Here is a 144,179-nt window from a genome sequence, read left to right on the forward strand (position 1 = left end):
ATCAAACGCCTTCTCAGCATCTGTGCTGAGAAGGATAAGAGGGCGTTTTTTATCTTTAGCTAATTTGATCGCATGAAGGATCCTGCATGAATGGTGGTTGCCCTCCCTACCTCCCACAAAACCAGCCTGATCGGAGTGGATTATTTTTGGGACTATTTTATTCAGTCTATTTGCTAAGATCTTCGCCCAAATCTTTACATCTAGGTTGAGGAGTGAGATTGGCCTGTAGCTACTGCATTCCGTTTTATTCTTGCCCTCTTTTGCTATCACAGTTATAGTAGCCTCTAAAGTTTGCTTCGGGGGGTGAGCACCTGTCAGCATTGATTGGCACCATGCTGTAATATGAGGGAGTAGTGTTGGGAGAAATTTTTTGTAGTAGCCCGCAGGTAGCCCATCAGGTCCTGGTGCTTTTCCATTAGGGAGGGATTTAATTATACCTAAAATTTCTTCGTCTCCTATTGGTGCTGTAAGGGTTGCACAGTCCTCTTTGGTTATAGTGGGAAGGTTAAGTTTATTTAGAAACTTGTCAATTGATTGTTTGCTCTCTTCTATAGAGGTGTCTAGGGTAATATTATATAATTGGCTATAGAAGATGCTGAATTCAGTTGCAATTTCATTAGTTTCATTAGTTATAGTGCCTTTGTGAGTTTTGATGGATTTGATAAATTGTGCGTCCTTCCTTTTTTTAATTAGGTGGGTAGTTAATTTACTACCTCTGTCTCCGTGTGCGTAGTGCTTAAATTGCGTGTATTGGTAGGCTTTGGCGCATCTAATATTGAGGTGTTCCTTCAGTTTGCGACGAAGATCAGCAAGGTCATCTTGCATAACTCTCGCTTTGGCTTGTTTCTGAATTACTTCCAGTGCAGAAATTTGAGCGAGTATCGAGTTCAAGGTTTTCTGCCTTTCTTTTTTGACCCTGGTGCCCAACGCCACAAACTCTCCCCTGATGAAGGCTTTGTGTGCTTCCCATACTATGGTCTGGGAGGTATCCGCTGAAGTATTTTCTTGGAAGTACAATATCAGTTTTTGTGTAAGATCTGTTATGGATTGATCAGAGTCAAGTAATGTCTCATTAAGCCTCCAGGACCATTCTCTCACAGGGAGAGAGGAATGGGTCACAGACGCTGACACGGGGGCATGATCTGAGATTGTTATTGATCCGATGCTTGTTTTTTTAAGAGTTTCTAAGTGATTTTTGGAAATAAATATATAGTCTATTCTCTGGAAAGAATGGTGAACTTGTGAGTAATACGAAAAGTCCTTGGTTGTAGGATTTAGAGTTCTCCAAGTATCTACTAGCTGATATCTGGATAGTAATTGATGGGTTTTAGCTAAGGTCTTCTGTGAAAGAGCAGAGAAACCTTTGGAGGTGTCCAGAAAGGGATTAAGAGATATATTTAGGTCTCCTCCTATTAATCTTAGACCCTCTGCAAAATCTTGGTATTTATCTAGTGTGAGTTTAAGCCATCGGGATTGGTCAATGTTTGGAGCGTAGATACTAGCTAGTGACACAAGGGTATTACCAATCTTACCCTTCACAAAGATATATCTTCCTTCCGCGTCATTTAGTGTTAGGATATGTTCGAATGGTATGTGTTTGGCTATTGCTATACTAACTCCTCTCGCCGCTTTCTTGTATGTGGAATGGAACCATTTGTTGTAATGAAAGTGTGGTATGTTCGGAATTTTGTCATTTTTTAGGTGAGTCTCTTGAAGAAAGCAAATATCGGATTTGTCCTTCCTCAAAAGAGAGATTACCTGCGACCTCTTTTGAGGTGAATTAAAACCTCGGGATACAATGTTTTTAAAGTATGGTGGTGCCAAATAAAGGACCCGCTCCGTGTGCCAAACACCCTAGGCACGCCACTGGCCTACTATTTAAAGGGACCTGAAGACTGTAGTTAAAAATTTTGTACTGCCACTGAGTTATTCAATAAAATGTTTCTGTATAGCGCCAGCTGCTGTTTGTTTTCTTATTTCTCTGTCCACTTCAGTAACACCCTTAGGTGGAAGCACATGCTCAGTTCCATCCTTTGACTGCCATGTGTTAGAAGCTGTGAGAGTTACAGGGAGAGAGTTGCAGCAGAAAGGACACACAGCCTGAGAAAGTACACGCCCCGTCAATTGTGATAAGGAGAGAGCTGCAGCAGTAAGGATACTCCCCTGAGCTGCCAACTTGAAATAAATCTAGAAGAACAATTGGAGCAATTAATGGGAAGATCTGTGGATCCATGTGAGGTACAGGGCTGGTTCTAGCTTTCTTAGAAAGAGTTAGTTATGTACTATATAATGTCTGATTTTCATTTTTTGCATTAATCATGTGAGTTCATCTGTAAGGGAAATGCCTGCTTAAGTGAAGGAAATCTTATTAATGCATATGGACATTATAGAAAGGTATCTCCTACTATGTGCTAGACCAAAGATCTACTCCTGTGATGGCTTACCTCCAACACTCCAGCTGTGGTAAAACTACAACTCCCATGATGCACACTTGCTTGGCTGTTCTCAGAACTCCATAGAAATGAATGGAGCATGCTGGGAGTCGTAGTTTCACCACAACTGGAGTGCTGGATGTTAGCCATCACTGATCTACTCAATGAGAGTAGCTGATTAACCACTATAGAATACTGCATGCCTGACCAGAGTAAAGACACATTGCAGGGGGATATATCAAGACTGGCGGATCCATATGTCAGTCTTGATCTCCTGCACCGACATAAGGGGCATCTAATTTTTTTAAAAGGCAGATGCCTCTTAACAAATCAGGCTTCTCTCTGCCCTGCTGTGCGCTAGAAACTGAAGTCTACACCAGCAATAGGCTGGCAAAGACTTCAGCTATAACTTCTGCCAGTTTCTGGTGCCCATAAGTCCCGCCCCTGTTTCTAAAACATCGCAAATTATGGTGTATATATGGCATGCGACTTCTTTTATGCCCTCAATGTGCAGTTGCATCTGGAGTCAAAGAGGAGCCATGGCTGCAGAGAAGGAACAGGGATCCAAGAGAGGTGATCTTCTGTGCCCATCCCTGTTAGCAGGGGTGCACCTAGCCTTTCTGCTGTCTGAGGTGGAAATGGAAATGGTTTCCCCTGTGCCAAATTCTCAATCCAACCCCTACCCCACAGCCCTACTGTTCGAGACATGCTTAGAAAACATTACATACAGCGCTACAAAACATCCAGGTTCATACAGCACCACATACCTCTTACATCCAGTGATGTCTCCACTGATGTGGACGTTCTTTTTCCTCATCTTCTCCATTTGGCCAAGACCGCCATGACAATTTCTTTCAGCTGCGTCTCAAATCCGCCCCTCTCTGCTCCAATCTACTGAACCAATAGACGGGCAGTTTAACCAAAAGATTCCACGCCTGTAATATATCGGGCACATTTAGGACTGTCCTGTCCGAAAAGGAATGTTTACCTTCTATCTGATGATTAGTGATGAGCGGGAGGTGCCATATTCGGTTTCGCGATATTTCGCGAATATTCGCATGAATATTCGTGTTATATTCGTCGAAATCGAATATTCGCAATTATTCCAATTATCGCGAAATTATTTTTCGCATATTGCGAAAATTTATCTTGATAGTATAAGGCAACGTTCCTATGCTAATGACTATGGCTAGGCTAATATGTGTATATTACGAAATTTCGTAATATTGCTCTAACTTCGTCTCTTAGAATATTACGAATATTCTAAAAGACGAAGTTAGAGCAATATTAAGAACATTTGCAAAAGTCGAAATTGCGATGCGAGTAATATAACACGAAATAGTCGCATGAAGATTTAAACTTAGCACTGCTATATTCCATATTCTAGCCTAATATGGAATATAGCTGTGTTAAGTTAGCACTGCTATATTCCATATTAGGCTAGAATATGGAATATAGCTGTGCTAAGTTGAAATCTTCATGCGACTATTTCGTGTTATATTACTCGCATCGCAATTTCGACTTTTGCAAATGTTCTTAATATTGCTCTAACTTCGTCTTTTAGAATATTCGTAATATTCTAAAAGATGAAGTTAGAGCAATATTACGAAATTTCGTAAAATACACATAGATTGTATTTAAGCTAATATACTGCTATAGTAATAATTTTTAATAGTGTACATATTTTACAAAACTTAAGTTCAGAAGAGGCAAAAAAAATTACAGGAAAAAAAAGGGATTATAGCACTATATTAGCTAAATTACAATCTATATGTGTATTTTACGAGATTTCGTAATATTGCTCTAACTTCGTCTTTTAGAATATTCGTAATATTCTAAGAGACGAAGTTAGAGCAATATTACGAAATTTCTAAAAGACGAAGTTAGAGCAATATTAAGAACATTTGAAAAAGTCGAAATTGCGATGCGACTAATATAACACGAAATATTCGCATGAAGATTTCAACTTAGCACAGCTATACTCCATATTCTAGCCTAATATGGAATATAGCAGTGCTAACTTAGCACAGCTATATTCCATATTAGGCTAGAATATGGAGTATAGCAGTGCTAAGTTGAAATCTTCATGCGAATATTTCGTGTTATATTACTCGCATCGCAATTGCGACTATTGCGAAATTTCGTAAAATACACATATAGATTAGATTGTAATTTAGCTAATATGGAATATAGCAGTAAGTTGAAAACGCCACTGACTGGAGCAGCCAGGAAGCCAGGAATCCAAAGGACAGGTAAGAACAACTTTAGGGAAGTGGGAAAGAAAAAAATATAATAAAAAAAAAAAAAAAACGAATATTCTATTTCGCGAATATATAGAACAATATTCTAAATATTCGCGAAATCTCGAAATTGCGATATTCGAGAAAAAAATTCGCAATTCGAATATTCGCGCTCAACACTACTGATGATAAGCTTGACATAAAAAGTGACTCATATTGTTTGCGCAAATTGCAACTATTACTATTTTTATGATAAAATTATGACTTTTTAACACCACAAAATCTTTTACCTTCTCTCTCATGGTGCCAGCTGCTGCATAGTGTGGTGGAAACGAAGGAAAAGGAGCTCATGATACCAAAAAAGTATAATTTATTGAAACATGATTAAAAAATATAACATGGGTAGAAGCAATAAATAAATGGTGCCATAGACATGATGAAAAATGGGAGAGGAGGACAGAAAAAGAAACGCCACCCTGGGAGAAAAAGCACACGGATCAAAAGAGCATGGTACAGTGTATATAAATGAAACATGGGAGTCAATGCAGAGTCAATGATCTAACCCATGTACTAAGTACTACAGCAATAAAGTACCAGGTGAGACACCTGTCAAAAGCATAGCACCTCTGTAAGTAATAATTGGTGTGCAGACAGAGAGTAGAAGCTGGAATTATGCTGCAGACCAATGGGATGTAAAAAATAGGCAGAGGAGGGCAGCAGGAGACAGGGACTCGCCAAGCCAGGAACCGTGTGCAGGAAAAACCAGGGTGGCGCTACCCCGCATAGTGTGGTGACTGGTCAGCAGCCAATCAGAGTAATGCTTATTCATTCTAGTTGACTGTAGGTGTAGCTTCTTGCCATTGGCCTCTCACCTCAACTCCACTGCCTGCAGCCACCATCTTAGGAGCACAATATGGGATAATCCCTCCCTATATTGTAGGGTTATTTTTTGGACAGGAAATAACATTGTATTAATGTTTGTCAGAAATGAATTACACGTTTGTTTTAAAGGATACATAATGTGCGATACCAGTCAGCAATGTACGCAACAAAGGTACTATTAAAGGAAAGGAATTGCACCGTTTTAGGTGATAAAAGTCAATGTTGAAGATCTGATAGAATACCGTACAATAGCTGACTTCCAGTACCTGTGGAAAAAGCTTCTCAATTCTCACATCTAGCTGACATAAAACATTTGGAGCTTGCCCTACAGGGAATACTATAAGTGGAAATCTACCCCACAGAGAAAACTCCTTACCCAAGCATGTCTTTGCAGACTTGCAAAGTCACTAAAACCCATTTGCTTTTCCTGACATCTTTGTCTCATTGAATGAAAATTAGGAGGAAATTGCTATTATCCACAGAGGCTAATGACTTTGTTTCATAGCCACCTTTTTCCTATGCAAGTATTTAAAGAGCAGTTACCCAGATGCTTCCTGACTCTCCAATGCAAATGGTAAGGAGATAAATATGAATAATGATAAACACTTCAGCTGTATTTCTGAACACTCAACCTAGGGCAAGAGCTGAATTTTTAAGTGTATCCCATAGTCAATCTTCTTAAATTTCCCTATTAAATATTAATCAACCCCTGAGACTCCTAATATTTGCTTAGTGCAGATATGTTAGACTTGAATATAAACTGTTTTGCCTTACAGCTAATGCACATATTCAATCAGAATTGATGACAGATGAGCTGTGTTTAGTTAAAATCAAGTCTGCCGCAGCAGCATTAATGTCACATAAAGGTATTTAAGAGGTTTTATCTGAGCAAAATGTAAAATATGTTGTTATTCACATGTTCCTGCAAGCCGTTGATTCCATCTCACCTCTGTAGCCATGTATGAAAAGTAGCACAGATAAAAAACAGAGGTTGGCCATTGGCAACCTCTTCCTATCATCTCCAGTACATGAAATACCATATTTCTTTTAATACAGTGCACATACATCTTAAAATAGGTGTAAATTGAACGCTTGTTTGGCCAAGTCCTCCGTACACATGCATGCTTTCAATGGCAACAGAGGAGAAAGCTGCTGCCAATCAGAAGAGGATCATACACTGAAATTCAAGTTACCACATCCTTCTACCACCTCAACATCATCTGTTAGAGGAGATATCGGAGGCCCCATACACATTTGATCGCTTTCTGGCTGACGGTAATCTAATGTGTACTGAGGCCTTTAAAAAGGGCTCCATGCTTTTGTAAGTGCAGTTTTTTTTTATTTTTATGTAGCGTGCCTATGCTATTGGCATAAAGCACCATTCAGACACTTTATATTAAATCAGATGAGCTATGTAAATAGTACAGAGCACAGTGTTGTGCGCTGGCTGTTCTTCAGATTAGGGATTTTTTTTTTTTTTTAAAGGACAATAATGTTGAGAATAGTGGTGAAATTTGTGGAAATTCAAGGTATTCAGTCACACTGCCTTCTCTAATGATGTCATATAGACCTCAATAACAGTCCTGCTACCTGGGGACTGTATCGGTCGTGTGCATGTAGCCTAAAACACACACGCTTGATAATATTAGATTATCCAGCTCACCTTTGCGCGCATGTGAAAAAGCATTATCCCATGGGGGTCAGTGCACGGACTGGTGAGATGAGATCCCAGGCATATCCAAGACAATAAACACGACCAGCAGTTTTCAGTTAGAAGATTTTTCTTTAGTTTCTTTATTGAATACGGTACAAAAAATTTGTTTGTGCAGCAAGAGAATCCCAACCTCCTGACATGGGTCTGCAGAGGACATGCGCTTGATAGCCTGAAGCAATCAAAGCTAACTAAGTCCTGACCCCTGGTTATATAGCCATTAACCAACTATATCGTTCCTGATGAAACCTGGGACTCTACTAGTGTTGATCGAGCATGCTCGGCCAAACACCATTTTGACTCGAGCATCGCGATGCTCGGCCGAACTACACTATAGAGCTGCAAGTTAACCTGCAGTTAAATATAAAATTATACTTCTGCTGTATAGGAATACTTACTACATGAGAAACTACTATGAGGTTTTTCTGACACAGTTTATCATTCAGCTTTATAACTGAGTGGTTAAGTTTCTTGCCTCTAATGTAGAAGGTTGTGAGTTCCAATCCCGGCAGAAACTTTTCAGAAATAGAGGCTAAATTAGATTTAAAGGGTTTCTGTCATGGGAAAAATCATTATGTAGCCGACTGACATTAGCGATGTGTTAATGTCAGCAGTACATAACAGTATGCTTGTTAACTCCCTGCCTGCCTCCGTTCTCTTAAAAAACAGACTTTTATAATATGCTAATGAGCCTCTAGGTGCTATGAGGGCATTGCTGCAGCACCTAGAGGCTCGGTCTACCAGCCTTTTGGCACGTCCAGGTCCACTTGATTGACGTCCTCATTCTCCGCATCTTCCTCATAATTCCGCACCTGGGCCATCCCGTTTAGTATTCGGCGCAGGCACAGTGAGTGAAGGACGCTCAGGATTATGAGGAAGATGCGGAGAAGGAGGACGTCAATCAAGTGGACCCCGGCGTGCCAAAAGGTAAGTATACCGAGCCTCTAGGTGCTGCTGAAATGCCCTCATAGCACCTAGAGGCTTCATTAGCATATTATAAAAGTCTGTTTTTTAAGAGAACGGCGGCAGGCAGGGAGTTAACAAACATACTGTTATGTACTGCTGACATTAGCACATCGCTAATGTCAGTCAGCTACATAACAATTTTTCCCATGACAGAAACCCTTTAAATACACTGGGTGTCTTCAAGCACTGACTCCATATATAGACATAGCTATATATGGAGTCAGAGCAGGGACTCCTAAGCGCGGACTCACACTGGGGGATTCCCCCACTGTACAGCGATCTTCTGCATAGACCTCAGTAGGACCCGGCACCCTCTCCTGTTCAGAGCAGGGGGTGCCTGGTTTAATGCTTGGGTTCTCCCATTGACTTCCATTGTGCTCCGGTGCTCTGTAGAGCACCCGAGCATCCCAAAGTGTTCTACACTTTGGTGCTCGATCAACACTAGACTATACCCACGTGAAAACGCGTTGAGTAGCATTGAATTGAACTGCTGGCGAGCCCTTTATAGGTGTACACAGGTTGTGCTCATGTTTTGAGTGGATGCACCAGTTTTTGTAAGGTATATTTATTTCTACCCCTCTACACACTTGGTGCACCTATCCTGCCTATCCAGTGTTATCAGGGCAGAATTGCCCCTCTTTTTTTCTTGGTTTACTGTATCTAATAAATCTTTTGTTGTTTTTGTTTAAACGTTCTATCAGGCAGAGAGTTCAGTATTATATTTAGAACTTATTACTGTTTCAATTTTTCTTTTGTGTTTGAAATTCAATTTCATCCAAATAGGACATGTGATTGAGTTGGACCTGAATTGATTCTACCACAATGGACAGTGCCACAGTCTCCCTGAAAAGCAAAATCTTTTGTTCTCTCTTTCTCTTTTTTCTTTCTTTCTTTCTTTCTTTCTTTCTTTCTCTGTTGAAATTCACCCTAAACAAATCACATAAAATTCTGATTCTATAGAATCCAAATACTTAAAAAAATTCAGGTCGATTTTGATTCTATAGAATCGATTCATTAATCTCTAGTTAAAAATAATAAAGAAGCATTACTCACCTCACCAATAGTGTTGAGCGCGAATATTCGAATATCGGATTTTTTTTGCGAATATTGGCACTTCAATAATTTGCGAATATTTCGAATATAGTGCTATAAATTCGATATTTCTTTTTTTTTTTTTATTGTTATATTTTTTTCTTTCCCACTTCCCAAAAGTAGTTCTTACCTGTCCTTAGGATTCCTGGCTTCCTGGCTGCTCCAGTCAGTGCCCGTTGCTGCTTCTGATGACTTCCGTGCTCATGGAGCGTCCCCATCACCATGGGAACGTCTCCACACTAGAATGTACTGTCGGATTTGAGAATTACATTGAAATCGCAATTCGATTAATTCAAGTTATAATAATCAAATTTCGATTTCAACTTAGCACTGCTATATTCCATATTCGTTAATTCTAGCCTAATATGGAATATAGCAGTGCTAAGTTGAAATCGAAATTCTATTATTATAACTTGAATTAATCGCATTGCTATTTCAACTTGGACCTGGTTTACTATCGTTGGCTTGGTAGAATTAGCGAATATAACGAATGTATTCGTCATATTCCTAAAAATGAAGATAACGAAGTATTCTACATCTTCGTTTTAGCTACCTATTCGTCAACTTCGCTAATTCTAGCAATCAAATAGGAAGGTTGATTATAGAGACAGCTGTGTTTAATTCGCTATGCGATTATATTACTTTGCTTTTTTGTAGATGTAGAATACTTCGTTATCTTAATTTTGAGGAATATGACGAATACATTCGTCATATTCGCTAATTTTACCAAGCCAACCATAGTAAACCAGGTCCAAGTTGAAATAGCAATTCGATTAATTCAAGTTATAATAATCGAATTGCGATTTCAACTTAGCACTGCTATATTCCATATTAGTTAATTCTAGCCTAATATGGAATATAGCAGTGCTAAGTTGAAATCGAAATTCGATTATTATAACTTGAATTAATCGAATTGCTATTTCAACTTGGACCTGGTTTACTATGGTTGGCTTGGTAGAATTGGCTTGTATTCGTCATATTCCTAAAAATGAAGATAACGAAGTATTCTACATCTTCGTTTTAGCTACCTATTCGTCAACTTCGCTAATTCTAGCAATCAAATAGGAAGGTTGACTATAGAGACAGCTGTGTTTAATTCGCTATGCGATTATATTACTTTGCTTTTTTTTATTTTTATAAATAGAATCATTATAATAATCAAGTATTTAACTATTCAATTTAAAAAAAAAGCAAAGTAATATAATCGCATAGCGAATTAAACTTAGCTGTCTCTATAGTCAACTTTCCTATTTGATTGCTAGAATTAGCGAAGTTGACGAATAGGTAGCTAAAACGAAGATGTAGAATACTTCGTTATCTTCGTTTTGAGGAATATGACGAATACATTCGTCATATTCGCTAATTCTAGATATCAAACCAATAGGAAAGTAGCCTTAAGTTAAAATCGCAATACGCGATTATTTAAATCGCATAATAATCGCGATAACTAGAATAATGCCGAATATTCGATTTAGACGAATATGAAACGAATATTCTATCGAATATTCGCGAATTTCGTCGAAATCGAATATGGCACCTGCCACTCATCACTACTCACCAATGCCCTACCATTGCTGTTCCAGGAAATTGCTGAAGATGCCCACTCAGTCAATCACTTGCCGCAGCAGTGACCCTCTTCAGCTAGTAATTTTTTTAAAATGTATTTTATTAATACGATACCTTGTTACTACTACTACTAATAATAATAATAATAATATTAATAATCTTTATTCATATAGAGCCAAAAAATTCTGCAGCGCTTTGCAGTTCAGGGATTCATGTACAAACAGTCATAAATAACATAGCAATAGACAAGTCAATAATTACAACAAGAGGAATGAGGACCCTGCTCGCAAGCTTGACACAAAAGGTAAAAGTGCTTGTTTTGTACAATGGTTCAGTCATCTTGGGAAAATAGGGGTGTAGCTATAAATCTACATGAGACAGTCACCAGCCGATATCTGTAGTGCTTCTGGGTGCATAGGTGCGGTGGAGAGTTTGATGGAGGATCAGGTTCATAAAATGATGATAAATGGGCTTTATATGGAGAGGAGTTAGATCAGGTGATGTGATAGGCCACCCTAAAAAGCCTAAAACTGTGTATATTGTGATTTAAGCTAATTTCTTGGGGTAGAGCATTACAGAGAATTGGTGCAGCAGGGAGTGAGAGATTCAGATTATGGTGGATGTCATTCATAAATCATTTGCAGAGCATAGAGCATGGGTATAGATGAGGGAAGAGATTTAAGGGGGTGTATCACTGTGGAGAGCTTTGCGTGTGAGAACGAGTAGTTTAAATTGGATTCTATACTGTTTGGGCAACCAGTGCAATGACTGGCAGAAGGCAGAGACATCGGATTAGCGGTTAGACAGATAGGTGACCCTGGCTGCTGCATTAAGGATAGACTGGAGAGGGGAAAGTCTGGCAAGGGGGAGACCAATTAACAGTGAGTTACAGTAATCGAGGCGGGAATGGATCAGGGCAACAATGAGAATTTTTGTTGTTTTCAAAGTGAGAAAAGGGGCAGATTCTAGAGATATGTTGAGGTGCTGGCAAGAGATTAAATAGAAGGGGTGAAGGAAAGATCAATGTCAAACATAACACTGAGACAGCGCGTATGCTGCCTAGGCTTGATGACAGTTCCACACACTGAGAAGGAGATATCAGGTTTAGGTAAGTTAGTAGATGGAGAGCACACAAGAAGTTCAGTTTTTGTAAGTTTTAGTTTCAGATAGAGAGCGGACATGATGTTAGAGACAGTGGACAGACAGTCATTGGTGTTCTGTAATACAACAGGGGTGATGTCATGGGATGAAGTGTATAGTTGTGTGTCATCCGCATAGAGATGGTAAATGAAGCCAAATCTGCTTATGGTCTGTCCAGTTGGGGCTGTGTAGAGAGAGAAGAGGAGAGGGCCGAGGACTGAACCAGAAGAATCCCAAAAGCAAGAGGGAGAGGAGAAGTGGAACCAGCAAATAATACACTGAAATAGTGGTCAGAGAGATATGAAGAAAACCAGGAGGGGGCAGTGTCCTTTAGGCAGATAGATTTGAGCATGGGGAGTAGGAGATGGTGGTTTACAGTGTCAAAAGCTACAGAGAGGTCAAGGAGAATGACCAGAGAGTAGTTATTGTTGCATTTTACTGTGAGTAGGTAATTTGTCACTTTGGTGAGGGCAGCTTTTGTAGAATTTAGGGTGCGGAAACCAGATTTTAATGGATCAAGGAGATAGTGAGCAGAGACATAGCGGATGATGCGAGACTAGACCAGACACTCCAGGAATTTAGAGATGAAGGAAAGATTGGAGACTGTTCTGTAGTTAGTTGTGCAGGATGGATCAAGAGAAGGTATTTTTTTTTTATAATAGAGTATTGATAGAGTGTTTGAAAGAGGAGGGGAAACTACCAGAAGAGAGAGAGGTTGCAAATTTTTGTTAGATGAGTGGTGACAGCTGGAGAGAGAGACTGGAGTAGCTGTGAGGGAATTAGGTCAGAAGTGCATGATGTAGGACAAAAAGAAGAGAGGAGCCTGTAGACTTCTTCTTCTGTGACTGGGTCAAACGTGGACAGTGAGCCAGAGGAGATGAAGGGGAGGGGATTTATGACACTTAGTGGCTGGGAGACAATTTCATGCTTTGTTTGATGTTGATGTGATTGATATTTTCTATTTTCTCTGTAAAGTAGGCGGCCAGAACTTCAGCACAGAGGTCTGTGATAGGCATCTGCACTTTAAAGGGAACCTGTCATCAACTTTATGCTGCCTACACTAACGGCAGCATAAAGTAGAGACAGTTGATTTCAGCAGTCTATCATTTAAAAGTTAAAAGTAAGTGGTTGCCAAGAACCAACATCACAATCATTGCAGACTGGGCCTGGAAAAGAGTCACGGCCACCTGAGAACAGTCATGGTTATTCATGAATTCCTGCTCTCCCTGACCACCTGCTGATGATTGACAGGCTTGTACCTAGTTTTCTCCCTTTCTCTCTAGGAGAGAACTGCCAATCATCAGCATACGGGTGAGAGTGCAGGAGATTATGAATAACAATGACTCTTCTCAGGTAGATTTGACTCTTTTCAAGGCATGTGCTGCAATTATTATGTTGCTGGTTCTCAGCAATCACTTACTTTTAGCTCATGAGTGACACACAGCTGAAATTAGCACGTCTGTCACTACTTTATGCTGCACTGAGTGAGGTTGATTGAATAAATATGTACTCCACACACCTTAGATCCAGTGTGGGTGCCTGTGAGAGTGGTTGAACAGTATAAAGTTAATCCACGGCACTCCAAAAAAAAATTGGGCAAAGAATTTTTACATTTTATTCTTTTTGCAGATTATCATTTGTATACATCCAGAGTAAATAATTTGTGCATCATTAGTATATAGCCACATGAGACATAATTCCCACACGTTTCGCTCTAATACGACCTTCCTCAGCAGGGTCTGATGGCAGGGTAGTGAGGCAGACGCTGGATGTGTCCAGCGTCTGCCTTACTACCCTACCATCAGACCCCGCTGAGGAAGGTCGTATTAGACCGAAACGTCCGGGAATTATGTCTCATTTGGCTATATACTAATGATGCAAAAATGATTTACTCTGGATGTATACAAATGATAATCTGCAAAATGTTTTGGGGAGTGCCGTGGATTAACTTTATACTGCTCTGAGTGAGGTCAGCATGAAGTTGATGACAGGTTCCCATTAAGACTGGTGAGGGAGTTAAAAGTGTCAGAGGTTTTTTGGGTTGTTGGAAATGGAAGAGATTAGGGAAATTAAGTACGGTAGGTCTGTTTGGAGAGGTGAAGGGCAGAGTTATAGGTTCTTAGCATGAATTTGTAATGGAGGAAATTTTCTAGTGTGTGAGTTTTTCTCCATAGGTGTTCGGTACTCCTGGACCAACGCTGGAGAAAGCAAGTTTGCGCTGTAAGCCAGGGCTGCTTTGGTGTATGTTTGGAAGTTCTGAGGGTAGAGGGCACTACTTTATCCAGGATGCTTCTGAGGGTGTCATTATAGTGATTTACAGACAAATCAGGACTGGAGAGGGAAGAGATTGGGGACAATAATGAGTGTTGAGTGTCTGTAAGTGTATGAAGGTCAATGGCCTGTATATTTCTGAATGTGTAATAAGTAGGAGTGTGCTGGGATGAGTGAGGGTTTGTGAGAGTGAAGGAGAGGATGTTGTGATTAGAGAGCATGAGAGGTGTGTTATTAAAGTTGGAGATTGAACAAAGCCGGAAGAAGACCAGTCAAGTGTGTCAAGAGAGTTGTGAAAGGCCAAAAGAGAATGTTAGGGATAGAAGCTAGGAGGCAGATGGGGAGATGGGGCTGTTTATGGGAATACTGAAGAAGTAAACATTTACAAAGAAAAAGTGGTGCACTACAATGGAAAATGCAATTGACAATATATGGCTAAACCCTCACACTGATATTAAAATGAGACTTTCGCCAATATATTCTTATATCAAGAACATACCGGAGCCCGTGCACCCTGTCAAGGTCTCTCAAAGTGGCACGTGACCTAACGCTAACCTATCTATGCCATATGAGCAATTACAGATAGGGGCATAAAGTCCGACACACAGCTAACAACTCCCAGTTGCCTTCAGCGTGAAATCACACATACAATGGGGGGAGGGAGGAGGCTGTGAGTCCCACCTATCACTGACTCATGTGACGCAGGCCACACAGGTGCACCTGAATGTTACCATTAAATCAAAATCAAGGCACATTCAAACCTGGAGTTGCCACACCTCCAGGCATGCATGTACAGACAAAATAACAAAATACAGTGGTCATAAAAGGCAGAAAGATGCTCAAAACCCCATATGCTGTTGCGCATATATATGCGCAACAGCATTCGGGGTTTTGAGCATCTTTCTGCCTTTTATGACCATGTTATTTTATAATTACTCAAGACTAGGGTTGAGCGAACCCGAACTGTAAAGTTCGGGTTCGTACCGAACTTTAGGATTATTGGACCCCGGACCCGAACATTTCCGTAAAAGTTCGGGTTCGGTGTTCGGCGCTTTCTTGGTGCTTTTTGAAAGGCTGCACAGCAGCCAATCAACAAGCGTCATACTACTTGCCCCAAGAGGCCATCACAGCCATGCCTACTAATGGCATGGCTGTGATTGGCCAGAGCAGCATGTGACCCAGGCTCTATATAAGCTTGAGTCACGCTACGTCACTCTGCTGTTACAAGTGTAGGGAGAGGATGCTGCTGGACTTGTGATTTCAGGGAGATAATAGGAGAGAATCTAACTCAGTGATCTACCTAGAAATAGTTGTGTGGGTGCAGGAAACAATCGTTTTACCCTGCCCTGAGGCCTTTGACCAAAAAAAAAAATAACTTTTATAATTCTGTTAGTTAGGTGGGTGGTGGCGGCAGCCATTTTATGGAAGCTCAGTGCAACAGCACTGCATCTGAGCTTTTGGGACATTGCAAATCACCATTTTTTTGGGCAAACTACAACATCTGGATTAGTCAGTGTGCAAATTAAGCTAGAAATACACCCATCATTTTCTGTGGTTTGAAAAACACACTTTTTTTTTCAAAAAACTGTATTTTCCATATCTGCAAGTGTTAAATTCAAGTTTAAAGGGCTTCTACCACCAGATTTGGTCCTATTTAGCTGACTGACACTAGCGATGTGCTAGTGTCAGCAGTCCATAATAGTGTTCTTACTTATCATCTGTCTGCTGCCGTTCACCTTAAAAACGTACTTTTATAGATATGCTAATGAGCCTCTAGGTGCTATGTTGGCATCATTAGCACCTAGAGGGCTCCGTCCACTAACCATTTCAGCCGCCCATCGCGTCCCTCCAGCCCGCCCCGCTCCTGTTGATTGACGTGAAACTTCTCAGTATTTCGTACCAATTCCCGCGCCTGCGCCGTGCGCTTCTGTATTCTCCCAGCGCCGGCTTCCTCACTGCGCCTGCGCCAACTACGTTACAGTGAGGAAGCTGGCACCAGGAGCGCGGCATTCACTCACTGCGACTGCGCCGAATACAGAAGCGCACAGCGCAGGTGCGGGAATTGGTACGAGATACTGAGAAGTTTCACGTCAATCAACAGGAGCGGGGCGGGCTGGAGGGACGCGATGGGCGGCTGAAATGGTTAGTGGACTGAGCCCTCTAGGTGCTAATGATGCCCACATAGCACCTAGAGGCTCATTAGCATATCTATAAAAGTACATTTTTAAGGTGAACGTCAGCAGACCGATGATAAGTAAGAACACTGTTATGGACTGCTGACACTAGCACATCGCTAGTGTCAGTCAGCTAAATAGGACCAAATCTGGTGGTAGAAGCCCTTTAATATATACAGATTTCATATTCTGTTACCAAAAAAATACTTTTTTGGCAATCTACAACATCTGTATTAGTCAGTGTGCAATTTAAGGTAGAAATACACCCATCATTTTCTGTGGTTTGAAAAACACACTTTTTTTTTCAAAAAACAGTATTTTCCAGATCTGCAAGTGTTAAATTCAAGTTTAATATATACAGTTTTCATATTCTGTTACCAAAAAAGACGTTTTTGCCAATCTACAACATCTGTATTAGTCAGTGTGCAATTTAAGGTAGAAATACACCCATCATTTTCTGTGGTTTGAAAAACACACTTTTTCTTTCCAAAAACAGTATTTTCCAGATCTGCAAGTGTTAAATTCAAGTTTAATATATACAGCTTTCATATTCTGTTACCAAAAAAAGACTTTTTTGGCAATCTACAACATCTGGATTAGTCAGTGTGCAATTTAACCACCTCAGCCCCCCTAGCTTAAACCCCCTTAATGACCAGACCACTTTTTACAATTCTGCACTACACTACTTTCACGGTTTATTGCTCGGTCATACAACTTACCACCCAAATGAATTTTACCTCCTTTTCTTCTCACTATTAGAGCTTTCATTTAGTGGTATTTCATTGTTGCTGACATTTTTACTTTTTTTGATATTAATAAAAAATGACCGAAAATTTTGCAAAAAAATGACATTTTTCACTTTCTGTTGTAAAATTTTTCAAATAAAACTACATTTCTATATAAATATTTCTCTAAATTTATTGTTCTACATGTTTTTGATTAAAAAAAAATGCAATAAGTGTATATTTATTGGTTTGGGTAAAAGTTATAGCGTTTACAAACTATGGTGCAAAAAAATTAATTTACGCACTTTGACTTTCTGAGCACCTGTCATGTTTCCTGAGGTTCTACAATGCCCAGACAGTAGAAACACCCCACAAATGACCCCATTTTGGAAATTAGACAACCTAAGGTATTCGCTGATGGGCATAGTGAGTTGAGGTAAGTTTTTATTTTTTGTCACAGGTTAGCGGAAATGGAATTTTTATATATTTTTTTTCTTAAAAAGTCTCATATTCCACTAACTTGTGACAAAAAATAAAATTTTACATGAACTCACCATACCCCTCACGGAATACCTTGGGGTGTCTTATTTCTAAAATTGGGTCACTTGTGGGGTATTTATACTGCCCTTGCATTTTAGGGGCCCTAAAGCGTGAGAAGTAGTTTGGAATCCAAATGCGTAAAAATGCCCTGTGAAATCCTAAAAGTACTCATTGGAATTTGGGCCCCTTTGCGCACCTAGGCTGCAAAAAAGTGTCACACATGTGGTATTGCCGTACTCAGAAGAAGTAAGGCAATGTGTTTTGGGGTGTATTTTTACATATATCCATACTGTATGTGAAAAATATCTCTGTAAATGACAATATATCTCTGTAAATTTTTACATTTTTTTATACAAAGTTGTCAATTTACAGAGATATTTCTCTCACCCAGCATGGGTATATGTAAAAATACACCCCAAAACACATTGCCCTACTTCTCCTGAGTATGGCGATACCACATGAGTGACACTTTTTTGCAGCCAAGATGCGCAAAGGGGCCCAAATTCCAATGAGTACCTTTAGGATTTCACAGGGCATTTTTACGCATTTGGATTCCAAACTACTTCTCACGCTTTAGGGCCCCTAAAATGCCAGGGCAGTATAAATACCCCACAAGTGACCCCATTTTAGAAAGAAGACACCCCAAGGTATTCCGTGAGGGGTATGGTGAGTTCATGTAAAATTTTATTTTTTGTCACAAGTTAGTGGAATATGAGACTTTGTAAAAAAAACAAAATAAAAATCAATTTCCGCTAACTTGTGCCAAAAAAAAAAATCTTCTATGAACTCGCCATGCCCCTCACGGAATACCTTGGGGTGTCTTCTTTCTAAAATGGGGTCACTTGTGGGGTATTTATACTGCCCTGGCATTTTAGGGGCCCTAAAGCGTGAGAAGTAGCTTGGAATCCAAATGCGTTAAAATGCCCTGTGAAATCCTAAAGGTACTCATTGGAATTTGGGCCCCTTTGCGCATCTTGGCTGCAAAAAAGTGTCACTCATGTGGTATTGCCGTACTCAGGAGAAGTAGGGCAATGTGTTTTGGGTGTATTTTTACATATACCCATGCTGGGTGAGAGAAATATCTCTGTAAATTGACAACTTTGTATAAAAAAATTTAAAAAGTTGTCATTTACAGAGATATTTTTCACACACAGTATGGATATATGTAAAAATATACCCCAAAACACATTGCCCTACTTCTCCTGAGTACGGCGATACCACATGTGTGACACTTTTTTGCCGCCAAGATGCACAAAGGGGCCCAAATTCCAATGAGTACCTTTAGGATTTCACAGGGCATTTTTACGCATTTGGATTCCAAACTACTTCTCACGCTTTAGGGCCCCTAAAATGCCAGGGCAGTATAAATACCCCACAAGTGACCCCATTTTAGAAAGAAGACACCCCAAGGTATTCCGTGAGGGGTATGGTGAGTTCATGTAAAATTTTATTTTTTGTCACAAGTTAGTGGAATATGAGACTTTGTAAAAAAAACAAAATAAAAATCAATTTCCGCTAACTTGTGCCAAAAAAAAAAATCTTCTATGAACTCGCCATGCCCCTCACGGAATACCTTGGGGTGTCTTCTTTCTAAAATGGGGTCACTTGTGGGGTATTTATACTGCCCTGGCATTTTAGGGGCCCTAAAGCGTGAGAAGTAGCTTGGAATCCAAATGCGTTAAAATGCCCTGTGAAATCCTAAAGGTACTCATTGGAATTTGGGCCCCTTTGCGCATCTTGGCTGCAAAAAAGTGTCACTCATGTGGTATTGCCGTACTCAGGAGAAGTAGGGCAATGTGTTTTGGGTGTATTTTTACATATACCCATGCTGGGTGAGAGAAATATCTCTGTAAATTGACAACTTTGTATAAAAAAATTTAAAAAGTTGTCATTTACAGAGATATTTTTCACACACAGTATGGATATATGTAAAAATATACCCCAAAACACATTGCCCTACTTCTCCTGAGTACGGCGATACCACATGTGTGACACTTTTTTGCCGCCAAGATGCACAAAGGGACCCAAATTCCAATGAGTACCTTTAGGATTTCACAGGGCATTTTTACGCATTTGGATTCTAAACTACTTCTCACACTTTAGGGCCCCTAAAATGCCAGGGCAGTATAAATACCCCACAAGCGACCCCATTTTAGAAAGAAGACACCTCAAGGTATTCCATGAGGGGTATGGTGAGTTCATGTAAAATTTTATTTTTTGTCACAACTTAGTGGAATATGAGACTTTGTAAAAAAAAATAAAAAATCTATTTCCGCTAACTTGTGTCAAAAAAAAAAATCTTCTATGAACTCGCCATACACCTCACGGAATACCTTAGGGTGTCTTCTGTCTAAAATGGGGTCACTTGTGGGGTATTTATACTGTCCTGGCATTTTAGGGGCCCTAAAGCGTGAGAAGTAGTTTGGAATTCAAATGCGTTAAAATGCCCTGTGAAATCCTAAAGGTACTCATTGGAATTTGGGCCCCTTTGCGCATCTTGGCTGCAAAAAAGTGTCACACATGTGGTATCGCCGTACTCAGGAGAAGTAGGGCAATGTGTTTTGGGGTGTATTTTTACATATACCCATACTGTGTGTGAGAAATATCTCTGTAAATGACAACTTTTTAAAAAAATTTATACAAAGTTGTCAATTTACAGAGATATTTCTCTCACCCATCATGGGTATATGTAAAAATACACCCCAAACCACATTGCCCTGCTTCTCCTGAGTACGGCGATACCACATGTGTGACAGTTTTTTGCAGCCTAGGTGCGCAAAGGGGCCCAAATTCCAATGAGTATCTTTTAGGAGGGCATTTTTAGGCATTTGGATTCCAGACTTCTCACGCTTTAGGGCCCCTAAAATGCCAGGGAAGTATAAATACACCACATGTGACCCCATTTTGGAAAGAAGACACCCCAAGGTATTCCATGAGGGGCATGGCGACTTCATAGAAGTTTTCTTTTTTTTTTGCACAAGTTAGCGGAAATTGATTTTTTTGGGTTTTTTCTCACAAAGTCTCCCTTTCCGCTAACTTGTGACAAAAAGTTCAATCTTTCATGGACTCAATATGCCCCTCAGCGAATACCTTGGGGTGTCTTCTTTCCAAAATGGGGTCATTTGTGGGGTGTTTGTACTGCCCTGGCATTTGAGGGTCTCCACAATCATTACATGTATGGCCAACATTAGGAGTTTCTGCTATTCTCCATATATTGAGCATACTGAAAGAAAAAATGAACGGCACAGATTTCTTCATTCGCATCGATCAATGTGGATGAAAAAATCTCTGCCCAAAAATGTGGAAAAAAAAAAGGGGAAAGGCGTCTGCCAGGACATAGGAGCTCCGCTCAACATCCAAACCCACTCAGCCCGTATGCCCTGGCAAACCCGATTTCTCCATTCACATCAATCAATGTGGATGAATAAATCATTGCCGGAATTTTTATTTATTTATTTTTATATACAAAGTGTTTGCCAAAGCATATGAACACCGCCCTTCAGCTCATAAGCCTCATCAAACGTAACTTTTTTACTGCAGAGGAGAAATCTCGTCTTGCAGCGCCGTATACACCGACTTTTGTGTAATCTGACAGCAGCGCAATGCTTCTGTCAGAATGCACATCAGTGCTGCAGCTGGTTGATCACTTGGTCCACCTAGAAGGTAAAAAAAAAAAAAAAAAACAGGCAGCAACGCAATAAATTTATTAACATTAACTTTATATAACATTTGAAACAGAACATTAACTTTTATAAACTTTATTGAACTTTTGGAACATTAACTTTTTTGCTTACCTGTGTTTTTTTTTTTTTTTTACCTTTATTATTATTATTTATTATTAAAGCGCCATTCATTCCATAGCGCTGTACATATAATAAGCGGTGCACATACATAAATACAGACAATTGCACTAATCATAAACAAGACAAGTTACAAACTGGTACAGAAGGAGAGAGGGCCCTGCCCGTGAGGGCTTACAATCTACATGGTATGGGAGAAGGACACAGTAGGTGAGAGTTAGGTTGGTCATGGCGGTATAGAGGCAGCAGGGTCACTGGCTTGTCTGAAGAGGTGGGTTTTCAGGTTTCTTTTGAAGGATTCCAATGTAGGTGAGAGTCTGATATGTTGGGGTAGCGAGTTCCAGAGTATGGGGGATGCACGGGAGAAATCTTGGAGTCGATTGTGGGAAGAGGCGATAAGAGGAGAGGAGAGAAGGAGGTCTTGTGAGGATCGGAGAGTGTGTGTGGGGATGTATTGGGAAAGTAGCTCAGAGATGTAGGGAGGGGACAGGTTATGGACGGCCTTGTATGTATTTGTTAGTACTTTGAAGTGAATTCGCTGGGCAATGGGGAGCCAGTGAAGGGATTGGCAGAGGGGAGAGGCAGAGGAGTAATAGGGTGAGAGGTGGATTAGTCGGGCAGCAGAGTTGAGGATAGATTGGAGGGGTGCGAGAGTGCTAGATGGAAGGCCACAGAGGAGAATGTTGCAGTAGTCTAGGCGGGAGATAATGAGGGCATGTACAAGAATTTTCGCAGATTCAAAGTTAAGGAAAGCACGGATGCGGGAGATGTTTTTGAGTTGGAGGCGGCAGGTGGTGGAAAGAGCTTGGATTTGTGGTCGGAAGGAAAGTGCAGAATCCAAGGTCACTCCAAGGCAGCGGACTTTGTTGACCGGGGAGAGTGTGAAGCCATTGATCATGATAGATAGGTCTGTTGAGGGGGTTGAACAAGATGAGGGAAAGATTATGAATTCTGTCTTATCCATGTTAAGTTTTAGAAAGCGAGAGGTGAAGAAGGATGATATAGAAGATAGACATTGTGGGATTCTTGATAGTAAGGTGGTGATGTCTGGACCAGAGAGGTAGATTTGTGTGTCATCAGCATAAGAGTGATACTGAAAGCCATGGGACTCTATGAGCTGTCCCAGGCCAAAAGTGTAGATAGAGAAGAGTAGGGGTCCTAGGACAGAGCCTTGCGGGACACCAACAGAGAGGTAATGAGACTAGGAGGTGGTGCGAGAGTAAGAGACGCTAAACGTCCGGTCTGTGAGGTATGATGTGATCCAGAAGAGGGCCAGGTTGGTGTTGCCAAGAGATGAGAGAGTTTGCAACAGAAGGGAGTGGTCAACAGTGTCAAAGGCAGAGGACAGGTCAAGGAGAAGGAGGACAGAGTATTGTTTCTTGGTTTTGGCTGTCAGTAGGTCATTGGTGACTTTGGTAAGGGCAGTCCCGGTCAAGTGGTGGGGTCGGAAGCCAGATTGTTGGCGGTCAAAGAGGGAGCAGGAGGAGAGGTGGGAGGACAGTTCTGAATGGACATGTTGTTCAAGTAGCTTTGAGGCATACGGAAGAAGTGATATGGGGTGATAACTGGACAAGGAAGATGGGTCAAGTGAAGGCTTTTTGAGGATGGGTGTAATGGTAGCATGTTTAAAAGCAGAGGGGAAGACACCAGAGTTTAGTGATAGGTTGAAGAGATGAGTTAGGGTTGGGATAAACACTGTGGTGAGGTTAGGGATGAGGTGGGATGGGATTGGGTCAAGTGCACAGGTGGTCAGATGAGATTTGGAGAGTAGAGTGGAGAGTTTTTCTTCTGTAATGGTGGAGAAGCGGGTTTTGGGAGAAGAGGACTGAGCAGTTGTGTAGAGGGTCTGTGGGGACTGTGTAGAGAGGAGAGGGTGGGGGCACTGGGGGACGGAGAAGGGAGTTAAAAGTGCTAAAAAGTTGTTTAGGGCTGTGTGACAGGGAAGATATGAGAGATGAGAAGTAGGCCTGTTTTGCTTCAGCGAGTGAGGATTTAAATATGAGGAGAGATTGCTTGTATGCGGTGAAATGATCTTTCGAATGGGATTTCTTCCATTGCCGCTCAGCAGCCCTGGAAGCTTGTCTGAGTTTTTTGGTCAGGTTGGTGTGCCAGGGTTGTCTGTTGATTTTTCGGGTTTTGTTGTGTGTGAGGGGGGCAACAGTGTCCAGAGCTGTACTTATTGTGTTGTTATATAGGGTGGTAGCAGCTTCTGGGTCTTTGAGGGAGCAGATGGTAGAGAGTGAGAGAAGAGAGTCAGAAAGCAAGAGAAAGTCGAGATGTTTAAGGTTCCTGCGGAGGGGTGTGGGTTTTGAGAGATGAAAAGTTCGTGAATGTAAGACAGTTTGTTACAGACAAAGCGCGCGTTCCATAATGTTCCTGCAAGAGGAACCAAAGAAGCAGGGGTCAGAGGAATGGTTATTAGGTTTAAGGGGTTGCAGAAATTTGTAGAAGGAGATTTGTAGTGGGACATGGAGGTGATAGTGGGGATTTGCTGAGGGGGTACTGGATTTGGAGAGATATCACCAGCAGTAAGGAGAAGCAGAGAAAGTGTTAATAGATGAGAATAAGAGAGGGCATGAGGCGTGTGTGTGTGTGTTTGGGAAGGAAGTGTTTTATGTTGGCAAACAGGTTTGTGCAAGCGATCAGATGAGAAGGTAAAATGTAGGAAGAGATGAATACCTTTAGAGGACAAACCTCTCCTTCCCCATGGGACAATGTGCAAAGCGCAAATCGCCCAGAGATGTGGCGAAGTACATTATGCACTTTGACCCTGCCCTGTCCTGTGTCACGCAATCCCTATACTAAGTGTACCTGTGTGTGGTACTTCCGGAAACACTCCCCTAAGCATAGGGCAGGGTGGCCAGGGCAGTCAGGACAGAAATAGCTGGTGTCACGCCTTATTCCACTCCTGCTACAGACACAACATCTTTTTCGGGGTGACACTTGGTTTGAGGTACCAGCAACGACATTGGGGAAATGTCGCTTGTGTAGACAGCTCGCTACACTGGTGGTTGGGGCCACAGAACCTCCTGGATACAGGAGGTTCTCGATGATCTCTTCCTGAAATTTGAGCAAGGATCCTGTTCTCCCAGCCTTACTGTAGAGAACAAAACTATTGTACATAGCCAATTGAATTAGGTATACAGACACCTTCTTATACCAGCGTCTGGTCCTGCGGAAGAGTAAATAAGGAGCCAACATCTGGTCATTGAAGTCCACCCCTCCCATGAGCAAATTATAGTCGTGGACCGAGAGGGGCTTTTCAATGACACTGGTTGCCCGTTCAATTTGGATTGTCGTGTCTGCGTGAATGGAGGAGAGCATGTAAACGTCACGCTTGTTTCTCCATTTCACCGTGAGCAGTTCTTCGTTACACAAGGCAGCCCTCTCCCCCCTTGCAAGACGGGTGGTAACGAGCCGTTGGGGGAAGCCCCGGCGACTAGGTCGTGCGGTGCCACAGCAGCCAATCTAGAAACAAATGCCTGAAGAGGGGCAGACTTGTGTAGAAATTGTCCACATAAAGGTGGTACACCTTGCCAAATAAGGGTGACACCAAGTCCCAGACTGTCTTCCCACTGCTCCCCAGGTAGTCAGGGCAACCAACCGGCTCCAGGGTCTGATCTTTACCCTCATAGACACGAAATTTGTGCGTATAGCCTGTGGCCCTTTCACAGAGCATATACAATTTGACCCCATACCGGGCGCGCTTGCTTGGGATGTATTGTTTGAAGCCAAGGCGCCCGGTAAAATATATCAGGGACTCGTCTATGCAGATGTTTTGCTCAGGGGTATCCAAATCTGCAAATTTGGTGTTAAAGTGGTCTATGAAGGGCCGAATTTTGTGGAGCCGGTCAAAAGCTGGGTGGCCTCTGGGAGGAGAGGTGCTGTTATCACTAAAGTGCAGGAAACACAGGATGGTCTCAAATCGTGTCCTGGACATGGCAGCAGAGAACATGGGCAAGTGATGAATTGGGTTCATGGACCAATATGACCACAATTCATGCTTTTTTGTCAGGCCCATGTTGAGGAGAAGGCCCAGAAAAGTCTTAAGTTTGGAAACTTGGACGGGTTTCCACCGGAAAGACTGGGCATAAAAGCTTCCCGGGCTGGCGGCTATAAATTGAGTGGCATACCAGTTTGTTTCTGCCACGACTAAGTCAAAGAGCTCTGCAGTGAAGAACAGCTCAAAAAACCCCAGTGCCGATCCAATCTGAGCTGTCTCAACCCGAACTCCAGACTGGGCGGTGAAAGGGGGAACTACTGGTGCGGCTGAAGATGGGGGCTGCCAATCAGGGTTTGCCAGCACCTCAGGGACTCTAGGGGCTCTATAGGCCTGTCTGTGTGGTGGGTGCGACGGGGGAACTACTGCACGTGCCACCGTACCAGCTTCAACTGCCCTTCTGGTGCTCGCCACTTCACCATGTTCTACGGCAGTGCTGGTACTAGGTCCAGGATGGGCTGCGCTGCTGGTGTATGCCTCACCACGTTTCTACAGGTTCGTATTCTGACCCGCTGGATTCGTCAGATGAGGGTTCCCATTCCTCATCCGACTGGGTCAGAAGCCTGTAGGCCTCTTCAGAAGAATACCCCTTCCTTGCCATTTGGTCAACTAAATTTAGGGGGTATTCCCTGAGACTACCCAAGAAAAAAAGCAAGCCTGTCTTACAAATGGGAGGCTAGCAAAGTACAGGAAGCCGCTGCGATTGATAAAAAATATCAAAACTGATTTTTTTTTATCGCCGCAGTGCTTGTGTAGTGATTGTGCAGTGATAAAAAAATATATATATTTTTGTCACTGCGGTGGGGCGGGCGTGGGTGAACGCACGTGTGGGCGACCGATCAGGCCTGATCGGGCAAACACTGCGTTTTGGGTGGAGGGCGAGCTAAGGTGACACTAATACTATTATAGATCTGATTGTGATCAGTTCTGATCACTTACAGATACTATAAAGTACCAATGCTGATTAGCGATACGCTAATCAGCGAATCAGTGACTGCGGTGCAGTGGGCTGGGTGCTAACTGAAGCTAACTACCTACCAAAGGGGCCTAAACTAACCTAAACCTAACAGTCAATACTGGTGAAAAAAAAAAAGTGACAGTTTACACTGATCACTTTTTTCCCTTTCACTAGTGATTGACAGGGGTGATCAAGGGGTTAATTGGGGTGATGGGGGGGTGATCTGGGGCTAAATATGTAGTGCTTGGTGTACTCACTGGGATCTGTGCTCTCTGCTGGGACCAACCGACGAAAAGGATTTATAAATATAATGTGTTATATGGCTGGTGGTTCGTTATTTTAAAAGTCACCAACCTGCCAGCGCTGATCATTGGCTGGCAGGCTGGTGACCAACTCCTTGTGCGCCTTTTGCCGACCCGCACTGCGTATGTGCGGGCCGGATATGCGCGTCATCTCGCGTTTTGCGAGATGACGCGTATATACGTCCAGGAGGAATAACCCGGCCGCCCGCATTCCTGCGTTATGCGGTCGGGAGGTGGTTAAGGTAGAAATACACCCATCATTTTCTGGGGTTTGAAATTTTTTTCAAGAAACAGTATTTTCCTGTTCTGCAAGTGTTAAATTCAAGTTTAATATATACATCTTTCATATTTCTGTTACCAAAAAAACACAATTTTGGCAATCTACAACATCTTGATTAGTCAGTGTGCAATTTAAGCTAGAAATACACCCATCATTTTCTGGGGTTTGAAAAACACACTTTTGTGACAAAAAACACTATTTTCAGGCCTTGCAGCATTATCACGTGTGAAATTACAGGCTTATATACTGCTGTCAAATTCAGATGTTAAACAAACACTCATTTGAGCACAAAAAAATTAGTTGGCAGCCTTTGATGCAGATGTCATTGTGAGATACACCCTTAATACATTTGGGTTACATTCAGAGATTTTAAATACCGCCATTTGGTGCACCAATATTGAATTCAGGCCTACACTGGTTCAGGCCCTGTGAGATACACCCTCTACATACAGAGGTTTGAATCAGGGATTTGAAATACAGCCATTTTGTGCAAAGATATATTTACTTCAGGCCTACACTGGTTCAGACCGTGTGAGATACTCCCTCTACATACAGGGGTTTGAATCAGGGATTTGAAATACAGCCATTTGAAATACAGTCATTTTGTGCAAAGAAATATTGAATTCAGGCCTACACTGGTTCAGACCGTGTGAGATATCCCCTCTACATACAGGGGTTTGATTCAGGGATTTGAAATACAGCCATTTGAAATACAGCCATTTTGTGCAAAGAAATATTTAATTTAGGCCTACACTGGTTCAGACCGGGTGAGATATACCCTTTACATACTGTCGTTCTATTCTACTATTAATTAAACACCCATTTAGGGCAAGATCCTAAATTCGAAAAATATGAGGAGAGAGTCAAATAAGGGAAGTGGCCCAGGTCGTGGTGCTGCTGGTGGAGCTCCTGTTGCAGGGAGAGGACGTGGTCGATCTGTGCCAGCTACATGCACAAGTGAAACGCCTTCCTCAGGTGCGAGTAGGCGACAAAACCTGCAGCGGTATTTGGTCAGGCCTAATGCTGCTCTACGAATGGTGAGGCCTGAACAAGTATAGGCGATAGTAGTTAGGGTTGCTGACGGTGGATCCAGTTCCTTCACATTGTCTCCCACCCAGTCTCCTGCTGAAAGACCACAGTTGGCACCTGCAGCCGATGTCCATCAGTCTTTCACCTCACCCCCTTGCAAATCAGCTAAGCAGTCTGAGCCCCAAGTCATGCAGCAGTCTCTTCTGCTTTTTGATGACTCTGCTAGCAGGGTTTCGCAGGGCCATCCACCTAGCCCTGCCCCAGAAGTGGAAGAGATTGAGTGCACCGATGCCCAACCACTTATCTTTCAAGATGAGTACATGGGAGGACCATCGCAGCACGTCTCGGATGATGACGAAACACAGGTGCCAACTGCTGGGGCTTTCAAAAGTGTGCAGACCGACAAGGAAGGCAGAGGTGAAGACTGGGTGGAAGATGATGTGGAGGACGATGAGGTCCTCGACCCCACATGGAATCAAGGTCATGCGAGTCACCGATGTAGGTCGGAGGAAGAGGCGGTGGTCGCACAGAGCCACCAACACAGCAGAAGAGGGAGCAGGGTGCAAAAGCGAAGCGGCCGTCCTCTAGACAGTACGCCTGCTACTGCCCACCGCAGCAAGGGATCGAGCACACCAAAGCCAGCTCCAAGGAGTTCCCTGGCTTGGCAGTTCTTCAAGCAATGTGCTGACGACAAGACACAAGTGGTTTGCATGCTGTGCAATCAGAGCCTGAAGCGAGGCATAAACGTTCTCAACCTAAGCACAACATGCATGACCAGGCATTTAAGTGCAAAGCACGAGCTGCAGTGGAGTAGACACCTCAAAAACCAAGAAAGGTCTCTGGCTCCTCCTGCTTCCTCTTCTGCTGCAGTCGTGGCCTCTTTATCCACCTCTGGAGTGACAGTGCCACCTGGCACCCCGCAAACAGAGGATCTGCCAGCAACACCAACACCTGGGTCACCAAGCATCTCCACAATGTCCAACTGAAGCGTTCAGCTCTCCATATCCCAAATGCTGGAGAGGAAGAGGAAGTTCCCCCCTACCCGCCCACGATCCCTAGCCCTGAATGCCAGCATTTCTAAATTACTGGCCTTTGAAATGCTGTCATTCCGTCTGGTGGAGACGGAGAGTTTTAAAGAGGACCTTTCACTTGTAAAAACTATGTGAACTAAGTATGCTGCCATGTAGAGCGGCGCCCGGGGATCTCACTGCACTTACTATTATCCCCGGGCGCTGCTCCGTTCTCCCATTATGTCCTCCGGTACCTTTGCTCCTTAAGTTATAGTAGGCGGGTCTTCCCTTGTCCTGTGGGCGTCTCCTTCTCCTAGGCTGCAGCGCTGGCCAATCGCAGCGAACAGCTCACAGCCTGGGAGAAAAAAGAACTCCCAGGCTGTGAGCTGTGCGCTGCGATTGGCCAGCGCTGCAGCCTAGGAGAAGGAGACGCCCACAGGACAAGGGAAGACCCGCCTACTATAACTTAAGGAGCAAAGGTACCGGAGGACATAACGGGAGAACGGAGCGGCGCCCAGGGATAATTGTAAGTGCAGTGAGATCCCCGGGCGCCGCTCTACATGGCAGCATACTTAGTTCACATAGTTTTTACAAGTGAAAGGTCCTCTTTAAAGGCCTTATGGCGGTGGCTGTCGCCACTACTTTTCCAGGCGAGCCATCCCTTCCCTTCACAACCAAGTAGGGGACAAAATCAGGTGTGCACTGCGCAACGGCATCTGTGGCAAGGTGCATCTGACTACAGATATGTGGACCAGTAAGCATGATTAGGGCCATTATATCTCCATAACAGCACACTGGGTAAATGCAGTGCCGGCTGGGCCTGAGGCGGATAGCAGTTTGGCGCATGTCCTTCCACCACGAGGATTGCAGGGCGCTTCAGTTTGCCTCCTGTTGCTTCCTCCTCCTACTCTGCTTCCTCATCCTCTACCAGCTCCTCATCCGGTCAGCATAACACCTTCACCACCAACTTCAGCACAGCCAGGGGTAAACGACAGCAGGCAGTTTTAAAATCTGTTTGGGGGACAAACCCCACACCGCGCAGGAGCTGTGGACGGGCCTTGAACAACAGACCGATGAGTGGTTTGTGCCAGTCAGCCTCAAGCCCGGCCTGGTGGTGTGCGATAATGTGCGAAGCATGTCTCGTAGCAGCTCTAGGACTAGCCGGTTTGACGCACATCCCTTGCCTGGCGCATGTACTGAATTTGGTGGTGCAGAGATTCCTTAAAACTTACCCCGATATGTCAGAGCTGCTGCATAAAGTGCGGGCTGTCTGTGCGCACTTTCGGGGTTCTCACCCTGCTGCTGCTCGCCTGTCATCGCTGCAGCATAACTTCAGCCTTTCCACTCACCGCCTCATATGCGACGTGCCCACAAGGTGGAACTCCACCTTGCACATGCTGGGCAGACTGTGCGAGCAGCAGCAGGCGATAGTGGAGTTTCGGATAAATGTGTAAAAAAAGGAATGGATTGGTCACTCTTATATGGAAGTACAGGATGTTTTATTTGATATACATGTTAAAATAAATGGGAATACAAGGATAATAAAATATGCATAAAATTCTCTAAAAAACGATACAACGCAAATCTTATATCTGTTCTCTGTTCTGCTATCATAGATTGATTTGATGAAAAAAGCAACAGCTTTAAGATAAGTACTGATAGTGTCAGATGTCTCCAACTGTCTCCACCCAGACTGATACATTCTTAGATGTAAAGGAGCAAGTTTGGTTGGAGGGACAAAATGGCACAGTGTCCATCTAATGGGTTGACAAGGACATCAAATCAATAAAAAATAAAAAATAAAAAATAACATAACATCCAATGTTTGATTTAAAAATACAATTCAACCGTGCGGTGGGCCAGTCTCTGGATAATAGGTCTTTTCTTGTATCTGACAATTATGTCCAAAGTTTATGTTTAAACAAAAGGAATTCCAACTCTTTATAAATAAATGGTAGATTGTATCAGCTTTCATCCACTATATCTCCCAATGTTTTAGCGTATAGCTGGATTGCAGCGGAAAAAACTTTCTCTCAAATAACCAGTGCGGTTTGTTTGTATCACAGCATCTATGTCAAGAAAAAGCACTTCAGCTGCCACAGGCTGATATTATGTTGCATCCAACTGCTAATTGCTATAATGTGTTGGTGTGTAGCCGCAGTACGGGATAGTGCTTTAGTAGTCAGAAACAGTCCATTCAGTTGGCATTAAAGAAGGTATGTCTGATTGTTGTACCCACTAATGTGGGCTTACCTTTGCTTGCGCCGTCGGGTGAGTCGGGACTTAATTTCGAGCCCTTGCTCCGTTGAATCGGCCAGCGTCCCGGCTATGGAGCCGCTCGCGTCCCACGTGTCTCCCGCAGATGGTTTGAATTCAATGAGAGGATCACAAGCCTCTCTCTATCGGCGCAGGTAGATGACGTGTTGTAGTATTTGAATGCTGGATAGTGGAGTTTCAGCTGCAGCACGCACGGGTGAGTCGCTCAGCAGAACAGCACCACTTCACCACCAATGACTGGGCATCAATGTGAGACCTGTGTTCCTTGTTGCGCTGTTTCGAGTACTCCACCAACATGGCCAGTGCTGATAATGCCGTTCTCAGCGTTACTATCCCACTTCTATGCCTCCTTCAAAAAACGCTCCTGGCGATGATGGAAGAGGATGTGGCACAGGAGGAGGAGAAGGAAGAGGGCTCATTTCGTAGGGTTTCCAGCCAGTCATTCCCAAGTGGCTCCGAGGGTGGGTTCCTGCACCCACAAACCCAAGGTACACAATTGTCCAGCCAGGGCACAGTTCTGGAGGATGAGGAGGTGGAGGATAAGGAGGAGGAGATGGAGGAGGAGGAAACATCTTCACAGCAGGGTGGCACCCAGACCAGCTCATGGCCATCACTGGTGCGTGGATGGGGGGATACAGAGGACACAGACGATACACCTCCCACAGAGGACAGCTTTTCATTGCATCTGGGCAGCCTGGCACACATGAGCGATTACATGCTGCAGTGTCTCCGCAACGACCGCCGAGTTGCCCACATTCTAACTTGTGCTGATTACTGGGTGGCCACGCTGCTGGATCCCCGTTACAAGGACTACGTACCGTCCTTAATTCCGTCACTGGAGCGTGATCGTAAGATGCGCGAGTACAAGCGCACGCTGGTAGACGCGCTGCTGGTGGCATTCCCACCTGACAGCGGGGGCACAGTGGAAGCACAAGGCTAAGGCAGAGATCGAGGGAGAGGTCGCCAACGCAGCTGGGGCACCGCTATCACCTCAGAAGGCAGGGTTAGCATGGCCGAAATGTGGAAAAGCTTTGTCAGCACGCCACAACAACCAGCACCACCAGCTGATATGGAATGTCTTAGCAGGAGGCAGCATTTCACCAACATGGTGGAGCAGTAAGTGTGCACACGCCTACACGTACTGAACGACGGGTCTGCCCCCTTCAACTTCTGGGTCTCCAAATTGGGCACATGGCTTGAGCTTGCCCTTTATGCCTTGGAGGTGCTGGCCTGCCCTGCAGCCAGTGTATTATCTGAACGTGTGTTTAGCACGGCAGGGGGCGTCATCACAGACAAGCGCAGCCGCCTGTCCACAGCCAATGTGGACAAGCTCACGTTAATTAAAATGAACCAGGCATGGATCCCTCAGGACTTGTCCGTACCTTGTGCATAATAGACATGTATACCGGCACTAAGCAGCCATTGTTATACTGCAGCGCAATTGCTCATGTTTGTATTTTGGATATTTCACACTCTTTTGGAGTGTACAATAATTTTACAAAACTAAATTAAAACCAAAAACCTGTGTTGGCTATCTCGTCCTCCTCCACCACCGCTTCCACCTACTCCGCTACGTCCACCGCCTCCTCAAACTCCTACTCCATATGGAACTCCACCTCATAAATCCTTTTTTTTTTTTGTACGTGTTTTATTTTATATAATTTCACTACTTTGTAATTTACATTTTCGGGTGAAATTCACAAATTTTTGGGTGTATATATATATATATATTTGAATAGAAAATTTTTATCTCAAATATCGCAACTTCGAGAATTCGCGAATATTTCGAATATAGTGCTATATATTCTTTATAACGAATATTCGTCACTTTTTCCCATCTGAACACATGATTCCTCCCTACTTCTTGCTTGTGGGCCAATGAGTCATTGGCCCACAAGCAACTTAAGCAGGGAGGAATCATGACTTTAGATGGAAAAAATTACGAATATTCTAAAAAACTAATATTAAGCACTATATCGAATATATTCATTTTTTAATTTGTACAGTTGTTCCACTTCGGCGTACTCCTCCCCGACAAGTGTCCCCGTCACCATGGGAACGCCTGGGGGTTAGAATATACCATCGGATCTGAGTGGAACAACTGTACAGATTGAAAAAAAAAGACTAATATTCGATATAGTGCTATATATTCGTTTTTTAGAATATTTGTCAATGACGAATATTCTAAAACACAAATATATAGCACTATATTCAATATAGTGCTATATATTCGTTTTTTTAATATTCGTAATTTTTTTCCATCTGAAGTCATGATTCCTCCCTGCTTAAGTTGCTTGACAAGCAACTTAAGCAGGGAGGAATCATAACTTCAGATGGAAAAAAATTACGAATATTCCAAAAAACAAATATATAGCACTATATTGAATACAATGCTATATATTCCTTTTTGACCCATGCCTGTATTGATTGCGTAATATTTGCATATTACACGATCATTACATTGCCGATTCTTCCAGTTAATTTTTTTTTTAATATAACGATAATTCGAATTTGCGAATATTCGACGAATATTCTTTAAAATATTCGCGAAATATCATGTTTTCTAATAAGACCCCTGCCGCTCATCACTAGTGACCGCCGCATTATCACCATTTGGCAAAGGGATGACTACTGGCTTTCCACGATGTTAGACCTTCACTACCGGGCCAAAACAGGGGCCTTTTTTACATCTGTTATGTAGTCAGTTGGTTGCTGCATATGTGCAGGTCTGACCAGGGGGACCCTCTGTACTCACGCCCCACTGCCATGACTGCTGGAGGGGGATGGGGGGTCAGGAGCAGCACCAGTTTCATCAGCAGCAACTTGGTTTGGAGTCTCTAATTAGCACTTTTGTTTACCTGCCTAGTGAAAAAAAACACCCAGCAGCAGGACATGGAGCAGAACCTGAACCAGCAAGTGGTGGCATACTTGGACTGTACCCTGCCACACAAAATCTAAGATCCCCTGGACTACTGGGCAGCCAAACTTAATTTGTAGCCATAACTTGCTGAGTTTGCCCTGGGCAAGCTTTACTGTCCGGCCAGTATTGTAGCATCAGAATGGGTGTTTAGTGCGGAAAGGGGCATAGTAACCCCAAAGAGAACTCGTCTTTAAACAGGAAATCCATGCATAATTTTAAAGATGAATCATGCTTGGATCAGCCAGGATTTCCACACACCGGTCCCTGATGCATCAGGAAGTACTGTTCTGACTGCAGTGTGCTGCCACACCAGAATATTGTGAAAAATGTCCCGTTACTTTTGGCCAGCTTCAGCCTCTATTCTGATGCTGCCACCTGCCTGATTCCACACACCTACTGCTTCTGCTGCCATCTTCTGCTACTTACAACCACCATCTTGTGCTGTTGCTGCTACTGCTGTTGCCTTCCACCTCCCCACTCTGTGACTGGGCCACTATGTTGACTACTCATGCAGTTGCCACCCTCCCCACTATCTGACTGGGCCACTGTGTTGACTCCTCATGCTGTTGCCACACTCACCACTCTGTGATTGGGCCACTGTGTTGACTCCTCAGGCTGTTGCCACGCTCACCACTCTGTGAGTGGGCTACTATGTTGACTCCTCATGCTGTTGACACCCTTCCCACTCTGTGACTAGGCCACTATGTTGACTCCCCATGCGTTTGCCACCCTCCCCACTCTGTGACTGAGCCACTATGTTGACTTCTTGTGCTGTTTACACCCTCCCCACTCTTTGACTAGGCCACTATTTTGACGCCTCATGCTGGTGCCACCCTCCTCACTCTGTGACTGGGCCACTATGCTGACACCTCATGCTGTTGCCACACTCAATACTCTGTGAGTGGGCCACTGTATTGACTCCTTAGGCTGTTTCCACTCTCACCACTGTATGACTAGGTCACTATGTTGATTCCTCATGTTGTTGCCACCCTCAACACTCTGTGATGGGGCCAGGAGTGTCCCTGTTTGGACTTGCTGACATCACCGTTTATTTTACCCTACTTCCTATCTGTCAAAATCACCAAAAAAGGAAAAATACAACGGATCCTGTCTTTCGAGCATCCATAATCAACCATCTATCACATGGTCAATATTTTGCATCAGGATTTGGAAGCCAAAAGCAGGACTGGTTCCAAAGCACAGAATATTTCGATCACGTGTTATCTCTGTTTTGGACCCATTCCTGTTTTTTTTGGCCTTACCAAAATTTATGAAATACTGATGCAAAAAACTGACCAAATACTCAACATATTAAAGAGGCCGTTATAAAGTCCTGCATGCAGGAATTCTTTTCTATTTGAATAAAACCAATTCCAGTGGCAAATAGCCAAAGCTCATGCAAATTGAGCATGAGGTCTCAATCACATGGTCAGTATTTTGCATCAAGATTTTAACATGATTTGAAATACAAAATCAGGAGTGGGTCCAAAATACTAAAGACATGCAAATATTCAAATCAGGTGTTATCTCTGTTTTGGATATGCTCCTGTTTTTTTGGCAATACTGATCAATTACTGACCAAATATTGACCGTGTGAAGTAGATACTCAAAAGACAGGATCCATTTTTTGGGGGTTGTTCTTCTGACAGATCATAAGAAGAGAAGAAAATAAACAGTGACGTCAACACAAACTTACTGCTCACACCCTCTCAACTCATGGGCCTGCTACTTGTATCAGAGTGTAACAGAACATGTTCTCTAGCAATCTATGTGGAATCAGCAGACGGTGTAAAATGAGAGTACTCTTTCACTCTATAGTACAATTTTGGGCCACTGCACGGTTAAGTACATTATACCTGACACTAACATTGACCAGTAAGGTTGAGTTCTCTCTTCAGTTATTTGGTCAGTTTTTGGCCCGTAACTGACCAAATAAGTGAAGTGTGAACTGAGTCTAAGCATGACGCCTGCCATCTGCCTGTCATACTGAGGCACAGTAATAGTTTCATTACAACAACGGACTAGCAATGCGTGTTTCTGCTCTGCACAGTGATGAGGACTGAGATACACTGTCCCTCCAGGCCAGGAAATAGCTGATTTATAACACTCTTCATGACAAATTAATTCAGATCGAATCAAATTTTGGGGAAAAATTCGGCAAAGGAGACCAAATCGAATTTTTGAAAACTTCATCTCTAATCATTACAAGTAGGTCATTTATAGAGAGATCTGCTCTTTATAAGACCATCCCTTTAAGCAGGGCAGTACCTATTTTTCACAGAATAGGAAAAGAGTGATGGAATCTATGAAGCACATATTAAATAAATCAATATAAATACTATATATAATATAAATAATTGACATTTTGATGGGTTGGCCCACATTTTCAGCCAGTGTATATAAACAATAATGCTTATGTTCACTGACAGTATGCAGAGGTTTTATAAATGAAAGACCCACAATTGTTAAGGCTGGCAGTTTTATACAAAAGTCTAGAAAAAAAAGATTGTCCGAATAAATTGCACCAAATTTATTAAAAGTTACAAAATGAAATCTAAAAAGGTAATTTTATGTAATTTGCCACCTTTCTCTCTATTGCTTTATTTGTACCTTGTTTTAATCTCTTCTTCCCTTATTTTTCTTCTTTCCTTTCTTCTGTTATTTGTCAATATGTCAGAGGAACATATGCTGAAAGTAAAAAGCCTACATAAATTTGCAACAGAAGGAGAAAGACGTTCAAAAATATCTATTTACTTAGCAACCAAAATTAAGACAAACTGAACTAGGACTCCCAGAAGATACATCAGTAAGGCTATGTTCACACATTCAGGATTTGATGAGGATCCACTAACATTCATGCAAGTGAACGGGGTATTTCTTACTACAGTATAATGACCAAGCTACAGATTTTAAAATCTGAATGTTAGCCTCAGATTTCTGCTGCAGATTTACTGAAAAATGTGGCAAAATCTGACAGGTGTGAACATGTCTCATTGACCCATGACCATATTGTAAATGTGGAAAGATAGCAAACAAGGGAAAGCTGAGAAGATAAAGGTATAATGCACAGAAGAAACAGAGGGAAAGGCAAATATGGAAAATGTGAGTGATAATGGCAAGGAGACATGACAAGGTCTGCATAGGGGTAATGCCATGCTTGTTATTGTTTTTTTCTGTTACTTTCTTCTTTTTATTATAATTATTATTCAAATTTTCCTGTAAAAATAACTATATTGAATATTGCTCAGTGAACCCTAGGCATTAGAAACATTTGGGTTTGTGCTCAGAAATTTGAAAAATAAATAAATAAAGAATCTGTATCTGATGAAGCTGAACGTAACATGGAGAGTAGAGACCCCTACTGGTTGTTTCTGAAATTCCTTGAAATGACATTCTACATTCCAAGGTGCCTTACAATACAATCTGAACATGTGATGAGTAAAGGCTTATTCAGAAAAGCCATGTAAAACTCATCTGTGTTGAGCCTGCTAAAAATGAAAGTTTTTCCATCTTGTGGAATAAGTATTGTCTCAGTCAGGAGTGAGTTACAAACTAGGCTGACTGATTCCCAATTGCTTAACTTTGACAAAAAGTTGAATAAGAAGCTGGTTGTTATGCAAGCAGAGGTCAAGAAAGAAAAAAAGAAAGATACATTTTTGAGAGATAAGCAGGATTATGATATGGGAAGAGTGTTCAACTGGAATAGAAAGAAACAGTTTAAAAGGAGATATCGCAACCGCACCAGGAGTGAATATTGGACTACGGATGCAGATTCTAGTTTATCGGATGATGTGGGTAATAATACAGACATTGGTGACGTAGTCCAGCATCCAGGCCCTTTAGAAGGAACACCAGAAGGGGCCGGAGGAAAACAAAAGGCGGTCAGGAAGTCGGCCCGCAGAAAGAAGCAAGCTTCTTGGAGACAGTGACATCTGATATAGATGAGAACGTGGTGATTAATCTGCCTCTAGGCTGTATCTCAGTCCTCAACCGAGGGCTTGGATACAGCCTTCTTGAGCAGTTCGACCCCGTGGGGGTTGAGATTGATTTGTTTTAATCTGTACGGAAAATGTACTTACATAAAATGTTGAAGGACGTCCCGCAGAGAATGGAACAAATTAGACAAGGTGATATCCCAGTACAGCCTGCCCCTTTAGGTTTTAATATCTCCAAAAAAATTAATGAAAAAGAACTTTTATGTTTGGAATTCTTGACATACCTCTCGTGTGTCTCTGAACCCCAGGGAGAACAAGATATTGAGGAATTCCGGGGTGGCATCCGATCCACGTTTTGTCCCCCGATATCAGCTGGTAGTAATGTTGACATCTTTCACCACCATGTACTGAAGGACATAAAGGCCTTATTATACCCCAATGTTTTTGATAGTATCAGTAAGGAGGAAAAATTTGCCTTAAATTGGAATATGTCACATAAGGACATGGTGGTGAAACCTGCTGATAAAGGGGGGAACGTGGTTCTGATGACCAGAGACTATTATATCATGGAGGCCCACAGACAGTTAAGAGATGAAAGGATGTATGAAATCATACAGGAGGACCCTTTACCGGGTATACAACAACAGTTGAGGAACTTATTGCAAAAGTACATTATGAAAGATTTTATTTCCAGGAAAAAAGCTGAGAAACTGATACCACTGTTCCCAATTAAACCTTGTTGGTACTTTTTGCCTAAGGTTCACAAATCCCTGAGCCAACCCCCCGACTTCCCTATTGTGGCAGGATTGGCTCAGTGACTGAACCGCTTTCCAAGTATATTGATTGGTTATTGAGACCCCTGCTGGTTAGTAGCCCTGCATACCTACGGGACACCAATGATTTTCTCCTATCATTGGATGATTTTCAGCGTCAGGAGGATTTTAGTTTGGTCTCCCTGGACACGGAGAGCTCGTACACCCGCATCCCCCATGATGCAGGTGTTGCGGCTGTCCTTGACATTCTGAAGAATGTAGGTAAAAGCACCTTGTTTTGCGAGGGAGGCATTATTTTTTATTTTGACCAACGTTTTTAAGTTTGGGAATCAGTGGTACCGGCAAAGATGTGGTACCGCTTGGGGTACTCCCGTATCATGTACTTTCACCAAATTTTATCTAGCTAGGTTGGAGGACCGTTATATATTTTCCACCAGCAATCCACATCTTCGTCATATTAAATTATTCTTACGTTATGTGGACGACATCATCATGGTGTGGTCGGGAACTAAGGTTGAATGTGCTGATTTTGTTGCCTTCTTGAATGAGGCAATGATATGGGCATGTTCTTCACCCTTAATTATGGAGGTGGACGCCTTGAATTTCTGGATGTGTCTGTGGAGGTGGTGGGTGGGGAGTTGGTCACTAGAGGTTTTCGTAAGCCCACGGCGACCAATTCCCTACTACACCACAACAGTTTTCATCCAGTAAATGTAAAAAGATCTGTCCCATATGGACAATTTGTAAGGTTTAGGCGCATTAACAGCACAAAAGAGGGTTTTGATGAACAGGCCACCCAATTAAAAGAACGCCTTATAAAGAAAAGCTACCCCATGAGGATGTTGGACACTGCGATGCAGAAGGCTGGGAGTTTTTTCCCAGATTGATCTACTTTCTCGCAGTATTAAAGGTCAAGATAGAAAAGTACGGAGGGGGACTGTGGTGAGAAATGCCAAAAGAGATTTGCATTTTATTTTAGATTTAGTCCCATGGCCAACGATATTCGGAGAGCTGTTTATAAACACTAGGATATCCTGAGAAAGGACGCCTGTTTTCCCGAATACGGGGATAAACCACTGGTGACATTTAGGAAGAGTCACACCATTAGAGATAAATTGGTCAGGGGCCGCTTCACAGGAGCACTAAAGAGCAATTGGCTATATGAGAATAGACTGAAGGGGAATTTTAAATGTGGGGACTGCTCTTTCTGCTCGTTTAACTCTTAGGGTAAAATACAGGATTTTGGAGGTATACAGCACAGGGTTAAGGATTTCATCACTTGTAGGAGAATACTGTATATTTGTAGTTTATTTACTTACATGTAGTTGTGGCCACTTTTACATAGGGAAAACCATTAGATGCCTATTTCAGAGAGTAAGGGAGCACATTAATTCTGTACCAGGAAAAGGCTGCCCTAGATTTATTAAACACATGAGGGAAGTGCATGGCGGTAGCTGTAAAACATTGAAGTTTGCTGGCATTGAATTAGTCCCTAATCCACTAGTAGGGGGGGACAGACATTGCCTATTTCTGCAAAAGGAAGCTCGATGGATTCTACGGACAGGGGCATTAGGGAAGTTAGGTCTGAACGATAGAAATGATTTGAGCGTTTTTCTGTGAATCTTGTGTTCTATTATGGATTTAGAATTACAACAGTTGGTTGGTATTAAACATGTGCACCGGGGAGTGTTTGTTGACATGTATCTATGGCAACCACACCCAGGTTGTCAGTGGCCTGAGGAAGCCTGAACTAGCGCGAAATGGTCATCGCCGCTAAGATGTGTTAGATGTGTGCGCACCGCCCCTGCCTGTTATCTTGAACATTGTTTCTGATGAATAAAGGACTGCTTTTACAACACAGCATTGGTGAGTGCCGCCCTATTCATTTTCTTTTTACTATGGCTATTGTTGTTTCTATAAGGGCTCGAGCACCACTATTTTGCTTTTTGAGGACGTGGACGTGCGGTGGATGTTTTTGAGATGTCCAGTCACTAGCCTAGCAGCTGTGCCGCCGCTTTCTCTGTTTTTATATTGTCTCTGCTCTATTTGTCCCTTTTTTCTGCCTATATGGCAACTGTATGTCATCTGTTTTTTCAAACCTCCCAAAAAAGGCGATTTCACTTCTTTTCAGCAATTTTTAGCAACCATGGGGTAAGAACGGACGACATACATATGGCATCTGTGTGCTATTCTTTTATTTTATTTTATTTATTTTTTTGCTAACCTTTTAACTTAAATGGGTGAGTCTAGTGGAAGATTGGACCAAAGTAGTGCATGCTGTAAATTTTAAACATTCCGCTAAAATTAACTTACTTGTCTATGTCACTATGTCATGACAAGAATTTCTCCCCTGTATTCAAAGAGTATCACAGGAATGCCATGTCTCTCAGCAACTAATCTATTTCTTACTGGTCTAGATAAATAAATGTATTTCTTAAAGGGGTTATCCAGCCCTAAAAAAAGCCCCACCCCCTATGCTGGGCCCCCCACGCTGAATAGACATACTCTGCTCCCCGCTCCCTGTGCCGCTCCTGCTCTCCGCACCGCCGCTGCTGCTTCTTTCCGTGCACAGATGAAAACATCCAGTGTCGGGAAGGGGGCAGCCAATGGCAGATGGGGACGAGCCTCCCTAGCGTCACCCACGATGCTAAGGAGGCTCGTCCCCACCTGCCATTGAATTGGGATTAGAGCTCTGAAAACTTTCCTTCAGTACTGAGAGAGTTAATGCTTTTTTCCTGCCCCTGTCCAGATGCTGGTTAAGTTGCTGATTAGTCTCAGTGTTTAGATGGGCTTTGGTTTCACCTCCTCGCCTGAGCTTTGAAGTTATTCCTTGCTAGTAACCAGTGAAGGTGATCTCATTTGGATATCTGTGTACCGAACCTTGTTTGTCTTCCGATCCCGCTCCTTGCTGCCTGCCCCAAGCTTGCAACTGTGATCTGGATTACGCTTATACTAAGCCTGCTCTGACCTCTGAACTGCTATTTGGAATATGCAAGTACTCAGCCTGCCCTGACTATTGGACTGTGTTCAGACTATGTTTGCCTGTGTCCTTGGTGCTTTGTACTGGTGTCTCTAAACCCCATGGGTCAGCAGCCATCTACACCAGGACTACTCCAGGAGGTAGTGACCTGGTTGGTTCCTTGCGGCAAAGTCCAGATCCATGTGGAGAGGTTAAAGGGTGAATACTAGGGAATTGCCAGGACAAAGCCAAGGTTTAGCCCAAAGCCAAACTGGTTGGATGGTAAGGAGGATCCACACCCACTGTCTGTAACAATACTTAACAGTCATGCAAGTCTCAATGCATTACTCTGATCTTATAGCTCAAACATGGCAGCAACAAGTGGTATTTGCTTTGTTAAAGGCTATTTAGTATCCCTCACCATGAGAGAATCACATCAAATACCATGGTCTTCCACTCTACCCTCATACAACTTTTCATCTTGGAGAATTATAAAGATCATTATCATATAACATGTTTTGATTCTTTCAAATACCTACATGTAAAAAAATAGTATCTTTCCTTTATGCTAATACTAGCTGAAGGACCCGGCTTCACTCGGGTTGATTTAATCAATTTCATGGTGATCTTGGTCTGGTGACAACTGTGACATCCAAGGATCGCAGCTGGACTGCAGCACAGTAGCGCTAACATAGAAATGAATATGGTCATAGCTTGACTTGCACATGTGCCCTGACCGCGACCCAAGAATCACAAAAAATCTAACACTGCTGGTTTCTGCACATATGCAAGTCCCGCTGCAACCCCATTTATTTCTATGCTAACACTGCTATGCTGTGATCCCACTACAATCCATGGGATTAACAGCTGCAGCGTACCCGAACTTTACGACTGTTAGCACCATCTTAGTAAATTGCTTATAGCAGGAAGTTCTCAAAGTAACAAAATGAAATACCTCCATGGCCAGCAATAAAAGGGTTACACATTTCTATATTACTGAACCAGTGGTTACTGATTATAAAATAGTCATCGAGAAGAGCAGGAGTGATTAAGTCAATTGCTCTTCTGTGAATGTTACTTCCTGGCACTTTGGCTATCCAAGATCTGAAAGTAAATAAGGAAACATGATTGAAATGTAATTGAACTGTATTTCTTTCCATTACTCTCAGCCATGGAGAAACTTATAGCCAAGCAGTTAGATATATACAAGTCCCCATGCTCAGGGCTTTTCTTGAGTCAGTTGGTGACTACTGGCTACTAGTGTTGGTCGAGCACCAAAGTGCTCGGGTGCTCGAGTAGAACACCTCGGGATGCTCGGGTGCTCTACCGAGCACCCGAGCACAATGGAAGTCAATGGGAGAACCCGAGCATTAAACCAGGCACCCCCTGCTCTGAAGAGGGGAGGGTGTCTGATTCATAGCAAAAGGTCAGAAATTGATTGAAACACCACTGAAATGGTTTGGGAACAGCATGGGGAGGATGTCTGGATGCATCCTGGACTCCCAGGTCGCTGCTGGGAACAATGTTTTAATGACTGACAATAATACGCACCAAACCGAAGATAAAATCGATTTTATAGGAAAAATTGTTAGGAAACATTCTTTCCTGTATATATACTTGTATATAAAGTGCAAGTGCTGCCAAAAATTACAAGTAAGAGGTACTATGATACAACCTGTATATCACATAAAGGAGGGCCTCATTCACATTGTGGTACAATTTTTCAGATAGTAGGACTCCTACACTCATAAAGCCTATGCACTAAGGGAAAGGGCTGCCAAAATTACAAGGAACCGACACTCCAATACACCCTTTATTACACATAAAGAAGGGCGTCATACACACCCTTGAAAAATTATGATTGATGGCCTGCTGGTGACCCTCTAAAACATTAGGGGTGAGGGCCTGCTGCTGAGCTGACCATCTAAAAAAAAATGTGGGCGAGGGCCTGCTGCCGAGCTGACCATCTAATAAATTTTGTGGGTGAGGGCCTGCTGCCGAGCTGACCATCTAATAAATTTTGTGGGTGAGGGGTTGCTGCCAAACTGACCATCTAAAACATTATGGGTGAGGGCCTGCTGCCGAGCTGACCATCCAAAAAATGTTGTGGGCGAGGGCCTGCTGCCGAGCTGACCATCTAAAAAAATTTGTGGGCGAGGGCCTGCTGCCAAGCTGACCATCTAAAACATTATGGGCGAGGGCCTGCTGCCGAGCTGACCATCTAAAAAATGTTGTGGGCGAGGGCCTGCTGCCGAGCTGACCATCTAATAAATTTTGTTGGCGAGGGCCTGCTGCCGAGCTGACCATCTAATAAATTTTGTGGGCGAGGGCCTGCTGCCAAGCTGACCATCTAAATATTTTTGTGGGCGAAGGCCTGCTGCCAAGCTGACCATCTAAAAAAATGTGTGGGTGAGGGCCTGCTGCCGATCTGACCATTTAAAAATTTAGGGGTGAGGGTCTGCTGCTGAGCTGACCCTCTAAAACATTATGGTTGAGGACCTGCTGGTGACCCTCTAAAACATTATGGGTGAGGGCCCGCTGCCGAGCTGACCCTCTAAAACATTAGTAGCGAGGGCAGCCTAATAAGCATGTTGATATGATGGAGGAGGAGGACGACGAGAAAGGGGAGAGTGAACCATATACCCTTTTTAGTGGTGGAAGGGGTGCATGGGAATACAGTGTATTCAATACACCATAAAAACCACATTTAGAGTGCCTTTATGTTCAGCCGCTTTCCTCTGGTGGAGTAGAGAAGTCAGGGGCAATCCAGGCCTTGTTCATTTTTATAAGAGTCAACCTGTCAGCATTTTCAGTTGACAGGCGAATGCGCTTATCAGTTATTATGCCCCCAGCAGCACTAAATACACGCTCTGACAAAACACTGGCGGTGGGGCAGGCGAGCACCTCCAAGGCGTAGAGCGCTAGTTTGTGCCACATGTCCATCTTGCACACCCAATAGTTGTAAGGCACAGAGGATGCTGACACGGTCTGCTATGTACTCCTTCACCATCTTCCAAAAATTTTCCCTCCTTGTGACACTAGGCCGCGCATCAGGTTGAGGGTGCTGGCGGGGTGTCATAAAACTGTCCCAGGCCTTGGAGAGTGTTGCCCTGCATCTGCATCTTTTGGATCTGCTGTGTGTTCCCCTTGTCTCCCCTCCTCGGTTGGCCAAGGAACTACGTACTCTGCAGCCAGCGTTGTCAGCTGGAAATTTTTGGAGCAATTTTTCCACAAGGACTTTCTGGTATTGCACCATTTTGCTTGTCCTCTCCACCACAGGAATGAGAGATGAGAAGTTCTCTTTGTAGCGGGGGTCGAGAAGGGTGAACAACCAGTAATCGGTGTTGGCCAAAATGCGTACAATGCACGGGTCACGGGAAAGGCAGACTAACATAAAGTCAGCCATGTGTGCCAGAGTCCCAACAGACAAGACTTCGCTGTCCTCATTAGGAGGATGACTCTCAATCTCCTCATCCTCTTCCTCCTCTTCTACCCATCCACACTGAACAGAGGGTACTAACCTCTGTAGCGGAGTCAACCGTCTGCTGCTCCTCCTCCTCATCATCATCATCCAACTCGTGCTGAGAACACGAACTGAGGGTGGTCTGGCTATCACCCTGTGTACTTTCTTCCCCCATTTCCACCTCTCTAACGCTAGTGTGAACCCACCCTAAGTCAACTGTATATCATGGTAACAAACCTATCTTTTTCCCTTGTGGTAAAATAATATTTAAAACTATTAAGAAATATTTTAGAAATGGAAAGCAATTTCCTAATGAATTCATATTTTCTGTGAGACCATTATTAATTTTCAATTTGGTAAGAGATATTCTTAATGAATATTTGTAAGGACTGGTATCACTGATTATTAGAAACAATATGCCAACCTTTCTATGATTTTCATTATACTAACATGAAGCTCAATCATTTATGGTGTGTGTTAATCATTTATATGAATATAAAACAGTGATTAACCTAATACAAGCTTATTAACATGGCATACCTTGAGGATAAGCGGCAATCTTTGTAAATGCTTGGGGGCGGAGGGGCAGGAAAGGAAAGGAGGAAAATTTGCCCTTGATTAATTGACATACATATAAAACCCTGCAGCAGATACACTAAAAATATCTGCATTCCAGCCAAGGTGCTTCAGTGCTAGCAGTTTTTTCACAGCGCCAGGTCTTCTCCGCATATCATTTTTCATAATTTGACACTGATAAAGAGTTGTAGCGCTGCTGCATCTTCATACAGCTGTCTACATATCCATATCAAAAATGTTTGCATCTCCCTTCCACATCTAGACTTCTACCTATTTTGTTGGCCTAGTTTTCTTTCAGATCTTTTTCATATAAAATAGGATGTTTCTGTTTTTCTCTTCTGTCACTGCCTGCTGCAGAGCAATGGATCTCATAATAATAGATGCTTTGCGCAGCTGACAGTGCATTAAACACCATACAAAGCACACTTTAGAGACAGAATTAATCTGCGGAAGAAGAATCTCAGCTTCGATGGTGACTGTGATAGTGAGAGATAAAGTCACACGTGCAAGGTCAAAGCAAATGGTCCTGAAAAATGTGTCTGTATTTGTACAGCTGTAGATACCTCATTGCAATGGCCGCTGTTTTACTATGCACTTATTCTTCATAATGCACATATTTTATCAGTTATTTGGCAGCCTCTCAATATATACAGACATAGTCAACAGGCACACTTTCTATTTAGACCAAATGTTAGAAAGAAACGTGTTCCCTGAGTAACTTTGACTATGGCATCTTTATTGCTACCACATAGGGTGGTTTTAAAGTGACCTCCAGTCCAAACATAATGCAGTATCCCACTACTACAGTAGTGGTACACTGCAAAAGGGTTAAAAATTTGCTTTTAAGTAATGTATTTATTTCATGTATTTTTGGTGTAGAAGAAGTAATAGGCCTTAGTTACTATCACTGGGTGGGGATGTGCATCTCTCACCATAGGAGTTAGAGCCAGGGAGGGTTAACCCAAGCAGTACTGAACAAAGGCAAGATACAAAGCACAATAGCCACAATTCACACCCACAAGAAACTAGTGCCAGTAAGCACAGAACAGTGACAAACATGAACCACCATTGAACATAATGGCCCAAATTCAAACCCAAAAGAAGCCAGGGCCTGAGCACAAGGAACAATGTCAACAAGTGAAATGCTATTGCAGTATGCAGCCCTGCAGGGTGAGCGAATGTGAGGTCACAGGGGTAGTTAACAAACCGAGGGTTGCTCGTGGTACTCACAGTTTTTATATACCCTGGGCAGGTGTACAGCAGTGATGGAGAGGCTGGCACATGGATCCTCTGGGGCACTCTGTGTATAGGGACCAGGCCAGGTGGTAGGTGAGGTGCCCTGGGTGGCCTGTGTGGATCAATACTTGGCTGGGCCCACAAAATGGTATTAGCAGGCAACTGTATAATAAATGGGCCTGTCACTGGTATAGGCTCCGCAAGCCTGGGGGTTGATGCTGCAGGAGGCTCCATAGGTCTGGGTGGCGCCGGCTTTAGGCGACGGACCTGACTCCTGGCATAGAAAAGTTTCTCAGGTACAGCAACGGTGGGCACAGCGATGGAGGTCGCCGAGCTGGTGGCGACGGGAACTTTTACTGCAGGCTCGGGGACATCAGAGTTCTTTGGCGGATCACTATTGTCCGGTGGTATTGGTGCCACTCTGGACGCAACAAGTTGGCGTAGGCCATGAAGATGGAACTCTAAGCTGGCGATCTGATCCTCCAGTCTCTCGGGTGATGCTCCGCTGCAGGGAACCGGCACTGTCGCAGCAGGCTCAGGTGCAGGGTCGCAACTTTTTCCTCGTCGCAGGGCATCAAGGGTCTCGTGGAATCTCTGCATGTTCTCCATCTTCGCTTGTGTCTTTTCCCTGCGGGGCAACTCAGGTGAGGGATAGGGACTCACCTGTTTCTCCAGCACTGTAGGCTGCCAGAAGATATTGGGGCCGGTGAAGGAACCCCTCTCCTGGTACGTATTGTGAGCAGGTTCCACCGGGCTCTCTTGCTCACATTCCGGACTGGTGGGCTCCTCAGGCTCTTCCCAATCCTCTGGTCCCGGCTTGGGACAGGCTACTGCTGTGGAATACGGACCTCTCAGGCCCTCAGCGGGGGTGAACTCCACTTCTTCTCCTTCGCGAAGGTTGTGCAAATGTTCGGGTAGGTAGCGGCGTTTTACAGACCTCCGATTCACAAAAAGGTCTCGGCCTGTGGAGTAGTCTTTGATGAACCCGAAACCCCAGCTTTTATCAAACGTTGCCAGATGGGGCTGAGTATTCGAGTGGCGCTCGCACACCGTCTTCGCGAGTTCTTCGAAGTAAAAAAAAATTCTGGTCGTCTTTTGTATTGCCGCGGCGCGTATCTCGGCCATCAACAAGGGCCATTGCGCAGAGGGCTTTATAAATCCATCACGCGAGCCAAGGCACGGCTCGGGCTGCGACTGCGGTGGGAAGCAGGGTGGCCTCTTCGGTCCCGGAGTATAGGCAGGCGGTGCTTCTCTCTCTTCCATCATTGTAGGCTCTGGGGTCTTGCTTACAGGTAAGGCCATTCCAGCTGGAGACTCTCCCCTCTGCAACATGCTCGATCCCTTTTCTGCACACAACTGGGCTGCACGCAGTACTTCACACAAGACCCCCCACTGCTCCGGGAGGCCACCCCCTAGGTACTCCAACATAGGGGAGGCGGAGTCCATCTTGGCAGACATGTAAATTAGATGATAAGGCGGTGGCGCGAAAATACAGTCCTTCCCGCTTTTTCAGCAGAAGGCGCCAAATTCTTCTCGCCAACAAAACACAGCAATAATTCCAGCCATCTTTAAGCATAAGGTTGTCAATTCACTGACAGCAAGCGGTGACTTAGGAAGCGGCAAACAGTCCACAATATACAGTTTTCACACTGCAATTTTTCACAGTTCTTTGGCCCAAAAATTTTCAAATAAACAGATAGGGCATTTACCACTTTATAAGCAATAATGGCACACAGTTCAGATTCCACTATGGCGTAGGAATATTCCATATCCTGTTTGTGATGCCAAAATATGCAGTACACAGCCCTGCAGGGTGAGCGAATGTGAGGTCACAGGGGTAGTTAACAAACCGAGGGTTGCTCGTGGTACTCACAGTTTTTATATACCCTGGGCAGGTGTACAGCAGTGATGGAGAGGCTGACACATGGATCCTCTGGGGCACTCTCTGTGCATAGGGACCAGGCCAGGTGGTAGGTGAGGTGCCCTGGGTGTTGTAGGTTTAGTGTGCCTGTGGCAAGATCCTTTATAGTTCGTGACGCCAGCACCGGTAACGGTGGCACACCGATTTGTTGTAAGAATAATTGAGGTACACAAAGTTGCAGTGAACCAGAACTTCTTTTTACTGAACAATCCAACTATATACAGTCTTCAGTTAGTTCCATATGTAAAAGGTTGGTAACAGGCAGGCTTCACATAAATGGCAGGCAAAGTCTTTGCAAGATACACAGAGGGAATAACACTTACAGATCAGGCTGCACTTTCCTCAGATCCTGTCTGGCTTTCACCAAGGCCTGTATGCCCTATAGCTGACTTTATTCTTGGGTAGGGAAAACTTCCTCTGTTATAAATCCTCTTGCTGTAAATATCCTTCTGCCCTTCAGCTTTCTACTTGGCTGGAATACAGTGGCTCTGCTCTGTACTTTTTAAGGTGCTAGATATCTTCAGGAGGCAAACCCTTCTCCTGGAGGCAAGCTAGGAGCCTGGGCTATCTATCTGCATGTCAGAAGCTGCTCCTCAGCTGCTCTATGGCTAAGGTGCACACTTAGCTTCTGAACACTCAAACCCCCTCCCTGAACAGGACCTGACTATATATACTGGGGGTTCCCTAGCTCCCTCTACTGCCTAGGAGGAGGAACTACACCCCTAACAGGCCTGGTACACAGGAGACTATATGACAATATACATTAAAATACAATATAAAATACAATGACCATGTTCCACAGGAGGTGGAGAACAACGTGACCCAATTGACCCTTGTGTAGTGCCCACCCTTACGTAGTGGGACACTACACCATTTTAACAATTACCTCCACCTCTGCAGCGGACCCTGTTATGCACCTCACCAGTGGCATGGCGTAGCGTGGGGGGGGGGGCAGGGCTGCCGTTGCCCCGGGTGCCAAATTGTAGGGGGTGCCATGCAGCAGGCAGTGTAATGAGGGTGATGGAAGCCTATGGATCACATCCCCTCTGTTCTGCCTCATAAGCTTCAGGCCAGCCCTGAAGCCTATGAAGCAGTAGAATAGCGCAGGAGATTGCGATTACATCACCGTGACCTCCTGCACCAGGTTTCGCGAGATGACGCAGCGCAGAAGGGCACAGAGATGTGTTCTTGACCGCCTGCCATTATATATTATACAGAGGGGCCATTATACAGTCCTGATCAAAAGTTTAAGACCACTTGAAAAATGCCAAAAAATCATATTTAGCATGGCTAGATCTTAACAAGGTTCCAAGTAGAGCTTCTACATGCAAAAAGGAGAAATGGGAGTGAGACAAAACATTTTTTGAGCATACAATTTAATGAAAACAACGAATAAACTGAAACCCATTTTGGGCAAGATAATAAATTTGCGGCCTTTGCTGCATTTGACACTGTGAAATACAAGCTTGAAATACTGCAATAATATTCTAGGTTTAAAAAGACACCCATTTTGGGCATGATACTAAATTTGCGGTAAGCAGAAAATAATGCCCCTTATGGAACCCCCCAAATACACATGACCCTTTATAAAGTGTGCCAGTAAGAACAATGCTCCTTATAGTGCCCCTAATGTCCCCATAGTGCTCCCACAGTAAAATAAAAACAAACACAGATACTCACCTGCCTGCCTCTGCCAGTGATGTGGTGAAGGAACATGTGTTTCCCGTCCTGCTTACAGCCCAGCTCAGGCAGAACGATGATTATGTCATCTCTCCATCTTAGCTGGCCTCTGATAGGCTTCAGACCTAGTGCCTGTAGCCTATCTGAGTGAACGGCAGGGCAGGGACACCTGTTCCTGTGTCCTGCCACAGTATTTAACTCAATTGCCATCCTAAGGACAACAATTTAATTGAATATTGAGATGCCCTATGTAGGAAGGTGCAAGGGTCCGTTATTGACAGAAGGTATGTGTCACCGAGATTCCTGCCCTCGGTGAGGTAAGAGCCGGTAATTTCATGTGTCAGCGGCAGCTAGTACTGGCTGACATGGTTTTGCTATTTAGTATGGCTGCAAAGCCGATCCGGGCCAGCTCTTACTGGGAGCAGCCAAAGTGCAGTATGGGTGGCTTCTCCCCACGTTCCAGGCCGGGTCTTGGTTTGGGCTATAAAACAGGCAGCACTGTCAGGTGGGAAGAATTTACTCCTCTCTGACAGTGAAGCTTTGTCAGTCTCTGTGTTGGGACCTGGGAGTTTGGGCCTGGGTAAAGGCCTGCTACCTTGTTGCCGTGAGAGCAGGTGGTTTCTGCTATGTCCAAGGACTTCTGCATTGCTGCATGGTGTGAACAAATACCAGACTCAAGGTGACTTTTTTCCTTAAAACTGACTTTTTGTTTTGCTTATCCTTATGTGTGAATAAACACCGAACTGTTTAAGTTAAAGACGTTGTGGTTGCCTCTATACTGCGTCCGCAAGCCTGTCTACCAGAGAAAATCCCCACACCTATTAGCCAGCAATGAAACATTGCTGGCTGTTTGGGCAGTCCCGCCTACCTCTTCACCATGCAGTGCATACCCCTTTGAGTATGCGTACTGCAGGTTGAGAATCTCTGCTCTATAAGTATCTAAGAAACTGCTTATCTGAGATTTTACATGCAACAAGATTGTTTTCTAATTCAAGTACATCTAGTGAGAACCAATAAATCCAAGAGTTTTACACTGGTGACCCATCCTCTGCATAGGTCATCAGTATCTAATCGATGGGGGTTCGACAACCGGGTCCCCTGCTGATCAGGTGTTAGAGGTAGTATGTATCTCATTTGCATTTTTTTAACAGTTCAGACTGCTTGATCTGGTATATACAGTAGATATGTATTCTTTTACTCGGCTCATTAGGCTCCTTTATACCCGTTAAGCATTGTTGTTGACCATGTGTAAGGTGACAATATGCTCATCTTCTAAAGGTTGTTTCCTGAAGAAAAATACACTAAATGGTATTTATGTGTCTTCTCAAACTAGTCACACAAACAGGACAGTGAGTTATATCTAATACAATAGCATATGCCATCAGCAAATGTCAGTCTTTAGAATTTTGAAATATGGTTAAGTAGGAACTATAAGTTGCAACTATGATGTGCAGCTGGGGAAATGTGCATCAATGGCATGGTAGTTCCATGAACATTTGTTTCTTGCCATGACATGTCCAAGTCAGTCCATATTGTACCCGGGCAATTTTTAGAACGAAGTTGAGGAAGGTCCTACCCATTACTGGAAAAGTACATGTGCTAAAAAGTAATCTGAAAATCGAGATCAAAAGAACTATTAGTAAACCTTCAGGGCTGCTGTAGTTGTAGCTTGTTGATTATGGGTTGTCTTGTGTCTGACATAAACAATTAAGAGTGAATTAAGGTACACTTTTCAATATGTTAGAGTGAATGCATTCATGTTACTGGGTGGCAATATAATTGGTTTGGAGATGTATGCTGAATGACTGATAGCTATTAGACCTAATCAGGTCAAGTGAGTTTGACACTGATTCCTTGCTAGCTAATATTCAATTGTTTCCCTGTCCTGGGAATATGGGTACAATTGAATGTGGTAATACCTGGCCTGGCACAACTGGGCAAAAGACCCAAAAGACCCAAGGGATATGCCCTGGTTCCCAAGCCAAAAAACATTGTGTGAGATGAACCATCCTGTTACCAGTTACATAATTTGAATGCACACAGTAATGCAGAGTGTTTTAGTTGGACGAATGTCTAAATTTAAAATAATTTTAAGAGGTAAATGACAAAATGTTGAAGACTGGAAAAAATCTATTTAGGACTGTAAAATTCACACATTCACACATCTTAGTTTCTTATCTCACAAGCATCGGTGGGTATTAAAATTACATTTTCTCCTCAATAAATTTGTACACAAACTTGCTGTATAGTATGTCATACATGCACGCAAGTGTATCTGTGACTGAGATGAGTCAGTATGGCTTAGTTGTTTTGGCTATGGCAGCAGCAGTTTCATCCAGTGCAACTTTAATATTCAGTATTTTCTGCCCTCAGGCCTGACAGCTCTCAATTCACAAGCATAATTACCTAGGATAGAGATATGCTACAGAAAGTAAATTGGTATCATATATATTTATATGGTATCAGGCATAATAGAATTTTAATATGCATAATTGGGCTCAAATGTATTTATTGAAAGTAGCTGTTTTTTATATACAGCACCCACCCCAACATGTACTGTAGGTGCTGCCGTATGATTCAGCACTCTCTGCACAGCAATTTAACATTTCAGATAATATAGTCGATAAGTCTGTTTCTATGCATGTCTCCTAGATTTCAGAAATATTTGTTACTCTGTTTTTAACATTTTTGTTTATTTAGCATGGTCTCTGCATTGCTTTCCAGATTATTGGTATACCTGACTACACATTGTTACTGTGAGTCACTTGCATACATTGACACCAGGAATAGCCTCCAAATTTAATTTATTTTGATCCCCTGCTTCCTAGAATTCCATTTTGTTTCCGCCTCAGACTTGCACCATTGCTGACAACATGTCATGCTGAGAACAGCAAGCTCCTCTTCTCGAGCTGACTCTACCTGAGCATTCAGGATTTTACCATATATGTTTTTATATAAAATTATAGGTCAAATCTTCTGTATTGAATTAATGATGTCATTTATCACACCCCTGTACATAAACAACTGACAAAACATTAACCCAGATTAGCACAAGGTAGGATTGTAAGGCTGGTTAATTATACACTGATGACTAAAGGTACATTTAGTGGTGATTGCCGTGTAAATTATCGTTAAATTGAGCAAAAGTGCAAGAACATCGAGCAGTGTAAAAGCAATGAAAGATAGGGCAACAACTGACAATCGGTAGATTTCTCGTTGGTTTTATCGTTTGTGTGGGCACAAAAATTCTCGTTGGACGTTAACGATTTAATCCATGTAAACAGGAATTGTTCACTGCACGCACAATTACAGACAATTACACTGTGGGTGTGTTTAAGCACGCCACTCAAGTTATCAAACATTCCATAGGCGGAACTATGTGTGCTCATGAAACATTAGAATTTAACTTCGCCAGCAAGATCTTTCTCTGGTTGGCTCTTTTGTCCCTTTAGACACCTTTAATTTGTCCATAACACTGCCCTCATAGTACATCGAGCAAAAATCGCTTTGCGTAAATGCAACTGTCTGCTTTACAAACCATGGAATATGCGATAGAAATTACTATTTTGAGATCAATAATCGTTGCATTTAAAGGGTCATTGTTGAAACGTTCATTATACCACAAAACGACTCAGTCATACCTCGCTCAGTTAAAATGACTGTCGCTCAGTCATACCAATCATCTACTCGTGTAAAGGTACCTTTAGGAACACTTGCCCCTTATTACAGCATTTATATCTTGTATTAGTAAATGAGTAAATGCTAGGTTGCGGCCCTTTATAGTGAATGGGGCCGGACGGCAATGTGGTAGCTTCCAGCAATGCCAAAATGCAGAGAGATCCTGCAGTCAGTTTCCTGCCAAAACAGCAGGCCAGATCTCAAAGCGCTAGTGCAGGGATGGCCAACCTGCAGCTCTCAAGCTGTTGCAAAACTACAACTCCCAGCTTGCCTAGACAGCCTACAGCTATCAGCCTACAGCAGGGCATGGTGGGAATTGTAGTTTTACAACAGCTGGAGAGCCGCAGGTTGGCCATTCCTGCACTAGTGTGAAACTATCCTTATACAAAATTGTTTGAGACACTTCTTTAGGTTATTATCACAGGATGCCCCTTGGTTGCGAAATACAGTACAGTTGCAAGAAAAAGTATGTGAACCCTTTGGAATGATATGGATTTCTGCACAAATTGGTCATAAAATGTTATCTGATCTTCATCTAAGTCACAACACAATAGACAATCTTAGTCTGCTTAAAATAATAACACACAAAGAATTAAATGTTACCATGTTTTTATTGAACACACCATGTAAACATTCACAGTGCAGGTGGAAAAAGTATGTGAAACCTTGAATTTAATAACTGGTTGAACCTCCTTTGGCAGCAATAACTTTAACCAAACATTTCCTGTAGTTTCAGATCAGACGTGCACAACGTTCAGGAGTATTTCTTGACCATTCCTCTTTACAGAACTGTTTTAGTTCACAATATTCTTGGGATGTCTGGTGTGAATCGCTTTCTTTAGGTCATGCCACAGCATCTCAATCGGGTTGAGGTCAGGACTCATTCTGTTGTTGATTTACTTCTATGCTTTTGGTCGTTGTCCTGTTGCAACATCCATCTTCTGTTGAGCTTCAGCTGGTGGACAGATGGCCTTAAGTTCTCCTGAAAAATGTCTTGATAAACTTGGGAATTCATTTTTCCTTCGATGATAGCAATCTGTCCAGACCCTGACATAGCAAAGCAGCCCCAAACCATTATGCCCCCACCACCATACTTCACAGTTGGTATGAGGTTTTGATGTTGGTGTGCTGTGCCTCTTTTTCTCCACACATAGTGTTGTGTGTTTCTTCCAAACAACTCAACTTTGGTTTCATCTGTCCACAGAATATTTTGCCAGTACTGCTGTGGAACATCAAAGTGCTCTTGTGCAAACTGCAAACGTGCAGCAATGTTTTTTTTGGACAGCAGTGGCTTCCTCTGTGATATCCTCCCATGAAATCCATTCTTGTTTAGTGTTTTACGTATCATAGATTCGCTAACAGGGATGTTAGCATATGCCAGAGACTTTTGTAAGTCTTTAGCTGACAGTCTAAGATTCTTCTTCACCTCATTGAGCAGTCTGCGCTGTGCTCTTGCAGTCAACTTTACAGGACGGCCACTCCTAGGGAGAGTAGCAGCAGTGCTGAACTTTCTCCATTTATAGACAATTTGTCTTACCATGGACTGATGAGCAGCAAGGCTTTTGGAGATACTTTTATAACCCTTTCCAGCTTTATGCAAGTCAACAATTCTTAATCGTAGGTCTTCGGAGAGCTCTTTTGTGCGAGGCATCATTCACATCAGGCAATGCTTCTTTTGAAAAGCAAACCCAGAACTGGTGTGTATTTTTTATACGGCAGTGCAGCTGTAACCAACACCTCCAATCTCATCTAATTGATTGGACTCCAGTTGGCTGACACCTCACTCCAATTAGCTCTTGGAGATGTCATTAGTCTAGGGGTTTACATACTTTTTCCACCTGCACTGTAAATGTTTACATGGTGTTTTCAATAAAAACATGGTAACATTTAATTCTTTGTGTGTTATTAGTTTAAGCAGACTGTGATTGTCTATTGTTGTGACTTAGATGAAGATCAGATCACATTTTATGACCAATTTGTGCAGAAATCCATATCATTCCAAAGGGTTCACATACTTTTTCTTGCAACTGTATATATAATCCAATTAGTAAAATGATGGAGATGAAGCAGCACTGTGATGATAGGGATGATGGTTGCAAGCCTCCAGGGAGATCCAACTCGAATTCTCCATTCTCCAGTCCACAAATCAATAGAGGGAAGCAGCACTCCAGTACAAAAAGTGAAGTTTATTCACCCAATATCAGGCAGGCATTGGTTTGACATTGGGTGAATAAACTTCACTTTTTGCATTGGAGTATTGCTTCCCTCTATTGATTTATAATATACTTGTAATTAGGATATCACAAAGTGCTTTGTCTCAGCTTGAGCTACTGGTAACCTAGTCATGCACCTTAGCCCCTTCCTGATGGAGCAATTTTCAGTTTCTGCATTTGTTACTGTCTAAATTCTTTTTTTTTTTTTGCAGGACAAGTAGTACTTTTAAATAGTGATGAGCGGGAGGTGCCATATTCGATTTTGCGATATTTCGCGAATATTCGATTGAATATTCGTCTTATATTCTTTGAAATCGAATATTCGTCATTATTCCATTTATCGCGAATAATATGCGATTTAATTAATCGCGTATTGCGATTGTTCTTTTGACAGTATAAGGCAACGTTCGACTAATTGACTGGCTAGGCTAATATGTGTATTTTACGAAAATTCGTAATATTGCTCTAACTTCGTCTTTTAGAATATTCGTAATATTCTAAAAGATGAAGTTAGAGCAATATTACGAATTTTCGTAAAATACACATATAGATTGTAGTTTAGCTAATATAGTGCTATAATCCTTTTTTGCCTCTTCTGAACTTCAGTTGGAAAATATGTACACTATTAAAAAAATTACTATAGCAGTATATTAGCTAAATTACAATCTATATGTGTATTTTACGAATATTCTTAATATTGCTCTAACTTCGTCTTTTAGAATATTCGTAATATTCTAAAAGACGAAGTTTTAGCAATATTACGAATATTCTAAAAGACGAAGTTAGAGCAATAATATTCCACTTTGGCATACTGCTCCCCGACAAGCGTCCCCGTAACCATGGGAACGCCTGTGGGTTAGAATATACCATCGGATCTGAGTTTTTACGATCTCAGGGAAAACTCAGATGTTTTTTTCTAACCCACAGGCGTTGCCATGGTGACGCTTGTCGGGGAGGTGTATGCTGAAGTTGATTAAATAGCGATTTTGTCATGTGGTCGGGCACACGTATTAACCATTACGATTTTTCTGTTGTAATATTCGTGAACTCGAATATTATAACCGAGATTATTGGTTTAGATTAGAATAGGACGAATATTCTAAAATTGAATATACAGCAATATATTCTTTATTTCGAATATTCCGGTCCATCTGAAAACGTGATTCCTTTTTAGCTTCAATTCAGTTGCTTGTGGGCCAATGGCTCATTGACCCCCAAGCAAGAAGCAGGGAGGAATCATATATTTTCAGATGGGAAAAAAAACCTAAAAAAACGAATATTTGATTTCGCGAATATATAGAACTATATTCGAAATATTCGCGAAATCTCGAAGTTGCAATATTCTAAATAAAAATTCGTTATTCGAATATTCGCGCTCAACACTAGTTTTGAATAGCACCATTTCATATTGCATATGATGTAGTGGGAGGCTTGTGATCTTCATTCTCTGAGTCAGTACAATTACGGTGATACCATATTTCACGTTTTTCTTGTGTTTTAATACTGTAAAAATAAATATATTGTCATATTCTAACCTCTATAACTTTTTTACACTTACGTCTTCTGGGGGATGTGGAATGATCTGTAGTTTTTCTTACCATTTTGGGGTGTGTATGACTTTTTGATCACATTTTATGACAATTACATCACGTCATGAAGGCATTAAAGGGGTTGTCCAGTTTTAGAAGGAAACCAGACAACACAGGGAATCTGCTTGCAATAAATAAGCTATCAATAACCAGCAGATCCCATACCTCCAATTCAGTTCTGCCAGCCAAGATCTGTTTAACTGGTTGTGACATTATGGATTTAAAGTTGGCTTCGGTACCAAAGCTGACTTTGGATCCAAGTTTTAAAATGGCTTTCAAATTAAAAAAAACTAAGTTTAAAGTTATTCACTGAAGTCCCGCAAGACTTTGGTGATAACAAATTTCCCTCGCCGAAGCCCATACATTTGAATGCTGTGCGGAGACGAATCTCCGTACAGCAATCAAACCATGATTTGAATGAATTGACTTCAGATCATAGATCCGAAGCTCAATTAGCTCAACACTAATAACTACTACAGCCAGGTAAATAGATCTCAGCTGGGAGAACCAGAACAGCAGTGAAGGATCTGTTAGGTAAGTTATGACCACTTTGGGAAAAAATCTGTTGGATTGTTTGGTATTCGAAAAGAGAAATGTTGCGTCAATAAATATACAAAGATGTCTTTCTGCTATTGTTTTTGTTACACAGTTAATTGATAAATGACAATAGGTGTCCATACTCATACCGACAGCTGACATACACTTCTTTGATCCGTGATGCAGACCAAGCACGCCCATAGAAGTCTATGGGTCTGTAAAAATCAAGGACACACCACGGATGGCATCTCTTTTTCACAGAAAATTTCAGCTGAGCAACGTCAGTGAATTACGGATGACACACGGATGGTAAAAACAGACACGCAGACAAGCCTCATCCACATTTCACAGATGTGCCACTGACACGGAAATGTGGATGAGGCCTAAGTGCGTTAAAAATAAATAATATAAAAACTGTGCCAAAACAGCCACTTTTTGATCACCTTGCCCCAAAAAAGTGTAATATTGAACAATCAAAAAATCATATGTACCCAAAAATAGTACCAATAAAAACGTCAACTCTTCCCGCAAAAAAACGAGCCCCTACACAAAATTATCTGCAGAAAACAAACACATTATGTAAAATTGAAAGAAAAAAATTAAAAATAGACACTTTTGGTATTGTCTCCTCTGTAACAACCTGTTCTTTAAAAATAGCAAATGCTCTAACCTCTCAGATGAACATCGTAAAAAAACAAAAAATAAAAACTGTGTCAGAAAAGCCATAATATTAAGTGATCAAAAATCATATGTACCTAAAATATTACCAATAAAACTGGCACCTTATAGTTTCCAAAATTGGGTCACTTTTTGGGAGTTTCCACAGTATGAAATGCATCAGGGGGTCTTCAAATACAACATGGCAACATAAAATTATCCCAGCAAAATCTGCCCTCCAAAATCCATATGTTGCTCCTTCCCTTCCACGCCCTGATGTGTGCCCATACAGCAGTGTATGACCACATATGGGGTGTTTATGTAAACTGCAGAGTCAGGGTAGTAAATATAGATTTTTTTTTGGCTGTCAACCCTTCTAAAATACTAAGCCTTCTAACGTTCTAAAAAAAGAAAATTACATTTACCAAATGATGCAAACCTAAAGTAGACATATGGGAAATGTAAAGTAATAACTATTTTTACCTGCCTAAAAAGCAGAGAAACTCAAATTTAGAATTTTTCAAAATTTTCTGTAAATGTAGGATTTTTTTAAAATAAAGGCGAATTATATCAACTCAAATTTACCAAACATCATGAAGTTCAATGTGTCACGAGAAAACAAACTCAGAATGGCTTGGATAAGTAAAAGTGTTCCAAAGTTATTTCCAAATAAAGTGGCATGTATAATGGCCTGGTCCATAAGAGTTTAAAGCTATATGCCGAAACATGTACACTATGCTTGTCATGTCCCCTATTGGAGTTTTTTCATCATTTTGAATCAATAAAGGAAAATGTTTTTATCCACTGGCAATGGTGCTGGAACTTTTCCCATTTTTACATGATTTTGCTGAGCCATACTTCTGGCATTGTCTGAGCATGGCCTGTGTGAAGAGGGAGAGATGACCTTGACCCTTTGTTTATTTTGATATATATCACTATCTGACAGGCACCCCCGCACTCCTACCGATCAGCTGTTCTATGTAGCTCTGTCGCCATTATAGTGATGTCAATGGGAGCAGCACTGCAGTAACAAACACTGTCCACTAAAATGTCTCCGGGTCAGTACAACTACAGCAATACCACATTTATATAGTTTTTCTTTAATTTTAAAACTTAAAAAACAAACTGATTCTTGATTGCATCGCTGTATTCTGAACTCCATAACTTGTTTATATGTACGCATAGGAAGCTGTGTTAGGGTTGTTTTTGTTTGCATGGCGATCTGTAGTTTTCAATTATTCCATTTTAGAGTGTGCTGCCTTTCAATCAATTTTTATTCAACGTTTTAGGGGGGGGTGAAGTAACATAGTAACATAGTACATAAGGCCAAAAAAAGACATTTGTCCATCCAGTTCGGCCTGTCGTCCTGCAAGTTGATCCAGAGGAAGGCAAAAAAAAACTAACTGTGAGGTAGAAGCCAATTTCCCCCACTTTAGAATAAAAAATTCCTTCCCGACTTCAATCAGGCAATCAGATTAACTCCCTGGATCAACAACCCAATCTCTAGTAGCTATAGCCTGTAATATTATTACACTCCAGAAATACATCCAGGCCCCTCTTGAATTCCTTTATTGTACTCACCATCACTACCTCCTCAGGCAGAGAGTTCCATAGTCTCACTGCTCTTACCGTAAAGAATCCTCTTCTATGTTTGTGTACAAACTTTCTTTCCTCCAGACGCAGAGGATGTCCCCTCGTCACAGTCAGAGTCCTGGGGATAAATAGATGATGGGATAGATCTCTGTACTGACCCCTGATATATTTATACATATTAATTAGATCTCCCCTCAGTCGTCTTTTTTCTAAAGTGAATAACCCTAATTTTGATAATCTTTCAGGGTACTGTAGTTGCCCCATTACAGTTATTACTTTAGTTGCCCTCCTCTGGACCTTCTCCAGCTCTGCTGTTGTGTCTGCCTTGTTTACAGGAGCCCAGAACTGTACACAGTACTCCATGTGTGGTCTGACTAGCGATTTGTAAAGTGGTAGGACTATGTTCTTATCACGGGCATCTATGCCCCTTCTGATGCAACTCATTATCTTATTGGCCTTGGCAGCAGCTGCCTGACACTGGTTTTTGCAGCTTAGTTTGCTGTTTATTAAAATTCCTAGATCCTTTTCCATGTCAGTGTTACCGAGTGTTTTACCATTTAGTATGTACGGGTGACTTGCATTATTCCTTCCCATGTGCATAACTTTACATTTGTCAGTGTTAAACCTCATCTGCCACTTATCTGCCCAAGCCTCCAGTCTATCCAGATCCCTCTGTAGTAGTATATTGTCCTCTTCAGTGTAAATTACTTTACACAGTTTAGTGTCATCTGCAAAAATTGATACTTTACTATGCAAGCCTTCTACAAGATCATTAATAAATATATTGAAGAGAATAGGGCCCAATACTGACCCCTGAGGTACCCCACTAGTGACAGTGACCCAATCTGAGTGTGTACCGTTAAGAACCACCCTCTGTTTTCTAGCACTCAGCCAGTTACTTACCCACATACAGACGTTTTCTCCCAGTCCGAGCATTCTCATTTTATATACTAACCTTTTATGTGGTACAGTGTCAAATGCTTTCGAGAAGTCCAGATATATGACATCCATTGATTCGCCGCTGTCAAGTCTAGAACTTACCTCCCCATAGAAACTGATTAAATTAGTTTGGCATGACCGATCCCTCACGAAGCCATGCTGATATGGCGTTATTTGCTTATTTCCGTTGAGATGCTCTAAGATAGCATCTCTCAGAAAATCTTCAAACAGTTTACCCACAACAGATGTTAAACTTACCGGCCTATAGTTTCCAGGCTCTATTTTTGTAATGAAAAAGTAACAAAAAAAATTGAGAATCTGCCATTTCAATATTTTTTTCCCGTTATGGCATTCACCATATGGAAAAAATACATTTATATTTTAATAGTATGGGTGATTTGGGAAGTGGCAGTGCAAATTATCTTTTTTTTTTTTTTTTTTAATACATTATTTTTTTTATTATTGAGAAAGGGGGTGATGGGAGAGTCGCTATGCCACAGGCAGGGCTCCATAGAAACTATTGCTATGGTAGCCTTGGATCCTTCAGAGGGACCAGGCTACCACAGGTAATGAAGAGCTCCCACCACTTGCCACTGGGGCATAACGATCGCAATCCCGCAAGTGCTTTTAGCCAGCCCAGTCTCCCTCCGCTTTGCTTTGTCTATTTAAAAATTAAGGGCCTAGCAGAAAGGGTGTATGTATGGGGATGTGCGCAGCCGCACTAGGCACTTACTGCTAAATGTCGGCGAGACCCACGCTGGAGGTCACGGGTCCCGCGGGAAAACGTGATTATGAACGACCGAACGCAGAGCAGAGGGAAGTATTTTTTTTTTAAGGTATACACACGCTGCCTACCATACTGGGGGCACCTGGCACAAAAAGAAAAGAAAATCTATACAGAGAGGGTGGCAGCCTGGCAGGGGCTGTGCCATACTGGGGGCACCTGGCAATGGCCCTATAAATTTAGAAAGGGGAGCCTGCACCAGCCATATAAGAGGGGGCCACAAAGAAATATAATCTATATAAAGTGAGAGGGGGAAGAGGCAGCCAATCATTCAATTATTTACAGGGATCAAAATGAAATATATACAGTCTGTGTGGGCGCCAAATTAAATATATACCGTTTGGGGCCAAATGAAATACATACAGTCTGGGTGGGGGCCAAATGAAATACATACAGTCTGGGTGGGGGCCAAATGAAATATATACAGTCTGGGTGGATGGGGGCCTAATGAAATATATATAGTCTGGGTGGGGGCCAAATGAAATATATACAATCTGGTTGGGGGCCAAATGAAATATATATAGTATGGATGAGGGCCAAGTGAAATATATATAGTCTGTGTGGGGGTTAAATGAAATATATACAGTCTGGGTGGAGGCCAAATGAAATATATACACTCTGGGTGGGGGCAAAATAAAATATATAGAATCTGGATGGGGGCCAAGGGAAATATATACAGTCTGGGTGGGAGCCAAATGGAATATATACAGTCTGGGTGGGTGGGGGCCAAATTAAAAATATATAGTCTGGGTGGGGACTAAATGAAATATATACAGTCTAGGTGGGAGCCAAGTAAAGAATATATAGTCTGGGTGGAGGCCAAATTATATTAATAGGGGTTGGGGGCCCTAATCCAAAGTTTGCCCTGGGGCCCATAGACCTCTAGTTACGCCACTGGTCCTGGGAGAACAGGATAGCGCTGTCTGGGAAAGCCGCTTCAGATGCCGTGGTCCCAATTATCTGAAGGGTTAAATGTCTGAGATTGCCATTATTGCCAATTTCAGACATTAGCCAGGGTGTCTGTTCTGAGTATTAAAGAGGTTCTTTAGCTTTCTTAATCTTTTTATTTTATTTCAGTCAAAACACTCATTTAACCGCACTCCAATCTCCGCATGTAAACTTCCAGCAAAGACGTGCACTGCTGCAATGGTGGACCACAGCAGTGACATGTCCCACAAGGATCCGCTTGTTAGTTAAGAAAAAAAAAACATTTATGGGCATCAAATTATGAAATTTAATTATTTTACCTAAGGTTGTTATTTCTGCATGTGACTTTTTCATCCTTTCCATCTGAGAGCAACAACTTTTTTTCTCTCAACATAGCCATATGAGGGCTTGATTTTTGCTTGACAAGTTGTATTTTTCACTGGCATCATCTTAGGGTACGTGTAATGGGAAGGGATGGCTACCAAACAGCAATTCTTCAAATGTTTATTTTTAAACAATGTTCATCATGCAGTATAAAAACATTACTATGGTGATGCAAAGAGTGTTGAGCGAATCGAAGTCAAATGAATTGATTTCAATCAGAATTTTAGGGAAAATTTGATTCGCCGTGAAGCCGAATTTTCTCACACTTCGTGGTATGAATAAATTTTCCCTGAAATAGCAGTAAAAACCCCAAAATACATATTTGCATGCAAAGAAGCAGTCCTGGCCATCTTAATTGACGATACCACGCAAAATCTCCCACGGGGTGACAAATGACATCACCTTGTTGGCATGCTGGCCAGAAGCAGTGATGTCATCAGTGATCACACGTCACCGCACGAGATTTGTTCACCGTGCAGTGTCTTTAATCATGATGGCTGCAACGGCCTCTACGTGATCAAATAAATAAGGTAACTATGTCATTTTTTTTGTTTTTACAACCATTTCAGGGTATATTGATTCATTACCATGAAGTGCGAGGGAATTCGGCTTTGCAGTAAATCGAATTTCCCCTGAAATTCGGATTGAAGTCAGTGATGACATCACCACCCCCAGCCAGCATGATGACATCATCATATCATCGCGTGAGATACTGTATATTAACCATGCGGTGTCTTCAATCAAAATTACTACGATGGCCACTATGCAAGCAAATGGCTAAGGTGAGAATTTATTTATTCCTTACATTTTTACCATTAACCCCCAAAAGGCCTAAATAACAGCCTCAGATGCTGCGATCAGTGATCAACACGGCATCTAAGGGGTTCAATGATGGCTGCCGGCACGATCAGCGTTCTCCATCATTGCGCCCACTACCTACAAATAAATGTGCTTTGTGACAAAGTAATTCGTCACAGATTGAACTTATTTGTGAAATTCTGCGAAGCAGCCAAATCGAATTTTGCATAACTTTCCTCATCTCTACAAACAGTTTTTATAACTCAGCACAACAAATACACTTAAAAAAATCATTATAACTAAAAACTAACTGTATTTTTGATAAATTTTTATTCAATTTTTGTGAGGTAAGTTGAGCAAAAACAGCAATTCTGGCATTGTTTTTTACATAGTAGTTAAGGCTGCCCCGCAGCCTGTATTTGTGGGTGGGGCTGAGGCCCCCCCCTTTTCTTTATAACCCCGTGCTAACCCATAGGTGGGACGTGCAGCCAGGTACTTCCGGGTCACGTCGCGCTCGCCGCCCTGTACTCTGCACGTCCCGCGGCTCCGCTACAGGCTGAGGTAAGTTACGGGGACTTACCTGCCCGTTCATATTCCGATCGGATGGTGGCTACACTAACAGGTGAGCAGGAGTTCGGGTGTCGGGGCCCGATGCAGATCCTGGCAGGAGCCGGTTCAGGGTGGGGGGAGGTGCCACCTACCTTTCGGCCATGTTGCGGTGGTGATATGGTGGTCGGGTCCGGATCCACGCGGCGTCCTAATAGGCCGCAGGTTCGATCCCATGGTCATGTGACCCTATCATAGAACATGAATAGGTTGCATGGATATTATTAATAATACAGCAGGCATTTACCTGGCGGCAGTGATGGCGGCGGCGCCCCCTGGTGTCACTTACTGTTCATGGACTCTCCGTCAGGGCGCCATGTTGCACTGCCGTCTCCTAGGCAACCGCACCTGCTCCGCACCCTGACACCACGGCCTCTTCCGCAGCCGGTCACTGCAAGCTCCAAAGTAAAGGTGTGTCGCGTCGCTGCCGGCCACGTCATCGCGTCGAAGCCCCACCCACCTGTGTTTCTTCTGCCTTTCCGAGTGTCTCGTTGTTGTGTTCTGGCAGGGAGGAAAAGGAATAGAAAGCTGAATGCATTGAAAAAAAAACTTTAAAAAAAACTACGTGTCTTTGTTTTTCTGTTGTCAGGTGCTAGGGTCTGTGGTCCCACGAAGCAGAAGCTTCAGGCCCATATTCGCAGACGTCTATTTTTCAAGCTGTGAAGTGGTACGTCCAGGTCCCAGTGGCATTTGCCAGTTATCCCATGCATGTTGTCACGATAATGTCACCGTGTTAAAGGGCTTCTGTCACCCCACTAAACATTTTTTTTTTTTTTTGGTTACTTATAATCCCTATACTGCGATTTATGCATACATACTGTAATTAATCATTTTGGTTCAGCAGATTCTGTTAAAAATGCACTTTTAAAATATGCAAATTACCTTGCTACCAGCAAGTAGGGGGGCTACTTGCTGGTAGCAGCCGCATCCTCCTATCCTAAAGACGCCCCCTCCGCATGTTGATTGACAGGGCCAGCGGACGGGATCGTCCTCTGACTGGTCCTGTCTGCTATCAAGATCTCGCGCCTGCGCCGTAACGGTATTCAGTCGGCGCAGGCGCACTGAGAGGCGGACGCTCTTCGGCTGCTCCATCCTCAATGCGCCTGCGCCGATGACGTCACATCTACACCCGGCGCAGGCGCATTGAGGAAGGAGAGGCCGAGCAAGCGTCCTCCTCTCAGTGCGCCTGCGCCGACTGAAGACAGGTACGGCGCAGGCGCCAGATTTTGAATGCAAACAGATCCCGTCCGCTGGCCCTGTCAATCAACATGCGGAGGGGGCATCTTTAGGATAGGAGGATGCGGCTGCTACCAGCAAGAAGCCGCCCTACTTGCTGGTAGCAAGGTAATTTGCATATTTTAAAAGTGCGTTTTTAACAGAATCTGCTGAACCAAAATGATTAATTACAGTATGTATGCATAAATCGCAGTATAGGGATTATAAGTAACAAAAAAAAAACTGTTTAATGGGGTGACAGAAGCCCTTTAAGTGTTGCATACAGGCTTTGCTGGGGCTCCGTGTTGGTGTGTGTCTCCACCTGGTGCGTCCAGGCGTGTCATTTGTCCTCGTTTCACGTATTCCTGAAGCTTCAGGTGCTTTTCATGTCCTACGTCTGCCCAGTTTGGGGGGTTTCCATTAAGTGTTGCACGTCCGCCGGAAGCGTTCAGACGTCCTGTCACGTCTATCACCATGTTGGCATGTTGTCCTGCCTGGTACCTTCAGGTTTCATGTTCGTCAGTCCTCATTGCACATACGCCTGAAGCGTTCAGGCACCCTGTCACGTCTGCTGCCCGCGGTGGCATGTTGTCCTGCCTGGAATGTCCAGGTCGTCATGCTCGTCAGTCCTCGTTGCACGTCCGCCTGAAGCGTTCAGGCATTCTGTCACGTCTGCCGCCCGCGGTGGCATGTTGTCCTGCCTGGAATGTCCAGGTCGTTATGCTCGTCAGTCCTCGTTGCACGTCCGCCTGAAGCGTTCAGGCATCCTGTCACGTCTGCCGCCCACGGTGGCATGTTGTCCGGCCTGGAACGTCCAGGTCATTGTGTCTCGGCGGTCTTTTATGATAATTAATAAAAAAATATATATAAATTAAAAAAATTAAAAGAAATTTGACACTATTGGTGGGGTGCCCGCTGGTCGGTTCACTTCTAGCATGCGTGTCACCTTCTGCGTTCCGGTCATGCAGGTATTGTGTTCATCATAAATCTCTTCTTCACGTGCCGGCAACTTTTAGGTGGCACCAGTTATCTCCAGCCTTCGTGAAGGAGGGCCACCATCCCCTTCAGATTGTTCGTGTCAACTTCCACGGTACCTGATCCAGTCACGTCCTCAGTCATACCCAGGTAAGTGTTTCAGCGCTTGGCCACGTTTCACCCTCTACTTTCTTGGGTCGGCCCACCTCACCCCTGGTGGTAGCCCCTCCCCCCGTATTCCTTCCCTTTTCACCAAGGTTTCCTTAGCATGCGTCCTGGGCTCTTCATGGTCTCCCATCCACAGGGGCTTTTCTCGTAACTAGGGTTTTTAGTCCTCAGGTGGTCACCGGTCCAGGGCTCTTCAATCGGTACGGGCGACATGTCTCAAGCTTCAGACATAGAAGAATCATCGTCCATCCCAGAGTCTCAAATATCCAGACAGACGGCCCATGGATCCCTCAGGAATTGGACTATTCCGAAGCTGGTCGCTGAATTAAACAGAAGGGGCATCAGCCACCCGGCATCGGCCAGAAAGGCGCAGCTTTATAGACTTCTAGTATCTAATCTGGGACCTTCCGTAGATCAAACTTTGCTACCCTAGATTCAAAATTCATTGGCACAGTTGCACACCACGATGGGAAGTCTGGCTACTTCGGTAGCAGACATCCAGGCCAGGGTCATGGAGCTCGAATACAGGGCACCCGCCGCCTCGCAGCTAGTGGCACCCGTGGCAACCCCCCCTGGCCTCAGTCAGGTTTCCCAGGTATGTCCCTCACTCCTCCAGCCATCGCCCCGGCCCATTTCGTGGCAGAGAATATCAGGAAGGACATATTGGCAGGGAAAGAAGTCAACCTGGCGTCAATTCTCATAGCATCTCACGATGCTAATGAGAACAAAACGATTGATTGCGGTGAGGTCTCAGTAGTATTAAAATCCAAAGATGCCTGCCTCAATCGGAAGCTTTCCATACCCGAATTTGTGCTAGCTTTCAGTCTTTACAGGGATGTCATCTGCTCTGCTCAGCCGAATAGGATGCCAACACATTACTACATGCTCACACATGCCAACACATTACTACATGCTCATACTATTATATGCTATTATGTGTGTATATATACACTGCTCAAAAAAATCAAAGGAACACTTAAACAACACAATGTAACTCCAAGTCAATCACACTTCTGTGAAATCAAACTGTCCACTTAGGAAGCAACACTGAGTGACAATCAATTTCACATGCTGTTGTGCAAATGGGATAGACAACAGGTGGAAATTATAGGCAATTAGCAAGACACCCCCAATAAAGGAGTGGTTCTGCAGGTGGTCACCACAGACCACTTCTCAGTTCCTATGCTTCCTGGCTGATGTTTTAATCACTTTTGAATGCTGGCGGTGCTTTCACTCTAGTGGTAGCATGAGACGAAGTCTACGACCTACACAAGTGGCTCAGGTAGTGCAGCTTATCCAGGATGGCACATCAATGCAAGCTGTTGCAAGAAGGTTTGCTGTGTCTGTCAGCGTAGTGTCCAGAGCATGGAGGCGCTACCAGGAGACAGGCCAGTACATCAGGAGACGTGGAGGAGGCCGTAGGAGGGCAACAACCCAGCAGCAAGAACGCTACCTTCGCCTTTGTGCAAGGAGGAACAGGAGGAGCACTGCCAGAGCCCTGCAAAATGACCTCCAGCAGGCCACAAATGTGCATGTGTCTGCTCAAACGGTCAGAAACAGACTCCATGAGGGTGATATGAGGGCCCGACGTCCACAGGTGGGGGTTGTGCTTACAGCCCAACACCGTGCAGGACGTTTGGCATTTGCCAGAGAACACCAAGATTGGCAAATTCGCCACTGGCGCCCTGTGCTCTTCACAGATGAAAGCAGGTTCACACTGAGCACATGTGACAGACGTGACAGAGTCTGGAGACGCCGTGGAGAACATTATGCTGCCTGCAACATCCTCCAGCATGACCGGTTTGGCATTGGGTCAGTAATGGTGTGGGGTGGCATTTCTTTGGAGGGCCGCACAGCCATCCATGTGCTCGCCAGAGGTAGCCTGACTGCCATTAGGTACCGAGATGAGATCCTCAGACCCCTTGTGAGACCATATGCTGGTGCGGTTGGCCCTGGGTTCCTCCTAATGCAAGACAATGCTAGACCTCATGTGGCTGGAGTGTGTCAGCAGTTCCTGCAAGACAAAGGCATTGATGCTATGGACTGGCCCGCCCGTTCCCCAGACCTGAATCCAATTGAGCACATCTGGGACATCATGTCTCGCTTTATCCACCAACGTCACGTTGCACCACAGACTGTCCAGGAGTTGGCAGATGCTTTAGTCCAGGTCTGGGAGGAGATCCCTCAGGAGACCGTCCGCCACCTCATCAGGAGCATGCACAGGCGTTGTAGGGAGGTCATACAGGCACGTGGAGGCCACACACACTACTGAGCCTCATTTTGACTTGTTTTACGGAAATTACATCAAAGTTGGATCAGCCTGTAGTGTGTTTTTCCACTTTAATTTTGAGTGTGACTCCAAATCCAGACCTCCATGGGTTGAAAAATGTGATTTCCATTTTTTAATTTTTGTGTGATTTTGTTGTCAGCACATTCAACTATGTAAAGAACAAAGTATTTCAGAAGAATATTTAATTAACTCAGATCTAGGATGTGTTATTTTTGTGTTCCCTTTATTTTTTTGAGCAGTGTATATATATTATATATTTTAAACTGATTGCTCACAACCTGAGACATACACTTCCTAACACACCAGTCAATAAACAAACAAAAAAAAACAACACAAAATGAAACACATGACCAAAAAAGTTTATTTCATTCTACCAATCAAACCTCACCAAAAATTATTTTTATTATCCCCACTACCTCGTTCACTGACCACACTAACGCGGACTAGTATTCCTTCTGAAAGGGACCGCCAGGAGAGTGCACCAGTGGGCTCACAGTGCCAAGGATACAGGTACTCACTATAAAACACTTTTGTATGGTACAACTTCCAGTTTTAAACAAGAGAATAGCAAAGTCTAGCACTCCTATCGAGATGATAGCATTCTACTTTGGGTTGAAATTCTCAAACAATTGTTCTGTTATGAGGGAGAAATATTATTATTCTCCCCCATATAAGGGACTCCCTTTATTTGCACTCTAAACCATGTACTTTTACCTATCTGTTTCTGCGTACATTTACACCTGTACACAATCAGGAAATCGTTTCATGCAATTAGATATACCCCCAACACTGAGAGGCGGACGCTCAGCCGCTCCCTCCTCAATGCGCCTGCGCCGATGACGTCACATCTACACCCAGCGCAGGTGAATTGAGGAAGGAGCGGCCGAGCGAGCGTCCTACTCTCAGTGCGCCTGCGCCGACTGAAGACTGGTACGGCGCAGGCGCCAGATTTTGAATGCAAACAGGGCCAGCAGAGAAAGATCCCGTTCGCTGGCCCTGTCAATCAACATGAGGAGGGGGCGTCATTATGATAGGAGGATGCGGCTGCTACCAGCAAGTAGCCGCCCTACTTGCTGGTAGACAGGTAATTTACATATTATAAAAGTCAGTTTTTTAGCAGAATCTACTGAACCAAAATGATTAATCACATTATGTATGGATAAATCGCAGTATAGGGATTATAAGTACACAAAAAAAAAAAAAAACTGTTTAGTGGGGTGACAGAAGCCCTTTAATCATTTGTCTAAACAATCATCCAGCCAAAACACTGAACCAACCAATTACGTATGGATATATATTATGTTTATGTTTATGTTTTTGTTTTCATTCATTGACCGATCCATGTATCCAAACAATTTTATATGTACAGATATAAATGCGTGTATGTGTGTATGTGTGCATGTACGCACATATGTATACACACTGTTTTAGCTATTGTCCTCTAACTACTATGACTTTTTGATTATTTACATTATTTACATTGCTCAGACTACTGTAACAACTATGTTTTTTCAGACTTGATAAAGGGGTCCTGATGAAGACGCCCTAAATCAGAGCATTTGAGATGCACTCTGGTGTTCCAAATCAATGTACCCCCTCAGGGGTTAATATCCACGCGTGGCTGAGAGACTAGATGCTGACACATAGATGGTCAATGCAATCTCTAACTTTTATTACATGGGGTAAGCGTATATACATCTTCAGAAGAGGGCAGTCCTCACTGAGCTTAAACATTGTTTCATTGGTCAAAAAGGAAGAAGAGATAAGAAAGAGGAGATAACACCCTGGCATCTGCGCACTGAGCCCTACTTTGGAATGTGAACTAATGTAAACATCTGGTTACCATCGCCATTTTGTAATGGCTTCTATTCTAACAATAATACTGCATACGTCATATGTGACACTTCAAAGAGGTGCGTCTCTATAGGCAGTGAATAATATATACATATCATCGAGCCATATGATTGGCTTATGCACTCCTTCACACTCTATATACCTCCCTTGGGTCACCTGTTCAAGGATGAGAAACCAGACGCTGCCCACAGCACAGCTCTTTGCCCCCCCCCCCTCTCTTCTCCAGTCCTGAAACAAAGAGGGGGGTGGGTGGGCACTTGAAAAAGAAAAAGTTAACTCATTACAGTCCTAGAGATACAAAATATAGAATAAAATTCACCCATCTTTAACAGTTCCCCGTTGAATTTCATTCTCTCCCTAAACCTAAACATCTGTCCCAATGCTCCGACATCCTCTTCACCAGCTTCCACGACAAGCCATACCTAGCGAACAGCCTCCCGTGACACTGGATTTGAGCACGGGGAAGTCAGATGATCTTTCCCTAACTGGCATTGACATTATATGAGGGGACTGGAGGTCATCAATGCTCCTGATTTTCTGGATCGATGTTTTCATACAATTTTTCCATATTCTTTCAACAGTCATGATCAACAGTCACACAAGGGAAAACCAGTCTCAACACTTCCTTGAAATCAATCCAATTATGCTTTTCTTTGAGCTTCACTGTGCTTGTGGTCAACAACACTCGGAATGGACCATCAAACCAGGGTTTTAGGACTTTTCTAACGTGTCTTTTTCTACCACCCAATCTCCAGACACAAGTGGGTGGGTTCCTGGTACTTTATCAAAACCTGGAAGTGAAGCAAAAACTCGAAAATGTACTTTAGTCAAATGCTTGTACAAAACTGATCACATAATCTGTCAGACAACCATGTTGCATCTGAAGCTGCTGTGGGAAATAAAATCCTATCCTAGGGGCTGACCCAAAAAGGACCTTATAGGGACAAAGGCCTGTCTCACAGTTAGGCGTACACCTTACTAAAAGAGGGCTACCAGCAGGTACTCTATTAAGGCTTTGAATCTTTAACTTAGTGTCCCGTTCAGTTCCTTTTCCCTACTCTACTGCTGCTTTGTGGATAGTACGAAGCATGTAAGGCCTGTCCTACACCCAAAACCTTCATCATCTCCTGCATCACTTCACCTGTGAAGTGAACACCTGTGTCACTTTCAATGATCTAAGGTACCCCATACCTGCACACAACTTCGGCCATAATCTTCTTTACTTCTTTGGGTACGGTTTTGGCCATCCTGAAAACAAGTCATCACATATCAATACATACTCATACATGCCCACCTTGGGTAGTTGAAGGTAGTCTGCAAACGTTGAAACAGATACAAAAAGCAAGATGTGTTTCTTGGATACCTTAACCACCTTGCCCACATTGTTCTGGGCACAAACCATTTATCCTTGAGTATGTCTAACTGTTACAGTGCTGAACCCTGGGGCGTACCATATGCTACGTACTAAATCACACATAGCAGTTTTTGTCTGGTGCATCATTCCATGGGTTGCCTGTGCCATCGTGGAGTAGAGGGACCTGGAAAGCAAAGTTTTCCCTTCTTATTTGTAGTCCCCCCTTTTTCATCCACCAGTCCCTTTCCTCCTTCCCCATCTAGTTCTGTAAGGTCTTAATAACTTTCGGGAGACAGGAGGAGTTATTTCAGGGACCTCAACTGTGGCCACTTAGGACAGGGGTCTGCTTAGGTAATTTGCAGCCATTTTTGCCGCCTGATCCACCGTGGCTTTCCCCTCTGCCTCCTCTGCATCTGTTTACAGTGGCCTTTCGTTGCTATCATCACCTTTCATGTTAGTGACAAGAGCGCTTCCATCAGAGACCTCACTGCTTCCACATTTTCGATGGGTTTACCTGAAGCGATCAAGGAGTCTCTGGCTTTCCATATGGGCCCATAGTCATGGGCTATCCCAAAAGCACACTTGGAATCAGTGTAAATGTTGGCTGTTTTTCCACCTGCATATCTGCAAGCCATCTTCAGAGTCTTTTAGCTCCACTTCTTGAGCCGACATGTGTGGTAGTTCACGTTTAATCACCACTGCCCAACCTGTGTAGTACCTGCCATCCTGGCCATACCTCGATCCATCCACAAAGAGCACATGATCTAGATTACCTAATGGCTGATTTACCAAATCCCACTACCTCTTGTGACATCATCTGCAAACAGTCAGGAGCCTCTTCCTTTGAATCTGGAAGAAAAGTTTAAAGTGCGGTGCCCTAACTCTTCCCTCCCGCCTTGATCAAGAGGCAACAGGGTGGCTGGGTCCAAAGTATTACACCTTTGGAGAGCAACATTGTCAGGCAACAAAATGGAACACTGCATTCTCAAATAACGGGCAACAAAACCATTATTTGCATTGTACGTTCATGAGGATAGATGTAATATCACCATCACTTTGTGGTTCAGAACTATCTCAGAGCTTTCATCAAGCATAGCTAGTACAACTACTACAGCTCTGATGCAGAAAGGGGCACCTCTGGCCACGGGATCAAGTCTGGCTGAATAATATGCTACGGGGCGTTATTGCTGGCCATGCAGTTGGGTGAGGACAGCTGAGTCATGGCCACTCACTTCATAACAACACAATCTAAATGTAATAATCTGATAGGCCCAGTGTGGGGGAACACAAAATTGCCAGTTCAAGGCATAAAAAGCATCTACCACCTCATCTGTGAGGCGGTAGGGACTAAAGGACAAATCAATCACAGTGGAGTGAGTAGAGGTAATGGAAACCTGAGCCAACAAGGTGTGTGTATGTGTTGGGCACGATGTGGGTGTTAAAAACTGTGGCTTCATTAACGGCATGTAGGTCATGTACCATCCAATGGTGAGTGGTTTTGCTTTTCTCAGCTTCTGGGAGTACTGATACAAACATGGACCAGGGAATTTTATCACTAATGGCCAACAAACAAAGTTCCTGGTCGTTGAGGGCACCTGTAAGCTTCACAGTGCCGTCCTCCTGATATGAGATACTAGCATGTACTTTTGCAAGCAAATCTGCACCCAGGAGGCAACAAGGGGCGTTACCACTGACCAGCAAACGGGCAAGCGCATCTTGGTTAGGGGCAAATCTAATATGGATGGTTTCTGTTGAAAGGGGAGCGTACTACTTTCCCATCCACTTCTACCCAAAGACTGGTGTCCTTGGGGAGTAAATCAGGGGAGGCCATGTTTGCTGTGCACAACTGTCTTGGCTGCTCCAGTATCAATCGAAAACGGGACTACTTCTTTATCACCCAGAGTGAGGGATATCATTGGGCCAGACTGAATCTGCTAAAAATGTTTAAAAGTAGAGCCGATACTGGATTTCCTGTTTCCTAATCTTGATCTAACTCCCCCTTACCTGTCTTTGTGTTCTCCTTATGACAAAAAAAACCATGGGTGTCTGTGGGGACGGACAGTGATTCGGGCATGGTCAACATAGAATACAATCCTCTCATGTGGTGTGGACGAGGAGTACCACACACAGCACAACACTCTGTCTTCTGGGATCTGGGTCCCACAGACTCTGCAGGCCCATCATAGGGTGGCAGACTTACTTTTTCCTCACTTCAATGAGGCGTTTGACATCAGGGCTGAAGCAATGCCAAAGGAACACTACCTATGGTTGCAACACTGAACCACCCAATGCTGCTTGATGTTACTCTGCATTTTGGCTTACAGAAGTATCCAACTTTTCCTATCGCGGAATTAATAGACTGGAAAACAAAACAGGACTTCTCATCTTCCATGGGAGTGTCTTATAACTAGGGGATGGTCACAAGGGCTGTCGTTGTCTGTAACGTCCACCCCTATCCTCCTCCCTCCGCTCTGAGTCATCTAAGTCCACCCCTTTCAGTCGTCGCTGTGGTCCTCCTTTTGTCCATCAGTAGTGTCCCAGCTGTCCATTAGACCAGAGCTCTGATGTTTAGCACAACACTTAACATGTAAAACGTAACTTCAAACATTGAAACAAACAGATCTGACAATACAGACATGAACACACAAAGGGCCCATAAGAAACTTTTCATTGACTTCAATTTAAAAAATGTACAGCTCAATCAACACTGTTGGCACCAATAAAAAAACTAAAATCTTCTAAGGAAAATAAAATAAAATCCTCAATGCGCATATTATTTAAGAAAACAAATACCGTACTCCATACACATTCATATTTTCATGTACTCATTTTCAAAAACAGCTCATAACCACGCCCTCATACATAAAATATGAATTGCATTCACAGCTCTGCAAAAAACATCCATCAGTCTTCACACATATTCGCCTCAACTACAACTCAAAGCCAGACCCATTCACATTCCACTGAATCATTTATGTCTTCCAACCCAGCCACACTGTTTTCATCCCAAAACTTGCAGCACAGACAAACACAGCTTTCCTAGAAACAGATAGCCACACCACACCCAGAATTGCTGATGGTCTGTCGCTGTAAGACAATATACATGTTATAATCATACAGTCATTTTGTTAAAAGCTGGATTCCCACAGTACACTGCTTGGGAAAGAAGAAAAAAGAAAGAAAATTATTGAACAATTCTTTGTCTTGTATAATGTATTACACATCACTTACTCTGCATGATTCCCTGCCCCCATGATTCCCTCCCCCCTTTCCCCACTCCTCTTATCTCAGGAATGTTTCTGTGTGAAGGCAGGGGAAAGTGAATCTCTGTAGTTCACACTGGATACAATACTTCCATTAACTGACCATCTTTTAGGATCTTCCCTATTTAAACACATACATATCATTAGGGTAACAAAACTTAACCAGTTCATTTCTGAACATTTAACACAAGCGCCTTTCTGATTGCAGACACTGGGGCACTTTCTTTCTTGCTAATGCCATCAATTAACATCCTGACACTGCTCTGTTTTCTCACTCATTAGAACCCACCCTTCAACATCACAGGAGTTCTGATGCCCACAGTCTGTAAGCTCTAACTCCACAGTTTCTTACAGATTTTCATCCCTGTTGCCAGCCGGGCGACCTGCTGTCTGGGGCCACACTTTCTCTAACATTCTTTGTCACATTTTAACTTTCAATTTTCCTTCTTCATGTGAGTGGGACTGACCCATCTCAAAACAACAGTATTTCAGACTGACACACACAAAACAGAGGAGTAAATAGGCACCTTTAACCCTTTCCTCCACAGACAAAGGATTCACCCTCCCCTCTGGTTGGCTCAAATCTGACTATCACGTCTGACTAGTCAGCTGGGACTCCCCGCACATCTCAGGCGGCTCCATCGCGTCTTCCTGGGGTCAGGTCAGGTGGAGAATATCTCTGCAGTCTTCCCTTTCGGGTCATGTGGCTCCACGTGTCTTCCTAGCCAGGTCAGCAGGAGTTTACTTTGTCCCACACCTCGGCGCTACAGCGCCCCCTTCCAAACCAGGAGGTTACTGTCCCCTCCCTTTGTCTGTGGTTTTACCGTCTGTGCTCAACTCACTCCTCACATAAATCACAGACACACACAAAACATATACACACCAGAGTGATCTATAATTTCAGACTATTGGTTCTATAGACTCCAAGCTTTCAGCATTACAGCCGACTACTATACTTACATCGGTACCACCTCACAGCAGACTGAGCTATCTGAGCATGACGAAGTAAATAGCAGAAAGGCAGATGAGATAAAAAGTTTTCTCACCTTTCTTTGAGGCTGCGGTCCTCTCCCCTCTGCCGTTCGTCAAGCTCAGGGGCCCGTCTTGTCAGCTGTTGGATGCTACTTTCGCTCAGAGTCCCATCTGGGTCGCCATTTGATGAAGACGCCCTAAATCAGAGCACTTGAGATGCACTCTGGTGTTCCAAATCAATGTACCCCCCCAGGGGTTAATATCCACGCGTGGCTGAGAGACTAGACGCTGACACATAGATGGTCAATGCAATCTCTAACTTTTATTACATGGGGTAAACGTATATACATCTTCAGAAGAGGGCAGTCCTCACTGAGGCTTAAAAATTGTTTCATTGGTCAAAAAGGAAGAAGAGATAAGAGAGAGGAGATAACACCCTGGCATCTGTGCACTGGGCCCTACTTTGGAATGTGAACTAATGTAAACATCTGGTTACCGTCGCCATTTTGTAATGGCTTCTATTCTAACAATAATACTGCATACGTCATATGTGACACTTCAAAGAGGTGCTTCTCTATAGGCAGTGAATAATATATACATATCATTGAGCCATATGATTGGCTTATGCACTCCTTCACACTCTATATACCTCCCTTGGGTCACCTGTACAAGGATGAGAAACCAGACGCTGCCCACAGCACAGCTCTTTGCCCCCCCTCTCTTCTTCAGTCCTGAAACAAAGAGGGGGGTGGGTGGGCACTTGAAAAAGAAAAGTTAACTCATTACAGTCCTAGAGATACAAAATATAGAATAAAATTCACACATCTTTAACAGTCCTGAATACCCCGAAACGCGTCGTCTTTTGAATATAAAAAAATCTCGTATCCAAGCTCGGGTTGTGATTTGCGCCTTATGTCCATTGGCTCGCCGCACAAATCCAGTGCAGACGAGACCTTTTTATATATTCAAATACCCACCCAAGTGGCAGTTTGGCCCCCGCCCAGGGTCGTCTCGGACACCACCCGGCAGCACCAACCCAGACAACCTCCACTCTTCGAACCTCCCTACACCAAGGTTGCACCACAATCAGTGCAAACCAAACCAGGTGAGTAACTTCACTCATCCTGGTTAAGGGGAAGGGACATCAATCCTTTTACCCTCACCTATGAGTGCCTTCTCTCCTCTCTTGGCCATCTGATCAGCCGAATAGGAGGGAAGAGCTTGACTCGTACCTCTACCGGGTCACCGACTTAGGCCACAAGTATGGCGGCACGGCCTTCTACTATTATCATCGTTTCTTCACGGCCAAGGCAGCAGCCGCCCTGGGGCAATTCCAGTTTTCAACAAATTGGGCTACTCTCAACATGGAGCTCTTCTGCAGACATTTTGCAGGTCTCCGAGCCCCCACTTGTGGTTTGAGTCAGTCCATCTTTCATTCCACCGAATGGTGCCCCAATGAGGCTGTTTCCCAATCAGATAGAGCCCTTCCTGGCCCGTCTGGGGTCCCCAGGGGCCCGGCCCCCATGGATAAGTTTGGTAGACCTATTGTCTATTTGGGGAAAAGTCAGATATGTAACAATTTCAATTTCGTTCACTGCTTGTTCAGCGGCTGCAGGGCCCTTCATGTTTGCACAGTCTGCTTCCGTGCTCACCCCAGGTCCAAATGTCCCAAAAGATCCTCCAAGCAACCATGACTAACCGACATAAACGTGGACCTCCTCGAAGTGCTTCTGAGGGGCCACCATGATCAGCAGTTTGTAGTTCATTTGTTGACGGGTCTTTCGCATGGGTTCCATACAGGGTTGGTGGCCCTCCCTCAGTCCAACTGGGAGTGTGATAACCTTCTTTCCGCAAAACAGGATCTGGAGGCAGTGCAGGCATCGATTGAATCAGAGTTGAACAAAGGGTTCCTCATCGGCCCCCTCGATATCATTCCCTTCGATTTTTGGAGGGTCAACCCTATCAGTGTGGTGGCTAAAAAAGATTCAAATAAAAAAAGGCTTATTTATGACCTCTCGGCACCTCATTCTTCCATCGTGCCCAGCATTAACTCCCTCATACCATCAGAATTCACTATGAAGTACTCTTCCATCGACGAAGCCATACAGTTCATACTCAAAGTGGGTAGAGGAGCTTGGTTGTCCAAAACGGATATAGCGGACGCATTCAAACTTCTTCCGATTCTTCCTCAACTTTGGCAATACTATGGTATCAAGTGGGCTGTTTGACCAGCTAGCTCAGGCACTGCACTGGATCCTGGTCAAACACGGTGAGACTCCCATGTGCATCCACTACCTGGATGACTTCTTGCTGGTAGAGCACCAATCCCAGCAACCCTCCAGCTTGTCCACCCTATTAAAACTATTTTCCGCGCTTCAAGTCCCCGTAGCCCCAGGGAAAACGGTAGGCCCATCCAAGTCTATCACCTTCCTGGGGGTCATTCTCGACTCTGTTAGGTTAGAAGCTAGGCTCCCCGAGGAGAAGTTGCTGCAGATCCGGACGGTCATCAATAAAGCCACCGATTCCTGCTTCCTGACCAAATCGGATCTCCAGTCGTTGCTGGGCAGGCTGAATTTCGCCATGAGGGTCATGCCCCAAGGGCGGGCCTTCATTTAGCGTCTCTTGCTTCTCCTGCCGTCTGCTCCTGAACAGGACAGTATCATTCGCTTGGACCAACAGGCCATGGCGGACCTATCCATGTGGAACACTTTTATGTCCACATGGAATGGTGTAAAATTGTTCATTCCCCCCGGATGCCCTTCCTCCAATCATTGGTTCACCAGCTCCTGGCAACCACAAATCACCACAGATAAGGAGGCTCTACGCTCTTCCCCCCTATTAGAGTTGTATTCACTGGTGGCAGCAGCACAGGTATGGGGCCGGCAGTGGTCAGATTCTAGAGTGATGTTTGTCACAGACAGTCAGGACCTGGTGGACATCATCCACAAAGGCAGAGCCAAATCCCCAAAAATCAAGTCCCTCATGCGTAGATTGGTTTGGCTTTCAATGGTGTACAATTTCTACTTTAAGTGCTCCCACATTCAGGGTTCCAGGAATGTTGCCGCCGACACTCTGTCCCGCTTTAACTTCAATGTTTTTTCCAGAACTTGCCACACGCAGACACAACAGGGGCGCCAATTCCAGAGTTCAGCGATCTAACTTGGGATTAACATCCTTGATCATGGCAGCTAAAGATCTCTTACACAGGAGCCTCTCGGTGAACACCGCCAGGAATTACCGCACGGGTTGGAATCTCTACAGGGAATTTGCAGATAGACATCCGCAGGGCGATATCGATGACGTCTCGTTCATGATGGCATTTATCGCCCACTGCCATTCCAACCTCGGGCTCTCTCCCAACACCATCCGCCTTTACTTGGCGGGTGTGCAACACCTTTTTACGTTAAGCGACCCTGCCCGAGGCTCATTCTTCACGGCTCAAGCCATCAAGGCCACACTCAGGGGCATTGAAAAAGTCAGCAAAAATAGGCCCTTGGTCCGACAACCCCTGTCCAGCACAATGTTCAGGCAGCTGTCTTCAGCCCTGGACGGTAATCCTTTTGGGCCTCTCATCAGCACAGTCGTCAAAGCCGCAATATAACTAGGATTCTATGGGTTCCTCCGGCCCGGGAAATTCACCGTCACCATTAGGGGCAGGCATCATCTCCAGAAACAGCATTTGTCATGGCACCACGACCACTTCATACTCAGCATTCCTTCAACTAAGACCTCCCAAACAGGGCCTCCAACACAGGTGAGGTATTTCCCTTCTCACAACAAGAAGCGTCAGCGCACTACAGCAATTAACGTCGGGGCTTCAAGCTGCAGCCTCAGATAGTCCTTTGCTACCGTTCAAGAGTGGTCCACTGTCAACTTTACAGTTCATTTCTCACGTATGCTCGTTAGCGGCAGGGTTGGGTTATGATCCGAAGACCATCTCCGGCCACTCCTTTCGCATTGGAGCGGCCTCAGCCGCTTCTAGACATCAAGTACCTCCACACGTCATCAGGAACATGGGGCGTTGGAGGTCGTCTTGTTTCTCCAGATATGTTCCAAATCCACAATCTGAAATTCACAATGCTTTTTGCTCACTTGCCCTGTAAATCAAACAATAAAGTTGTATTGCAGTACGTTGTGCCTCTATTCTTTGCCCCCTTTTAGGCCTACCCTCGTCCTTGGCTCCCGGCATTAACCAGCCATCTGTAGGGTCCGGTTTTAGTACGCTCTGGGCCGTCGCCCCGATCACAAATAGTTAAGGCTTCCCCGCAGCCTGTATTTGTGGGAGGGGCTGAGGCCTCCCCTTTTCTTTATAACCCTGTGCTAACCCATAGGCGGGACATGCAGCCAGGTACCCCACCCACCCTCCCCTTTTTTCCTCAGTTCTCATTGGGGTAGGCCCCCTTTTAGGCCTATCCTCGTCCTTGGCTCCCAGCATTAACCAGCCATCTGTAGGGTCCGGTTTTAGTACGCTCTGGGCCGTCGCCCCGACCACAAGTAAAATATATTAGATTCTTTACTTTATTCTGACATTCTTCACTTTATTTTGCTTGTGAGTATGATTATAATGCTAACAAATTTATATCGTTTATGTTTTTTTACTTTTGCGCAATAAAAATCCATTGTTATTTACCTCCCAACGAAAAAAAAAAAATTGTGATCACCCATTCAAAGACTCATAACATTTTTATTTTTTATTTTGATGAAGATTCTTGAGGGGCTGTTGTTGCAGAAAAAGTTGTAGTTTTTATTGTTACCATTTTGAGATGCTTACAACTTTTTGATTGTTTATTATTTAGTTTTTTGGGAGGTCGGATAAACAAAAACCAACAAGCAATATTGGCATTGTTTTATCTATTTTATGGGGGTTACAATAAAAATTTCATGATAATTAGGGATGAGTGAATAAACTTTGGATACCACTTGGAACCAAACCCAAGTTTTTTACAGTAGAAATTAATTTGCGAAGTTATTAGCCGAAGTCGTGCGAGACTTCGCAAACTAATAACTTTAGCTCATTGGAGCCAATACATTCTAATACTGTACGGAGCGCTTGCTCTGTACAGTATTAAAACAAAGTTTTATGCAAATCGACTTCGGATGAAGCATCCAAAGTCGATTCCCTCACCCAATGATAATTTTATAATTCAGGATGTTACCAATTCGAGATACCAATTATGTAGGGTTTTTTATTAATTTTTTGAAGTTTTTTCTTTTTTTACAATTTTAAATCTTTTTTTAATTTTTTTGTCCTCTTGGAGACTACTGATACATTGCTCTCTTGTATAATGCAAAACTATAATTCTATATTGCATTGTATTATTCCTGTCAGTTTTACAATGATAGGCTATCTATCACTGTTCCCTGTAAGCTGTGTTCTTTGGAATTGAAAAGTTAAAAATTCCAAATTGTGCAGCAGGTAAAGCTGTTATTGGACTTATTAATTCTCATTAGTATGTTGTTTCAACCTTCACCTTTGCAGAGTGCACAGCTTAGAGGGGACACTGCTGCCTATTAGAATGTGCTTTGGTAGGGCAAAAAATACATCTGTGCATGGTAGGCCTGAAACCCATTTTTAGGCCTCCAGCAGACATAGCAACTAGGGATGAGCGAACTTCATATTTTGAAGTTCGAGTTAGTGTTTGGGTTGGGGTATATGCTGAATTACGTTATGGATTCCGTTACCACGGACCATAATGCAATTCGATGACGGAATGCATAACGGAATGCCTTTAGAGGCATTCCGTTATTCATTCTGTCATAATATAAGTCTATGGCCTGCATAACGGATCAATCCGATTTCCGTTACGCAGGAGAGGACTCCCCTGCATAACGGAAACGGGACGGATCTGCGTTGTATGTCATATGCAAGAAACACTAATATCCAGAGTATTTTCTAGACATAAAATGTCCAAAAAGATATTACAAAAAAAATAAAAATATATATAAGGTAATATTACTGACCTTTAAATATCAGTTTTAGTAACTAACATAGTTCATTATATAATTCTAAGTAAAATGAGTTGCTGCTTAAAAATGCTAGGGGAGGGTGATGCTTTAGCAAGGGAAGACAATATTTCAAGCATTAAAGGATAACTTTTATTTGCTAGTTTATTAGAGCTAGGCTTGTATACCTGAGTTAGTCTGTCAATGATTGTAAAAAGATCTGTAATTACCTTATGATAACAGCTTTCATTAATGTCTCCTGTCCCTGTCCACTGGTCCCTTAAAAGACAGTTGCTAGGGCTTGTCTGTCTCCGGCTAAGAAGGCAGGAAGACGGAGGGGCGGTCCTTCACACTGCATGCCTGCGTTAGGCTTCAGTGTGGTGAGGTGTGTCGTTCAGTAATCCAATCTGATTGACTGGCAGGAAGCTTCTGGCTACAGCAAGTGTGTATGGGAAGTAAGGGAAGGCAGTTTTGGCCTCAGAGCACTGGCAGAGAAGCCATCTTGAGAAGATCCTCATATTGTAAGATTCAAGACAGCTGTAACTAAGGGGAAAACTCAAGGAAAACGGTGGTATATGAAGAAACTAAAGATTGCTTTATGCATAATGCTGCTGCTGCAGTAACGTATGCTAAAATAGATTTTTTTTTTTGAAAACATGACAGTTATCCTTTAAGCTTCAATCAGTAGATCACTGGACCAAAGGTCTATTTCTCTTCAGCTCACTTCAATGATTTGTGAACTAGGATTTTATCCACCTAAATCACAGCAAGATCATCTGCCAATGAAGAATATGGTACTTACTGGGCTGGGTAGGATGAACTCAGCAGCAGCTGGAAACCCTAAAGCTACTAATGAATTCTGTTCTCATCAGCAGGTGCCGTTGCACTAAATTGAAATCACTCCAAGAGGTTTCAGGGACACCAAGACAATTACAAGAGCCAACGGAAAGCATACAAAAATGATATAGAAAGAGAAATATTAAATCCCAACCAAGAAACATGAAAGGTTGGGGACTCCTTCCTCTCATTAGGCTAAGTGAATGTGACATATGGGTCCCTGGGATGCAATGTGCCATGCATAATTGTGCTGATAGTGAGTGATGGCTCTTTCCAGGTTTCTCGCCATCAGGAGATGCATAGAGGACATTAAACGTATATTTATAGTCCCTAAATCATTTGCAGGGATACAATGCAGGAGATATACTTTTCTACTAAGTATAGACCAAAAAAGTATATAAAATATTCTACTTCTCAATGGTTAGGATGCTTGCGATTAAAAATACTCCAAACACAGTCAGCTCAGCACTCCTTTCTTACAGCACACAGTCAGGTTGTATAGCTCATCCATATTAGTGTAGATTCTAGCACAGAAGTCCATTGTAATATGTAACTTTTATTCCATCAAAGATAAAAAAAGTTCAGGTGCAGATCAAAAGAGTTAGCATTTAGCTTAGGTTCCTGTCCAAAAGAGATCACCTTTCTGTGGTGGACAGGCACAAATGATTTTCTTCAAAATGAATTTGTCAAGAATCTCACATTTCTAAAATGAGTATAGCATTATTATCACTAGTATGGTTTCTATAGTGAGTATAAAGGCACATATCGTATTTTTCGCCCCATAAGATGCACTTTCCCCCCCCCAAAAAAATGGGGGGGAAATGCCCCTGCGTCTTATGGGGCGAATGCTGACAGTTTAACATCGCAGTTTGCGATGTACGAGCGAGCGGGGGAGGGACTGGGAGGAGGAGCTGGGGGCCGGCAATTGCGGCGGGGCGGTGCAGTCACTGTACTATAGCCCCGCCGCTCCAGTGCTGCACAAATATAAAATGTCTTATTCAATTAAAAGTTATTAAACATGCCCCCCAACTCCTAATAGTACCGTACATCCTAATAGCTTCTGTACAATGCCGGCAGGCAGGCCGGGCGGGCAGCAGCGTAACTCATAGTTAAGGGGTGGGGGTCTGTGGATGGCACTGTTATGGGTTGGGGGGGTCTGTGGATGGCACTGTTATGGGGTGGGTGGTCTGTGGATGGCACATATATACAGTGCCATCCACAGATCCCTCCTGTAACAATGCCAGCCACAGATCCCCCCTGTAACAGTGCCAGCCACAGATCCCCCTGTAACAGTGCCAGCCACAGATCCCCCCTGTAACAGTGTCCGTCATCCACAGATCTCCCCCATAACAGTGTCCATCATCCACAGATCCCCCCATAACAGTGTTCGTCATCCACAGATCCCCCCATAACAGTGTCCATCATCCACAGATCCCCCCATAACAGTGTACGTCATCCACAGATCCCCCCATAACAGTGTCCGTCATCCACAGATCACCCCATAACGGTGTCCGTCATCCACAGATCCCCCCATAATAGTGTCCGTCATCCACAGATCCCCCCATAACAGTGTCCGTCATCCACAGATCCCCCATAACAGTGTCCGTCATCCACAGATCCCCCCATAACAGTGTCCGTCATCCACAGATCCCCCCATAACAGTGTCCGTCATCCACAGATCCCCCATAACAGTGTCCGTCATCCACAGATCCCCCCATAACAGTGTCCGTCATCCACAGATCCCCCCATAACAGTGTCCGTCATCCACAGATCCCCCCATAACAGTGTCCATCATCTACAGATCCCCCCATAACAGTGTCCGTCATCCACAGATGGTTAGTTAGATAATTGTGTATATAATTAAGATAGGGTGGCAATGAAGTATTCCACATAGGTTGGGTATCACACTCTAAGAATGAACACCAATCTGGAATAACCAAAACCCCTATGCAAGTTAAATAAAACAAATATTATGAAGTTGCTTATGTATCCACAATGGATGGACAGTCCTCATCCTATAGATCCACTGGGTCATTGACCACAGTATCTGAGGGTTTAAAAGTTCATGATCGACATAATCTCCAATCACAGACTCTACTTCCGGGTCTTCTATGTAAAACAGCAGACACCCGGTGCCTACATGCCAGCCTAGCTTTTGAGTGTATAGTGAAAGTCCTTAAGGAGTTAAAGCAAAGGCATTAATAATAAATAGAAGATTGACAATGACATATATAGCTATGAGTAAATGCATGATTAACAAATAGTTGTATCTTTAAAAATGCATGTCTCATTAACACATTAACCACATTAACACATTAACCTCTTACGGACACAGGACGTACAGGTACGCCCTGATGTCCTGGTACTTAAGGACACACAGCGTACCTGTACGACCTGTGTATTTCTGATCACCGCCGCGCGGCAGACGGTGATCGGAACTGGGTGCCTGCTGAAATCAGCAGGCACCCTGGGTCAATGCCGAGAGGGGTCCTGTGACCCCCGTATCGGCGATTGCTGCGGATTAACCCCTTCTATGCCGCTACTGTTTGTGTTTGAGGGAGTCCATCGAGTCCCCACGCTGCTGTAGCGGGGACTCGATGTCTCAGAAGGCAGCCCGATGCCTTGCACGGCATCGGTAACTACCTTCTACGGGAGCCGAGGAGATCCAGCCTCAGGCTGGGTCTCCTAGGCAACCTGTTAGTGTATTACTCTGTGTAATACACTAAAAGGCAATGGATTACAATACAGATGCATTGTAGAGGGGATCAGACCCCCAAAAGTGAACATCAGAAATAGAGTAAAGAAAAAAAAGTTTCAAAAAAATGTTTTTAATGTTTACGCACCCTAAAATAGTGCCAATCAAACCGTCATCTCATCCAAAAAAAAATTAGCCCCCTACACAAGACATTTGCCCAAAAAATAAATAAAACTATGGCTTTCAGAATGTGGAGACACTAAAGAATATATATATATATTTTTTTTTAATGCTTTGTTATGTAAAACTGAAACAAATAACCAAAAAAAGTTGTCATATTTGGTATTGTCGTGTCCGTGACAACCTGCTTTATAAAAATACCACATAATCTAACCTGTCAGATGAATTTTGTAAATAACAAAAAATAAAAACAGTGCCAAAACAGCTATTTCTTGTTACCTTGCCTCACAAAAAGTGTAATATAGAGCAACCAAATATCATATTTACCCTAAAATACTACCAACAAAACTGCCACCCTATCCCGTAGTTTCCAAAATGGGGTCACTTTTTTGGAGTTTCTACTCTAGGGGTACATCAGGGGGGCTTAAAATGGGACATGGTGTCAAAAAAACAGTCCAGCAAAATTTGCCTTCCAAAAACCGTATGGCATTCCTTTCCTTCTGCGCCCTGCCGTGTGCCCGTACAGCAATTTATGGCCACATATGGGGTGTTTATGTAAACTACAGAATCAGGGCCATAAATATTGAGTTTTGCTTGGCTGTTAACCCTTGATTTGTAAGTGGAAAAAATGGATTCAAATGGAAAATCTGCCAAAAAAGTGAAATTTTTAAATTGTATCTCTATTTTCCATTAATTCTTGTGGAACACCTAAAGGGTTAACAAAGTTTCTAAAATCAGTTTTGAATACCTTGAGGGGTGTAGTTTGTAAAATTAGGTAATTTTTGGATAATTTCTTTTATGTAAGCCTCACAAAGTGACTTCGGACTGAACTGGTCCTGAAGAAGTGGGTTTTAGAAATTTTCTGAAAAATGTCAAGATTTGCTTCTAAACTTTAAAGCCTTGTAACGTCCCCAAAAAATAAAATGGCATTCCCAAAATGATCCAAACATGAAGTTGACATATGGGAAATGTAAAATAATAACTATTTCTGGAGGTATTACTATCTATTATAAAAGTAGAGAAATTGAAATTTTTTGTAAATTTGGTATTTTTTTATAAATAATTTTTTTTATTCCATTTTAACAGTGTCATGAAGTACAATATGTGACGAAAAAACAGAATGGCCTGGATAAGTAAAAGAGTTTTAAAGTTATTCACACATAAAGTGACACTGGTCAGATTTGCAAAAAATGGCCTGGTCCTTAAGGTGAAATATGGCCGTTTCCTTAAGGGGTTAAGTTATGAACAGGTCTAGCCCTACAGACACCCAGTACTCTAACTGCCCCTATCCTGTCCCTAATGATAAAAACTAATTTTGTACCTGGTAATTTAATGTACCTAACTAAATAAATCTTCTTCACATTCCCTACAATCCCTAAAATGTCTTGTGTTTCTTATTGCTCCGTCTGTCTCATGGCAGTCACATCCTGTCACATCAGTGGCGGAGCTCAGAATGACATCTGTACTTCAGAGCTAATGTAGAGCCTGATAGATCATCCAATATCCTCCTTTCTGATTGCCAGCAGGGGACCCACCCAGGGTCATGTGATTCTCCATCTTCATCTTTCTTTCCCTATGTACTGAATTTTAAATGTAATATGGCAGGTGTGTTTTATGCAATTCATCTGAAGCAAACCACCAAAACTTTGGATTTGTTTAGAAGAATTTTTGTGAAATTTGTGATTAATCTGATTTGTTAAGAATTAATTTACTCATCTAGCGATCTGTTGCTTCTTTCTGGAGAAAAAGCACTTTAATTTATATGCAAATGAGTAGTTAAGTGCACTGAGGGCAGGCCAAAACCCATCTACCAACCCTGGGTCATCCTGCTTCCTGTGCTAGCCCATCTCTCATTTTTAATTTGACATATAATAAGAAAAATGAAGAGAAAACATGGATTGCACCAATCTGTTGCTTTTCAGCACAATCTACACTGCTTTTTATCATAATTACTGGTATACAATGCCATAATCCACTAAATGGACATTTAGGTGAATTCTGGGGGCTCAGTCCGACAGCATAGGTGTTGTTTGGCTGTTGGGTCTCACCGCCTGTGGGTGCTGTTTTGGCGGACGTGGTTGCCACTTTCTCTTGCGCCAAATTAGAGTAGGTCCCACTTGAAAGTGGCCACCTTAACATGGTGAGTAGGCTTATGCAGTTTGATTACAATGTATACAAATGGCCTTGTGTACAGTTAGTGGTTTATTGCGTTGTATACTAGTAATTATGCTGAGAAGCAATTTAGATTGTGCAAAAAAGCAATGTAGACTGTGCTAAAAATCGATCGGGGCAGAGCTTGGGGATTTTTGAACCATGTTTTCTCTTCGTTCTTTTGATATGTTCATACATAGTTATCTCACATGGCACTGTCAATTAAAAAGGAGAGGGAGAGGCTGGCAGAGGAAGCAGAAGGACCAAGGGTGCACAAAGTGGTTTGAGTTGCCCCTCGTTGCACTTAGCTGCTTATTTGGGTATGATTGAAAGTACTTTTTTCCCAGAATAAAGCACTGTGACTGGTTTAGCAGTAATTTTTTTTGCGTGACAGATTCCCTTTAGGAGAACTTACATATTCGGTTATGTTTCAATTTGCAAGTGGTAGGGTTATGACATGGCACCTGTAATCTGGATACATAATACTTTATATACTGTATGTCTAATATGTTATATTTCAGTTTAGGTATGATATTTTTTAAAGATTAATTAGTGCTTTAAATGGAATCACATATAACATTGCACATAATACTACACAATACACACAATATCACAGTATGTATGTGTACATAGACTGTCTTCTCAAAATCTAACAGATCATATAAGGAAGTACAAAATATGACTAATTACATATCCCAGTAAAAAAAAAAACAAAAAAAAAAACTTCCAGCCTCCAGTGAAGTTGGCAATGTTTGTACCAATCAGCCTAAAGGAGGCCATACACTTTGAATAGCTGTTGACCAACAGCTGTTTAGCTTACACATGCAAATTCATGTCGGCTGATCATATATGTGTTTTCCATTCAGAAAGCAAAATAAGCTGCTGCTGCAGAATTCAAAGGGGAATGGGGACCTCAATATCAATGCTGGCGGTGCCTGATCTGATCTCTTGAGAACAATTGATTGCTCATGTTGAATCCTTTCTTCCCTTGACATACTCCAAAAGAACATTGGTTGAACATTCCATACACATCAGATGGGCCTCCTTACTGCCGGTTCAGCCGACCAGTCTAAGGCTACTTTCACACTTGCGTTCAGAGAGGATCCGTCTGGTGTCTGCACAGACGGATCCGCTCCTATAATGCAAACGATGGGATCCGTTCAGAACGGATCCGTCTGCATTATATTTCAGAAAAAATTCTAAGTGTAAAAGTTAGTCAGACGGATCCGTCCAGACTTTACATTGAAAGTCAATGGGGGACGGATCAGTTTGAAATTGCACCATATTGTGTCAACTTCAAACGGATCCATCGCCATTGACTTACATTGTAAGTCTAGACGGATCCGTTTGGCTCCGCACGGCCAGACGGACACCCGAACGCTGCAAGCTGCGTTCGGGTGTCCACCTGCTGAGCGGAACGGAGGCCAAACGGTGCCAGACTAAGACATTCTGAGCGGATCCGCATCCACTCAGAATGCATTGGGGCTGTACGGATCCGTTCGGGGCCGCTTGTGAGAGCCTTCAAATGGAACTCACAAGCGGAACCCCGAACGCTAGTGTGAAAGTAGCCTAATGTGTATACCCACTGTAAGAGATTGAACTGTCTGATTTTATGATGCACACAATGCCCAGCAAGGATAAAGCTTAGTGTTCAACACATACATGTGTGACTCTTCTGCAAGTGGATTTTAAGATTTTTCAAAAAAGCTGGATCCACGTTCATGATAGTGCTGGACTGCACGATTGCCTTTTCAGAATTTGCCTCTCTTGGCCAAGAACGCAGCCAGTGCACTGACCTGTGGAGATGAGCTGGGTGATTACATTACACAATAGTAAGATATTATCCTATTGCTAGTTCCTTGGGTTAAACAAGGACATTTATGAATAAATATAAACCCATGTTATTATGGATATATTATTGCTTTGAATGTTGATCAATTGTTGAAATCTTGATGCTGTGCTTTTATCTTGCATTCTCATATCATGTCTGGATATGTTTCTGATATCTTTATGAAATAAAGATGATACAGGATGAAACAATTTGGAAAACATAATCTTAATAGCCGGCCACTATATTTTCCTGTCTTGGTCATCTACATTTTCAGTTGTCAGAGATGTATGGAGGTTCAGGGGTTTTCAACTCCGACTGTGCTGAATTTGCTTTCTTGTCAACACAATTTGTGACAAAAGGAAAGATACTAGAATCAATCACAGTTGTAATAATATGGCATGTATTTGTGCTCCTCTGTCTTCTCAATATGTTGTTACAGGGAGTTCAAAGTTCATAAAGAATGTCATTAATCATGTTCCTCAGGGCTGTGTGCCTATTGGACACTTCTATTAATCAGAGTCCTATCAGACCTACAGCATGGTTAGGTCTCTATTGTCCTGTTCCTTACCTATCATACAAAGATAAGATTATCAGTGACAACCGAGACACCCATTGAACAACGGCAGAGTTAGGGGATAAAAAAAAGAGGATTTTTTTTTTCTTTATTTATCTTCCTGTCTTGAAGATGAGCTGTTTCTTGTCTTGTCAAACTGCATCCCTTTCTTTAAAGAATCCATTTTAAGAAACCAATTTGTCACGCCGGACAATCATGTGAGATTCCATAAAAGCCACAGTCGCTTTAGGGAAAAAAAATAAATCAGAAAGCTTTAAACACGATCAGGAGGGGTTTTGAAATCCTGTTGAGTGGCCAATATCAATTAATCTTTAGGATGCAAGGGGATTGGGAGGATGAACTGGTAGTGAAGTGTCAAAAGCTTTAGATGAAAGAAAGTATTGATATTTTTCTTCTATGTTATTGTTTCAGTCCCATGTGGTATGGAATGGCTGTGATGATGTCATCGCATGGAATGTCAAATGTATGTTGGTTGATTTTAACTTCTTCAGTCTTCTAATAGATGAAATACCCTTTTTTTTTTGGTCTGAATAGACACATGATCAGGATGCTCTGTACATCATCATTCCACAAATTCCCCGTGTCTATAGAAATGAATGCATTACCGCTGCACCTGTATGCAGTCATATCTACTACCTACTGCTGGCTAGGAATTCATTCATGCCATTAAGCTTAGTGGATATACCTTGTCTGTCTTTCCAAGGCTGGTCTTTTTATTGTCTCTACAGACAGATAATGCGTTCAATCTACTTTTATGTGTTTAATAAATTTAAATTGCTCATACTGTATTCTTCGCTTTGAGATGCCATTATTCTGCATATGGCTTTTACCGTGCTATATTGTTTAAATGATCATTTACTAGTCACAATGCACACAACATAAAACAGATAAAAAATAATGATGTCATTTTTGATAATATCACATAGTTATAGATGGATATTTGAATACATATCCCATCTTCCTTCACATACATACAGTAAATTGTGTTATTTGTATGCTTATTTGTATGTTTTGAGCCTTGGTTATAGGAGAGTGATTTTTTTTTTCAAATTAGATTTGCCTTTATTCGAAAACATTTTGGCTATGCAGAACAGTATATTCACAAGAAGAAAGAAAGAAAGAAAGAAAAGAAAGAAAAGAAAGAAAGAAAAGAAAAGAAGACCTAGCCATATGAGGCAGATGAATAGATAGATAGATTACTTTGGGTCAGATTCTGAATATTTTTTTTTTTACCCAAATCAAATATGCTCCAATTGCCCTGAAAATTGGTGTATAACCCTTTCTGGTCTCTTTTTTTCTCATATTTTTTCTGAAAAAGAGTAAGAGAATAAATATGAGTCCTAGAAGACGGGAGACGAGAGAGAGACTAATATGCTTCTCTGGGTTTCAGGGAAAATGCGTTGTCTGGTGGGTACTCTTTATTAGTGATAAGCGGCAGGGGCTATATTCAAATTTGTGATATTTCGAGAATATTTGTCATATATTCGCGAATTGGAGATTATTTTCTTGATTGCAAAAAAATCGGCAATGTAATATTTGCGTAATGCGTGCGAAATACAGGCGTGGGTCACTTTTGCTATATTTTCCAAGCTGCTAGAAGTTTCCTGAGACTGGATAAAATGGTTGGCATGGCAGAACATTGAAAATGGCTTTATATGCAGTTAGAGTGCTCCAATATATTCGAGATTGCGCTAATTGGCACTAATGATGCAAATATTTTGGCGCAATACATGAAACTTCACATTTTAGCAGGTCTGCATGTATGTATGGACAACAGAACCTATCACACTACCTAACACACTGCACTGCAACAGCTACACTGTATCAGGATATAACCTACACTGACTATCTCCCACTAACTATCTGTATCATATATATGAGCTATTTAACTATCTATCTAATGTAGTGTGGAAAGCACAGAGCACAGCAATGACTCTGCTATCTCTCAGTTCTCTCAGAACTTAAAAAAAACTGTATAAAATGGCTGCTGGGGAGGTTCTTATATAGTAAGGGGTAGGCAACTTTCCTATTGGTTGCTAGAGATGTTGCTAAACTCAGGCAAAGACATTGCAGCCTTTCTTATTGGCCCACAAGAAAGAAGGGAGGTTACTGATGAAAATAAAATCTAGAATATTCAAAATTATGAATATATATCACTATATTCTAAATATTTCCGAATTATTGAAGTGCCTATATTCGCGATAAATTTTCGCGATTCAAAGATTCACACCCAACACTACTCTTTATCATTATGGAGAGTGCCTAACATGAGTGAGGAGTATTAGATGGCAGGCAATGCTGCTCTTGGTTTCTGTGAAAGTATATAAAAATTAACATATCTTACTTCTGCTGGAAAGATAATTTGCAAATCTTCATGTCTGTGCTAGAATCAAGTTGCTCATCTCTAATAGATAGATAGATATATAGATAGAAATCTTACATCTGTAATCTACTGAGTTAGCCATTTGCCCTGCAATTCAATAAGATAGATAGATAGATAGATAGATAGATAGATAGATAGATAGATAGATAGATAGATAGATAGATAGATAGAAAAGACCATCTTGGTCTCTTCTGCACCACTCAACATCAGAGGAAATTATCACAGTCATTTCAGGAGAGCAGCACTAGTTTACAATCAGTCACCTCAAAGCCATTTGTTAAAAGCTGAAATGTAAGGTTTGACAATACTCCATCTTAAATATAACTTTTTTTTTACTTGAAGAGGTTGTCTCACTTCAGCAGTTGACATTTATCATGTAGAGAAAGTTAACACAAGGCACTCACTAATGTATTGTGATTGATTCCTTTTTCTATCACATTATACATTGATCGTTTCCATGGTTATGACCACCCTACAATACAGCAGTGGTGGCCCTGCTTGCACACTATAGGAAAAAAGTTCTGGCCTCTCTGGTGGGTGGGACCGTGGGAGTGTGAATAGGCCACTTAGTCTGCTGCTCTCTTTAGTTCGCCTGGCTTTTGGTTTGTGCTGATAATCTTGTGTATGCATACTCTGTCAGTCCAAACGCCGTTCACACAGTTCTTCTTCACTTCTCTGCTAGGATGCAATATTACAATTAGCAGCTCTATCGATACAGTGGTCGTCATTGCATGGTATTAATATATTTTTGTGATTTTTGTGTTATAATTTTATGTTACTAGTATTGTTTTAGTGTCATTTTAGAATGAAAACTGCTAGATTACACTGAGAGACAGTCATTTGTGTGTAATAGAATTAGAATTTATGTGTGAAGTAAATATAGTTGGCATGCATTTTAACCCCTTAGTGACATAACTAATTTTAGCCTCATTTTAAATCATAGTTAGCTGAGGGGAGAGGGCTGCTTTAACCCTTCATATCTTGAGTTGTGTAAGCTGGTCTTGTTTGAAAGCTGATAATCTAAGCTTTACAACAAGACCAGTATTGAAGCATTAGCTGTTATAGGTGGAAAGATATAGCCTTTAGAAATCCAGTCAAGAGAAAAAGTAGCTGAAACCTGCCCTCACTTTCAGCTGCTACCACCCCTGACCCAATTTATAAAGGCTATATCTCCCAAAACTGTATTCAGAATATGTCAGACTTTCAATACAAGATTCTTTCATACATATAGTTATGTTAGATTATTTTGTATTATTTTTAGTAAATCTCGCATTTTATTATGTATATTAAGAAATGAATTTGAACTATAAACTATATAATGAATTATTTATAAAGGAACAACACGTGTTCTGTAATGCGTACAGAAGGTATTCTGGTGGCTCACCTGGTTGTTACCATGTAGTGGGTGCTCAATGTCTATCTGACTCACCCAGTCAGTGAAATGTGTACATAAAATAGCTATATAGGCAGGCACTCCACACCTAGTCACACGTAGGGAGACTTATATGTAATACTAAAAATATTTATTACTAAAATACAAAAACAATGTATAAAATAATTGAATATAAATAAGATTGAGTATTTACACAGACATGAACATAAAAAGTCCCAAGGAGCGAAAAAAGTTTCCTATAAATGTAAAATTAATAACAAAGGCAAATAAAGGTGGCTTTGTCTCCCCCTAAAATGCATAAATAACGCATGAAAACACGCATAAAAGAAACGTTTTTCATAAATGGAAGCGGCCTCCTGCCATCTTTATACAGTCATCATCTTATTAATTCAAGTGAAGATGGATGTATCATCTGTTATCTTCTTGTGATTAACGGTGTATCTTTTAATATTACCAACTGCATATACAGTCCCTGACAAAAGTCTTGTCCTTGTCCAAATTGACCTGAAGTGCTGCTAAAATATATTTCTAATCAAGATTTTGTTACAAAAAATGGGTCATTTTAATCCCAACAGCTTTTGTAATAATGTTTCAGCAAAACGAAACTGACAAAAAGTATTCTAATATTCACAGCTTGGTAAAGCCCATTGAGTCAATTTTGCCAAGACATAAGTGTTGTCGCCTTGTCATATGAGCTTCACCTGTGACTAATAATGGATCAATTAGGTCTCAGGTGTGTATATAAAGAACCCCAGTACACTAGACCTTCACATCAACTGCAAACATGCCTAAGATTCACCCGGAGACTAAAGTGTTGATTATCAAGAGGCTGAAGACCAGATCCACTGCTGATGTGGCAGACACCTTCAATGTGTCTCAGCGTTAAGTTCAGAGGATAAAAAAAAGATTTGAAGAGACAGGAGACGTTTCGGACAAGGCCAGGTCAGGCCGACGATGCAAGACAACTGCTCGAGAGGACCGTTTGTTGGCTCGAAAATCCAAGGCCAGCCCATTTTCCACTGCAGCAGAGCTCCACGAGACCTGGTCACCTGAAGTCCCTGTGTCAACCAGAACAGTTTGTCAGATTCTGTCTCGAAATGGCCTCCATGGTCGAATCAGTGCCCATAAGCCAGCACTAAACAAAAGACAATTGAAAAACCGTGTGGCATTTGCCAAGGCCCACAGCCTGCTAAAAGGATGGATGCTGGAAAAGTGGCAGAAGGTGGATTTTTCAGATGAATCTTCTGTTGAATTACACCACAGTCACCGCAAATATTGCAGGAGACCTACTGGAACCCGCATGGAGCCGAGATTTACCCAGAAAACAGTGAGGTTTGGTGGAGGCAAAATCATGGTCTGGGGTTACATCCAGTATGGGGGTGTGCGAGGGATCTGCAGGGTGGAAGGCAACATCAATAGTCTAAAATACCAAGAAATCTTAGCTACCTCTTATATTCCCAACCATAAAAAAGGCCAAATTCTGTAGCAGGATGGTGCTCCATCGCATACTTCCCTCTCTACATCAAAGTTCCTGTTACGCTGAGCGCTCCGGGTCCCCTGCTGGCCTCGGAGCGCTCACAGCGTATGCCCCCAGGCAGCACTCCAGCGTCTCGGCGTGTGCGTCCTCGCTCTCTAGGGGGCGCGCGCGCCGGGACTCTTAGATTCAAAGGACCAGTGCACCGGTGATTGGTGCCTGGTCCAAAGGGGTTATTAAGGGTTAAGGTTGTGAGAGGCAGTGCTGACTTAATTAGGCTGCACCTGTGCACTGCCCATTTATACCTTCTCCTCCCACAGCTTTCTGCCGGATCTTTGTGCCTTGTGCCTCAGAGAAAGCGTTCCTTTCTATGTTAGTTTGCCTTACCTGTTGCCGTACCTGTTGCTACCGTCCACTCGCCTTTGAACCTTTGCCGCCTGCCCTGACCGCTGCTACGTCCGACTTCGCTCTTGCCTTCTCCCTGTGTACCATGCCATATCACCAGCCAGAGAGGTCGAGTTGTTACTAGGGGACACGACCTGGTAGTTACCGCCGCAGCTAATCCATCCCGCTTTGCGGCGGGCTCTGGTGAAGACCAGTAACTGCTTAGAACCGGTCCTCTAGTACAACCCGCGCCATCACCTCTCTGGTCCAGAGGATCCACTACCTGTCCTGCCGGTACGTGACAGTAAGATCCGGCCATGGATCCCGGTGATGTTCCCCTGCCAAGCCTGGAGGACCTCACCACCATTGTGGCCCAGCAGGGTCAACAGCTGGCCCAGTTGACCGCTATGTTGCAGCAGCTCCTGCCTTCTCTGCGTCAGCCAGCTCCTCCATCTGCTCCTGCTGCATCACCTCCGCCTGCAGTTACCAGCGGTTCCAGAATCCATTTGTTACTACCAGACAAATATGTATACGGAGATCCTAAGCAGTGCCGTGGGTTCTTGTCGCAGTGCTCTCTCCACCTTGAGCTCCTGTCCGACCAGTTTCCTTCTGAGCGAGCCAAGGTAGCCTTTATTCTCAGTTTACTGTCCGGGAAGGCCCTGGCCTGGGCTACACCACTATGGGACCGCGCAGATCCTGCCACCACTTCCGTCCAGAGCTTCTGCCTAGAGTTCCGGAATGTTTTTGAAGAGCCTGCCCGGGTTACCTCCGCAGAGACTGCCTTGCTAAATTTGACCCAAGGAGGTTCTTCCGTGGGTGACTATGCCATTCAGTTCCGCACCCTGGCCTCTGAGCTGAACTGGAACAATGAAGCCCTTTGCGCCACCTTCAAGAAAGGACTTAACAGTGAAGTAAAGGACGTTCTGGCTGCAAGTGAGCTTCCTTCCACTCTTAGTGACCTCATCTTGCTGGCCACTAGGATAGACAAACGTTTCGCCGAAAGACAAGAGGAACTCCTCCTTGAAAAGGAAAAAGCTCGTCCTAGACGCTTTCCTCGTCTGGCTCCCGTTTTTCCGCATCCACCTCAACCCGCTACTGGGTTTTCCGCCGCGGAAGCCATGCAGGTGGATCGGTCACGCTTGACTCCGCAAGAACGAAGCCGCCGCAGAAACGAGAACCTGTGTCTGTACTGTGCCAGTACCGAGCACTTCCTTAGAGATTGTCCTCTCCGTCCACCGCGTTCGGGAAACGCTCGCACCTAGTAAGCGTGGGAGAGGCGTTGTTAGGTGTGGATTCTTCCTCTCCACGTCTCATCATACCCGTATTGCTGATCATCTCTTCCAAGTCCTCTTTCTCTGCAGCCGCCTTCTTGGATTCCGGTTCAGCTGGCAACTTCATTCACGCCTCCTTGGTTGACAAGTACCGTATTCCAGTAATCCATCTACCCAAGCCGTTTTTCATCTCTACTGTTAACGGTAAGAGACTCTCTGCCACCGTGCAGTTCCGTACCCAGCCTCTGCAGATGGACATCGGAATATTTCATACCGAGACTTTAGAGTTCTTTGTCCTTCCCTTCTGTTCCTCTGAACTCCTCCTGGGTCTGCCGTGGCTTCAACGTCATAGTCCTGTCCTGAATTGGTCCACCGGTGAGATCCTGCGTTGGGGCTCCTCCTGTTCGGACCGCTGTCTCAAGCCTGCTCTGGTCAAACAGAACCCGCAAGTTTCTCCGCCTTCTGGGCTGCCCAAGCCATACCATTCCTTCACGGATGTCTTCTGCAAGAAACAAGCTGAGGTTCTTCCTCCTCACCGATCCTATGATTGCCCGATCGACCTGATACCCGGTTCTACTCCACCTCGGGGCAGAATTTATCCTCTCTCTCCTCCTGAGACTCTTGCCATGTCCGACTATATACGTGAGAACCTACAGAGAGGATTCATAAGAAAATCTTCTTCTCCTGCTGGGGCCGGTTTTTTCTTCATGACAAAAAAAGACGGCTCCCTCCGCCCCTGCATTGACTACAGAGGTCTTAATAAAATTACCATCAAGAACCGTTACCCTCTGCCTCTAATCTCTGAGCTATTTGATCGTCTCCGAGGGGCTAAGATCTTTTCTAAATTGGACCTTCGAGGGGCCTATAATCTGATCCGTATCCGTGAGGGAGACGAATGGAAGACCGCCTTTAACACAAGGGACGGCCATTTTGAGTATTTGGTGATGCCCTTCGGCCTCTGCCAGGCACCTGCTGTCTTCCAGGAATTCGTCAATGACATTTTCAGGGACTTACTTTACACCTGCGTGGTCGTATACCTGGATGATATCCTCATCTTTTCCTCCAATTTGGATCAACACCGGGTCCATGTGCAACAAGTTCTTACTCGTCTTAGGAGAAATCGCCTGTATGCTAAACTTGAAAAATGTCTTTTTGAACGGACCTCCCTGCCTTTCCTGGGATACATTATCTCAGCCCAAGGACTTCAAATGGACCCAGCCAAACTCTCGGCGGTTCTGGATTGGCCACGTCCCTCTGGCCTCCGAGCCATACAAAGATTTCTGGGCTTTGCGAATTACTACAGGCAATTCATCCCTCACTATTCCACTCTGGTAGCTCCTATCGTGGCTCTCACTAGAAAAGGAGCTAACCCCAAATCCTGGCCTTCCCAAGCCGAGGAAGCCTTCCAGTCCCTGAAATCCGCCTTTGCCTCTGCACCCGTTCTCTCTAGACCAGATTCCACCAAGCCCTTCTCTCTTGAAGTGGATGCCTCCTCGGTGGGAGCCGGAGCTGTCCTCACCCAGAAGTCTTCCCGGGGCAAAACTTCAACTTGTGGCTTCTTTTCTAAAACATTCTCTTCCGCAGAGAGAAATTACTCCATTGGGGACAGGGAACTGCTGGCTATTAAATTGGCACTGGAGGAATGGAGACATTTACTCGAGGGGGCCACACATCCTGTGTACATCTTCACGGACCACAAGAACCTGGCTTATCTCCAGTCTGCTCAGAGATTAAATCCCCGTCAGGCTCGTTGGTCTCTGTTCTTCGCCCGCTTTAACTTTGAGATCCATTTCCGTCCGGCTTGTAAGAACATTAGGGCAGATGCTCTGTCTCGCTCCTCTGATGTGGTGGGCGACGAGTTAACACCTCGATATATTATCCCTCCAGAACTCCTTATTACAGTCGCTCCCGTGGACCTGCGCCTTCTTCCTCCTGGCAAATCCTACGTACCTCCACGTCAGCAGCTGCGAATCCTCAAGTGGGGCCACGCCTCCCCTTTTGCCGGTCATCCAGGGGTGCTAAAGTCTCTCCAACTAGTCTCCCAAAGGTACTGGTGGCCTTCTCTGGAGAAAGATGTCTCGGACTTCGTCCAGGCCTGTATGATTTGCGCCCGGGATAAATCGCCTCGCCAGAGACCAGCGGGTCTCCTCTTGCCTCTACCTGTTCCTGAAGTTCCCTGGTCTCACATCGCCATGGACTTTATTACAGATCTTCCCTCCTCCCATGGCAAGTCCGTTATTTGGGTCGTGGTGGATCGCTTCTCCAAGATGGCTCACTTTGTACCCCTGCCCGGTCTCCCCTCTGCACCCATGTTGGCCAAACAATTTTTCCAACACATCTTCCATCTCCATGGCCTTCCCAAACATATTGTCTCGGATCGTGGGGTACAATTCGTCTCCAAATTCTGGAGGGCTCTATGTGCTCAGCTCGGGATCAAATTGGACTTTTCTTCTTCGTACCATCCTCAGTCTAACGGCCAAGTAGAACGGGTGAACCAGATTTTGGGTGACTATCTGCGTCACTTTGTATCCTCACGCCATGACGACTGGGCTGATCTACTTCCCTGGGCGGAGTTCTCCTACAACTACAAACAATCCTCTGCGTCTAACAAGTCTCCTTTCTTTGTAGTTTTCGGCCGTCATCCTCTTCCACCTCTGCCGCAGTCTCCCACTCCTTCTTCTGTACCTGCCGTTGACAGTCTTGTACAGGATTTTTCCTCCATCTGGCGAGAAACCCATGCTGCTCTCCTCAGAGCTTCCGCCCGTATGAAGGTTCAAGCTGACAAGAGACGCAGATCTCCACCGGAATTTCGCCCGGGTGACAAGGTGTGGCTCTCCTCTAGGTACATCCGATTTAGGGTCCCAAGTTACAAGTTGGGCCCTCGTTTCTTGGGACCCTATAAAATCAAGAGTCGTATCAATCAAGTTTCTTATCAGCTCCATCTTCCTCCCTCCCTCCGAATCCATAACTCCTTCCATGTCTCCCTTCTTAAACCTGCTGTCTTTAACCGTTTTTCTCCCAAGCTTGTTTCTCCCACCCCTGTCGCCGGTACCTCCGATATATTCTCTGTCAAGGAGATCTTGGCGACCAAGATCTCCCGGGAGAAAAGATTTTTTTTGGTCGACTGGGAGGGCTGCGGTCCTGAGGAGAGGTCATGGTAGCCGGAGGAGAACATCCTGGACCGCAGTCTCATCCGCAAATTCTTCGGTACCAAAAAGGGAGGGAGACCAAAGGGGGGGGGGGGGGGGGTACTGTTACGCTGAGCGCTCCGGGTCCCCTGCTGGCCTCGGAGCGCTCACAGCGTATGCCCCCAGGCAGCACTCCAGCATCTCGGCGTGTGCGTCCTCGCTCTCTAGGGGGCGCGCGCGCCGGGACTCTTAGATTCAAAGGACCAGTGCACCGGTGATTGATGCCTGGTCCAAAGGGGTTATTAAGGGTTAAGGCAGTGCTGACTTAATTAGGCTGCACCTGTGCACTGCCCATTTATACCTTCTCCTCCCACAGCTTTCTGCCGGATCTTTGTGCCTTGTGCCTCAGAGAAAGCGTTCCTTTCTATGTTACAAAGAAATATGGCGAAATACATATACAAACGGAAAATGCAAATGTGATCGCACACTACATCCAGCACTCTGCCCTCCATGCTGGACGAGACATTGGTTTATATTTTGGCCAAAGCATAGTAAGCCACTCACCGCGTCAAGGCTGTCTCATGAGTGGTCCCTAACTCTTGTTCCTACCTGTTCATGGGCCATGACAGCCACATAAAATCCAGGGAATGCAGGTCAGCATGCAAGCCAAGTACACTTTGCTTGTAACCCCGTCCGGTGCCATTACAGCTTTCATCGGATCCAGGGATGCAAGTACCAACATGCATGCTGAACCCACCATATACTTCTCCTGGAGCCAGATGGCTAATGGTAGGTTCTATACAAGCAGACTCAGTTTTATACTGACTTTAAAACCAGCCTCAAGGACAGATTAACTGGTCAGGTGTGCAATGACTCCAAGGAGATCGCCACGCCTCCAATATATACTACAAAGAAAAAAATATAAGGGGTTGGGTCAGCACAACCTGCCTGTAGGTGCACATCACTATGGCGAAATACATATACAAACGGAAAATGCAAATGTGATCGCACACTACATCCAGCACTCTGCCCTCCAGCACTCTGCCCTCCATGCTGGACGAGACATTGGTTTATATTTTGGCCAAAGCATAGTAAGCCACTCACCGCGTCAAGGCTGTCTCATGAGTGGTCCCTAACTCTTGTTCCTACCTGTTCATGGGCCATGACAGCCACATAAAATCCAGGGAATGCAGGTCAGCATGCAAGCCAAGTACACTTTGCTTGTAACCCCGTCCGGTGCCATTACAGCTTTCATCGGATCCAGGGATGCAAGTACCAACATGCATGCTGAACCCACCATATACTTCTCCTGGAGCCAGATGGCTAATGGTAGGTTCTATACAAGCAGACTCAGTTTTATACTGACTTTAAAACCAGCCTCAAGGACAGATTAACTGGTCAGGTGTGCAATGACTCCAAGGAGATCGCCACGCCTCCAATATATACTACAAAGAAAAAAATAAGGGGTTGGGTCAGCACAACCTGCCTGTAGGTGCACATCACTATGGCGAAATACATATACAAACGGAAAATGCAAATGTGATCGCACACTACATCCAGCACTCTGCCCTCCATGCTGGACGAGACATTGGTTTATATTTTGGCCAAAGCATAGTAAGCCACTCACCGCGTCAAGGCTGTCTCATGAGTGGTCCCTAACTCTTGTTCCTACCTGTTCATGGGCCATATTTCGCCATAGTGATGTGCACCTACAGGCAGGTTGTGCTGACCCAACCCCTTATTTTTTTCTTTGTAGTATATATTGGAGGCGTGGCGATCTCCTTGGAGTCATTGCACACCTGACCAGTTAATCTGTCCTTGAGGCTGGTTTTAAAGTCAGTATAAAACTGAGTCTGCTTGTATAGAACCTACCATTAGCCATCTGGCTCCAGGAGAAGTATATGGTGGGTTCAGCATGCATGTTGGTACTTGCATCCCTGGATCCGATGAAAGCTGTAATGGCACCGGACGGGGTTACAAGCAAAGTGTACTTGGCTTGCATGCTGACCTGCATTCCCTGGATTTTATGTGGCTGTCATGGCCCATGAACAGGTAGGAACAAGAGTTAGGGACCACTCATGAGACAGCCTTGACGCGGTGAGTGGCTTACTATGCTTTGGCCAAAATATAAACCAATGTCTCGTCCAGCATGGAGGGCAGAGTGCTGGATGTAGTGTGCGATCACATTTGCATTTTCCCTTTCTATGTTAGTTTGCCTTACCTGTTGCCGTACCTGTTGCTACCGTCCACTCGCCTTTGAACCTTTGCCGCCTGCCCTGACCGCTGCTACGTCCGACTTCGCTCTTGCCTTCTCCCTGTGTACCACGCCATATCACCAGCCAGAGAGGTCGAGTTGTTACTAGGGGACACGACCTGGTAGTTACCGCCGCAGCAAATCCATCCCGCTTTGTGGCGGGCTCTGGTGAAGACCAGTAACTGCTTAGAACCGGTCCTCTAGTACAACCCGCGCCATCGCCTCTCTGGTCCAGAGGATCCACTACCTGTCCTGCCGGTACGTGACAGTTGCTTAAGGCGAAGAAGATCAAGATGCTCCAGGATTGGCCAGCCCAGTCTCCAGACATGAACATCATTGAGCATATTTGGTGTAGGATGAAAGAGGAAGCATGGAAGACGAAACCAAAGAATATTTATGAACTCTGGGAGGCATGCAAGACTGTTTTCTTTGCTATTCCTGATGACTTAATCAATAAATTGTATGAATCCTTGCCAAACCGCATGGATGCTGTCCTTCAAGCTCATGGAAGTCATACAAGATATTAAATTTGGATCTCACAGCACCACTACTTAATATGATGACATGTTTTTGGATTTGCAGTAAAGTTGTTCAATTTCTGTATAGGCGACAAAACTTTTGTCTTGCCAAAATTTGACCTGTCTTGATTAAATGCTAAATCTTTTTTTCAGTGAAACTAATTTATTTCAGTGCATTAAACATCATTTGGGAGGGCTTTAGCTTTTCATATGAGCTATTTCTAACACCAATTGATTAATTAAAAGTCAGTTTAATAGCAAGAGTTTCTACAAAATAGAGAAGCGACAAGACTTTTGTCAGGGACTGTATAGTATGTTATTATATCTTAATCTGATACATAAATATGCAGTGGTTTGATATATCGGTAGCCACAGGTGGTAGTAGAATGATCCCCAATAATTGTAGGGGTTATTGGTATGCAGCAAAGTTCAAGTTCTATCGCAGTTCATTTCGTATAGATGCGCTTTGATAACGTGAATGAAAATGTTGTTTCCCACAGCAGAGAGTAAGAAGTGCTACTGAGCATGATCTATTTTAACTCAGTACCTATATTAAGCTGTGATACATGCTCAATATTAATGATACATTTGCAACAAGGAACAGTGGGATATTTTTGTTGATAGTAAAAGACATTTGCTGTGGAAATGAATAGCAGGCAATATCACAAGGTAGCTATCTTATAATAAGAACTATTGCACTGGCTGTTTGGGATCACCAAAAGGAGGATAACTGAGATTTTTATCTGCAATCTACAATAGAAGAAATATAGGCAAAAGGATTCTTATTGTTATATATATATATATATATATATATATCTAGCTGGTATAAGCGAGAACTTCGCAATACAGCAATTAAAGGGACTGATGTAGAGGAGATAATACTGTGATCCTGGTCTTTTGTTAAAGTTTACATTTTCAGCTTTCAAACAACACTAGTCCAATATTTCTGGCTGCTACAAAACCCAAGACATGAGGGGTCAAAACAGCCCCCTTTCACATTGCTGCCTGAGCTCTGCTTTGGCAGAACTGATCTTTTTCCCAAAGCCGCAGCAGAATTCAGGCTAAACTGTTAGGAGTTTAAAATAATAAAGAAATGTAATACCTTCCCAGCCCCCTTCAGTCTAGCTCTGCCACTCTGTCCTCTTCCCCACGCTGCAGCCAATCACTGGCCTCAGCAGTGTACACCACAACATCACTGAGGCCAATGATTGGCTGCAACGGCTCACAGGACAGGAAGGCTCTATGTGACGGTCACGTACACTACACACAGGGGGGAGGATAGTGACCACTGCGCTCCACCCTCACCCCTGGCCCTGCCTACTTGCCAAGTCCTAATGACAGGGGACAATTAGACGGCAGTCCCTAACTTAGGAAACGTGCTGGGAAGACAGACAAGACAAATAACGGAACGTGAACAGACCGGGTCAATACCTAGAGAGCTACGCAGTACTAAGGAATGAGCAGAGAATAGTCAGGAAAAGCCAAGGTCAAATACCAGGAGAGAAACGAAGTGCAACAGGAGTCCGCAAAGAATCGTCAGGGGGAAGCCGGGGTCAGGATACCAGGAGAGATGCGCAGTACAGGAGGAGCAGGCAAAGGATCATCAGGGAACAGGATCAGGTGAGTATTCAGTAGTCCAACAAATAGCCAGGAACCTAGAATTAACAGGCAACCTGTGGCCAGCAGGCTGCCTGTATTTATAGTGGGGTCTGAGGGTCATGTGACGTGGCCAGCGTCACATGACCGACAGACAGACAAGTCAAGCACCGAGTGATCAGCTCGGCGCTCAAGGCAGACCTAGGAGCAGGGAGCCTCCCAGCTAGCAAAGCCATCCTGGGAACGAGGCCAAACACAGATCCTCGCTCCCGAAGCTAAGCAGCAGGTCTGCGGCTGATGGGAGACCGAGTGCGCCTTTGGCGCCCCGTGACAGTACCCTCCCTTTTACGAGGGGCCACCGGACCCAAGTCTTCAGGCGATGGCCTTTCAGGGTGTTCTAAATGAAATTTTCGAACAAGTCTAGGAGCATGAACCTCCCTGGCGGGTACCCAAGATCTCTCTTCGGGTCCATACCCCTTCCAGTGATTCAGGTACTATCAGGAATTACACACTCTCCTGACATCCACTATCTTAGACACCACATACTCGGCAGCATCACTAACAAGAACCGGCGGAGGTGAGGCTTTCAACTGTACAACAAGTTCAAAATACATTTTAAGTAGAGATTTATGAAATACATTATGAATGTGGAACGACTCGGGCAGCTCCAACTTAAACGATACCGGATTAATCACCTCCGTGATCTTATACGGTCCAATAAAACGAGGAGCAAATTTTCTAGAAGCTACCTTGAGAGATAGATTCTTGGAGGACAACCATACTTTATCCCCAACCTGAAAGTTCACCCCCTTGGAACGTCTCCTATCGCCCTTGAGAACTTTGAGCCTTTTCTAGGTCTGTCTGTGCACAGTTCGGAGGAGAGTTTATCCGCTTCAGGGTTAGAGGAGGAGACGGACGACCCAGAATGAAAACGGGAATGAAAACCATGGTTACAAAAGAAAGGGGAGACCCCAGCAGAAGAATTAACACGGTTATTCAAAGCAAATTCAGCCAACGGAAGGTACCCATAATTGCTGGTCATCAGCAACATACGACCTCAGGAATTGCTCCACAGACTGATTAAGGCGTTCAGTCTGCCCATTACTCTCAGGGTGGTAGGCGGAGGAAAAAGACAACGAAATCTGACATCTTTGACAGAAAGCCCTCCAAAATTTGGACACAAATTTCACACCCCTGTCAGATACAATATTTTCCGGGATACCATGTAACCGTACAATTTCTTTCACAAAAATAGACGCCAGGGTCTTGGCATTCGGACAGAGGAATGAAATGAACCATCTTGCTAAACCTATCGACCACTACCCAAACCACAGTCTTACCCTCCACCGGCGGCAGGTCAGTAATAAAGTCCATCGAGATATGGAACCAGGGTCTACTGGGAATGGGTAGGGGTCGTAGGTTACCAGCAGGGCAAGTCCTAGGTGTCTTAGACCTAGCACAAACCTCACAGGCTGACACGTAGGACTTGACATCCCTAAATAGAGTGGGCCACCAATAAGATCTAGAAACCAGCTCTCTAGTGCCCTCAAAACCAGGATGTCCACAAAAGGCAGAATCATGACACTCACCCAACAGCTGGAGATGAAATTGTATGGGGACAAACAACTTATCTGTTGGGGTGGTTGCCGGTGCCAATGTTGTTCAGCCTTAATGAGAGCCGAGATATCTTGGGTTAAGGCTGCTATGAAGATATTTTTGCTGGTAGGATGGATTCAGGCGGTGCCTCTGTAGTCTGAAAAGCATGGAAGCTCAGAGATAATGCATCAGCCTTCACGTTTTTACTTCCAGGCCTGAAAGTAATGGAGGATTCAAAACGAGTAAAAAACAGTGCCCATCTAGCCTGACGGGGATTCAACCTCTTAGCAGATTCGAGAAACATAAGGTTCTTATGGTCAGTGACAACAGTTACACAATGCCTTGCCCCCTCCAGAAAATGCCTCCACTCCTCAAATGTCCACTTAATGACCAGCAACTCCCGATTCCCTATGTCGTAGTTTTTCTCGGTGGAAGAAAATTTTCTGGAAAGAAATGCACACGGTCTCAGGTTAGTTAGACTAGCAGGACCTTGTGAAAGGACTGCTCCTGCGCCATCCTCAGACGCATTCACCTCCACAATAAAAGGTCTCTCCTGATCTGGGAGCGCTACTTAATGCTTTTTTTAGTGTTTCAAACGAAGTAATGGCCTCAGTAGACCAGTTCTCCAAATCCGCCCCTTTCTTAGTAAGGTCGGTCAACGATTTAGCAATTACTGGAAAATTCTTAATAAATTTACGGTAGTAATTGGCAAAACCTAAGAACCGTTGTAAGGCCTTTAAGGATGAAGGCCTTACCCATTCCTTAATAGCTAGTACCTTACCAGAATCCATCTTGAAGGCGTGAGGGGTCAGGACATGCCCTAGAAACAGTATCTCCTGTACACCAAAGACACATTACTCTTGTTTAGCGGACAACTGATTCTCCCTCAACACCTCTAACATGAGACACATGAGATTTGAAATCAGGAGAAAATATAAAATGTCGTCAAGATAGACAATGACAAATTTACCTAAAAACTCTCTAAGAATATCATTAATAAAGTTTTGGAACACAGCTGGGGCATTGCTGAGTCCAAAAAGCATAACCTGATATTCAAAGTGTCCTGCCGGAGTATTGAACGCCGTCTTCCATTCGTCTCCCTCCTTGATTCGGATTAGATTATATGCCCCTTTCAGGTCAATCTTAGAAAACCAGGTTGCCCCCAGAACCTGGTTAAATAAATCCGGAATCAACGGGAGAGAGTATCTATTCTGGATAGTGATCTTATTCAATTTCCGGTAATCGATACAAGGCCTAAGACCACCATCCTTCTTCTTAACGAAGAAAAACCCCACTCGCATAGGAGAGACAGAAGGTCTAATGTGCCCCTTACCAAGGTTTTCCTTAATATAATTCTCCATGGCCTTGCGTTCGGGCTTAGAGAGATTATAAATACGCCCCTTAGGAAACCTGGCACCTTCTACTAACTCTATGGCGCAATCATAAGGTCTATGGGGTGGTAGAACCTCCGGGGTAGGTGATGAGAACACATCAGAATATTCCTTAATGACCGTGGGTAATATATCAGATTCTACTGAGACCCCAGCTTGTACCACAGACAAGCATGAGTCACACTTAGGTCCCCATTTCACCAACTCCCCCCTGGACCAATCAATAGTGGGGTTGTGTAATCGGAGCCAAGGCAACCCTAGTACCACCTCGACCGGTAAGTTTTCCAGGACTAAGAGGGAACATTTCTCAGAGTGGCACACCCCCACGGTTAAAGAAATCTCTGAGGTACCTGACCTCACCATACCACCTACCAGGGGAGTGGCGTCAATAGCCATGACATGGATAGGTGTAGGAAGAGAAAAAATTGGAATACCCAGTCTAATGGCGTACTCAGAGTCAATAAAGCTGGCCGCTGAACCAGAGTCAATAAAGGCCTTACCCGGCCATTTATTAACCCCCTGAGATATTGTTATAGGTACCAAAAGCTTACATTTCGTAATATCAGGGTGTACCTGGTCTTTAGGTTGCCTTGCCTTGGGAGACTTAACGGAGAGGGCCTTCTTAGGACACTGGTTGATCCAATGGTCAGGATCTCCGCAGTAAAAACACTCCACGTCTGTGGCGCAGATTCCCTTGAGTCATGCCGACCTGCATGGGTTCCTCGGTAGAGACCTCATCGTTGTTTCTGGGATAGACCTCAGGCTGGACCACCATCTGAAAAGAGAACTGTCGTTTCTGTCGTCTCTCTCTAACCCGTCGGTCAAGTCGGACTACAAGGGTCATCATCTCCTCTAGAGTCTCTGGAAGCTGATAACTCACTAGAAGATCCTTTAAGTTATCAGACAGACCTGACCTGAACTGACTCTTAAGTGCTGGTTCATTCCATCCTGAGGGAACACACCACTTTCTGAATTGGGTGCAATACTCCTCTGCAGGTAGATCGCCCTGAACCAGAACCTTTAGAGCAGTCTCGGCTACCAGTGTCTTGTCTGGTTCATCATACAGGGTACCCAGGGCCTGAAAAAAAACCTCCACTGATGTTAAACAACTGGCATCAGCAGGTAAAGAAAATGCCCAGTCCTGGGGATCACCCTGTAACCGGGAAATGACAATGCCCACGTGTTGACTCTCGGGGCCAGAGGATACGGGGAGCAAACGGAAAAAAAGTTTAAAATTTTCTTTAAAGGAAAGAAACTTCTTCCGATCTCCAGAAAAGGGCTCAGGAAGCTTAACCTGGGGCTCTAAATGCGGACTGGAGGCCTGAGGGATGGAAGTACCTTGTCCTAGCTCAAAAGAACAGAGTTTCTTCCCTAGCTCCTGCACCATCTGCGTCAGGTTAGAGACATGGTCAGTTAGGGTCACCAGAGGATTCATGATACAGTGGTTAGGTTATGGCCTGTTAATCTGTGACGGTCACGTACACTGCACACAGGGGGGAGGATAGTGACCACTGCGCTCCACCCTCACCCCTGGCCCTGCCTACTTGCCTCGCAAGTCCTAATTACAGGGGACAACTAGACGGCAGTCCCTAACTTAGGAAACGTGCTGGGAAGACAGACAAGACAAATAACGGAACGTGAACAGACCGGGTCAATACCTAGAGAGCTACGCAGTACTAAGGAATGAGCAGAGAATAGTCAGGAAAAGCCTAGGTCAAATACAGTACAGTACAGGAGGAGCAGGCAAAGGATCGTCAGGGAACAGGATCAGGTGAGTATTCAGTAGTCCAACAAATAGCCAGGAACCTAGAATTAACAGGCAACCTGTGGCCAGCAGGCTGCCTGTATTTATAGTGGGGTCTGAGGGTCATGTGACGTGGCCAGCGTCACATGACTGACAGACAGACAAGTTGAGCACCAAGTGATCAGCTCGGCACTCAAGGCAGACCTAGAAGCAGGGAGCCTCCCAGCCAGCAAAGCCATCCTGGGAACGAGGCCAAACACAGATCCTCGCTCCCAAAGCTAAGCAGCAGGTCTGAGTGTGCCTTTGGCGCCCCGTGACACTCTAGCATTTTGAATAATTACCAGAGAACCCTTAGTCACACTGCTCAGACCCTCTTGTACACAAGCAGCAAAGTAATTCCAGCTGTTGTGGAGACCAGCAAATATGAACATTATACTAAAAGTGGCTTCTTATCAGCACCAGGCACATTAGGTGGATGCTCTGAGAGGGAATCCAAGAGGCACCATAATAAAGTATGAAATGGTAATATCTTTACATACACTAGGAGAATTTAGAAGAATGTTTCTAGGAATCTAACAGAGGAAAATTCTGTGTAATAATATGGCAACCCCTTTAGATTTGAAAAATAAACTAAATCAAGCAGAAGATGGGAAGAGTTCACAACTGTAGAAAGAGTGACTGCATCTAATAGATGAAAAAAATACAGCCCTTATTCCTTCAACACATGTACATTTCAACAAATCAGGGCTCAAAACTGTGGTCCTGGGAGCTTTATATTTGCTACTCTTAGCACACATTCGTTATGGGCATGTAATTGATTGATTTCCTTACTCAGAGTGACTTTCTCATGAGAGACTCACTTTAAACACTTTTGATATGTTCCTAATGCACAGGAGAAATCACTTCTATCACTGTCAGTGTACAATGAATTGAAGATTTTTCTACTTGAATTTTATAAATGTCACTAATATTGCGCCTTCACACTAATGGCAGTAATGATGGGATGGGTTGCATATTTTTCTACTATGTGTCTAAGTTATTCCATTCTCCCAGCAACAAGTTCCATTCAGCATTCAAGCTGTAGAGGTAGAAATGGCTTATCCTGTCTGTTATGATTCTTTGGTGAGCTTTCAAGAACTGAGACAGAAATTGAAGTAGACGGAAGAGAAAAACAACGCTAGTGTTTCATCCTCTACAACATGCTGTTTGTGTTGCAAATATTTAAGCAGGATATCCTTGTGAAAGCTTGTTAACCCGCTTATTGAACTCCGAGCAGAGCTGACATTGTCATATAAAGCAGCAAAGAATCCTAGGCTGCTTTATGAAACTTGACAATCCTCCCGTTCCCCATTATAAGCTTTTTTGCTATGCCACGATTCTGACAATAAAATAAGAGAAATAGCAGTGGCTGAAACCTGAGGTCTGCCAAGTAGATTGCAAATATGCAGGAAAGACAGTAGGGCTTAGAAAATAATATCAAGACCTTGGTAAATTAGGTGTTTGGATGAATGTATACAATCACCTGAAATCGCACAGGATTTCCTTGAATGCTTAATGAAAGCTGACAGCCCATATTGTTTGTCTTTTATGTCTCCTATACTTGTGGAAAGTGGGGAGCAGAGATCTGGCAGTGAAAAGGCTGAGACTGAAGGCACCACTAGATAAAGGGATGGGAAGGACAGTTTATGAAGGTTTAGGATTGACAAATGACATAAAGGGTCTTTAAAAATTCCCTTTTGTTTTTTATGTCTGGAGCGTCAACTGTCATCTTGCTCTCTTGATTTTGTCAATAATAGTATATGATCAAATGTGGCAGGTAACTAAATGCATAAGAATCTGAAATTTTGAAAAGAGATCTGGATTGTTATCACACACATACTGTATTTATTGTAAGCCCATATACAGCAATTGAAGGCATAGACAGCTATGAAATAAGGTAGTATATTAATAGAACATTGTGAAAAGAGTTGTTCCTCTAAGTTCAACATAAGGACGAAGGTTGATAAACGACCAAAGTTCAGTCATGGGTTCCAGCAATTCTGTTTGGACAAAGGAACTATTGTCTATAGAGTCACCCAGCAGTAATGTACAACAGCAATCATCTCTATTAGACTGGTCCCAACTGTCGTGTTTCCTTTAATTCCCCCAGAGCTAAATGTTCCTTTGTTCAGATAGTGAGTAAGGCAAAGTACATAAAGCAGTGATATTGGCTTTGTGATTTATCAGCGCTATTTCACACTTGCCTGAAAGAGATTTATAAACTTCATGTCTCCTGTAGCATGTATCCAATAGAACATGTGTCCCCAATGAAGGTCACCTGTATGAGGCTATATTACAAGAGAGACATTGGATCATAATTTCTAGCAGGTGTCTGCCAGAGTATATGCCACAATTATACTGTTATATATAGGGACAACTACTGCAGCTGGCATCTTATTTTTGCATTGGGCAAACTAGTTGTCTGTTCATGAGCACAGACTATTAGTCCTTCCTTATTAGTATGATAGTACTGAGAGAAATGAGTAAATTTAAAAAAGGGGGAAGGGGAAGAATAGGGAAGAAGTAATAATGAATTAGGCAATAAAGTATTTCAGAAAATGTTAGAAATGTCAAAAATAAGAGCAGGTGCTCAATATTAGATTGGATGTCCCAAATTAATTTATTGTATTTACTGTATATCTTAATTCAAACCACTATTGTTGCTAGATGTTTTATCATTGTGTATGTATTGTATTTTGTATCTAGTTTTTCATATTTTTACTTAAGTCAGCATATGTTAAGTGGCCTTTACACGGACCCACAATTGAACAGATCCAACATTACTAGCAACGCTCATTAGCGATAATCTGGTGGTGTAAATACACCGCCGATCACCCGATGAATGAGCAAAATGCTCGTTCATCGGGTAATTGTATCTTTTAGCAGATTGTGCTGTGTAAAGATGATTTGCTGCTGGGAAACAACAAGAAAGTATGGGAAAGAGTGATTGCATTAGCAATCTCCTCCACTAGCAATCAGCAGATTGTCGGGAAGGAACGCTTCCTTCCCAGCAATCTGCTAGATTGTCGTCCCGTGTAAAGGGACCATTAGGAACCTTATCAAAGTAGTAGCTAGCGTAGACTTTCCATAACCTGGAACAAAGATTAGGCTCAATGCCCTAGCCCTCTATCCAAATACAGGAAACCTCATTGAGATGACCAGCCAAAATTCCAAAATCTCTAGAGCAGTGATGGCTAACCTTGGCACTCCAGCTGTGGTAAAACTACAACTCCCAAGATGCCCCCCTTGCTTGGCTGCTCCCAGAACTCTATAGAAATAAATGGAGCATGCTGGGAGTTGTAGTTTCACCACAGCTGGAGTGCCAAGGTTAGCCATCACTGCTCTAAAGAGATGGTTTAATATATGGTGGGACTCAAAATCTATCACAGCAAATTTGCTTTGAATAAATAAGTGGTTTCTTCGAAAAGATGGTCTTTTGGATAGGTTTCACTGTACCATGACCAACTAGAGTGACTTGTTGGCACCTCCACTGGCACCTGACATTGTAGACACATATCCCACCAACCTGTAGACTTATCAGGATTAACCCTTTAAGTATCTCCGCCGTACATGTACAGTTGAAGTCCGGTCTTTAAACTTGGCGCCCGCTCACTCGTGCAGCGGGCGCCATAGCTGCAGGGTTTCTGCTATTTTAAATAGCAGTTACTCGTGGCACATGTATGCGATCAGCCATAAAGCTGATCGCATACATTTTACCCTTCAGATGCCGTAGTCAAATGTGACCACGGCATCTGATCAGTCCAGAAGTGAAAGTCGTGCGCTTCCGCTCCGGTAACAGTGTTCCCCGGCTGAGATCAGGGAACCTGTTACATCGCTGAAATATACTGAAGCCTCAAGCAGGCTTTGGTGTATATTTCAGGAACATACCAATACAGGCCACTAGGTGGCAGCACTGCATTGTTATATTGCAAATGAAGTGTTCAATGTTGGCTATTTAGCCATCAATGAACACAATGAGCAATCTAATGATTGCCAGTTATTGTCACCCAAGGTGACTTAAAAAAAGTTAAAAAAAAGTAAAAAAAGTTTTTACAAATATAAAAAAACATAAAAGTTTAAATCACCACCCTTTCCTTAAAATAAAAATACTTAACCAATCAAAAAAATAAACATCATGGTCATCACCACATGTGAAAATGCCCATACAATTAAAATATATTAATATTAATGGCATACGGCAAATGGCATAAAAATAAAAACAGCCAATTTGCCATTTTTTGTCACTTAAACTACCTAATAATTTTTTTATAAAAAGTGATCAAAAAGTCGCACACACTTAAAAATGGTATCAGTGAAAAGAACAGATCGTCCCGCAAAAAATGACCCCTCACACAGCCCCGTACACATAACAAAAAAGTTATAGGGGTCAGAATATGGTTATAAAATGTATTTTTTTTTTCCTTAAAGGTTTTAATTTTTTTTTCAATATTAAAACAGCAAGAAAAATGATACAAGTGTGGTATCGTTGGAATCATACTGACCTGGAGAATGAAAATAACAGGTCAATTTTACAGCATAGTGTATAGTGTAATAAAAAAAATAAAAAAAACCTTTATCAGAATTGCATTTTCTCCCAATTCTACCACTTTTGGAAAAAAAAATCCGCTTCCCACTACATGATATGCAACCGTAAATGGCGACATTAGAAAGTACAACTTGTCCCGCAAAAAAATCCTCAAAATTCCTTCCCGACTCCAATCAGGCAATCAGAATAACTCCCTGGATCAACGACCCCCCTCTTGTAGCTATAGCCTGTAATATTATTACACTCCAGAAATACATCCAGGCCCCTCTTGAACTCTTTTAGTGAACTCACCACCTCCTCAGGCAGAGTTCCATAGTCTCACTGCTCTTACCATAAAGAATCCTCTTCTATGTTTGTGTACAAACTTTCTTTCCTCCAGATGCAGAGGATGTCCCACAGTCACAGTCACAGTCACAGTCCTGGAGATAAATAGATGAAGGGAGAGATCCCTGTACTGACCCCTGATATATTTATACATAGTTATTAGATCTCCCCTCAGTTGTCTTTTTTCTAAAGTGTTGCTGCAGCACATCACAAATTTTCTGCCCAAAAAATGCAGTAAAGAACACAATTGTGCAGTACTACAGTATATGACAAAATGTGAATTGTCTTTTCGCTATTGTAATCAAAAGGGGAAAACACACCAAAGACTATGGCATGGTATATCTAAAAATCTATTTTCTAACTTAAACTATCTGATTGCCCTGATTAAAACATGTGAAAATACACCAAATTTGATGGGGCCGTAGACTATTCTAACTTGTATACATAAAACATACACAAAACTTATGTAAGAGAAAATTATTTGGAGATTTCAGTTCGTTTTTTACTCTATAGACATTTGTAAATTATTTTGTGCAGTTAGGCGCATTCCTTTATCTACATCTCCAATATCCATATCCATTTATCCCTCATGAAGCAATAACAATCATTTAGTAGTAGATAAATAATTACTCTATCACATACAGTAGGTGACTTAAAGACTATGGACACCTATAGCCTTTAGGCATAACAAAATTGCACTTGTTTGTTTACTGGTATCGGCTTTGCTTCACATGCACTCAGAAATGCTTTCCTATGAATTTTTTTTAATGCTGTCATCTCTTCTGAGGCTCTGTGGGTGTTCCTGTGGATTTTACATGCACCAGCAAAACCTCTGCTGCCCCGCCCCCACATCCTGTTACACAGCACAGCTAGCAGCCACTTACATATAGGCAGCTGGAACTTGCAAGTAACTTGGTGGTAAGATTTCATTCCAATCCACAACATGGTGAGTCTAAGGCTACTTTCACACTAGCGTTTTAGTTTTCCGGTATTGAGATCCGTCACAGGGGCTCAATACCGGAAAAAAAATGCTTCAGTTTTGTCCCCATTCATGGTCAATAGGGACAAAACTGAACTGAACAGAACGGAATGCTCCAAAGTGCATTCCGTTCCATTTAGTTGCGTTCCCATACCGATGGATCCGGCATCACCCCCAATGCAAGTCAATGGGGAAGGATCCATTTTCTCTGCCACAATCTGCCACAATAGAAAACGGATCCATCCTCCATTGACTTTCAATGGAGTTCATGACGGATCCATCTTGGCAATGTTAAAGATAATACAACCGGATCCATTCATAACGGATGCAGGCGGTTATATTATCAGTAACTGAAGCGTTTTTGCTGAACCCTGCCGGATCCAGTAAAAACGCTAGTGTGAAAGTATTCATCTATCTCACCGTCCTCAGGACAGCGATACAGATGCCTGTGCTGTGGGGCAGGGGAGGGAGAGGCGTCTCCATCCCCTGTTCTTCTGATAGGCCGCAGGCACTAATGCCTGCAGCCTATCAGAGGCCGGCTCAGGCGGCGCAATGACGTCATTATCGCGCCGCCTGAGCCGGGCAGCACACAGCGTGGGACACAGGCCGGAAGAGGCCTGCATCGCATCACTGCTGATGGAGGTAAGTATTATTAAGTGTTATCCCCGAAACACGTTGAGCCACATACAGTACAGACCAAAAGTTTGGACACACCTTCTCATTCAAAGAGTTTTCTTTATTTTCATGACTATGAAAATTGTAGATTCACACTGAAGGCATCAAAACTATGAATTAACACATGTGGAATTATATACATAACAAACAAGTGTGAAACAACTGAAAATATGTCATATTCTAGGTTCTTCAAAGTAGCCACCTTTTGCTTTGATTACTGCTTTGCACACTCTTGGCATTCTCTTGATGAGCTTCAAGAGGTAGTCCCCTGAAATGGTTTTCACTTCACAGGTGTGCCCTGTCAGGTTTAATAAGTGGGATTTCTTGCCTTATAAATGGGGTTGGGACCATCAGTTGCGTTGAGGAGAAGTCAGGTGGATACACAGCTGATAGTCCTACTGAATAGACTGTTAGAATTTGTATTATGGCAAGAAAAAGCAGCTAAGTAAGAAAAACTAGTGGCCATCATTACTTTAAGAAATGAAGGTCAGTCAGTCAGCCGAAAAATTGGGAAAACTTTGAAAGTAAGGGCTATTTCACCATGAAGGAGAGTGATGGGGTGCTGCGCCAGATGACCTGGCCTCCACAGTCACCGGACCTGAACCCAATCGAGATGGTTTGGGGTGAGCTGGACCGCAGAGTGAAGGCAAAAGGGCCAACAAGTGCTAAGCATCTCTGGGAACTCCTTCAAGACTGTTGGAAGACCATTTCAGGGGACTACCTCTTGAAGCTCATCAAGAGAATGCCAAGAGTGTGCAAAGCAGTAATCAAAGCAAAAGGTGGCTACTTTGAAGAACCTAGAATATGACATATTTTCAGTTGTTTCACACTTGTTTGTTATGTATATAATTCCACATGTGTTAATTCATAGTTTTGATGCCTTCATAGTCATGAAAATAAAGAAAACTCTTTGAATAAGAAGGTGTGTCCAAGCTTTTGGTCTGTACTGTATATATATATATATTAGGGTTATTCCTGCAGTATATAAATCTTTTGCTAGAGGTAGTTGTGCATTGTGTGTATATATATATATATATATATATATATATATACACTGCTCAAAAAAATAAAAGGAACACTTAAACAACACAATGTAACTCCAAGTCAATCACACTTCTGTGAAATCAAACTGTCCACTTAGGAAGCAACACTGAGTGACAATCAATTTCACATGCTGTTGTGCAAATGGGATAGACAACAGGTGGAAATTATAGGCAATTAGCAAGACACCCCCAATAAAGAAGTGGTTCTGCAGGTGGTGAGCACAGACCACTTCTCAGTTCCTATGCTTCCTGGCTGATGTTTTGGTCACTTTTGAATGCTGGCGGTGCTTTCACTCTAGTGGTAGCATGAGACGGAGTCTACAACCCACACAAGTGGCTCAGGTAGTGCAGCTTATCCAGGATGGCACATCAATGCGAGCTGTGGCAAGAAGGTTTGCTGTGTCTGTCAACGTAGTGTCCAGAGCATGGAGGCGCTACCAGGAGACAGGCCAGTACATCAGGAGACATGGAGGAGGCCGTAGGAGGGCAACAACCCAGCAGCAGGACCGCTACCTCCGCCCTTGTGCAAGGATGAACAGGAGGAGCACTGCCAGAGCCCTGCAAAATGACCTCCAGCAGGCCACAAATGTGCATGTGTCTGCTCAAACGGTCAGAAACAGACTCCATGAGGGTGATATGAGGGCGCGACGTCCACAGGTGGGGGTTGTGCTTACAGTCCAACACCGTGCAGGACGTTTGGCATTTTCCAGAGAACACCAATATTGGCAAATTCGCCACTGGCGCCCTGTGCTCTTCACAGATGAAAGCAGGTTCACACTGAGCACATGTGACAGACGTGACAGAGTCTTGAGACGCCGTGGAGATTGTTCTGCTGCCTGCAACATCCTCCAGCATGACCGGTTTGGCATTGGGTCAGTAATGGTGTGGGGTGGCATTTCTTTGGAGGGCCGCACAGCCCTCCATGTGCTCGCCAGAGGTAGCCTGACTGCCATTAGGTACCGAGATGAGATCTTCAGACCCCTTGTGAGACCATATGCTGGTGCGGTTGGCCCTGAGTTCCTCCTAATGCAAGACAATGCTAGACCTCATGTGGCTGGAGTGTGTCAGCAGTTCCTGTAAGACGAAGGCATTGATGCTATGGACTGGCCCGCCCGTTCCCCAGACCTGAATCCAATTGAGCACATCTGGGACATCATGTCTCGCTCTATCCACCAACGTCACGTTGCACCACAGACTGTCCAGGAGTTGGCAGATGCTTTAGTCCAGGTCTGGGAAGAGATCCCTCAGGAGACCGTCCGCCACCTCATCAGGAGCATGCACAGGCGTTGTAGGGAGGTCATACAGGCACGTGGAGGCCACACACACTACTGAGCCTCATTTTGACTTGTTTTAGGCTACTTTCACACTAGCGTTCGGGTGTCCGCTCGTGCGCACCGTTTGAAGGGGCTCACGAGCGGCCCCGAACGCATCCGTCTGGCCCCAATGCATTCTCAGTGGAGGCGGATCCACTGAGAATGCATCCGCCTGCCAGCGTTCAGCCTCCGCTCCGCTCAGTGAGCGGACACCTGAACGCTGCTTGCAGCGTTCGGGTGTCCGCCTGGCCGTGCGGATCCGTCCAGACTTACAATGTAAGTCAATGGGGACGGATCCGCTTGAAGATGACACAATATGGCTCAATCTTCAAGCGGATCCGTTCCCCATTGACTTTCAATGTAAAGTCTGAACGGATCCGCTCAGACAACTTTCACACTTAGAAAATTTTCTAAGTTTTAATGCAGACGCATCCGTTCTGAACGGATGCGAACGTCTGCATTATCGGAGCGGATCCGTCTGATGAAACATCAGACGGATCCGCTCCGAACGCTAGTGTGAAAGTAGCCTTAAGGACATTACATCAAAGTTGGATCAGCCTGTAGTGTGTTTTTCCACTTTAATTTTGAGGCTGACTCCAAATCCAGACCTCCATGGGTTTAAAAATTTGATTTCCATTTTTTAATTTTTGTGTGATTTTGTTGTCAGCACATTCAACTATGTAAAGAACAAAGTATTTCAGAAGAATATTTAATTAATTCAGATCTAGGATGTGTTATTTTTGTGTTCCCTTTATTTTTTTGAGCAGTGTATATATATTACATATATTACTCGTTTTGTGAGGCAAGGTAACCAAAAATGGCTGTTCTGGCACAGTTTTTATTTTTTGTTTTTTACAATGTTCAACTGACAGTAGATAATGTGATATTTTTAAAGAGCAGGTTGTAACGACGCAGCGATACCTAATATGTCTATTTTTTTAATTTTATTTTGGATTTACACAATAAAAAAAACTTCTAAAAAAATCATTTTCTGAAAGCCATGTTTTTTTATTGTTTGGGCGATTGTCTTAGGTAGGGTCTCATTTTTTGCTGGAAGGGATGATGGTTTGATTGGTACCATTTTGGGGCACATATGACTTTTTGATCGCTTTGTTACACTTTTTGTGAAAAAAAAATTTGGCATATTTTTAATTTTTATTTTTTACGGCATTCACCAGACGGGTTGGACCACATGCCATTTTTATAGAGCAGGTTGTTACAGACACAGTGATGCCTAATACAAGTATGTGCATTTTTTATTTTTTTATTTTACACGATAAAAGCATTTTTGAAAAAACAATCATGTTTTTGTGTTTCCATTTTCTGAAAGCCATATTTTTTTATTATTTGTGCGATTTTCTTACGTAAGATCTCATTTTTTGCGGGATGAGATGATGGTTTGATTGGATTGGTACCATTTTGGGGCACATATGACTTTTTTATCGCTTGGTATTACACTTTTTGTGTTGTAAGGTGATAAAAAATAGCTTTTTTGGCACATTTTTTATTACTTTTTTTACGACGTTCACCAGACAGGTTGAATCACATGCTATTTTTATAGCGCAGGTTGTTACGGACACATTGATGCCTAATATGTGCATTTTTTTATTTAATTTTGCAAAATAAAAACATTTTTGAAACAAAAAAATCATGTTTTAGTGTCTCCATTTTCTGAAAGACATATTTTTTTTTATTTTTTGTACTATTGTCTTATTTAGGGGCTCATTTTTCGCGGGATGAGATGATGGTTTGATTGGTACTATTTTGGGGCACATGCGACTTTTTGATCGTTTGGAATTACACTTTCTGTGATGTAAGGTGATAAAATGGCTTTTTTGGCATGGTTTTTATTTTTATTTTTTACGGTGTTCACCAGAAGGGTTAGTGCATGTGATATTTTTATAGAGAAGGTTGTTACAGACGTGGCAATACCTAATATGTCAGTTGTTTTAATATATTTTGGTTTTACACAATAAGAGCATTTTACACAATAAGAGCATTTTTTTAACTAAAAAATCATGTTTTAGTGTTTAATGTTTCTGAAAGCCATATCTTTTATATTTTTTGGGCGATTATCTTAGGTAGGCGATCATTTTTTGCAGGATGAGATGACGGTTTGATTGGTACCATTTTTGGGCACATATGACTATTTGCTCACTTGGTATTACCCTTTTTGTGTTGTAACATAATAAAAAAGGGCTTTTTGGCATGGTTTTTATAAAAAAATTTTTTTTACGGTGTTCACCAGACAGCTTAGCCCATGTGATATTTTTATAAAGCAAGTTGTTATGGACGTGGCGGTACCTAATTTGTCTATTTTTTTAATATATATTTTCACAATATGAGCATATCTTTTTTATTTTTTGAGCGATTGTCTTAGGTAGGGTCTTATTTTTTGTGGGATGAGATGATGATTTGATTGGTGCTATTTTGGGGTATATATGACTCTTTTCATCACTTTTTATACCATTTTGTGGGAAGTACGGTGGGCAAAATTGCAATTCCATCATAGTTTTTCTTTTGTTTTTTTATGCCGTTCACCGTGCTGTAAAAGTACGTGATCCTTTTATAGATCAGGTCGTTACGGACGCGGTGATGCCAAACATGTTTTTTTTTCCCCTTTTTTACACTTTTTTGACTCAGACCCACTTGGTTCTTGAAGATCCAGTGGGTATGATGCCTTTACAATGCACTGCAGTTCACAGTAAGCCTGATCAGGCTCAGCTATACCATGGCAATCAGGATGCCTGTGAAGGCACCCGGTTGCCATGGCAATCACAGGGACGCTGCCACCGCAGCGCAGTGCCCGATGGGGGAGGGAGCTCCCTCCCTCAGTTTACCCTTCAAGCATCGGGCCACTGCCACAGCAGAGCAGCGCCCCGATGGTTATCCCCTCCATGCAGTGGTTCTTAAGGACCGCGGCATGGAAGGAGTTAAACGGCCGTTTCAAGCAGAGTGTCAGCTGTATGTCACTCTGCCGCTCTGCAAACCTTGACTTGGGAGGGGGCTTGTATGGAGATAAGGATGGCTATCCTACACGGCGGGGGAGGGACGGCATCGGGCTTATGTCTGCAGTTTGAAGCAGACTGTCAGCTGTATGTTACAGCTGACAGCAAAGGTCGCACTACATTTTTTCCAGAAGAGTAAAATTACAATTTTGAAGAGTAATTTTAGCCGAGGAGGAGTACAAATTTTGCGGTAATTCACATATATAATGCATAGCCCCACATAACTTTATGAGGCTGATATTTCTGCAGGGAAACCATTGCTAATCTCCCATGCAGAAATACATGTAGACAATTTTACATTTATCCAACATCATACACTTAACATAAGACTACTGCCATACACATCGCCCACCTGACGCTGCCAGTGCCATACACAGCGCCCACCTGACGCTGCCATACACAGCGCCCACCTGACACTGCTATACACAGCGCCCACCTGACACTGCCATACACAGTGCCCACCTGACATTGCCATACACAGCGCCCACCTGATGCTGTTATATACCGCACCCACCTGATGCTGCCATACACAGCGCCCACCTAACGCTGCCATACACAGGGCCCACCTGACGCTGCCATGCACAGCGCCCACCTGACACTACTATATACATATTACATATACAGCTCTACCACATGCCCATTACACAGATAGTTTACTATATACACATTGCACACACAGCCCTACTACATGTCCATTACACAGATAGAACTAGACTAGTTACACTGACATAGCCCTGCTTTATACACACCTTCCATACTAAAAGTACCTTTGCATTCTCGACCAGCGCAGTCCTACATGGAGTCTGTGTTCCCCTAACTCGTCCCACACACATGGCTGATCACATGACTGTGACATCACCACAGGTCCTGTAACCACAATGTAGTCTAAAGCTGCTCCTGGTGAGAGAGATGTCTGTGAGGGGCGGGACTTCTCGGTAGAGGGGCATGGCTTCATGTGTGTCGGACCTGGCAGCTTCTGATACAGCACTCCTGACTAGAAAAAGACCATGCTTAAAAATATGCATGAGTCTTTTCCCAGGGAGTAAAATGGCCTGAACAGGCGTCTATGAAGCTTGTACAGGCGTTATTGTGACCTCTGGCTGACAGTCTGCACTGCTCTGCCATCCTGGGGGGAGGGGGGGAGGAGGAGGGAGAGAGAGACAGTGCGCGCTCCCGTGTGGAGCAAGGAGTGGTTACAGAGAATCCGTCAGATGACGGATTCTCTGTAAATCCACCGAGAGCAGCCTGCTGTGCATAGGAAGCACAGCAGGCTGTAGATCAAAAACGAAAAATAAAAAAATAAACACAACTAGGGATGAGCGAACCCGAACTGTATAGTTCGGGTTCGTACCGAATTTTGGGGTGTTCGTGACACGGACCCGAACCCGAACATTTACGTAAAAGTCTGGGTTCGGTGTTCGGTGCTTTCTTGGCGCTTTTTGGACGGCTGCAAAGCAGCCAATCAACAAGCGTCATACTACTTGCCCCAAGAGGCCATCACAGCCATGCCTACTATTGGCATGGCTGTGATTGGCCAGTGCAGCATGTGACTCAGCCTCTATTTAAGCTGGAGTCACGTAGCGCCGCACGTCACTCTGCTCTGATCAGTGTAGGGATAGGATGCAGCTGCTGCTGTTAGGGCCAGATTAGGCAGGGATTTACTCATCAAAAACACATACTGAAGTGATCAATCTACAGCTGTGTATCATTCAACGTCTGCTAGTTAATTGCTCATTGTTTTTAGGCTGCCCAGAGCGTTTTTCTGTCACTTTTTTCTGGGGTGATCGGCGGCCATTTTGTGTCTTGTGGTGCGCCAGCACAAGCTGCCACCAAGTCCATTTAACCATCAATAGTGTGTTGTTGTTTTTTGCTATATGGTGAAATACAATTGCCAAAATAGCAGTACCCTAAATCTGGTGTTTCAGCTGTGGCTAGCCAATTGTAATACTGTCTGCTGTCTGGCAAAGGATATATTTTTTTCTGGTTTGAAATACAATTCTCAAATTAGCAATTCCCTAAATCAGTGGTTTCTGCTGTAGCAGGCCAAGTTTAAATCTATCCATAAAAGGGTATATTACATTGAAAGTGCTAATAGGGTCATCCTCAATAACTTCACACGCTACCGTGCATTTCCAAGTCTAATTCTGTCTGTAAAAGGGATACCTGTCATCCAGGGCCTAAATCTGTGGTTACTGCTGTGCCTGTATTAGTGTAATACGGTACCTAAATAGATAGCCAGATAGTGTTAGGTGCCTGTAAAAATAGGCCTGAATTTGAATTCAATACATTGGGCCAAATAATTTTTTTCTTATTGTGGTGAATGGTAACAATGAGGAAAACATCTAGTAAGGGACGCGGACGCGGACGCGAACATGGTCGTGGTGGTGTTAGTGGACCCTCTGGTGCTGGGAGAGGACGTGGCCGTTCTGCCACAGCCACACGTCCTAGTGAACCAACTACCTCAGGTCCCAGTAGCCGCCAGAATTTACAGCGATATTTGGTGGGGCCCAATGCCGTTCTAAGGATGGTAAGGCCTGAGCAGGTACAGGCATTAGTCAATTGGGTGGCCGACAGTGGATCCAGCACGTTCACATTATCTCCCACCCAGTCCTCTGCAGTAAGCGCACAGATGGCGCCTGAAAACCAAGCCCATCAGTCTGTCACATCACCCCCATGCATATCAGGGAAACTGTCTGAGCCTCAACTTATGCAGCAGTCTCTTATGCTGTTTGAAGACTCTGCTGGCAGAGTTTCCCAAGGGCATCCACCTAGCCCTTCCCCAGCGGTGGAAGACATAGAATGCACTAACGCACAACCACTTATGTTTCCTGATGATGAGGACATGGGAATACCACCTCAGCACGTCTCTGATGATGATGAAACACAGGTGCCAACTGCTGCGTCTTTCTGCAGTGTGCAGACTGAACAGGATGTCAGGGAGGAAGACTGGGTGGAAGACGATGCAGCGGACGATGAGGTCCTAGACCCCACATGCAGTGAAGGTCGTGCCACTGACTTTCAGAGTTCGGAGGAAGAGGCAGTGGTGAGACCGAGCCAACAGCGTAGCAAAAGAGGGAGCAGTGGGCAAAAGCAGAACACCCGCCACCAAGAGAGTTCGCCTGCTACTGGCCTCCGCCACCTGGGACCGAGCACCCCAAAGGCAGCTTCAAGGAGTTCCCTGGCGTGGCAGTTCTTCAAACAATGTGTGCTGACGACAAGACCCGAGTGGTTTGCACTCTGTGCCATCAGAGCCTGAAGCGAGGCATTAACGTTCTGAACCTTAGCACAACCTGCATGACCAGGCATCTGCAAGCAAAGCATGAACTGCAGTGGAGTAAACACCTTACAAACAAGGAACTCACTCAGGCTCCCCCTGCTACCTCTTCTGCTGCTGCCTTGGCCTCTTCCTCCGCCTCTGGAGGAACGTTGGCACCTGCCGCCCAGCAAACAGAGGATGTACCACCAACACCACCACCTCCGTCACCAAGCATCTCCACCATGTCACACGGCAGCGTTAAGCTCTCAATCTCACAAACATTTGAGAGAATGCGTAAATTCCCACCTAGCCCCCCTCGATCCCTGGCCCTGAATGCCAGCATTTCTAAACTACTGGCCTATGAAATGCTGTCATTTAGGCTGGTGGACACAGACAGCTTCAAACAGCTCATGTCGCTTGCTGTCCCACAGTATGTTGTTCCCAGCCGCCACTACTTCTCCAAGAGAGCCGTGCCTTCCCTGCACAACTGTTCTGGTTCTGGCCAAGCTGCCAGTTCGGTTGATGTACTGCTCCAAATTAATTAATGTACGTGCACGGAGAGATCAAATCTGAGACAACCCACAGCACGGGGTTAAAACAGTATCTCTAGTTTATTTTCTGAAAACAACACACAATACATAGGTTTTACGACAGGAAGAAGTGGGAGGGGGAGGGTGAAAGATAGAGTATATCTTTTCTATTGGCTACGAACACTATACTTTTCTGTAACCTTGACGGTTCAGAGGAATTCCTCCCCCCTCCCCCCTTGCTCGTGGGTGAAACCGTTACTTCTTCTTTCTTTATAACTGCTTGCTTGAGCTGAACGGAAACCTCTTTGTAACTGCTTGCTTGAGCTGAACGGAAACCACAAAGAAACACATGATAAAACACAAAGTAAGATTTTAGTTTATAGGTGTTGGCTGAATGCCTGGCCGCCATCTTAGCTAAACATAGTCCTCAACAAGCAAGTATCCATTTTGTATTAATAGTCCATAACAGTCCCCCCTTGGAAACTTGATTGTAGACTTTCCCTTCGCCTAGCGAATCCCCTGGGCATACCATTCGTATCCTCTTCACCCGCAGTGGCGACAACCTACCCCTTATAGGTAGGCTCCCGGTTGCTCGGATTTGTGGTAATACCCTGGGATTCATCTCACCCTATCTCAGCCAGGCATCATTGTGAGGAGGGGGAGCTGTGTTGAACGATGTTTCCTTCTGTCCTTCCGTAGAGGAGCATAATAGGTCGTTCATCAGTTTTCTTCATTCTTTTTGAAAAGCGGGTCACACAAATAAGAACGAGCTTAATCACTACATATATCACCAATATTATTAGGGCTACCTGCAATATTACTTGGACAATTCCCATGAACCAACCCCCAATACCTTTGAACCAGTTATTGGGGTTAAGGGAAGAGAAGGTATCAGACCACCATGTATCTTTATCAGCTTTATGTGCATCCAGCCATTTATCTCTTAAATCCGCCATCTTCTCTATATCCACCTTAACTTGCAAATTACCCTGCGGGTCTATGTAATGGCAACAAGAGGGTCCCACAATCTGGCACATACCTCCATCTTTAGCTGTAACATAATCTAGAACTAATGTGTGTTGGTTGGTGACGATGATTAACTGGTTTTGCACAATGTTTGAGGTATTCATAAGTCTCATCACCTCCCATATTTGGTCATCCAGGTAGTCTGTTGCTACTACCAGATGATCCCACATCTGCATTATCATGGGATATATGAAGATGGAACTAACAATTTTGTTGGTAATGCTCATCTCTACTACATGTGGCTTGCCATTTGGTCTGGGTGTGTTATCTTTGGCCCTACGATACAAGGTGTGTTTAGGTACTGCATTTATGTCAATTTCAGAGTGTGGTACTATAAAGGTAGCAGGAGTAAGCCTGGCGATGGTGCACAGTCCTGTGACATTCTCGGATAACCATTTGTATGCTTTGTGTCCTCAAACTAAGTATATGTCGTCTGGAACTGCTACTGCTGTGCCATTGAATAATCGGGTAATTAGTTTGGCTAATTGTGTCCCTTTCGCCAACTCATATCCTTTTGACTGACTTTCGGTGTCGTTAGCTCAGGGGTCGGCAACCCCCGGCACGCGTGCCCGGCATGGCACGCGAGTCTGTCTCTGCTGGCACGTGGGAGCGGCTCTCAATTTCGCCCCATAAGACGCACTTTTTCTTCCCCCAAAATGGGGGAGAAATGCCCCTGCGTCTTATGGGGCGAATGCTTGCCGTTTTACATCGCAAGCTGCGATGTAGGAGCGAGCGGGGACTCGGGGAGGGACTGGGAGGAGGATCTGGGGGCTGGCAATAGCGGCGGGGCGGTGCAGTCAGTGTAGTATAGCCCCGCCCCGCCGCTCCGGTATACTAATATAAGATGTCATATTCATTTATTGGTTATTAAACATGCCCCCTCAGTCCTATTACTACCTTACATCCTAATCGCATCTGTAGAATTCAGGCAGGCCAGGCGGGCGGCAGCGTAACTCTCGTCATGTGCCTGAATGAAGCAGGCGGCGCAGGCAAGTGACGTCAGTGAGAGACGCGCCTGAATTCTACAGAAGCGATTAGGATGGTCCTAATTAGGATGTAAGGTAGTAATAGGACTGAGGGGGCATGTTTAATAACCAATAAATGAATATAACATCTTATATTTGTATACTGGCGGCGGGGGGGGAGAGGCGGGGGCGATCTGTGGATGGCACAGTTATGGGCTGGGGGGGTCTGTGGATGTCACTGTTATGGGCTGGGAGGGGGTCTGTGGATGGCACTGTTATGGGCTGGGGGGGGTCTGTGGATGGCACTGTTATGGGCTGGGGGGTCTGTGGATGGCACATATATAACAGTGCCACCCACAGATCCCCCCAGCCCATAACAGTGCCATCCGCAGATCCCCCCCTGTAACAGTGCCAGCCACAGATCCCCCCCCCTTTAACAGTGCCAGCCACAGATCCCCCTGTAACAGTGTCCGTCATCCACAGATCCCCCCCATAACAGTGTCCGTCATCCATAGATCCCCCCATAACAGTGTCCGTCATCCACAGATCCCCCCCATAACAGTGACCGTCATCCACAGATCCCCCCATAACAGTGTCTGTCATCCACAGATCCCCCCATAACAGTGTCCGTCATCCACAGATCCCCCCATAACAGTGTCTGTCATCCACAGATCCCCCACATAACAGTGTCCGTCATCCACAGATCCCCCCATAACAGTGACCGTCATCCACAGATCCCCCCATAACAGTGTCTGTCATCCACAGATCCCCCCCATAACAGTGTCCGTTATCCACAGATCCCCCATAACAGTGTCTGTCATCCACAGATCCCCCACATAACAGTGACCGTCATCCACAGATCCCCCCATAACAGTGTCTGTCATCCACAGATCCCCCCCATAACAGTGTCCGTCATCCACAGATCCCCCCATAACAGTGTCTGTCATCCACAGAACCCCCCCATAACAGTGTCCGTCATCCACAGATCCCCCCATAACAGTGTCAGCCATCCACAGACCACCATTAGTTCCAAACCCACCAAACACACAGCACACCTTTTGGTTAAAAATATTTTTTTTCTTATTTTCCTCCCCAAAAACCTAGGTGCGTCTTATAGGGCAAAAAATACGGTACGTGATTCGCCCACCCACCTCTGACATTGCCGCATTTCATTGGCTTGCAAAGGCGCGCTGAGGAGGCTCTCAGCGGTCTGCCCGATCTCCCGCCTGCAGTGCCTGGCGGTTCCCTCGTACAGCAGCAGAAATTGTTCCCTGCCCAGTTTCATCAGGAGCCAGAGCGCAGTGGAGAGAGCTGAAGGATCACCCTGCAGGTTTACGGTATGTGCCCCATGCTTTCTGCCTGCTGTCTGTATGCTGCCCAGTTTTACTTTATGTGCCCCATGCTGTGTGTATGCTGCCCAGGATTACCCAATGTGCCCCATGCTGTGTGTATGCTGCCCAGGAGTACCCAATGTGCCCCATGCGGTCTGTATGCTGCCCAGGATTACCTAATGTGCCCCATGCTTTCTGTATGCTGCCCAGGATTACCTAATGTGCCCCATGCTTTCTGTATGCTCAGGATTACTTAATGTGGCCCATGCTCTCCGTATACTGCTCAGGAATACTGTATGTGGCCCATGCTCTCTGTATACAGCCAATATTGGTCCTCAAACCTGCACACACGCAGATCCCCACAAATGCACTGCAGTATCTTGATCCACAAATAGCTTTTATTTTATTCCTGTCCTAATATATAGGACAGGAATAAAATCAATGCTATTTGTGGCTGATACAGCTGTGCACTTGTATGAGTCTGCATGCCAGAGGAGACTTCTGCTACAATACTTGTTTTCTTTTTCATTTCAAAATTGGGGCTGTTGCAGCCTGAAGTATGTGGATTGGTGTTGGTCTGCCACTCATTGCTGCTAATCTGAGGTCTCCTGTGCATTGGTGGTGTTCTGAGGTCTCCTGTGTATTGCTGCTGGTCTGAGGTCTGGTAAAAGGTTTGAGGCTGACGTGAGGTCTTTTGGTGATGCTGTAGGCCTGTTAGAAATTATTTTCTGTAAGTAATAATTATTTTGTATTTCTTCCAGTCTACCAGAAGAAAATACCTGCCAGTAACCTACAGTCAGAAGTCTACAGCTTGAACGCCAACAGCCCACACGCCTCCGGTCTTTTGTCTCAGCTCTCCATCAGGTAAGTAAAAACCCTGTGTTTTATGAAGGTGCAGTGTTTAGGGCTGATCTGAGGTCTTTTTGTAATGTGGAATAGAATTTCTCACTGCCTTAAAGGAGAACTATGAGGTGAGTGCTTTTCACTCACCTCATAGTTCTAGCCGATCTGTGACAATGAGACTGTCACAGGTCGGCTCAGTAGATCGGGAGGTGAGCTAACACATGCACATAGCTGTAGCTCGCGTTATACTGAGCTTAGGGTGACGGGAGGAAGTCTCCCCTGGCATGCAGACTCATACAAGTGCACAGCTGTATTAGCCACAAATAGCATTGATTTTATTCCGGTCCTATATATTAGGACAGGAATAAAATCAAAGCTATTTGTGGATCAAGATACTGCAGTGCATTTGTGGGGATCTGCGTGTGTGCAGGTTTGAGGACCAACATTGGCTGTATACAGAGAGCATGGGCCACATAAAGCAATTCCTAATCTTTTCCTAACTCTTCCAGGCTCCGGAAGTCCAGACATAACCAGCTAGCCAGAACCTTAATACAGTACAAAAATGGCAGCCAAGTGCAGCAGTCGTTCTTTTCAAACTGCGTGGACAAATGACTTTGGTTTTGTTAAGAGAGGAGATCGAGCCATATGTTCTCTATGTTGTGAACATGTTGTGTGCCGAACATCGAGTGTGCGGCGTCACTTTGAAACAAAGCATGAGAAAAAGTTCAAAGATGAAGCAGACAGAGCAGAAAGTATCAGGAGAGCTGTGGCAAAATATGAAAAGCAAAGTGTTTTGTTTAAAGGCCTAAGCAACACTAGAACTCTGGCTACACAGGCCAGCTTTAAACTTTCTGAATGTATTGCCAAACATGGAAAACCATTTACAGATGGAGAGTACTTGAAAGATACCTTCCTAAGCAGTGCAGACATTTTATTTGATGGGTTACCAAACAAAGAGACAATTATTTCAAGAATTAAAGATTTGCCAGCTTCAGCAAGAACTGTAGAACGAAGGATTTCACTAATGGCAGAAAATATCTGTTCCCAGCAATCTGATGGACTGACAGATGCACCGGTGTTCAGTGTGGCTGTGGATGAAAGTGTTGACATCAATGACATCCTACGGTTAGCTGTTGTTGCACGATACTGTGGTGGAAACAGAATGCGAGAGGAACTCTTCTGCCTTAGGCCCATGTATGACACTACAAGAGGAGAAGATGTGGCAAGAGCATTTACTGACCATTTTAACAAAAAAAATATAGACATGAAGAAAATCTTTGCCATCACAACAGATGGTGCCCCTTCTATGGTGGGGAAGCAAAAGGGGTTTGTGAGTTTAATTGAAAGTCAGATCGGTCACCCAGTCATGAAATTTCATTGCATTATTCACCAAGAAAATTTATGTGCCAAAATATCTCATTCTGATTTGAGTGCTGTTATGAACACAGTAGTTAAAATTGTTAACTATCTTATTGCTCGCTCATCATTAATACACCGACAGTTTCGAACACTACTGGAGGAAATGGAGAGTGTTTATAAAGATTTGCCTCTACATTGCCCTGTAAGATGGCTCAGTGGCGGGAAGGTTTTGGAGCGGTTTGTGGAGTGTTTTGATGCGATACACACATTTTTAAAAGAGAAGGGTTTGCACTACCCAGAGCTAGAGGATGAGCAATGGCTAGTAAAACTTATGTTTTTGACAGATATTACAAGACATCTCAACACACTCAATCGGCAATTACAAGGCGCAGGACAAACTGTGTTAGCTTTGTTTGATGCATGGAAGGCATTTCTGGAGAAAATTAAAGTATTCTCTCGTGATATTCAAACTGGAAGCTTTCGTTATTTCAGCCACTTAAAGAGTTTATCGTCACGACAAGCTGTCAATCCTGATGCCATCATTCAGTACGTTGAAGGACTTGAGCTTGAATTCTCCACCAGGTTTAGGGACTTTGAGCAAAATGGCCCATTGTTTTCATTTTTGATTCATCCTGAACATTTTAAAGAGAAAGACCTGTCTTTACCTCATTTTGAATGGATGGGGATTGATGAGTTTGAAATGCAGCATATTGAGTTTAAAACCTCTTTGCTGTGGACATGTAAATTCACAGAGCTCCGCCAAAAACTTGAAAACCCTGACACTGACCAAGCAGCATCCATTGTGGCTTGTTGGGAGAGTTTACCAGAAAAATTTGTGTGTTTAAAAAAGGTGGCCTTTGCATTAATCTCTGCATTTGGATCCACATATATGTGCGAACAGATTTTTTCTCACATGAAGACAGTGTTAAGTCCATCTCGAAGCCGACTCACAACTGATAATTCGGAGGCGTGTGTGCAGCTGAAAGTAACATCCTACAGGCCAGACATAGCACAACTGAGCCGTGAAATACAAGCACAGGGATCACACTAAAACTGTAAGTCCTGTTTACTTTTCAGCACATGTAAAAATGAACATGTTTTGTGTGTGCACCAGTTATTCAATTTTTTCACTTATAGCTGTGCTGCTAATGGCAAGGTAAACACCTTTAATTAATTAGTGAGTTTAACTTACTATTAGCAGTACAACTATGTACTTGTACTGTATAAAAAGTATAAAAATGAAAATCTAACTAACACTATGGAGCGCTGTTGTTCACTGGCACCCGGTTGTCTGATGGTTTCAAAAATGGCACTCGGTGTGTAAAAGGTTGCTGACCCCTGCGTTAGCTAATATACCTGTCCGGAGATCCTGTACAGTACGGTTGTTACAGGGCAGATCCTTTCCGTTCTCAGCATCTACACCAATACACTGCACGTGGCTGTCTGTTTTTGAATCATTGCAACCTGAGTGTATGTGTGGACTAAATGTCATACCTTTGGTTTGTACTTGGAGACAATAACAGTGTGTCCAGCTAGGAAAACATGTGACATTAGCCCAGTGTCCCTCTTGCCAAGGAGTAGAGCTATGATCTACCGAGGGTCCTGATCTGTTTATCATGAGCCATGGGGCATCTGCCCACCCTGCAACAGGTAAGGCTACTTCCCTGTCCTTGTTTGTACTGGATTTAACTTGGTGTATACTAGTGAGAAAGATGGTAGAATTAGACAGGTCAATCAGTTCAGAAAGGTCCAGGGGTATTGCAAAATAAGGCATACTGGTTGAACTCACGGGACTGTGGGTACAGATCCAACAATCTCTCAGAGTTTCAGTCTCCTTCAACCCCTGGACTAAAATTTGATGGTGCCGTATCAGTGAATTGTCCCATTCATCACCCAGTGGCGTGAATACTGCAGATATGCCCACTGTCAAAGTCATGATCAGTATGTGAATCCTCATGGCTTATGGTTCCTGGGACAGTGGGACAGCCTTCACTCTTTTACAATGTGAAGTGTGGATCCAGGTGGGTCTCCCTTCGAGTTTCACAGAGGTTGGGGTGGTCAGCAACACCTGGAAAGGTCCCTCGTATCGTGACGTGTTTCTTGACCACCACCCACTCTCCAGGTTTGAGAGTGTGGCTTCCCTCCAGGGAGTTAGGATCTGGAATGGAAGAGAAAACTTGTGCATGTATATTAGACAATTGCTTGCTCAAGGCTATCACATATTTTGCAACAGATTCATAATGCATTTGTAACTGTTGTGGGAAATACTGTCCCATTCTTGGCCCTGTTCCAAATAAGATCTCATATGGGGTTAGTTTGTGTAGGGGCCTTGGTGTATGCCTAACTGAAAAGAGGGTTATAGGCAAACACTGAACCCAATTAAGCCCTGTCTACCTGGTCATCTTCAGCATTTTAGATTTTAACACCCCGTTCAATCTTTCGACTTTGCCGCTGCTTTGGGGCCTGTATGGGGTATGATACGCCAGGTGTGACCCTACCATCTTCCAGACCTCTTGGGTTAGACTAGCAGTGAATGCTGGGCCCTGATCACTCTCAATGACCTCAGGTACTCCGAACCTACAGACAAGCTCCTGCATCAGTTTTTTTGCAGTAGTGGTTGCTGTCTGGTTTCGGACGGGGTAGGCTTCTGGCCACCCAGAGAACAAGTCTATCACTACTAGCACATATTGAAACCCTTGGCACATTGGCATCTGGATATGATCGATTTGTATCCTCTGAAAGGGATATAAGGCTTTCGGGAGACATTTTCTGGGAGTGGGCTCGGTTCTGCCGGGGTTACACTCTGCACAGATGAGACACGCTTGAGTATGTCTCACCAGGACAGGGGTTATCCCTGGGGCCACCCATATTTTGTCAATTAGTTCTTTCATGATGGTTTTGGATTGGTGGGTGGGCCCATGGGCCACTGAGGCTATTAGGGGATAAAGAGCTCTGGGTAGGCAGACTCTCTTTCCTTGTGTCCAGAGTCCAGATTCTTCTTCGAGGGCTGATTCTTTCAGCCAGATTTCCTTTTCCCTGGGAGTGGCCTGTTTCTGCATTTGTTTCAGTAGGTCCCATGTGATTTCTTCTTGTTCCAGGTCCTCCTGTGTTATCATAATCTGGTCTGACTGGACTCTTTCCTCTTTCACTGCTGCTTCCTTGGCCGCTTGGTCAGCTAGGGCGTTTCCTCTGGCCTCAGGGGTGTCAGCTCGAGTATGGGCCTTTACTTTGATCACTGCCACTTGGTTGGGCAGGAGTACTGCTGCCATTAGGGCTGCTACTGCTGCAGCATTCTTAATCGGGGTTCCTGCAGCTGTGATGTAATCCCGGGCCTTCCATATTAGTCCAAAGTCATGAACCACTCCAAAGGCATATCTAGAATCTGTGTAGATATTGGCGGTAGAGTCTTTTGCCATAAGGCAGGCTTCAGTGAGGGCAATGAGTTCAGCTTCTTGTGCTGACTGGTCTGGGCGCAATTGTCTTGCACACAGCACTTCATGTTCACTTGTGACTGCCATGCCTGTATGGAACTTCCCCTTGTCATCGGCGTACCTTGAGCCGTCCACAAAGAGAATCCAATGAGGGTTTGTCAGAGGAGTGTCTTGGACTGATGGTGGTGTCCCTACTTCAGCTTCCATCATTGTGATGCAATCATGTTCTTGTTCCTTGTAAAGAGAGTCGGTTGAGGCCCATAGTTCTTCTTCCTGAAGATCCTCTTCAGCATGTAGATCAATAAAATCTTCAGAATCTCCATTATACTCCCCCCTTGGAAGAGGAAGGAGTGCAGCAGGATTGAGTATGTGGCACCTCTGAATGGTGACATTATCTGGCAGAAGCAAACTACACTGAAGCCGGAGGTGGCGCTGTGCAGTGAGGTGTTTAGGTTGAGTCTGCTGGAGGATGGCAGAAATGTCATGGGGAGCCAGAATAGTGAGGGAATGACCCAGCACAACGTCAGATGTGACGTTTAGAAGAGAGCTGGCAGCATGGATAGCTCTGACACAGGAAGGGGCGGCTCTGGCTACCGGGTCAAGACGCTTAGAATAGTAACCCAAGGGTCGATTGCGGCCACCATGAGTTTGAGTGAGGACTCCAGTGGCGTGACCTTGGCGTTCCATGACATACAGCCGGAAAGGAAGGTTGTAGTTGGGGATGCCAAGAGCAGGGGCAGATGCAATGGCGGCCTTCAATGACTGAAAAGCTTCTCCGGCCTCCATTGTCATCTGGAAAGGAGTAGCAGCATTACGAGGTATACAGTCATATAAGGGCTGCATGAGGACAGAGGCATCAGATATCCAAGGCCTGCAGTAGGAGATGAGTCCCAGAAAGGTTTGCAGCTGATGAGGAGTGTCCGGGAGTTGGATGTCAGAGATAGCCTTCTTCCTCGCCTCAGTGAGGTGCTTGTGACCTTGAGAGATGCAATGACCTAGGAAGACAACTTTGGGGAGACACAGTTGTAGTTTGGCTTGTGAGACTCGACATCCAGCAGAGGCTAAAAACTGGAGAAGTGAGACAGATTTTGTCATGCAGATTTGGGGAGAGACCGCACAGAGGAGAAGGTCATCCACATACTGGAGGAGTTCCACATCCGGGTGATCTGCTTGCCAGGGTTGCAGAACAGAGGACATAGCCTTGCTGAAGCAGGAAGGGCTGTTTTGAGCCCCTTGAGGCATAACAGTCCAGGTGTACTGTTTGCCTGCATGTGTGAAAGCCAAAAGAAACTGACATTTCTCATGTAAGGGAACAGAAAAGAATGCATTGGCCAGATCAATGACAGTGAAAGTAGTGGCAGTGGGTGGAATGCCAGCAAGGAGTGTGTGCGGATTGGGGACAATAGGTGTCTCAAGAACAGTAGCCTCATTGACAGCTCGGAGGTCCTGCACCATGCGGTACGTTGGAGGCTGTCCTTTCTCCCTTTTCTTCCATACTGGGTAAAGGGGTGAGTTACAGGGAGAAGTAGTGATCTTGATTGCCCCATTCTGCAGGAGGGCCTACACCTGGAGGGTAATAGCATCCTGTTGTGAGATAGAAAGCGGATATTGCGCTTTGTATGGCAGAACCTTGGGATCCTTCAGGGTCACAGTGACCGGTGGGACATTGAGGCGTCCGATATCATGGGGTCCTTTGGTCCAGAGAGTATCGGGGATGAGGTGCAAAATGGTTTGCAGCGAATCCCCTTGTTCATATGAGTCAGCGTCCTGAAGTGTGGTTAATGCCATAAGGAGGCAAGTATCCTCCGGGTGTAGGGCTGTACCGAGGGTGACTGTTCCATCCTCTTTGAACTGTATGTTAGCCTGGATTTTCTGAAGAAAATCAGAGCCTAACAGATTGAAGGGGCATGTTTGGCTGACAACAAACTGCGACATGACTCCTGCAGGGAGGTGGAGTTGGGGGGTTTTAGTCCGGGAGAATCTAGGGGAAGTGACTGTGAGTGGCTTGGTCACGGAGTTATGTTGCACAACCCCCTCTAGTCCAGAACAAGGTAATTGAATGTCAGTGAGCCAAGAATGAGGTACGGCAGTCTCACATAATACACTGCGGGCTGCACCAGTGTCCACAAGAAATGAAAGTTCCTTCCCTGCAACCTCGAGCGTCACTCGAGGGTTGGGACCGGTAGGAGGGGTAGAGACTGTCATATATGGAATGTCCCCTCCCTGCACTGGTTTGCCAGCGTCCTATTGCGATGAAGGGGGCTGAGTGCCCCCCTGTCGCCGTTGATTGGTTGGCCACAGATGTTTGCTACGGCAGTGTCGTTTTATGTGACCGGGCTTGCCGCACCCATAACAGACATAAGGGGGTGGGTGTTCTCCACCATCTTCTCCTGACATTACGGCTATCACAGCAGCACGGGTTTTCTTTGTGTTACTCTCTAGACCCTTTGCAATCTGCTCCAACATATCTAGTGTCAAGGATTTCCACTCGGGGCGACAGGTCACAAGGGCTTTGTTTATCTCTGGTCGTAGACCATCGACAAACGAGCGGGCCAAGAGTCTGAGATGAACAGGCTCATTCTGACTAAAACCCATGTCTTTGTAATTTTGTTTAATCCTCTGAGCAAATTTCTCGACAGTTTCAACTTTTTCCTGTGTCATATCCTGTAATCTCGTGGATTGGTCTGCTAATCTTGCTTTCGCCCATTTCTGCAGTTGTTCTATGAAGAATTCTCCAGACTCGTGATCCCGGGGGTCAAAGTTAGCACCTTTAAGTTCAGGCATGTGGATTTGATCCATTATCAGTGTGGAGTATTCACCTGTCTTGTTTTCCACTATACTTTGCAGGTCCGACCATGTGCACCCATAGGTTTGATGCACTTGGGACAGTTTCCTGAAAAAGGGCATGGGATGGGTCTCAGGGTCAGGCAGTAAATTCACTATGGTGAATAACTGTTGTGGGGTGAAAGACACATATTTTGGTGGTCCCTGTGGCCGGTTAAGTGCTAGGGCTTCTTTCAGTGTCTCAAGGTTTCCCTGCTCAATTTTCTGTAAGTTCTTTTGTAACTCTGTAATCTGACCCTGCAGTATTTGATCTTGTGAACATCGTGATGGGCGCACGACCATGGGCACAGTCCACTGTGGTGCCAGGGATAAAGTTGGCGGATCACCGTAGTCTGTCGGGGTACCCCGCGAAGGAGTCTGCATATTACCCGGTGCATTTTGTATGCCCATTGTGGATTCTGCACCACCGTCTGCATCCCCCTGTTCTGCTTCATCAGGTTGCCCTCCTACCATTATAGGAGTAAGGGTGGCAGGTGAGTGTGGTAGCATGAATGTACCGTCCGGGTTAACCATGGGGTACAAGGTAGTAGGAAGGGGCAAGGGTGACATAGGAGTGACGGGGGGGTCCGGACCGAATGATATTAAAGGTCCGTTCATGGGCGTTGCCTGGGGACAAGATGGCGCTGTAGCTAACACGGGAAGTTATGGGACGTGCTGGGGAGTAGTTACCAAGGTGTGGTTTTGTGGGTGGGGAACCCCACAGGGAAGGCACGTATCACGGGAGGAGGGATTCTGTTGACCACATGTTTTGCAGGTCCACCCACCTGCTTTCTTCCCGGCGCCATTATAAGGTGGTGGCAAGTCATGTATCAATGCAACACCAGGCTTACAGAAATATCTCTGTCTTTTCTCATCAAAATTTAGTTCCCCCCCCGTCTGTTCAAATTCTTTACTACAGTCCAACCACACACGGACCATGTCTGTCAATTTATCATCTTCTAACTTCCCCCTCTTCTCGTTTAACAACACTTGCCAGGTGGCACTACAAAGGATGCCTCCTTTACAGACACTATAACTCTTCTCCAACTTAGTTAATCCTTTTATGAAACGTTTGCCTTTCCTGTCCGCCACGTACTGTTCAGGTAAACAGTAGCCCTTCGGGACACTTTCCTCATTTCCCATTATCTCTCGTACCTACTGAAGCCGCCTAAAGACCTCTGTATAGAGTAATCACTGGACGTGAAGACCTTTGAGTCCCGGTCAGCACACTCTGGGCTACCGCGATCCGCTCTCCACCCATCTGTGATCGTCCCCTTTATGGAGATTTGAGTCAGACGCCGGGCTGAACTCCGATACAGGCACACAGGAGAACTCCGTGTCTCAGTCAGTGATACTTGTCAACAGGGTCTTCACAACTTATAGGCACAACACAGTACATCAAGACTTTAAAAAACATATGGGGTTCTTACTTTCATGCCCTCGAGGACGTCCCAGACTGCTTCCGCACCCCTCCCTCAGACGAACACCAAGAGGCTACACCAGGGGACACTTTATGGGCAAGATGACTCAATTTTCTTACCTCATATCACGGGTTGCGATCCCGGTGTCCGTTAGTGCGCCTCTCCTCGTCTGGTCTCTGGGGGTACGGGAACAGAGGGTCCAATCCTCGAGCCCCACGATGGGTGCCAAAATTGTTCTGGTTCTGGCCAAGCTGCCAGTTCGGTTGATGTACTTCTCCAAATTAATTAGTGTACGTGCACGGAGAGATCAAATCTGAGACAACCCACAGCACGGGGTTAAAACAGTATCTCTAGTTTATTTTCTGAAAACAACACACAATACATAGGTTTTACGACAGGAAGAAGTGGGAGGGGGAGGGTGAAAGATAGAGTATATCTTTTATATTGGCTACGAACACTATACTTTTCTGTAACCTTGACGGCTCAGAGGAATTCCTCCCCCCTCCCCCCTTGCTCGTGGGTGAAACCGTTACTTCTTCTTTCTTTATAACTGCTTGCTTGAGCTGAACGGAAACCTCTTTGTAACTGCTTGCTTGAGCTGAACGGAAACCACAAAGAAACACATGATAAAACACAAAGTAAGATTCTAGTTTATAGGTGTTGGCTGAATGCCTGGCCGCCATCTTAGCTAAAAATAGTCCTCAACAAGCAAGTATCCATTTTGTATTAATAGTCCATAACACAACCAAGTATCCGATAAAATCAAGTATGCACTGCGCAACGCCATCTGTGGCAAGGTCCACCTAACCACAGATACGTGGACCAGTAAGCACGGCCAGGGATGCTATATCTCCCTAACTGCACACTGGGTAAATGTAGTGGCAGCTGGACCCCAGGCGGAGAGCTCTTTGGCGCACGTCCTTCCGCCGCCAAGGATCGCAGGGCAACATTCTTTGCCTCCTGTAGCTTCCTGCTCCTACTCGGCTTTCTCCTCCTCTTCTTCCACCTGCTCATCCAGTCAGCCACGCACCTTCACCACCAACTTCAGCACAGCCTGGGGTAAACTTCAGCAGGACATTCTGAAACTCAAATATTTGGGGGACAGGCCCCACACCGTGCAGGAGTTGTGGGGGAGTATTGAACAACAGACCGAAGAGTGGTTGCTGCCGGTGAGCCTCAAGCCCGGCCTGGTGGTGTGCGATAATGGGCGAAATCTCGTCGCAGCTCTGGGACTAGCCAGTTTGACGCACATCCCTTGCCTGCCACATGTGCTGAATTTGGTGGTGCAGAAGTCTATTCACAACTACCCCGACATGTCAGAGCTGCTGCATAAAGTGCGGTCCGTCTGTGCGCGCTTCCGGCGTTCACATCCTGCCGCTGCTCGCCTGTCTGCGCTACAGCGTAACTTCGGCCTTCCCGCTCACCGCCTCATATGCGATGTGCCCACCAGGTGGAACTCCACCTTGCACATGCTGGACAGACTGTGCGAGCAGCAGCAGGCCATAGTGGAGTTTCAGCTGCAGCACGCATGGGTCAGTCGCACTGCGGTACAGCACCACTTCACCACCAATGACTGGGCCTCCATGCGAGACCTTTGTGCCCTGTTGCGCTGTTTCGAGTACTCCACCAACATGGCCAGTGGCGATGACGCAGTTATCAGCGTTACAATACCACTTCTATGTCTCCTTGAGAAAACACTTAGTGCGATGATGGAAGAGGATGTGGCCCAGGAGGAGGAGGAGGGAGGGGTCATTTTTAGCACTTTCAGGCCAGTCTCTTAGAAGTGACTCAGAGGGAGGTTTTTTGCAACAGCAGAGGCCAGGTACAAATGTGGCCAGACAGGGCCCACTACTGGAGGACGAGGAGGACGAGGAGGAGGTGGAGGAGGATGAGGATGAAGCATGTTCACAGCGGGGTGGCACCCAACGCAGCTCGGGCCCATCACTGGTGCGTGGCTGGGGGGAAACGCAGGACGATGACGATACGCCTCCCACAGAGGACAGCTTGTCCTTACCTCTGGGCAGCCTGGCACACATGAGCGACTACATGCTGCAGTGCCTGCGTAACGACAGCAGAGTTGCCCACATTTTAACGTGTGCGGACTACTGGGTTGCCACCCTGCTGGATCCCCGGTACAAAGACAATGTGCCCACCTTACTTCCTGCACTGGTGCGTGATAGGAAGATGCGCGAGTACAAGCGCACGTTGGTAGACGCGCTACTGAGAGCATTCCCAAATGTCACAGGGGAACAAGTGGAAGCCCAAGGCGAAGGCAGAGGAGGAGCAAGAGGTCGCCAATGCAGCTGTGTCACGGCCAGCTCCTCTGAGGGCAGGGTTAGCATGGCAGAGATGTGGAAAAGTTTTGTCACCACGCCACAGCTAACTGCACCACCACCTGATATGGAACGTGTTAGCAGGAGGCAACATTTCACTAACATGGTGGAACAGTACGTGTGCACACCCCTCCACGTACTGACTAATGGTTCGGCCCCATTCAACTTCTGGGTCTCCAAATTGTCCACGTGGCCAGAGCTAGCCTTTTATGCCTTGGAGGTGCTGGTCTGCCCGGCGGCCATCGTTTTGTCTGAACGTGTATTCAGCAGGGCAGGGGGCGTCATTACAGACAAACGCAGCCTCCTGTCCCACAGGACCTGTCCATCCCTTGTGCAGATTAGACATTTATAACTACCTCCCCTTAACCATATATTCTTGTACTCCTCATTCAATCCTCTTTTTTTAATTTTATCATTATATTGCGGGGCAACCCAAAGTTGAATGAACCTCTCCTCTGTTTGGGTCCCGGGCCTAAAAATATCTGACAATGGCCTGTTCCAGTGGTGGGTGACATGAAGCCTGATTCTCTGCTTTGACATGAAGCCTGATTCTCTGCTATGGGACCTCTCTCCTCTGTCTGGGTGCCGGGGCCTAATAATATCTGACAGTGGCCTGTTCCAGTGGTGGGTGACATGAAGCCTGATTCTCTGCTATGGGACCTCTCTCCTCTGTCTGGGTGCCGGGGCCTAAAAATATCTGACAGTGGCCTGTTCCAGTGTTGGGTGACATGAAGCCTGATTCTCTGCTATGACATGAAGCCTGATTGTCTGCTATGGGACCTCTCTTCTCTGTCTGGGTGCCGGGGCCTAAAAATATCTGACAAACGCCTGTTCCAGTGGTGGGTGACATGAAGCCTGATTCTCTGCTATGACATGAAGCCTGAATCTCTGCTATGGGACCTCTCTCCTCTGTCTGGGTGCCGGGGCCTAAAAATATCTGACAATGGCCTGTTCCAGTGGTAGGTGACATGAAGCCTGATTCTCTGCTATGACATGAAGCCTGAATCTCTGCTATGGGGCCTCTCTCCTCTGTCTGGGTGCCGGGGCCTAAAAATATCTGACAGTGGCCTGTTCCAGTGGTGGGTGACATGAAGCCTGATTCTCTGCTATGACATGAAGCCTGATTTTCTGCTATGGGACCTCTCTCCTCTGTCTGGGTGCCGGGGCCTTAAAATATCTGACAGTGGCCTGTTCCAGTGGTGGGTGACATGAAGCCTGATTCTCTGCTATGACATGAAGCCTGATTCTCTGCTATGGGACCTCTCTCCTCTGTCTGGGTGCCGGGGCCTAAATATCTCACAGAGGCCTGTTCCAGTGGTGGGTGACATGAAGCCTGATTCTCTGCTATGGGACCTCTCTCCAATTGATATTGGTTAATTTTTTTTTTTTTTTTTTTTATTCATTTCCCTATCCACATTTGTTTGCAGGGGATTTACCTACATTTTGCTGCCTTTTGCAGCCCTCTAGCCCTTTTCTGGGCTATTTTACAGCCTTTTTAGTGCCGAAAAAGTTTGGGTCCCCATTGACTTCAATGGGGTTCGGGTTCGGGGCGAAGTTCGGGTCGAGTTCGGATCCCAAACCCGAACATTTTCGGGAAGTTCGGCCGAACTTCTCGAACCCGAACATCCAGGCGTTCGCTCAACTCTAAACACAACCAATTAAAGAAATGATTTTCTCCACAAAATAAGTTAGTGTAAAAAGGTGTCCATATCCTTTAATACTGATTTGCTATGAAACTACAGAACTATGTACAATCAGTGGATCCAAGTGAACAGTTACAGGAAGAGTTCACTTCAGTGAAGCAAGTCAACTAGTATTTGACCAGCACAAAAGATTTGTTAATTTACTCAGTAATATCTACCGTATTATTTTATATGTTTTTGCCTTTTTAGTAGTACTGCACCATCTGGTCAGGAAGAACTTCAGTTAGAACTGCC

Source organism: Bufo bufo, chromosome 3 (genome assembly GCF_905171765.1).
Source record: "Bufo bufo chromosome 3, aBufBuf1.1, whole genome shotgun sequence".
Lineage (NCBI taxonomy): Eukaryota > Metazoa > Chordata > Amphibia > Anura > Bufonidae > Bufo > Bufo bufo.